The sequence below is a fragment of the Coturnix japonica genome, unplaced genomic scaffold, assembly GCF_054131305.1.
Source record: "Coturnix japonica strain WE unplaced genomic scaffold, WE-NBRP24 Scf070, whole genome shotgun sequence".
Taxonomy (NCBI): Eukaryota; Metazoa; Chordata; class Aves; order Galliformes; family Phasianidae; genus Coturnix; species Coturnix japonica.
Window position 1 is genome coordinate 570,845 of NW_028188973.1, and position 131,445 is coordinate 702,289.

At 36.6% G+C, this 131,445-nt stretch overlaps 1 protein-coding gene, 5 long non-coding RNA genes and 1 pseudogene across 9 annotated transcripts; 5 read left to right on the top strand and 2 right to left on the bottom strand.

The window, feature by feature from the left end:
- The first annotated feature begins 4,897 nt into the window (after nucleotides 1-4,897).
- LOC146751645 (uncharacterized) lies at nucleotides 4,898-8,202 on the top strand. Of its 2 annotated transcripts, XR_014941311.1 has the most exons (3): nucleotides 4,898-5,151; nucleotides 6,666-6,776; nucleotides 7,381-8,202. It is a non-coding gene; the product is annotated as an uncharacterized LOC146751645 (long non-coding RNA). The 2 variants fall into 2 exon arrangements; XR_014941310.1 differs by lacking the exon at nucleotides 4,898-5,151 and having other exon boundaries at nucleotides 5,160-6,776.
- A 3,620-nt stretch (nucleotides 8,203-11,822) lies between these two features.
- On the bottom strand, nucleotides 11,823-59,008 carry LOC146751646 (uncharacterized). 3 transcript variants are annotated; one of them, XR_014941305.1, is made up of 4 exons: nucleotides 57,789-57,901; nucleotides 57,316-57,433; nucleotides 56,025-56,580; nucleotides 11,823-12,174 (listed from the first exon to the last, which is right to left on the bottom strand). It is a non-coding gene; the product is annotated as an uncharacterized LOC146751646 (long non-coding RNA). The 3 variants fall into 3 exon arrangements; XR_014941307.1 differs by lacking the exon at nucleotides 11,823-12,174 and adding an exon at nucleotides 58,612-59,008 and having other exon boundaries at nucleotides 55,819-56,580; nucleotides 57,789-57,903; XR_014941306.1 differs by lacking the exons at nucleotides 11,823-12,174; nucleotides 56,025-56,580 and adding an exon at nucleotides 56,587-56,905.
- LOC146751647 (uncharacterized) lies at nucleotides 27,907-38,287 on the bottom strand. The gene is made up of 2 exons (XR_014941321.1): nucleotides 29,039-38,287; nucleotides 27,907-28,584 (listed from the first exon to the last, which is right to left on the bottom strand). It is a non-coding gene; the product is annotated as an uncharacterized LOC146751647 (long non-coding RNA).
- Nucleotides 56,468-58,033, top strand: LOC146751648 (uncharacterized). The gene is made up of 3 exons (XR_014941302.1): nucleotides 56,468-56,534; nucleotides 57,324-57,387; nucleotides 57,797-58,033. It is a non-coding gene; the product is annotated as an uncharacterized LOC146751648 (long non-coding RNA).
- Nucleotides 59,009-60,130: 1,122 nt separating the features above from the next.
- LOC146751649 (doublesex and mab-3 related transcription factor 3-like) lies at nucleotides 60,131-63,993 on the top strand (annotated as a pseudogene).
- A 7,267-nt stretch (nucleotides 63,994-71,260) lies between these two features.
- Nucleotides 71,261-81,638, top strand: LOC146751650 (uncharacterized). Its single transcript, XM_085533909.1, has 6 exons — nucleotides 71,261-71,405; nucleotides 71,451-71,821; nucleotides 72,573-73,176; nucleotides 73,957-73,994; nucleotides 74,157-74,309; nucleotides 79,567-81,638. Exons 1-6 carry the CDS (start codon nucleotides 71,261-71,263, stop codon nucleotides 79,714-79,716), a joined length of 1,461 nt encoding a protein of 486 aa, XP_085390035.1. The 3' UTR covers nucleotides 79,717-81,638.
- Nucleotides 81,639-113,625: 31,987 nt separating this feature from the next.
- LOC146751651 (uncharacterized) lies at nucleotides 113,626-123,847 on the top strand. Its single transcript, XR_014941326.1, has 2 exons — nucleotides 113,626-118,374; nucleotides 119,665-123,847. It is a non-coding gene; the product is annotated as an uncharacterized LOC146751651 (long non-coding RNA).
- The last annotated feature ends 7,598 nt before the right edge of the window (nucleotides 123,848-131,445 follow it).

The following is a 131,445-nucleotide window of genomic DNA, read 5'->3' on the forward strand; positions in this document are numbered from 1 at the left end:
GAACAGACCTACAGAACAGTGAGGATTGGTAAGTGCAGAAATAGTTTTTCATTTCTAGCTTTTTCATTGATAGTTGGCCATAAAAACAGTTCCTTACAATGTAGTAACTTAAGCAGTATGAATGAAAATCATCCATTATGTAAAATGATTTTGGCATAGTTTAAATGCAAATTAATTTGAGCATTTTTTAAACATGCTTAATCCATTTGTTTTAATTATTGTCTAGCACTTGAGAGAGGAGAAGCCAGAAGGCCTTGTCAACGAAGCATCTCGGTATGGATATCAAAACCACTTTTTTAATCATAGTCAGTGACTGCACTGTGCGGAAGATCATTCAAAATTGATTCTTTTTCTTTTCTAAGGTTTTCCCCTCCCTTGCTTTTAAACAAAGGTAGAAAACAAAAATTACTCTGTACTTCATTTGATCATTCTGCTTAGATTTGAATTTTCTAACAAGTAGGTTGATCTGAAAATAATGCCTCCTCTTTTTTTCCATGGAAACTACAACAGATAGAGTACAAATAACAGGTTGAAAGAAGCTCAACTTTCAGCTACAAAAACAGTTTTCAGTATAGTCTCCTCACCATTAGCTATACATTTTTGCTAGCAGTGAAAAAGCCTCAGCATGCTGTGCTTGTAAACATTTCAGTGGCCATGGCTTGTCTTTCATGTCACTGGCTGCTGCTAGTTTTGTCTACTGAAATGCACAAGCCACAAGTAACCTCAAGGAGCTAATACTGTAGTCATTCCATGATGTTCTAGTTGGCTGATGGTTTGGTTAATGTTTGCCTTCCTGTACTAACAATATAGTAATTTTACAGTGCTATGAGAGACATACTGCTTCTGCCTTACAAAAAGCTGCTTGTTCAAGGTGTTCCTTTTTTCTTTTTCCAAATGCATAGGCTGGTTGCATTAGCTGATCTTGTAATCGTCAATAAAACGGATTTGGTTTCAAGGGAAGAATTGAATAAAGTCAGAACAACTGTCAGGTATGAAATTTCTGGTATAACCGTGACATTGTACATGCTCAAATGTTATTAGAAATTAGATCTCATGATTGTTCCAACAGATCATGTAGTGAAAAAGAGCCGTGAGAAAGCAGTGAAAAAGAGTCTGCCCCTTTCTGGAGATGTTTCCAGTGCATTTCTGTGCTTCCACAGTCTTATCAGCTTGCCTAAGTAAGATTTGATGTTACCTGCTCAGAAGTGTAGAATTATAGAATAGAATCAAAGAATGCTCTTAAGTTAGAGGGAACCTTGAAGGACCATTGACTCCAACCTCTGGCTCTACTCAGGACCACCCAAAATTCCAATTCTATGTCTGAGAGCTTTCTCCAAATGTTCCTTGAACTCTGGCTGCTTGGGGCTGTTCCATGTCTACCGCCCTCTGGTGAAGAACCTTTTCCTAATACCCAACCTGACCCTCTTCTGGTGCAACTCCACACCGTTTCCTTGGCTAAATTAGGCCTAAAAAATGCCTTATGATAGACCTTTGTCTTAAGTGCTCACATTCTTATACTATTGGGCAGCTGTTGCCATTTGTCTGAGTTAACTACAGGGGGCAGTGTCTGCTAGTCCATACATGTTTATTAGCAAATATAAAGGGGTATGGAAGGTATCTGAATAATTGTCATGGATGTAAAAGAACCAATGGGCTGAATCAAACCAGTGTTCAAAGGTGTGTTCCATCTTTCTCAGTACCGTGACAGACAAAATGGAATATTGAGAAATACTTTGCAACGTTATTTGTGGTTCAGACTCTTGAGAATTCTTAACCTTGCAGTTTGTACGGGGAGAAGAAAAATGCTATGTTCAGTAGTAATATTTTATTGTCAGAAGTTGTGAATTTTGACCTTGGTTCGGCTATAAAATGTCACAAAAGCAAACTTTTTCTTGATGCCTCTTGGACTGTAAAACATTTAGTAACAGTGTGAGAGATGTCGTTATGTTTCTTGTATTGCTCTACATTGTTAAATTGTTCAATCGATATATTACAGTTGCGTTTGCACCTCATTTGCTTTTTTCTATTTGTTTTAGGTCAATAAATGGACTTGTCGAAATTTTGGAGACACAAAGGTCGAGGTATTAGATTAACCTGTATTCCAACAAGTACCAAATCCTGTCCCACTGACATTATTTTTACAAAGCTTTCATTATGATCTGTTGGCTGTGCACATGCATACCTACCTGTACTGTGTTTTAATGTGTGCTTGTGTTCAAAGAGGTACAGAACGATTGTTCCCATCAGAGAATTAGATAACACTTAGGCATCCAATACAAATCACATCTTTCAGAAAACAGATTCTTGTGTGGTTTTTTTTGTTTGTTTTTTTGTTTGTTTGTTTTTTAGTATTAATTTATTTTTTAACTGTATTCACTAAAATTCTCTTTTTATGCTCCCACATTACTGTACAGCTGAAAGCTGCTTTACTCCATGGTAGATAGCACTGACTGCTGACATGTGAAAATAGGGCTAGCTTCTGGTGCTTTGCATTGGAATAAGAGATCAGGAAAAAAAAAACAACAAACATGAACAATTATTTATATGTTTAAAAATGAGTAATCAAAGCTTCAGTAGACATAATTCTTATTCTTACATGCAGTGAAAATACAAAGCTTTCTTTCTCTCCCTATCTGTGCAGAGTTGATCTTTCCAATGTGCTGGACCTGCATGCTTTTGACAGTCTATCTGGAATCAGGTATGGCAATAATTTCACTTTTATTAAAAGGAATGCTCATTGCATAGATACACGCATGAAGTAGGTACATTTACATTTAGGCAGAGTCTGCATCTGAATTTTTGTTCCATGTTCTAGTTCAGACACTTGTTTACAATTCTCAGTAAGAGAAAGAAGTAATAGAAAGAGGATGTTTTTCCACTTGAGATACATGCAGCAAAAGATTGTAGGGTTTGTAAAATGAAATGAGAGCCAAAGCACCCACGATTGTTTGGCGTTTTCCCCCCGTTTCCCTTGTTGAGGCTTTAAGTTGTCCATTAGTACTACTACTACTAAATAAGATCTCAGTGCTTTTTTCTGGTTCTCTTAAAACTCAGAGGATTTAATTTTTTTCTTGCTTTACATTGTGATGAACTGGAGACCTTAGTTTTCACAGGAAACTCTGAGTTCCACAAGAACCTAAGCCTTGGAAATGTTGTTCAGCGTGTTCCTGGATCCGTTATGTCCTCTGGTTCTTTTATGACTAAGAGGCTCAGCTTTAAATTAGGAAACACTGCACAGTGTGCAGTGGGAATTAGCTTTGGGAATGAGTTTAGTAGAAAGCGTTGTATAGTATTTCACTTCATTTTATACTGCACATTTTACTCTTAGAAGCAATGGCTTTGTTCCTTTTTTACTTCCTAACATAGTTTCAAAAAGTGATGCCCAACAAATCATCCCACAGATGTCAGAAGTTGCTTTTTTGTTTTATAAAGATGTAAGAGTGTAAAATGTATATAGAAGTCCATGGCGACTTACTCTATGATGGTTAAAAGTTAGTAGGTCGCACTACTAGCCTTGTTGTGAAAATGGGTCTCCTAAGTCTTTCTTGTAAGAGACTGACAGCTGAGTTAGAACAAAGCGTTTCTAACCATAACAGACTCTCTTGGCCCAAGGACAGCTTTAATCCAACCAGAAATGACCATCCAATAGGTCACTCCTTGCTTTATCACTCATACCTCAGAATTTTTTTCCTAATCTAGAAAGGAAATCCGTAATGGTTCTGTACATTACTATAGTCAAATTAGATAATTGACAGTGGAATTCCAGCAGTTAAGCTATGGCAGACTTCCTATCACAGATCATTTGAAAGATCAAACAAACATAATTAAACATAACTATTCTGAGATTAAAGCTGAATTAACAGTTGAAAATTACTTTGATAACAGCACTTTAGTTTTGGTCTGCAGTACTGAAGAGTTTGTGTAGATCTTGTTTGAGATAATGACACTGCATCCATCCAGTGCAAATGCAACATCTGCTTATTTACAGCTTGCAGAAAAAATTCGAGAGTATGAAGACAACAGATGCACATCTCGACAAGGTAATTACAACAAGCACTGCTTCAGTCTCACTGTTAGAAGATAGTTCAGGATAACTGCAGCCATGGCATACTAATCATCTTATTTTTTCAGAAGGTTTCAGGTAGAGAATAGTGTGTTTGAGATCTCTGGAATATTACACTGAATGCCATGTACTTTGATACAGATAGATAGTAAATGTATATACTGAGTTCTGCTTTCAAATATGGTTTAAGAGTTCTATTGTTGGAAACAGTGTTCTTGTACATGGAGAGCATTACTACAACAGACAAGTAATACTATTCTTTTCAATATTTGCCCTTATTGAGCAATTGAGATTTGAGAATTGAGCCCTATACTTACACCTGATATTTATCCCGTAGGTCGAAATGATGTCAGTGTTTGTAGATATTGGGGAGTTGCTGTTCACAACTTTGCATTAATTAAGGTGTTAGAGAGACACATTCTGTGAGTGCTTCCCTTTGTTTTTACACAGAAAATCAACAGATCAACCTGTAACAGTGAATTAGGTTTTCCTATAAATTTGATATAAATCCTATAATCGCACGTGTGCTAGAAGGTTAGGAATGTGAAATGCTTTGCTTTTCCAGATATGTAACCCAGCTTTCATTTATGTCAGGGTAGAATCTTCTCTCTTGCTCTGTGCAATAAAACAATCCTTGCATATTACAGTTTAAATTGCATTTTTATCTTGGTGATTGTGTTTTATTTAGAGAGAAAATACAGTATTTTGTCTGTTTTGTGGTTTTGATTTTTAATAAATAATTGAAGGGGAAAGGGTCTGGCCTGTCACTCCTTTAGAGTATAAGCAGTTGTGTGCTAAATGCTGCTTTTAAGCATCTATCTTGTCTATCTTGTGTGTCTTTCCATTTACAGGACATAGTGACAGTAACACTTGAAGTCCTAGGAAATATTAAGGAAGAAAACGTTAATCTCTTTATACAGGTAAATATTAATACATCGCAGTCAAGTGCGAAATCATTGTGTCCTTTTGTAGAAAATCATCTTACGCTGTTCTGTTTGTGAAAACATTTTTCCTCTTTGTAGAATCTTCTGTGGGAAAAGAATGTGAAAGATAGGACTGGATGTACCATGGATGTCATAAGACTGAAGGTTTGCCTGCAACTTCCAACCTCTTTGTTTTGTGCTTTCCCTCTTTTTAAGTGGAAAGAAACTGCAGTGTATTGTCAGCCACATACAGGTCAAAGAGCAGACAAAAGAGAGAACATCAGTTTGTCATTGATCCATGTAGAGACACTTAAATAGCTGCTGGCCAATGAGACCACTCAAGGTAGCTGACAGAGAAGCAAACCACAGTACTACTAGCTGTGTAGTGAAAGGGGAGACTTGCAGTCCCAAACATGTGTGGGACAGGATTAATGATCAGGACATAAGTGAAAGGAGGTGATGTTGTTTTCCTCTCCTTTGCTCTGAAAGGTCTCATCCATTTCACCTAGATGGCTCCTTAGTTAGGGATGTAGTTACAGGTTTCTGTCCATGATTACAGTTATTGGCATAATAAACAGAAGCTTAATTGAGTGTAACAATGCAGCACAATGCTAGTTATGGTCCACCTAAAATTTTTTGATTACATCAGACTGCAGTTTTAAAGATGTGATTTACACATAAGTGTATTCATCCCCCTGTACAATTCATTGCATAGTTCTGAGGTGAACGTTGGTGATGCTTGAGGATATACTTTCATTTTCCTTAAACCACAAAGCTAAGTAAATGATAAAAAAGTCGATTGTATGATTAGACAAGGTCTAAGGAAAACAATCAAATGTGCTGTGATTTGTTTCCTGAGAACATATGTGTGTCAGAGGCAGCAAAGTAATTATTTCTACTTCACTGGAAGAAAGGTTTATTTCTTGACGAGTAGAACAACAGCAGCATAAAGCCGGCAGTGCTGATGCACTTCAAGCTGTCTGTTGTACTCATTAGCTGTACTGCTGATTAGAAGTATGCTTCTGTTGTACTGAGCTTTGGGATCCGAGTAATATTTACATTCTATTTTAGACAGTTTTCAAGTGATGAAAACTTTTAGTGCAACGTTTGGCATGTGAGTTAATGGACTTAGTTTTGAAAGTATTTCATTGTTAATTCCATTGCTAGTCATTTCACCACACAGATATTGGTTCTTTCTCTGCTATTCAGAGATTCTGTTTCAAGACAGTGTAAGTGTTAAGCAGGAGAACTCAGTGGGAACAGACTCAGCATTTTTGCCTATTTTACATCACCTTGGACAGGTGATGAGGCTTTCATAGAGACATATATTATACATACAATCAAAGTGGCATGGTAGGAGATGACATTTAAATTTGCACAAATATTCCAGGTAACCGTCCAAATGAGAAGCTGAAGGCAGAGTATAGCCAAGTATAATTGAGAAGCTGAAGGCAGAGTATAGCAAAGTATAATTATTAATTGTAAGAATGGTTGTTACAAGAGATGACTCTGTTGCATTGTTATTTTGATCAACCTCTGCATATTTGTCAGAGGTTTTTCCCTGCTCTGTGTACTTGTAAAGTTGTTTGTTTTTTTTTTCCATAAGTATTTTGTTTTTAAAGGTTTGTTTATATACTCTAACAGTTATTTTTCTGGTAAGGGACTCGTATCTATTCAAGGCAAATCTCATCAAGTGATAGTCCAAGGTGTCCATGAGCTGTATGATCTGGAAGAGACTGCAGTAGAATGGAAAGAAGATGAAAAAAGAACCAATAGACTCGTTTTAATTGGTATGAGTAACTTTGTGCCTTTTTCTGTAACTTTAAGGAACTTTTTCTTTCAGCAGCAGTCAAGTTTACCTGTCCAGTGAGAAGCAGCCACCCCGTACTAGTCAGAGTAACTGCAGTTACGATGTTCTGAGTAACCTTCAGTCCATGCTCTGTCCATGAAAACCCCCTGCACTTTCTTTAAGCAGCTGAGAGCAGCTGTGCTGTCCTTTGTAGTTGAATAAAATAAAATACCAGGTACTCAGAAATTATGTAAGCATACTGGGGATTATTTTAAAAACAAATAATTGCTAATACGTTCGTGGGAATGCTTTGAGTATTTGATCACATAATCAATAACTGTGAAGATGATGAAGTCATTAAAGCATACAAAGTCAGGTTCGTTTCTGAAAATCTTATAATGCTGAGTTGCGTATTTCTTGAAATCTGTTTTTTTAAATAAAATTAGTGTGGTTTCCTGCAGCTTAGTTTTGATAAAGTACTATTTTAACTCATTGGTAGAGTAAGTATCTTCTCTGGTGAGAAACCTTACAGGTTTCTGCTTGCAGGAATGGATTTTTGTAATACGCTCTACAATACAGTTAGCTAATCTTTTTTCTCTTTGCAGGTAGGAACCTGAATAAAGAGATCATCAAAGAAGTATTCATAGGAACTGTGACAGAGAAGCATGAAAACAGTTGACACTGGACTATAAACAGGATGAAGTCTTGTGCTTAAATCTGCAAGTATTTATGATAAGAAGGACTGAATGACACACCATGTTGTAGTAGTTCCTTTTTCTGCTTCCAGTCTACTGGACAGTTAAACTCCTGAGCCCTGCTAAGAATCCCAGCTCACCTACTGTTGAAAGGTTGGCTCTTATGGTCTAGATTAAACACAAAAAGATTCTAGCATCTTGAATTAGGCTTAATTTATGCCGGTGAATTCATTTGGCTTTGCAGAAGTACCAATAGGCAGAAACTTGTTTCTTTTGTATGGGAAAAGAGGCCATAAATTACAGTATGTGAGTGTCATGGTTTAATCATTTTGTAATTTTGCTATCGGTATTCCACATCATAACATCATATAAAGCACAAATAATTTTACTGAATATACAACTTACAGAAGAAGACTACATCTCCCAGAGAACATCACGGTCAGAGATAAGTCACGGGACCTGGACACTGTATTATCTGACTCCCAGGCTGGACTGACGTTTTTTGAGTTCTGTCGTTCAGGGGAGTGTGTGGGAGCCTTCAGCCGTTTTGCCTAGAGTTTTACAGTAGGCTTCTCGGTTTTGGGACTCATTCTCTCTCCTATTTTGCTTGATTCGTTAGCTTAATTTCAATTATATTGTGCCTCTTGAACACTGCCAGAGGTTGGTTTATGCCAGTCATGTAATCACAATAAAAAGTATTTAGTATTGGCTATTAAACTTCCTTGCATAGCTTTCCGCTTGTTCTTTGATTTTTAAATGCATGCAACCATCCCCGGTAACAAATCTGTTTTATAAATGAAAGCAAGATGTGCAGCCAGTCCCCACACAGCAGCTGTCCCCCCAGGCCTCTCTTCTCAGTTCTGCTGTTTGGTTTTTTTCCACATGATTTCATATGTTATGGAATGCCGCTCTGGCCATTTTAGGTCAGTGGTTCTGGTTCTGTCCCATTCTAGCTCTTTGTGTCAGCAGCAGCCCCTTGCTGGCAGGACAGTCCGAGGTGCTGCTCAGCAACAGGTGACATACCAACATTGTTTTTCTCCTTAAGCCAAAACAGCATCGTACCAGACACTGGGAAGAAAATCAGCTCTGTCCAGCTGAAACCAGGACACCAGCAGAGGCGAACTAATTCATCGTGTCATATGTATTAGGTAGCTTGAAGAAGCTTCCACAAACCAGGAACTAATGCAAGGTGAAAAGAACGACTTCATGATAGTGTTACTGTTAAGAATCAAAGAATCACAGAATATCCTGCACAGGAAGGGACTGACACCCTGCTTTACACACGAGCACCCCAGAATGGAAACCCTGGGGCTGAGAGCATAGTCCAGATCCCCTACCCTCCCCTCTTTGCTTTTCTTTTCGGTACATTAAATGGGCATGGGGGGAGGGGACAGCACCAGAGGGGAGGTACCTTCCACCCTACCACAGCCCACTGATGAGATTGGGACTTAATTTTTTTCTCCTTGTTGAAACTCTCTCGTTGTTGTTTAGTGTCACTGGGTTCATTAAACTGCCATTCGGTCTCAGATCGTTCTTTTTTTTATATTTTTCCTTCCTAGATCCAATCGCAATCTCCCTTCCTTTCCCCTCTCTCCGAGCACACGTAGCCGGGCCAGGCCTGGCCACCGCACCATGCAGTTAGAGAGGGGAGGTACTTTTGTTCCTTCTCTGCCCGGGTTTGTTCCCGTTGTCACGGAGTGAGCTCTACAGAGAACTCTGTGACATCTACAAAGAGCAGCCTCTGCAAAACCAAAGTGCTTGAGCAGCGCTGTGTGCTGGGTATGTGCTTGGCATCTGTCGTCGTGACAAATTTGCATGTTTTCCCTGGCAGGAAGCAGAGATGCTGTTCCAGAGGCAAATCACAGTGATTTGATGACCTCTGCACCCTCCCCAACATCTCCTACATGAAATCACCTTTCCAAAGCACCATTTCCTCCACTGCTCTTTACTTACTGCCGTTTTCCACGTCTCCTTAAACCCCAGAATAAACACAGTACCTCTGGATCTTATCTCCTGTCATGCTGAGTTTTCAGGAATTAGACCTGGGAGAAGTTGTACTGAGGGACGTGGTTTAGTGAGAACTCTTGGTGATGGGTGGATGGTTGGACTGGGCGATCCCATGGGTCTTTTCCAGTCCTGGTGATTCTGTGATTCCGTGATTCTGTGCTGGAGCAACAGGAGAAGCCAACGGGGAAAATCAAGGGAAATACCTAAAAGGAATTAAGGAGTTATCCTTTAAGGAAGTGAGAAGACCAGCTACCCAGCTGAAGTGCTTCTACAGCAGTGCACACAGCTTGGGAAACAAACTGGAGGAGCTGGAAGCTACTGTGCTCCTGTAAAACCACAATATAGTTGCTGTCACCAAAACCTGGTGGGATGATTATATTGACTGGAGTGAACAGTGAAGCAGGAAACAGATGCTCTGCTGGAATTCGGAATAAAGGGGGGGTAAATGGGGGATAGTTAAAGGTAGTTTACAGAAACAAGGAAGGGAAACTTAAAGGTAGTTTATAGAAATAAGTAAAGGAAACTTAAAGGTAACAAGTAAAAGAAACAAGGGGCCTGGGAGAGCAGGGAGGATGCAGATAAGGAGTGAGACCTCACAGACGACATCAGGCAAGGAGGAGAATAGATATTGTAAATACCAGAAGAGGAGTTGCATCCCCCTGATAAGAACAAGAGGGGGTCTGCATGCTAAAGAACTATTGAATATGTATCAGAATTCCAAGAACTATTGACTATGTATTAGAATTCTGAGAAATCATTGACTATGTATTAGAATTCCAAGAAATCATTGACTCTGTATTAGATGTACCTATATCTGTGTCACGATTTTACAATTCGGGGTGCAAGTTTGGTGGAGCTATCCCCCTTGCACCCGGCGCTGGAATAAACATACCTGCTTTATAACCCATCTCTGGATTATAGAGTTTTATTCTGCAAGTTAGGAGTGTGCCTATTGGTGGCTACAAGCAGTTCAGAAGGCACAGGTGAGGAAGGAAGGAGTGGGCATTTCTACCTACACAGGAAAGAACAGAATGTGAAGAGCTGTCCCTAAAGAAGTCATATGGGTGACAGTTAAGACACCAAGGCAGGAAAGGGAGCCTTGTGAGCGGTGTCTACTATAGGCCACCTGATCAGTCAGAGCCTGTTATTAGGCTCAGGAAAGCCAAAACCCTGCTTGAATTGAACTTCACAAGGGATGCCACAAAGAACACGTAACTCTTCTACATGTACCTCAACCAGAAAAAGAAAATCCAGGAGGGCGTAACCCCCTTGTCAGTGACACACGCAGGCCTGTACAACAGACGAGGAGAAGGATGAGGAACTCAGCAACTTTTTTTGCCTTGGTCTTCTCTGAAAACTGCTAACCACACAGTCCTCAAACTTTGGGTTTGGTAGGAGGGGGTTTTGGAATCTACATCCTCACTGTAAGCAAAGACAGGTTCATGAGCACCTGAGGAATCTGAACATCCACAAGTCTATGGGTCCCAAGGAGAAGCATCCCAGCCTCCTTGTCCTATAGCTTTCCAAATTGCATCTGCAGCCCGTTGTTATATTGTTGTTATATTCTGGCTACAGTAGTGCCAGCTGTAGCCAGAAATCCATTGGCTTTGAACGATGCCATCAGCCAGCAGACCCTTGCAGCATAATGCTTAACCTCTCTCTTAGTGAGGATATGCAGGAGGGGTCCGATAATTGCCTGTTCTTCAGCAAATGTGCTCTACCCCATCCTGCCCTCGGCTGTGTTCACCACTCCAATGATCAGTGATTTCTTTATCCCAGGTCAGTCCAGCTGACCCGCTCCTGCTGAGGTCTCTCTCTGCGTCGCTGTGCTGGTCCTGATATCACATCGGGGTCACTGTTTACTGGGAAACCTGCAGGTAGGGGATATTTTGAGGGTGGGGATGACTTGCATCTGGGGGATTTGGGGCTGGGGGAGTCAGGAGCAGTTTTTCGAGACCACCCAAGAGCATGACTGAGCCATGTCCGTGTGTCCGCAGGCCGGCAGACAGTGCTTGCGGTGGAGGAAATGGTGGCAGCGAGCAGCAGCACTGAAGCCAGGTAGGTCCTGTGAGGGCCAGCCCATGCCCCAGACCTGTCCAGGAGCATCCATCTCCAGGCTGGGCTGAGCCTCTGGGAGCAGCTGAGCCCTGTTCATGGTTCACATATATCAGCACCAATGTTCCTTTTAAACTTTAATAGTTTTATTTAGAAAGGATGTGCCTGGCTCAGACCATCTCTGGAGCTCCTGTTCCCCTGTGGCTCAGTGACCTTCCCTGTTTTACAGGTGCCAAGAAACACTGCAAGCCATGGAGGCGCTGCAGTAAGGCTGACCAGGAGCTCCAGCATCCCACAGCTACCATAGCGCTTCCTGGCTCAGACAACACATCAAAGATAAAGGATGCCAGCTGTCAGACAGACTGTGCAAGCTTTTGCATGACTGACATCAAATCCAGGAGCCAGTACGTCAGCAAAGCGCATGCTGTCATCTCAAAGCTGCAGCTCGGTCAAAAAACCTTTGGGAAGCTCTCCATGCACATGGCCAGAAAATGCCTGGAGATAAAGCTTCACTACTTACCTGAGTTAATGCAGAAGTCCATGTGGCGGCAGCGTGGGATGTCCCTCACCCGCCCAGCTGGCACCATGGCATCAAAATCCCAGCTGGTTCACAGATACTTCCCCAGCCATCTGGCTCGGTTCCTGAATAAGACACGCGAGAACCTGGAGCTGCACATCCGCTCCCTGAAGTTGAAGCACTGTGAGAACCTCCTTATCTCAGCCAGTCCATCGAAGCCTGCAGTGTCCCAGGAGGAAGAATCTACCAGCTCGTATGTGACTGCAACATCCATGGCATCTTGGGCTGAGGTAGGCCTCAAAAAACAAAAGCAGCGGACCCTGTCAAAGAAGTCCCTGAGCAGAGGCAAAAGCAACTGGAACGCCGAAGTGAAGGGCACTGGCTTTCCAACTACCAGAGAAACGTTCTGGGGAGTGGAAGAGAAAACCACCACCTACCCCAATAAGCCTACCTAAATAAATATTTCTTTATCTATAAATAAATTTTTCTATATACCTAAATAAGTAAGTGCCTAAGAGCTTTCTCTGAGGGCCTTCCTGGGGATTGAATGGGGAGATGGGCTCAGGAGGGAAGCTGTGTGTTCCACAGGAGGACATGCAGATGAGGACAAGCCCCGGCAAGGTGGCTGGAGCTTCTCCTCCCCTGTGGCTGTGCCCTGGGTGCAGCCTGGGGCTCTGTGACCCATCTGGAGGCACAGCACCAAGACCTGACACTGCAAGGGGACTGCAGGCTCCCACAGCACCAGGAACAGCCTGTCACCTCCTTCTGCAGGCTGGCACATTGAGGTGCTGCAAGGCAAGTCCTTTGGTCACCTTGGCCTGTGATCCAGGAGTCATCCCAGCCTGGTCTGTGGGGATGGGGATGGGGAAGGCAGCATGAAGCAGGGATGACCAAGGCTGCAGAATAGCGTCCGTTGCCCTCCCAGCACAGGCAGCCACCAAAGAGCTCCCTTGCACTGGCCACACCGTGCATATGGAAAGAATAGGGTTCTTGCACTGCTGATGCAGCTTCTGGTCAATCCAACTTATCTGACCGTAGCTTCTGTTCTCTTAGGCAGCCTGGAAGGCCAAGCATATCCTGGGCTGAATTAGAAAAGGGGTGGCCAGCAGGGGAAGGGAAGTGATTGTCTCCCTCCTGTGAGGCCCCATCTGCATCACTGCATCAATAGACAAGGGAAGAGTCACCAATGCCTATCTGTCTTGACTTCTGTAAAGACATGGAGATTTTGGAAAGGGTCCAGAGGAGGGCCACGAAGATGATCAGGGGGCTGGAGCACCTCCCCTATGAGGACAGGCTGAGGGAGTTGGGCTTGTTCATCCTGGAGAAGAGAAGGCTATGGGGTGACCTCATTGCAGCCTTTCAATACCTGAAGGGAACTTACTCCCAGGAGGGGAGTAAACTCTTCGAAAGGGCTGACAATAGCAGTACATGGAGAAATGGTTTTAAGTTAAATGAGGGAAGATTTAGGTTGGATGTTAGGGGGAAGTTCTTCACTAGGAGAGTGGTTAGGCCCTGGAACAGGCTGCCCAGGGAAGTTGTGGATGCCCCGTCCTTGGAGGTGTTCAAGACCAGGTTGAATGGGGCCCTGGGCAACCTGATCTAGTAAATGTGTATGTTTGGTGGCCCTGCTAGGCAGCGGTGTTGGAACTACATGATCCTTGAGGTTCCTTCCAACCCAGGTCATTCTGTGATTCTGTGATTCTGTAAGGCGTTTGGCACAGTAATTCACAACATCCTTCTCTCCACATTGGGAAGATATACATTTGATTGGTGAACTTTTCTATGAATGAAGAATTGGATGTAGGATTGGGTCCAGAGAGAGCTGGTCAGTGGCTCAATGTCTGGATGGAGTTTGGTGATGATTGGTGTCTGCTCTACAAAACTGACAGAACAACACCGTTTTTATCAGGACACACTGTGTAAGATTTACTTTTTCTTTTATTATTTATTTTTTAATTTTTTTCCTTTGCCAAAGAAAAGTGGGAGTGTCATCAGCTTTTCCATAGCACAGGATCAGCTTAAGTCAAGGTAATCCTGATACGCTTCAGAGTCAGACACTGTCACAGCAGCTAAAGTCATCATGAGTCCAAAAGTGAGATACACCAAAATAAAGAGAAACCTGGACACCTGAGAAATCCAAAACATGGCTGATCCTTTTATTTGTCTTTTTCCATTTTTCCCCTCTCTTCATTTACTATTCCTCTGCCTTTTTCTATTTCTTTTTTTTTTCTATTTCTTCTCTTTCTCTTCTCTACTTCTCTTCTCTTCTCTTCTCTTCTCTTCTCTTCTCTTCTCTTCTCTTCTCTTCTCTTCTCTTCTCTTCTCTTCTCTTCTCTTCTCTTCTCTTCTCTTCTCTTTTCTTTTCTTTATTTTCCTTTTCTCTTCTCTTCCCTTCCCTTCCCTTCCCTTCCCTTCCCTTCCCTTCCCTTCCCTTCCCTTCCCTTCCCTTCCCTTCCCTTCCCTTCCCTTCCCTTCCCTTCCCTTCCCTTCCCTTCCCTTCCCTTCCCTTCCCTTCCCTTCCCTTCCCTTCCCTTCCCTTCCCTCCCCCTTTTCATATTTTTTTAATTCTTCTCCAATTCTTCTTCTCTATCTTCATTTTTTCTTCTTCTGTCTTGCTTTTTTCTCTATTTTCATTTTCGTTGCAATTTTCTTAAAACTTTTCACATTCTTCATTATTTCTTGCTTTTCATCTTTCTTTTCTTTTTTTTCTATTCCTCTTCCTTTTCCTCTCCCATTTCCCCCCCTATTTTCTTTTGCTTTTGGTTCTCCTTACCCTATTTGTTTTTCTTTTCCTTCCCCAGTTTCTGTTCTCCTTTCTCTTTTTCTTCCCTATTTAATTTTCATTTTCACTTCCTTCCCTCTTTATACTTTTTTTTTTTAATTTCCCCTTTATGTTTCCCTTTCCCCTTCCTTTTCCCTTTCCTTGTCTTCCTTTTCTTTATATTTTTCCTTTTCTTAAATTTTTCTTTCTTTTCTTCTTCTTCTTCTCCCCTTCTTTCCTTTTGGCTTTTTTTTTTTTTTCCTTTTTCCCCTCTTTGTTTCTTTTTTCTCCCCCATTTTCTTTCTCTTCTCCTTTTTCTATTCTTTTTCTTCCCTATTATCATTTTTCTTCTATTTTCTTCCCTGTTTTCTTCCCTCTTTTTTCTCCCTTTATCTTTACTTTCCCCTTTTGTTTTTTGGTTTTTTGCCCTATTTCTTTTTCTTTACCCTTTTCTTCCCTATCTTCATTTAATTTTTCTTCTTTCTTGCTTTCTTTTTAATTTTCATTTTCTTTCCATTTTTCCTCCCCTTCTTCTTTTTTATTTCTTGCTTTTCTTCTCTCTTTTCTTTTTTCCTCCTTTTTTTTTGTTTTTTCTTCCTACTTTTAAAAGCTTGATATCTTTTTTCTTATTTTCTTCCCCCCCCTTTTTTGTTCCCATATATTCTTTACTTCTTTTCCTCTTCCTTTTCCATTTCCCCCCCTATTTTCTATTGCTATTGGTTCTTCTTACCCTGTTTTGCTTCTCCCACTTCTGTTCTCTTTTTTGTTTTTCTTCCCTATTTCATTTTCATTTTCTCTTCCCCCTTTGCTTCCCTCCTTTTTCTTGCCCTTCTTTTTTTCTTCCCCTTTATGTTTCCCTTCTTATTTCAATTTCCTTTTCTTTTTCTTTCTTTTCTTTTCTTTTCTTTTCTTTTCTTTTCTTTTCTTTTCTTTTCTTTTCTTTTCTTTTCTTTTCTTTTCTTTTCTTTTCTTTTCTTTTCTTTTCTTTTCATCTTCTTTTCTATTTTCCTTTTCTTTTCTTTTCATTTTTTTATTCTTTTTCTTCCCTATTATCATTCTTGTCTATTTTCTTCCCTGTTTTCTTCCCTCTTTCTTCTTCCACTTTTATCTTTACTCTCCACTTTCTGTTTCCGTTTTTTGTCCTATTTATTTTTTTTTAACTTTTTGTTCCCTATCTTCCTTTTATTTTTCTCCTTTCATGCTTTTTTTAATTTTCATTTTCTTTCCATTTTTCCTCCCCATTTCTCCTTCTTTTTTATTTCTTGCTTTTCTTCTCTATTTTCTTCCCACCCCCCCTTTTTTAACTTTTTTTCCTAGTCTTAAAAACTTGATAATTTATTTCATAGTTTCTTCCCTTCCCCCCCCCGCCCCCTTTTTTTTTGTTCCCATTTATTTTTACTTATTTTCCTCTTCCTTTTACATTCTCTCTCCCCCCCCCCCCCCCCCCCTTCCATTTTTTTTTTTTTTGGCTTTTGGTTCTTTTACACTATTAGTTTTAAAATTTGCTTCTCCCATTACTGTTCTTTTTTCCTTTTCTTCAATATTTAATGTTCTTATTCTATTTTCTTCCCCCTTTCCTTCCCTCTATTTATTGCTCTCATTTTTTTATATCTCTTTATGATTGCTTTTTTCCCTATTTATTTTACTTTACCCCTTTATTCCCTATCTTCATTTTATTTTTCTTCTCTCTTGCTTTCTTTTTAATTTTCATTTTCTTCCCATTTTTCTTCCCATTATCTCATTCTTTTTTATTGATTTCCTTTCCCTTTCCCTTTCCCTTTCCCTTTCCCTTTCCCTTTCCCTTTCCCTTTCCCTTTCCCTTTCACTTTCCCTCCCTTTCCTTTCCTTTCCTTTCCTTTCCTTTCCTTTCCTTTCCTTTCCTTTCCTTTCCTTTCCTTTCCTTTCCTTTCCTTTCCTTTCCTTCCCTTTCCTTCCCTTTCCTTCCCTTTCCTTCCCTTTCCTTCCCTTTCCTTCCCTTTCCTTCCCTTTCCTTCCCTTTCCTTTCATACTTTCCTTTGCTTTCCTTTCTTTTATAAATTCCCTTCTTTTATAATTCCCTTCCTTTGCATTATACCTACATTCCCTTTATGTTCCTTAGCAGTTTCCTTTACACCTTCCTTTCCATTCCTTTTTTTTTTTTAAATTAACCTTTCCTTTCCCTTTTTATATACTTCCCTATCCTTACAATTCTACATACATTGACTTTCCTTTATACATTGCGTTCCTTTCCATTATATCTACCTTTCCTTTCTTTTCTATTCCCTTCATTTCCCATCCTTTATACTTACCTTTGCTTTCCTTTCTTTTATACTTTCCCTTCCTTTATACTTTCCTTTTCTTTATACTTTCCTTTCCTTTATACTTTCATTTTCTGTATACTTTCCCCTTTCCTTTACACTTCCATTTCAATTCCTATTTTTAAACTTAGCCTCTCCTTTCATTTATACTTTCGTTTCCTTTCCTTTCATACTTACCTTTGCTTTCCTTTCTTTTATAAATTCCCTTCTTTTATAATTCCCTTCCCTTTTCATTATACCTACATTCCCTTTCTGTTCTGTAGCATTTTCCTTTAGACCTTCCTTTCCATTCCTTTTTTTTTATTTTAATTAACCTTGCCTTTCCTTTTTTATATACTTCCCTATCCTTACAATTCTACATACATTGACTTTCCCTTATACATTGCTTTCCTTTCCATTATATCTACCTTTCCTTTCTTTTCTATTCCCTTCCTTTCCCTTCCTTTATACTTACCTTTGCTTCCTTTCTTTTATACTTTCCCTTCCTTTATACTTTCCATTCCCTTATACTTTCCTTTCCATTCCTATTTTTGAACTTACCCATTCCTTTCATTTATACTTTCTTATCCTTTCCAATATACTTACCTTTGCTTTCCTTTCTTTTATACTTTCCCTTCCTATATACTTTCCTTTTCTTTATACTTTCCTTTCCTTTATACTTTCCTTTTCTGTAAACTTTCCCCTTTCCTTTACACTTTCATTTCAATTCCTATTTTTAAACTTAGCCTCTCCTTTCATTTATACTTTCCTTTCCTTTCCTTTCATACTTACCTTTGCTTTCCTTTCTTTTATAAATTCCCTTCTTTTATAATTCCCTTCCCTTTTCATTATACCTACATTCCCTTTCTGTTCTGCAGCATTTTCCTTTAGACCTTCCTTTCCATTCCTTTTTTTTAATTTTAATTAACCTTGCCTTTCCTTTTTTATATACTTCCCTATCCTTACAATTCTACATACATTGACTTTCCCTTATACATTGCTTTCCTTTCCATTATATCTACCTTTCCTTTCTTTTCTATTCCCTTCCTTTCCCTTCCTTTATACATACCTATGCTTCCTTTCTTTTATACTTTCCCTTCCTTTATACTTTCCATTCCCTAATAATTTCATTTCAATTCCTATTTTTAAACTTAGCCTCTCCTTTCATTTATACCTTCCTTTCCTTTCATACTTACCTTTGCTTTCCTTTTTTTTATAAATTCCCTTCTTTAATAATTCCCTTCCCTTTGCATTATACCTACATTCCCTTTTTGTTCTTTAACATTTTCCTTTAGACCTTCCTTTCCATTCCTTTTTTTTTTTTTTTAAATTAACCTTTCCTTTCCTTTTTTATATACTCCCCTATCCTTAAAATTCTACATACATTGACTTTCCATTATACATTGCTTTCCTTTCCATTATATCTACCTTTCCTTTCTTTTCTATTCCCTTCCTTTCCCTTCCTTTATACTTACCTTTGCTTCCTTTCTTTTATACTTTCCCTTCCTTTATACTTTCCATTCCCTTATACTTTCCTTTCCATTCCTATTTTTAAACTTACCCATTCCTTTCATTTATACTTTCTTATCCTTTCCAATATACTTACCTTTGCTTTCCTTTCTTTTATACTTTCCCTTCGTTTATACTTCCCTTTTTTTTATACTTTCCTTTCCTTTATACTTCCCTGTTCTGTATACTTTCCTTTCCTTTACACTTTCATTTCAATTCCTATTTTTAAACTTAGCCTCTCCCTTCATTTATACTTTCCTTTCCTTTCATAATTACCTTTGCTTTCCTTTCTATTATAAATTCCCTTCATTTATAATTCCCTTCCCTTTGCATTATACCTACCTTCCCTTTCTGTTCTGTAACATTTCCTTTAGACCTTTCTTTCCATTCCTTTTTTTTTTTTTAAATTAACCTTGCCTTTCCTTTCTTATATACTTCCCTATCCTTACAATTCTACATACATTGACTTTCCTTTATACTTTGCTTTCCTTTCCATTATATCTACCTTTCCTTTCTTTTCTATTCCCTTCCTTTCCCTTCCTTTATACTTACCTTTGCTTCCTTTCTTTTATACTTTCCCTTCCTTTATACTTTCCATTCCCTTATACTTTCCTTTCCATTCCTATTTTTAAACTTACCCATTCCTTTCATTTATACTTTCTTATCCTTTCCGGTATACTTACCTTTGCTTTCCTTTCTTTTATACTTTCCCTTCCTTTATACTTTACTTTTCTTTATACTTTCCTTTTCTTTATACTTTCCTTTCCTTTATACTTTCCTGTTCTGTATACTTTCCCCTTTCCTTTACACTTTCATTTCTATTCCTATTTTTAAACTTAGCCTCTCCCTTCGTTTATACTTTCCTGTCGTTTCATACTTACCTTTGCTTTCCTTTCTTTTATACTTTCCCTTTCATTTTCAGTTTACTTTCCTTTCTTTTACACTTTCATTTCAATTCCTATTTTTAAACTTAGCCTCTCCTTTCATTTATACTTTCCCTTCCTTTCCTTTCATATTACCTTTGCTTTCCTTTCTTTATAAATTCTTTTCTTTTATAATTCCCTTCCCTTTTCATTATACCTACATTCCCTTTCTGTTCTGTAGCATTTTCCTTTAGACCTTCCTTTCCATTCCTTTTTTTTTATTTTAATTAACCTTGCCTTTCCTTTTTTATATACTTCCCTATCCTTACAATTCTACATACATTGACTTTCCCTTATACATTGCTTTCCTTTCCATTATATCTACCTTTCCTTTCTTTTCTATTCCTTTCCTTTCCCATCCTTTATACTTACCTTTGCTTCCTTTCTTTTATACTTTCCCTTCCTTTATACTTTCCATTCCCTTATACTTTCCTTTCCATTCCTATTTTTAAACTTACCCATTCCTTTCATTTATACTTTCTTAGCCTTTCCAATATACTTACCCTTGCTTTCCTTTCTTTTATACTTTCCCTTTCCCTTTCTGTATACTTTCTTTTCCTTTACACTTTCATTTCAATTCCTATTTTTAAACTTAGCCTTTCCTTTCATTTATACTTTCCTTTCCTTTCATATTTACCTTTGCTTTCCTTTCTTTTATAAATTCCCTTCTTTAATAATTCCCTTCCCTTTGCATTATACCTACATTCCCTTTCTGTTCTGTAACATTTTCCTTTAGACCTTCCTTTCCATACCTTTTTTTTTTTAAAATTAACCTTTCCTTTCCTTTTTTATATACTTCCCTATCCTTACAATTCTACATACATTGACTTTCCATTATACTTTGCTTTCCTTTCCATTATATCTACCTTTCCTTTCTTTTCTATTCCCTTCCTTTCCCTTCCTTTATACTTACCTTTGCTTCCTTTCTTTTATACTTTCCCTTCCTTTATACTTTCCATTCCCTTATACTTTCCTTTCCATTCCTATTTTTAAACTTACCCATTCCTTTCATTTATACTTTCTTAGCCTTTCCAATATACTTATCCTTGCTTTCCTTTCTTTTATACTTTCCCTTTCCCTTTCTGTATACTTTCTTTTCCTTTACACTTTCATTTCAATTCCTATTTTTAAACTTAGCCTTTCCTTTCATTTATACTTTCCTTTCCTTTCATATTTACCTTTGCTTTCCTTTCTTTTATAAATTCCCTTCTTTAATAATTCCCTTCCGTTTGCATTATACCTACATTCCCTTTCTGTTCTGTAACATTTTCATTTAGACCTTCCTTTCCATACCTTTTTTTTTTTAAAATTAACCTTTCCTTTCCTTTTTTATATACTTCCCTATCCTTACAATTCTACATACATTGACTTTCCATTATACTTTGCTTTCCTTTCCATTATATCTACCTTTCCTTTCTTTTCTATTCCCTTCCTTTCCCTTCCTTTATACTTACCTTTGCTTCCTTTCTTTTATACTTTCCCTTCCTTTATACTTTCCATTCCCTTATACTTTCCTTTCCATTCCTATTTTTAAACTTACCCATTCCTTTCATTTATACTTTCTTATCCTTTCCAATATACTTACCTTTGCTTTCCTTTCTTTTATACTTTCCTTTCCGTTATACTTTCCTTTTCTGTATACTTTCCGCTTTCCTTTACACTTTCATTTCAATTCCTATTTTTAAACTTAGCCTCTCCTTTCATTTATACTTTCCTTTCCTTTCATATTTACCTTTGCTTTCCTTTCTTTTATAAATTCCTTTCTTTTATAATTCCCTTCCCTTTTCATTATACTTACATTCCCTTTCTGTTCTGTAGCATTTTCCTTTAGACCTTCCTTTCCATTCCTTTTTTTTTTTTTAATTAACCTTGCCTTTCCTTTTTTATATACTTCCCTATCCTTACAATTCTACATACATTGACTTTCCCTTATACATTGCTTTCCTTTCCATTATATCTACCTTTCCTTTCTTTTCTATTCCCTTCCTTTCCCTTCCTTTATACTTACCTTTGCTTCCTTTCTTTTATACTTTCCCTTCCTTTATACTTTCCATTCCCTTATACTTTCCTTTCCATTCCTATTTTTAAACTTACCCATTCCTTTCATTTATACTTTCTTATCCTTTCCAATATACTTACCTTTGCTTTCCTTTCTTTTATACTTTCCCTTCGTTTATACTTCCCTTTTTTTTATACTTTCCTTTCCTTTATACTTCCCTGTTCTGTATACTTTCCTTTCCTTTACACTTTCATTTCAATTCCTATTTTTAAACTTAGCCTCTCCCTTCATTTATACTTTCCTTTCCTTTCATAATTACCTTTGCTTTCCTTTCTATTATAAATTCCCTTCATTTATAATTCCCTTCCCTTTGCATTATACCTACCTTCCCTTTCTGTTCTGTAACATTTCCTTTAGACCTTTCTTTCCATTCCTTTTTTTTTTTTTAAATTAACCTTGCCTTTCCTTTCTTATATACTTCCCTATCCTTACAATTCTACATACATTGACTTTCCTTTATACTTTGCTTTCCTTTCCATTATATCTACCTTTCCTTTCTTTTCTATTCCCTTCCTTTCCCTTCCTTTATACTTACCTTTGCTTCCTTTCTTTTATACTTTCCCTTCCTTTATACTTTCCATTCCCTTATACTTTCATTTCCATTCCTATTTTTAAACTTACCCATTCCTTTCATTTATACTTTCTTATCCTTTCCGGTATACTTACCTTTGCTTTCCTTTCTTTTATACTTTCCCTTCCTTTATACTTTACTTTTCTTTATACTTTCCTTTTCTTTATACTTTCCTTTCCTTTATACTTTCCTGTTCTGTATACTTTCCCCTTTCCTTTACACTTTCATTTCCATTCCTATTTTTAAACTTAGCCTCTCCCTTCGTTTATACTTTCCTGTCGTTTCATACTTACCTTTGCTTTCCTTTCTTTTATACTTTCCCTTTCATTTTCAGTTTACTTTCCTTTCCTTTACACTTTCATTTCAATTCCTATTTTTAAACTTAGCCTCTCCTTTCATTTATACTTTCCCTTCCTTTCCTTTCATACTTACCTTTGCTTTCCTTTCTTTATAAATTCTTTTCTTTTATAATTCCCTTCCCTTTTCATTATACCTACATTCCCTTTCTGTTCTGTAGCATTTTCCTTTAGACCTTCCTTTCCATTCCTTTTTTTTTATTTTAATTAACCTTGCCTTTCATTTTTTATATACTTCCCTATCCTTACAATTCTACATACATTGACTTTCCCTTATACATTGCTTTCCTTTCCATTATATCTACCTTTCCTTTCTTTTCTATTCCTTTCCTTTCCCATCCTTTATACTTACCTTTGCTTCCTTTCTTTTAAACTTTCCCTTCCTTTATACTTTCCATTCCCTTATACTTTCCTTTCCATTCCTATTTTTAAACTTACCCATTCCTTTCATTTATACTTTCTTAGCCTTTCCAATATACTTACCATTGCTTTCCTTTCTTTTATACTTTCCCTTTCCCTTTCTGTATACTTTCTTTTCCTTTACACTTTCATTTCAATTCCTATTTTTAAACTTAGCCTTTCCTTTCATTTATACTTTCCTTTCCTTTCATATTTACCTTTGCTTTCCTTTCTTTTATAAATTCCCTTCTTTAATAATTCCCTTCCCTTTGCATTATACCTACATTCCCTTTCTGTTCTGTAACATTTTCCTTTAGACCTTCCTTTCCATTCCTTTTTTTTTTTTAAATTAACATTGCCTTTCCTTTTTTATATACTTCCCTATCCTTACAATTCTACATACATTGACTTATACATTGCTTTCCTTTCCATTATATCTACCTTTCCTTTCTTTTCTATTCCCTTCCTTTCCATTCTTTATACTTACCTTTGCTTCCTTTCTTTTATACTTTCCCTTCCTTTATACTTTCCATTCCCTTATACTTTCATTTCCATTCCTATTTTTAAACTTACCCATTCCTTTCATTTATACTTTCTTATCCTTTCCAATATACTTACCTTTGCTTTCCTTTCTTTTATACTTTCCTTTCCGTTATACTTTCCTTTTCTGTATACTTTCCGCTTTCCTTTACACTTTCATTTCCATTCCTATTTTTAAACTTAGCCTCTCCTTTCATTTATACTTTCCTTTCCTTTCATATTTACCTTTGCTTTCCTTTCTTTTATAAATTCCCTTCTTTTATAATTCCCTTCCCTTTTCATTATACCTACATTCCCTTTCTGTTCTGCAGCATTTTCCTTTAGACCTTCCTTTCCATTCCTTTTTTTTAATTTTAATTAACCTTGCCTTTCCTTTTTTATATACTTCCCTATCCTTACAATTCTACATACATTGACTTTCCCTTATACATTGCTTTCCTTTCCATTATATCTACCTTTCCTTTCTTTTCTATTCCCTTCCTTTCCCTTCCTTTATACATACCTATGCTTCCTTTCTTTTATACTTTCCCTTCCTTTATACTTTCCATTCCCTAATAATTTCATTTCAATTCCTATTTTTAAACTTAGCCTCTCCTTTCATTTATACCTTCCTTTCCTTTCATACTTACCTTTGCTTTCCTTTTTTTTATAAATTCCCTTCTTTAATAATTCCCTTCCCTTTGCATTATACCTACATTCCCTTTTTGTTCTTTAACATTTTCCTTTAGACCTTCCTTTCCATTCCTTTTTTTTTTTTTTTAAATTAACCTTTCCTTTCCTTTTTTATATACTTCCCTATCCTTAAAATTCTACATACATTGACTTTCCATTATACATTGCTTTCCTTTCCATTATATCTACCTTTCCTTTCTTTTCTATTCCCTTCCTTTCCCTTCCTTTATACTTACCTTTGCTTCCTTTCTTTTATACTTTCCCTTCCTTTATACTTTCCATTCCCTTATACTTTCCTTTCCATTCCTATTTTTAAACTTACCCATTCCTTTCATTTATACTTTCTTATCCTTTCCAATATACTTACCTTTGCTTTCCTTTCTTTTATACTTTCCCTTCGTTTATACTTCCCTTTTTTTTATACTTTCCTTTCCTTTATACTTCCCTGTTCTGTATACTTTCCTTTCCTTTACACTTTCATTTCAATTCCTATTTTTAAACTTAGCCTCTCCCTTCATTTATACTTTCCTTTCCTTTCATAATTACCTTTGCTTTCCTTTCTATTATAAATTCCCTTCATTTATAATTCCCTTCCCTTTGCATTATACCTACCTTCCCTTTCTGTTCTGTAACATTTCCTTTAGACCTTTCTTTCCATTCCTTTTTTTTTTTTTAAATTAACCTTGCCTTTCCTTTCTTATATACTTCCCTATCCTTACAATTCTACATACATTGACTTTCCTTTATACTTTGCTTTCCTTTCCATTATATCTACCTTTCCTTTCTTTTCTATTCCCTTCCTTTCCCTTCCTTTATACTTACCTTTGCTTCCTTTCTTTTATACTTTCCCTTCCTTTATACTTTCCATTCCCTTATACTTTCATTTCCATTCCTATTTTTAAACTTACCCATTCCTTTCATTTATACTTTCTTATCCTTTCCGGTATACTTACCTTTGCTTTCCTTTCTTTTATACTTTCCCTTCCTTTATACTTTACTTTTCTTTATACTTTCCTTTTCTTTATACTTTCCTTTCCTTTATACTTTCCTGTTCTGTATACTTTCCCCTTTCCTTTACACTTTCATTTCCATTCCTATTTTTAAACTTAGCCTCTCCCTTCGTTTATACTTTCCTGTCGTTTCATACTTACCTTTGCTTTCCTTTCTTTTATACTTTCCCTTTCATTTTCAGTTTACTTTCCTTTCCTTTACACTTTCATTTCAATTCCTATTTTTAAACTTAGCCTCTCCTTTCATTTATACTTTCCCTTCCTTTCCTTTCATACTTACCTTTGCTTTCCTTTCTTTATAAATTCTTTTCTTTTATAATTCCCTTCCCTTTTCATTATACCTACATTCCCTTTCTGTTCTGTAGCATTTTCCTTTAGACCTTCCTTTCCATTCCTTTTTTTTTATTTTAATTAACCTTGCCTTTCATTTTTTATATACTTCCCTATCCTTACAATTCTACATACATTGACTTTCCCTTATACATTGCTTTCCTTTCCATTATATCTACCTTTCCTTTCTTTTCTATTCCTTTCCTTTCCCATCCTTTATACTTACCTTTGCTTCCTTTCTTTTAAACTTTCCCTTCCTTTATACTTTCCATTCCCTTATACTTTCCTTTCCATTCCTATTTTTAAACTTACCCATTCCTTTCATTTATACTTTCTTAGCCTTTCCAATATACTTACCCTTGCTTTCCTTTCTTTTATACTTTCCCTTTCCCTTTCTGTATACTTTCTTTTCCTTTACACTTTCATTTCAATTCCTATTTTTAAACTTAGCCTTTCCTTTCATTTATACTTTCCTTTCCTTTCATATTTACCTTTGCTTTCCTTTCTTTTATAAATTCCCTTCTTTAATAATTCCCTTCCCTTTGCATTATACCTACATTCCCTTTCTGTTCTGTAACATTTTCCTTTAGACCTTCCTTTCCATTCCTTTTTTTTTTTAAATTAACATTGCCTTTCCTTTTTTATATACTTCCCTATCCTTACAATTCTACATACATTGACTTTCCATTATACTTTGCTTTCCTTTCCATTATATCTACCTTTCCTTTCTTTTCTATTCCCTTCCTTTCCCTTCCTTTATACTTACCTTTGCTTCCTTTCTTTTATATTTTCCCTTCCTTTATACTTTCCATTCCCTTATACTTTCCTTTCCATTCCTATTTTTAAACTTACCCATTCCTTTCATTTATACTTTCTTAGCCTTTCCAATATACTTATCCTTGCTTTCCTTTCTTTTATACTTTCCCTTTCCCTTTCTGTATACTTTCTTTTCCTTTACACTTTCATTTCAATTCCTATTTTTAAACTTAGCCTTTCCTTTCATTTATACTTTCCTTTCCTTTCATATTTACCTTTGCTTTCCTTTCTTTTATAAATTCCCTTCTTTAATAATTCCCTTCCGTTTGCATTATACCTACATTCCCTTTCTGTTCTGTAACATTTTCATTTAGACCTTCCTTTCCATACTTTTTTTTTTTTAAAATTAACCTTTCCTTTCCTTTTTTATATACTTCCCTATCCTTACAATTCTACATACATTGACTTTCCATTATACTTTGCTTTTCTTTCCATTATATCTACCTTTCCTTTCTTTTCTATTCCCTTCCTTTCCCTTCCTTTATACTTACCTTTGCTTCCTTTCTTTTATACTTTCCCTTCCTTTATACTTTCCATTCCCTTATACTTTCCTTTCCATTCCTATTTTTAAACTTACCCATTCCTTTCATTTATACTTTCTTATCCTTTCCAATATACTTACCTTTGCTTTCCTTTCTTTTATACTTTCCTTTCCGTTATACTTTCCTTTTCTGTATACTTTCCGCTTTCCTTTACACTTTCATTTCAATTCCTATTTTTAAACTTAGCCTCTCCTTTCATTTATACTTTCCTTTCCTTTCATATTTACCTTTGCTTTCCTTTCTTTTATAAATTCCTTTCTTTTATAATTCCCTTCCCTTTTCATTATACTTACATTCCCTTTCTGTTCTATAGCATTTTCCTTTAGACCTTCCTTTCCATTCCTTTTTTTTTTTTTAATTAACCTTGCCTTTCCTTTTTTATATACTTCCCTATCCTTACAATTCTACATACATTGACTTTCCCTTATACATTGCTTTCCTTTCCATTATATCTACCTTTCCTTTCTTTTCTATTCCCTTCCTTTCCCTTCCTTTATACTTACCTTTGCTTCCTTTCTTTTATACTTTCCCTTCCTTTATACTTTCCATTCCCTTATACTTTCCTTTCCATTCCTATTTTTAAACTTACCCATTCCTTTCATTTATACTTTCTTATCCTTTCCAATATACTTACCCTTGCTTTCCTTTCTTTTATACTTTCCATTTCCCTTTCTGTATACTTTCTTTTCCTATACACTTTCATTTCAATTCCTATTTTTAAACTTAGCCTTTCCTTTCATTTATACTTTCCTTTCCTTTCATACTTACCTTTGCTTTCCTTTCTTTTATAAATTCCCTTCTTTTATAATTCCCTTCCCTTTGCATTATAACTACCTTCCCTTTCTGTTCTGTAACATTTTCCTTTAGACCTTCCTTTCCATTCCTTTTTTTTTTTTTTTTAAATTAACCTTTCCTTTCCTTTTTTATATACTTCCCTATCCTTACAATTCAACATACATTGACTTTCCATTATACTTTGCTTTCCTTTCCATTATATCTACCTTTTATTTCTTTTCTATTCCCTTCCTTTCCCTTCCTTTATACTTACCTTTGCTTCCTTTCTTTTATACTTTCCATTCCTTTCTACTTTCCGTTCCCTTATACTTTCCTTTCCATTCCTATTTTTAAACTTACCCATTCCTTTCATTTATACTTTCTTATCCTTTCCAATATACTTACCTTTGCTTTCCTTTCTTTTATACTTTCCCTTCCTATATACTTTCCTTTTCTTTATACTTTCCTTTCCTTTATACTTTCCTTTTCTGTATACTTTCCTTTCCTTTACACTTTCATTTCAATTCCTATTTTTAAACTTAGCCTCTCCTTTCATTTATACTTTCCTTTCCTTTCCTTTCATACTTACCTTTGCTTTCCTTTCTTTTATAAATTCCCTTCTTTAATAATTCCCTTCCCTTTGCATTATACCTACATTCCCTTTCTGTTCTGTAACATTTTCCTTTAGACCTTCCTTTCCATATCATTTTTTTTTTTTAAAATTAACCTTGCCTTTCCTTTTTTATATACTTCCCTTTCCTTACAATTCTACATACATTGACTTTCCCTTATACATTGCTTTCCTTTCCATTATATCAACCTTTCCTTTCTTTTCTATTCCCTTCCTTTCCCTTCCTTTATACTTACCTTTGCTTCCTTTCTTTTATACTTTCCCTTCCTTTATACTTCCATTCCCTTATACTTTCCTTTCCATTCCTATTTTTAAACTTACCCATTCCTTTCATTCATACTTTCTTATCCTTTCCAATATACTTACCTTTGCTTTCCTTTCTTTATACTTTCCTTTCCTTTATACTTTCCTTATCTTTATACTTTTCATTCCTTTATACTTTCCTGATCTGTATACTTTCCTTTTATTTACACTTTCATTTCAATTCCTATTTTTAAACTTAGCCTCTCTTTTCATTTATACTTTCCTTTCCTTTCATACTTACCTTTGCTTTCCTTTCTATTATAAATTCCCTTCATTTATAATTCCCTTCCCTTTGCATTATACCTACCTTCCCTTTCTGTTCTGTAACATTTAGCTTTAGATCTTTCTTTCCATTCCTTTTTCTTTTTAATATTAACCTTGCCTTTCCATTCTTATATAGTTCCCTATCCTTACAATTCTACATACATTGACTTTCCCTTATACATTGCTTTCCTTTCTATTATATCTACCTTTCCATTCTTTTCTATTTTCTTCCTTTCCCTTCCTTTATACTTACCTTTGCTTTCCTTTCTTTTATACTTTCCCTTCCTATATACTTTCCTTTTCTTTATACTTTCCTTTCCTTTATACTTTCCTTTTCTGTATACTTTCCTTTCCTTTACACTTTCATTTCAATTCCTATTTTTAAACTTAGCATCTCCTGTCATTTATACTTTCCTTTCCTTTCATACTTACCTTTGCTTTCCTTTCTATTATAAATTCCCTTCAATTATAATTCCCTTCCCTTTGCATTATACCTACCTTCCCTTTCTGTTCTGTAACATTTTCCTTTAGACCTTCCTTTCCATTCCTTTTTTTTTTTTAAATAAACCTTGCCTTTCCATTCTTATATAGTTCCCTATCCTTACAATTCTACATACATTGACTTTCCCTTATACATTGCTTTCCTTTCCATTATATCTACCTTTCCTTTCTTTTCTATTCCCTTCCTTTCCCTTCCTTTATACTTACCTTTGCTTCCTTTCTTTTATACTTTCCCTTCCTTTATACTTTCCATTCCCTTATACTTTCCCTTCCATTCCTATTTTTAAACATACCCATTCCTTTCATTTATACTTTCTTATCCTTTCCAATATACTTACCTTTGCTTTCCTTTCTTTTATACTTTCCCTTCCTTTATACTTTCCTTATCTTTATACTTTTCATTCCTTTATACTTTCCTGATCTGTATACTTTCCTTTCCTTTACACTTTCATTTCAATTCCTATTTTTAAACTTAGCATCTCCCTTCATTTATACTTTCCTTTCCTTTCATACTTATCTTTTCTTTCCTTTCTATTATAAATTCCCTTCATTTATAATTCCCTTCCCTTTGCATTATACCTACCTTCCCTTTCTGTTCTGTAACATTTTCCTTTAGACCTTCCTTTCCATACCTTTTTTTTTTTAAATTAACCTTGCCTTTCCATTCTTATATAGTTCCCTATGCTTACAATTCTACATACATTGACTTTCCCTTATACATTGCTTTCCTTTCTATTATATCTACCTTTCCTTTCTTTTCTATTCCCTTCCTTTCCCTTCCTTTATGCTTACCTTTACTTCCTTTCTTTTATACTTTCCCTTCCTTTATGCTTTCCATTCCCTTATACTTTCCTTTCCATTCCTATTTTTAAACTTACCGATTCCTTTCATTTATACTTTCTTATCCTTTCCAATATACTTACCTTTGCTTTCCTTTCTTTTATACTTTCCCTTCCTATATACTTTCCTTTTCTTAATACTTTCCTTTCCTTTATACTTTCCTTTTCTGTATACTTTCCCCTTTCCTTTACACTTTCATTTCAATTCCTATTTTTAAACTTAGCCTCTCTTTTCATTTATACTTTCCTTTCCTTTCCTTTCATACTTACCTTTGCTTTCCTTTCTTTTATAAATTCCCTTCTTTTATAATTCCCTTCCCTTTGCATTATACCTACATTCCCTTTCTGTTCTGTAACATTTTCCTTTAGACTTTCCTTTCCATACCTGTTTTTTTTTTTTTAAATTAACCTTTCCTTTCCTATTTTATATACTTCCCTATCCTTACAATTCAACATACATTGACTTTCCATTATACTTTGCTTTCCTTTCCATTATATCTACTTTTCCTTTCTTTTCTATTCCCTTCCTTTCCCTTCCTTTATACTTACCTTTGCTTCCTTTCTTTTATACTTTCCCTTCCTTTATACTTTCCATTCCCTTATACTTTCCTTTCCATTCCTATTTTTAAACTTATCCATTCCTTTCATTTATACTTTCTTATTCTTTCCAATATACTTAACCTTTGCTTTCCTTTCTTTTATACTTTCCCTTCCTTTATACTTTCCTTTTCTTTATACTTTCCTTTCCTTTATACTTTCCTTTTCTTTATACTTTCCTTTCCTTTACACTTTCATTTCAATTCCTATTTTTAAACTTAGCCTCTCTTTTCATTTATACTTTCTTTTCCTTTCCTTTCATACTTACCTTTGCTTTCCTTTCTTTTATAAATTCCCTTCTTTTATAATTCCCTTCCCTTTGCATTATACCATCCTTCCCTTTCTGTTCTGTAACATTTTCCTTTAGACCTTCCTTTCCATTCCTTTTTTTATTTTTTAAATTAACCTTGCCTTTTCTTTTTTATATACTTCCCTTTCCTTACAATTCTACATACATTGACTTTCCTTTATACTTTGCTTTCCTTTCCATTATATCTACCTTTCCTTTCTTTTCTATTCCCTTCCTTTCCCTTCTTTTATACTTACCTTTGCTTCCTTTCTTTTATACTTTCCCTTCCTTTATACTTTCTATTCCTTTATACTTTCCTTTCCATTCCTATTTTTAAACTTACCCATTCCTTTCATTTACACTTTCTTATCATTTCCAATATACTCACCTTTGCTTTCCTTTCTTTTATATTTTCCCTTTCCATTTCTGTATACTTTCCTTTCCTTTACACTTTCATTTCAATTCCTATTTTTAAACTTAGCCTCTCCTTTCATTTATACTTTCCTTTCCTTTCCTTTCCTTTCATACTTACCTTTGCTTTCCTTTCTTTTATAAATTCCCTTCTTTAATAATTACTTTCCCTTTGCATTATACCTACATTCCCTTTCTGTTCTGTAACATTTTCCTTTAGACCTTCCTTTCCATATCTTTTTTCTTTTTTTAAATTAACCTTGCCTTTCCTTTTTTATATACTTCCCTTTCCTTACAATTCTACATACATTGACTTTCCCTTATACATTGCTTTCCTTTCCATTATATCAACCTTTCCTTTCTTTTCTATTCCCTTCCTTTCCCTTCCTTTATACTTACCTTTGCTTCCTTTCTTTTATACTTTCCCTTCCTTTATACTTCCATTCCCTTATACTTTCCTTTCCATTCCTATTTTTAAACTTACCCATTCCTTTCATTCATACTTTCTTATCCTTTCCAATATACTTACCTTTGCTTTCCTTTCTTTATACTTTCCCTTCCTTTATACTTTCCTTATCTTTATACTTTTCATTCCTTTATACTTTCCTGATCTGTATACTTTCCTTTTCTTTACACTTTCATTTCAATTCCTATTTTTATACTTAGCCTCTCCCTTCGTTTATACTTTCCTTTCCTTTCATACTTACCTTTGCTTTCCTTTCTATTATAAATTCCCTTCATTTATAATTCCCTTCCCTTTGCATTATACCTACCTTCCCTTTCTGTTCTGTAACATTTAGCTTTAGATCTTTCTTTCCATTCCTTTTTTTTTTTAATATTAACCTTGCCTTTCCATTCTTATATAGTTCCCTATCCTTACAATTCTGCATACATTGACTTTCCCTTATACATTGCTTTCCTTTCCATTATATCTACCTTTCCTTTCTTTTCTATTCCCTTCCTTTCCCTTCCTTTATACTTACCTTTGCTTCCTTTCTTTTATACTTTCCCTTCCTTTATACTTTCCATTCCCTTATACTTTAATTTCCATTCCTATTTTTAAACTTACCCATTCCTTTCATTTATACTTTCTTATCCTTTACAATATACTTACCTTTGCTTTCCTTTCTTTTATACTTTCCCTTCCTATATACTTTCCTTTTCTTTATACTTTCCTTTCCTTTATACATTCCTTTTCTGTGTACTTTCCTTTCCTTTACACTTTCATTTCAATACCTATTTTTAAACTTAGCCTCTCTTTTCATTTATACTTTCCTTTCCTTTCCTTTAATATTTACCGTTGCTTTACTTTCTTTTATAAATTCCCTTCCTTTATAATTCCCTTTCCTTTGCATTATACCTACATTCCCTTTCTGTTCTGTAACATTTTCCTTTAGACCTTCCTTTCCATATCTTTTTTTTTTTTTTAGATTAACCTTTCTTTTCCTATCTTATATATTTCCCTATCCTTACAATTCTACATACCTTGACTTTCCATTATACTTTGCTTTCCTTTCCATTATATCTACCTTTCCTTTCTTTTCTATTCCCTTCCTTTCCCTTCCTTTATACTTACCTTTGCTTCCTTTCTTTTATACTTTCCCTTCCTTTATACTTTCCATTCCCTTATACTTTCCTTTCCATTCCTATTTTTAAACTTACCCATTCCTTTCATTTATACTTTCTTACCCTTTCCAATATACTTACCTTTCCTTTCCTTTCTTTTGTACTTTCCCTTCCTATATACTTTCCTTTTCTTTATACTTTCCTTTCCTTTATACTTTCCTTTTCTATATACTTTCCCCTTTCCTTTACACTTTCATTTCAATTCCTATTTTTAAACTTAGCCTCTCCTTTCATTTATACTTTCCTTTTCTTTCATACTTACCTTTGCTTTCCTTTCTTTTATAAATTCCTTTCTTTTATAATTCCCTTCCCTTTTCATTATACTTACATTCCCTTTCTGTTCTGTAGCATTTTCCTTTAGACATTCCTTTCCATTCGTGTTTTTTTTTAAATTAACCTTTCCTTTCCCTTTTTATATACTTCCCTATCCTTACAATTATACATACATTGACTTTCCTTTATACATTGCTTTCCTTTCCATTATATCTACCTTTCCTTTCTTGTCTATTCCCTTCCTTTCCCTTCCTTTATACTTACCTTTGCTTCCTTTCTTTTATACTTTCCCTTCCTTTATACTTTCCATTCCCTTATACTTTCCTTTCCATTCCTATTTTTAAACTTACCCATTCCTTTCATTTATACTTTCTTATCCTTTCCAATATACTTACCTTTGCTTCCTTTCTTTTATACTTTCCCTTCCTTTATACTTTCCATTTCCTTTATACTTTCCTTTCCATTCCTATTTTTAAACTTACCCATTCCTTTCATTTATACTTTCTTATCCTTTCCAATATACTTACCTTTGCTTTCCTTTCTTTTATACTTTCCCTTTCTTTGTACTGTCCTTTTCTTTATACTTTCCTTTCCTTTATCCTTTCCTTTTCTGTATACTTTCCTTTCCTTTACAGTTTCATTTCACTTCCTACTTTTAATCTTAGCCTCTCTTTTCATTTATACTTTCCTTTCCTTTCCTTTCATACTTACCTTTGTTTTCCTTTCTTTTATAAATTCCCTTCTTTTATAATTCCCTTACCTTTGCATTATACCATCCTTCCCTTTCTGTTCTGTAACATTTTCCTTTAGACCTTCCTTTCCATTCCTTTTTTTATTTTTTAAATTAACCTTGCCTTTCCTTTTTTATATACTTCCCTTTCCTTACAACTCTACAAACATTGACTTTCCTTTATACATTGCTTTCCTTTCCATTATATCTACCTTTCCTTTCTTTTCTATTCCCTTCCTTTCCCTTCCTTTATACTTACCTTTGCTTCCTTTCTTTTATACTTTCCCTTCCTTTATACTTTCCATTCCCTTATACTTTCCTTTCCATTCCTATTTTTTAACTTACCCATTCCTTTCATTTATACTTTCTTATCATTTCCAATATACTCACCTTTGCTTTCCTTTCTTTTATACTTTCCCTTTCCTTTTCTGTATACTTTCCTTTCCTTTACACTTTCATTTCAATTCCTATTTTTAAACTTAGCCTCTCCTTTCATTTATACTTTCCTTTCCTTTCCTTTCATATTTACCTTTGCTTTACTTTCTTTTATAAATTCCCTTCTTTTATAATTCCCTTTCCTTTGCATTATACCTACATTCCCTTTCTGTTCTGTAACATTTTCCTTTAGACCTTCCTTTCCATACCTTTTTTTTTTTTTTTTAAAATTGACCTTTCCTTTCCTTTCTTATATACTTCCCTATCCTTACAATACTACATACCTTGACTTTCCATTATACTTTGCTTTCCTTTCCATTATATCTACCTTTCCTTTCTTTTCTATTCCCTTCCTTTCCCTTCCTTTATACTTACCTTTGCTTCCTTTCTTTTATACTTTCCCTTCCTTTATACTTTCCATTCCCTTATACTTTCCTTTCCATTCCTATTTTTAAACTTACCCATTCCTTTCATTTATACTTTCTTACCCTTTCCAATATACTTACCTTTCTTTTCCTTTCCTTTCTTTTGTATGTTCCCTTCCTATATACTTTCCTTTTCTTTATACTTTCCTTTCCTTTATACTTTCCTTTTCTGTATACTTTCCCCTTTCCTTTACACTTTCATTTCAATTCCTATTTTTAAACTTAGACTTTCCTTTCATTTATACTTTCCTTTCCTTTCATACTTACCTTTGCTTTCCTTTCTTTTATAAATTCCTTTCTTTTATAATTCCCTTCCCTTTTCATTATACTTACATTCCCTTTCTGTTCTGTAGCATTTTCCTTTAGACCTTCCTTTCCATTCCTTTTTTTTTTTTTAATTAACCTTGCCTTTCCTTATTTATATACTTCCCTATCCATACAATTCTACATACATTGACTTTCCCTTATACATTGCTTTCCTTTCCATTATATCTACCTTTCCTTTCTTTTCTATTCCCTTCCTTTCCCTTCCTTTATACTTACCTTTGCTTCCTTTCTTTTATACTTTCCCTTCCTTTATACTTTCCATTCCCTTATACTTTCCTTTCCATTCCTATTTTTAAACTTACCCATTCCTTTCATTTATACTTTCTTATCCTTTCCAATATACTTACCTTTGCTTTCCTTTCTTTTATACTTTCCCTTTCCTTTTCTGTATACTTTCCTTTCCTTTACACTTTCATTTCAATTCCTATTTTTAAACTTAGCCTCTCCTTCATTTATACTTTCCTTTCCTTTCATACTTACCTTTGCTTTCCTGTCTTTTATAAATTCCCTTCTTTTATAATTCTATTCCCTTTGCATTATACCTACATTCCCTTTCTGTTCTGTAACATTTTCCTTTAGACCTTCCTTTCCATTCCTTTTTTTTTTTTAAATTAACCTTTCCTTTCCTTTTTTATATACTTCCCTATCCTTACAATTCTACATACATTGACTTTCCTTTATACATTGCTTTCCTTTCCATTATATCTACCTTTCCTTTCTTTTCTATTCCCTTCCTTTCCCTTCCTTTATACTTACCTTTGCTTCCTTTCTTTTATACTTTCCCTTCCTTTATACTTTCCATTCCCTTATACTTTCCTTTCCATTCCTATTTTTAAACTTACCCATTCCTTTCATTTATACTTTCTTATCCTTTCCAATATACTTACCTTTGCTTTCCTTTCTTTTATACTTTCCCCTCCTTTATACTTTCCTTTTCTTTATACTTTCCTTTCCTTTACGCTTTCATTTCAATTCCTATTTTTAAACTTAGCCTCTCCTTTCATTTATACTTTCCTTTCCTTTCATACTTACCTTTGCTTTCCTTTCTTTTATAAATTCCCTTCTTTTATAATTCCCTTCCCTTTGCATTATACCTACATTCCCTTTCTGTTCTGTAACATTTTCCTTTAGACCTTCCTTTCCATTCCTTTTTTTTTTTAAATTAACCTTTCCTTTCCCTTTTTATATACTTCCCTATCCTTACAATTATACATACATTGACTTTCCTTTATACATTGCTTTCCTTTCCATTATATCTACCTTTCCTTTCTTTTCTATTCCCTTCCTTTCCCTTCCTTTATACTTACCTTTGCTTCCTTTCTTTTATACTTTCCCTTCCTTTATACTTTCCATTCCCTTATACTTTCCTTTCCATTCCTATTTTTAAACTTACCCATTCCTTTCATTTATACTTTCTTATCCTTTCCAATATACTTACCTTTGCTTTCCTTTCTTTTATACTTTCCCTTCCTTTATACTTTCCTTTTCTTTATACTTTCCTTTCCTTTATACTTTCCTTTTCTGTATACTTTCCTTTCCTTTACACTTTCATTTCAATTCCTATTTTTAAACTTAGCCTCTCCTTCATTTATACTTTCCTTTCCTTTCATACTTACCTTTGCTTTCCTTTCTTTTATAAATTCCCTTCTTTTATAATTCCCTTCCCTTTGCATTATACCTACATTCCCTTTCTGTTCTGTAACATTTTCCCTTAGACCTTCCTTTCCATTCCTTTTTTTTTTTTTAAATTAACCTTTCCTTTCCTTTTTTATATACTTCCCTATCCTTACAATTCTACATACATTGACTTTCCTTTATACATTGCTTTCCTTTCCTTTATATGTACCTTTCCTTTCTTTTCTATTCCCTTCCTTTCCCTTCCTTTATACTTACCTTTGCTTCCTTTCTTTTATACTTTCCCTTCCTTTATACTTTCCATTCCCTTATACTTTCCTTTCCATTCCTATTTTTAAACTTACCCATTCCTTTCATTTATACTTTCTTATCCTTTCCAATATACTTACCTTTGCTTTCCTTTCTTTTATACATTCCCTTCCTTTATACTTTCCTTTTCTTTATACTTTCCTTTCCTTTACGCTTTCATTTCAATTCCTATTTTTAAACTTAGCCTCTCCTTTCATTTATACTTTCCTTTCCTTTCATACTTACCTTTGCTTTCCTTTCTTTTATAAATTCCCTTCTTTTATAATTCCCTTCCCTTTGCATTATACCTACATTCCCTTTCTGTTCTGTAACATTTTCCTTTAGACCTTCCTTTCCATTCCTTTTTTTTTTTAAATTAACCTTTCCTTTCCCTTTTTATATACTTCCCTATCCTTACAATTATACATACATTGACTTTCCTTTATACATTGCTTTCCTTTCCATTATATCTACCTTTCCTTTCTTTTCTATTCCCTTCCTTTCCCTTCCTTTATACTTACCTTTGCTTCCTTTCTTTTATACTTTCCCTTCCTTTATACTTTCCATTCCCTTATACTTTCCTTTCCATTCCTATTTTTAAACTTACCCATTCCTTTCATTTATACTTTCTTATCCTTTCCAATATACTTACCTTTGCTTTCCTTTCTTTTATACTTTCCCTTCCTTTATACTTTCCTTTTCTTTATACTTTCCTTTATACTTTCCTTTTCTGTATACTTTCCTTTCCTTTACACTTTCATTTCAATTCCTATTTTTAAACTTAGACTTTCCTTTCATACTTACCTTTGCTTTCCTATCTTTTATAAATTCCCTTCTTTTATAATTCCCTTCCCTTTGCATTATACCTACATTCCCTTTCTGTTCTGTAACATTTTCCCTTAGACCTTCATTTCCATTCCTTTTTTTTTTTTTTTAAATTAACCTTTCCTTTCCTTTTTTATATACTTGCCTATCCTTACAATTCTACATACATTGACTTTCCTTTATACATTGCTTTCCTTTCCTTTATATGTACCTTTCCTTTCTTTTCTATTCCCTTCCTTTCCCTTCCTTTATACTTACCTTTGCTTCCTTTCTTTTATACTTTCCCTTCCTTTATACTTTCCATTCCCTTATACTTTCCTTTCCATTCCTATTTTTAAACTTACCCATTCCTTTCATTTATACTTTCTTATCCTTTCCAATATACTTACCTTTGCTTTCCTTTCTTTTATACTTTCCCTTCCTTTATACTTTCCTTTTCTTTATACTTTCCTTTCCTTTATACTTTCCTTTTCTGTATACTTTCCTTTCCTTTACACTTTCATTTCAATTCCTATTTTTAAACTTAGCCTCTCCTTTCATTTATACTTTCCTTTCCTTTCATACTTACCTTTGCTTTCCTTTCTTTTATAAATTCCCTTCTTTTATAATTCCCTTCCCTTTGCATTATACCTACATTCCCTTTCTGTTCTGTAACATTTTCCCTTAGACTATCCTTTCCATTCCTTTTTTTTTTTTTAAATTAACCTTTCCTTTCCTTTTTTATATACTTCCCTATCCTTACAATTCTACATACATTGACTTTCCTTTATACATTGCTTTCCTTTCCTTTATATGTACCTTTCCTTTCTTTTCTATTCCCTTCCTTTCCCTTCCTTTATACTTACCTTTGCTTCCTTTCTTTTATACTTTCCCTTCCTTTATACTTTCCATTCCCTTATACTTTCCTTTCCATTCCTATTTTTAAACTTACCCATTCCTTTCATTTATACTTTCTTATCCTTTCCAATATACTTACCTTTGCTTCCTTTCTTTTATACTTTCCCTTCCTTTATACTTTCCATTCCCTTATACTTTCCTTTCCATTCCTATTTTTAAACTTACCGATTCCTTTCATTTATACTTTCTTATCCTTTCCAATATACTTACCTTTGCTTTCCTTTCTTTTATACTTTCCCTTCCTTTATACTTTCCTTTTCTTTATACTTTCCTTTCCTTTATACTTTCCTTTTCTGTATACTTTCCTTTCCTTTACACTTTCATTTCAATTCCTATTTTTAAACTTAGCCTCTCCTTTCATTTATACTTTCCTTTCCTTTCCTTTCCTTTCATACTTACCTTTCCTTTCATTTCTTTTATAAATTCCCTTCTTTTATAATTCCCTTCCCTTTGCATTATACCTACATTCCCTTTCTGTTCTGTAACATTTTCCCTTAGACCTTCCTTTCCATTCCTTTTTTTTTTTTTAAATTAACCTTTCCTTTCCTTTTTTATATACTTCCCTATCCTTACAATTCTACATACATTGATTTTCCTTTATACATTGCTTTCCTTTCCATTATATCTACCTTTCCTTTCTTTTCTATTCCCTTCCTTTCCCTTCCTTTATACTTACCTTTGCTTCCTTTCTTTTATACTTTCCCTTCCTTTATACTTTCCATTCCCTTATACTTTCCTTTCCAATCCTATTTATAAACTTACCCATTCCTTTCATTTATACTTTCCTATCCTTTCCAATATACTTACCTTTGCTTTGCTTTCTTTTATACTTTCCCTTCCTTTATACTTTCCTTTTCTTTATACTTTCCTTTCCTTTATACTTTCCTTTTCTGTATACTTTCCTTTCCTTTACACTTTCATTTCAATTCCTATTTTTAAACTTAGCCTCTCCTTTCATTTATACTTTCCTTTCTTTTCCTTTCATACTTACCTTTGCTTTCCTTTCTTTTATAAATTCCCTTCTTTTATAATTCCCTTCCCTTTGCATTATACCTACATTCCCTTTCTGTTCTGTAACATTTTCCTTTAGACCCTCCTTTCCATTCCTTTTTTTTTTTAAATTAACCTTTCCTTTCATTTTTATATACTTCCTTATACTTACAATTCTACATACATTGATTTTCCTTTATACATTGCTTTCCTTTCCATTATATCTACCTTTCCTTTCTTTTCTATTCCCTTCCTTTCCCTTCCTTTATACTTACCTTTGCTTCCTTTCTTTTATACTTTCCCTTCCTTTATACTTTCCATTCCCTTATACTTTCCTTTCCATTCCTATTTTTAAACTTACCCATTCCTTTCATTTATACTTTCTTATCCTTTCCAATATACTTACCTTTGCTTTCCTTTCTTTTATACTTTCCCTTTCCTTTTCTGTATACTTTCCTTTCCTTTACACTTTCATTTCAATTCCTATTTTTAAACTTAGCCTCTCCTTCATTTATACTTTCCTTTCCTTTCATACTTACCTTTGCTTTCCTGTCTTTTATAAATTCCCTTCTTTTATAATTCCCTTCCCTTTGCATTATACCTACATTCCCTTTCTGTTCTGTAACATTTTCCTTTAGACCTTCCTTTCCATTCCTTTTTTTTTTTTAAATTAACCTTTCCTTTCCTTTTTTATATACTTCCCTATCCTTACAATTCTACATACATTGACTTTCCTTTATACATTGCTTTCCTTTCCATTATATCTACCTTTCCTTTCTTTTCTATTCCCTTCCTTTCCCTTCCTTTATACTTACCTTTGCTTCCTTTCTTTTATACTTTCCCTTCCTTTATACTTTCCATTCCCTTATACTTTCCTTTCCATTCCTATTTTTAAACTTACCCATTCCTTTCATTTATACTTTCTTATCCTTTCCAATATACTTACCTTTGCTTTCCTTTCTTTTATACTTTCCCTTCCTTTATACTTTCCTTTTCTTTATACTTTCCTTTCCTTTACGCTTTCATTTCAATTCCTATTTTTAAACTTAGCCTCTCCTTTCATTTATACTTTCCTTTCCTTTCATACTTACCTTTGCTTTCCTTTCTTTTATAAATTCCCTTCTTTTATAATTCCCTTCCCTTTGCATTATACCTACATTCCCTTTCTGTTCTGTAACATTTTCCCTTAGACCTTCCTTTCCATTCCTTTTTTTTTTTTAAATTAACCTTTCCTTTCCTTTTTTATATACTTCCCTATCCTTACAATTCTACATACATTGACTTTCCTTTATACATTGCTTTCCTTTCCTTTATATGTACCTTTCCTTTCTTTTCTATTCCCTTCCTTTCCCTTCCTTTATACTTACCTTTGCTTCCTTTCTTTTATACTTTCCCTTCCTTTATACTTTCCATTCCCTTATACTTTCCTTTCCATTCCTATTTTTAAACTTACCCATTCCTTTCATTTATACTTTCTTATCCTTTCCAATATACTTACCTTTGCTTTCCTTTCTTTTATACTTTCCCTTTCCTTTTCTGTATACTTTCTTTTCCTTTACACTTTCATTTCAATTCCTATTTTTAAACTTAGACTTTCCTTTCATTTATACTTTCCTTTCCTTTCATACTTACCTTTGCTTTCCTATCTTTTATAAATTCCCTTCCTTTATAATTCCCTTCCCTTTGCATTATACCTACATTCCCTTTCTGTTCTGTAACATTTTCCCTTAGACCTTCCTTTCCATTCCTTTTTTTTTTTTTAAATTAACCTTTCCTTTCCTTTTTTATATACTTCCCTATCCTTACAATTCTACATACATTGACTTTCCTTTGTACATTGCTTTCCTTTCCATTATATCTACCTTTCCTTTCTTTTCTATTCCCTTCCTTTCCCTTCCTTTATACTTACCTTTGCTTCCTTTCTTTTATACTTTCCCTTCCTTTATACTTTCCATTCCCTTATACTTTCCTTTCCATTCCTATTTTTAAACTTACCCATTCCTTTCATTTATACTTTCTTATCCTTTCCAATATACTTTCCTTTGCTTTCCTTTCTTTTATACTTTCCCTTCCTTTATACTTTCCTTTTCTTTATACTTTCCTTTCCTTTATACTTTCCTTTTCTGTATACTTTCCTTTCCTTTACACTTTCATTTCAATTCCTATTTTTAAACTTAGCCTCTCCTTTCATTTATACTTTACTTTCCTTTCCTTTCATACTTACCTTTGCTTTCCTTTCCTTTATAAATTCCCTTCTTTTATAATTCCCTTCCCTTTGCATTATACCTACATTCCCTTTCTGTTCTGTAACATTTTCCTTTAGACCTTCCTTTCCATTCCTTTTTTTTTTTTAAATTAAACTTTCCTTTCCTTTTTTATATACTTCCCTATACTTACAATTCTACATACATTGACTTTCATTTATACATTGCTTTCCTTTCCATTATATCTACATTTCCTTTCTTTTCTATTCCCTTGCTTTCCCTTCCTTTATACTTACCTTTGCTTCCTTTCTTTTATACTTTCCCTTCCTTTATACTTTCCATTCCCTTATACTTTCCTTTCCATTCCTATTTTTAAACTTACCCATTCCTTTCATTTATACTTTCTTATCCTTTCCAATATACTTACCTTTGCTTTCCTTTCTTTTATACTTTCCCTTTCCTTTTCGGTATACTTTCTTTTCCTTTACACTTTCATTTCAATTCCTATTTTTAAACTTAGCCTTTCCTTTCATTTATACTTTCCTTTCCTTTCATACTTACCTTTGCTTTCCTATCTTTTATAAATTCCCTTCTTTTATAATTCCCTTCCCTTTGCATTATACCTACATTCCCTTTCTGTTCTGTAACATTTTCCTTTAGACCTTCCTTTCCATTCCATTTTTTTTTTAAATTAACCTTTCCTTTCCCTTTTTATATACTTCCATATCCTTACAATTATACATACATTGACTTTCCTTTATACATTGCTTTCCTTTCCTTTATATGTACCTTTCCTTTCTTTTCTATTCCCTTCCTTTCCCTTCCTTTATACTTACCTTTGCTTCCTTTCTTTTATACTTTCCCTTCCTTTATACTTTCCATTCCCTTATACTTTCCTTTCCATTCCTATTTTTAAACTTACCCATTCCTTTCATTTATACTTTCTTATCCTTTCCAATATACTTACCTTTGCTTTCCTTTCTTTTATAATTTCCCTTCCTTTATACTTTCCTTTTCTTTATACTTTCCTTTCCTTTACGCTTTCATTTCAATTCCTGTTTTTAAACTTAGCCTCTCCTTTCATTTATACTTTACTTTCCTTTCATACTTACCTTTGCTTTCCTTTCTTTTATAAATTCCCTTCTTTTATAATTCCCTTCCCTTTGCATTATACCTACATTCCCTTTCTGTTCTGTAACATTTTCCTTTAGACCTTCCTTTCCATTCCTTTTTTTTTTTAAATTAACCTTTCCTTTCCCTTTTTATATACTTCCCTATCCTTACAATTCTACATACATTGACTTTCCTTTGTACATTGCTTTCCTTTCCATTATATCTACATTTCCTTTCTTTTCTATTCCCTTCCTTTCCCTTCCTTTATACTTACCTTTGCTTCCTTTCTTTTATACTTTCCCTTCCTTTATACTTTCCATTCCCTTATACTTTCCTTTCCATTCCTATTTTTAAACTTACCCATTCCTTTCATTTATACTTTCTTATCCTTTCCAATATACTTACCTTTGCTTTCCTTTCTTTTATACTTTCCCTTTCCTTTTCTGTATACTTTCTTTTCCTTTACACTTTCATTTCAATTCCTATTTTTAAACTTAGACTTTCCTTTCATTTATACTTTCCTTTCCTTTCATACTTACCTTTGCTTTCCTATCTTTTATAAATTCCCTTCTTTTATAATTCCCTTCCCTTTGCATTATACCTACATTCCCTTTCTGTTCTGTAACATTTTCCCTTAGACCTTCCTTTCCATTCCTTTTTTTTTTTTTAAATTAACCTTTCCTTTCCTTTTTTATATACTTCCCTATCCTTACAATTCTACATACATTGACTTTCCTTTGTACATTGCTTTCCTTTCCATTATATCTACCTTTCCTTTCTTTTCTATTCCCTTCCTTTCCCTTCCTTTATACTTACCTTTGCTTCCTTTCTTTTATACTTTCCCTTCCTTTATACTTTCCATTCCCTTATACTTTCCTTTCCATTCCTATTTTTAAACTTACCCATTCCTTTCATTTATACTTTCTTATCCTTTCCAATATACTTTCCTTTGCTTTCCTTTCTTTTATACTTTCCCTTCCTTTATACTTTCCTTTTCTTTATACTTTCCTTTCCTTTATACTTTCCTTTTCTGTATACTTTCCTTTCCTTTACACTTTCATTTCAATTCCTATTTTTAAACTTAGCCTCTCCTTTCATTTATACTTTACTTTCCTTTCCTTTCATACTTACCTTTGCTTTCCTTTCCTTTATAAATTCCCTTCTTTTATAATTCCCTTCCCTTTGCATTATACCTACATTCCCTTTCTGTTCTGTAACATTTTCCTTTAGACCTTCCTTTCCATTCCTTTTTTTTTTTTAAATTAAACTTTCCTTTCCTTTTTTATATACTTCCCTATACTTACAATTCTACATACATTGACTTTCCTTTATACTTTGCTTTCCTTTCCATTATATCTACCTTTCCTTTCTTTTCTATTCCCTTCCTTTCCCTTCCTTTATACTTACCTTTGCTTCCTTTCTTTTATACTTTCCCTTCCTTTATACTTTCCATTCCCTTATACTTTCCTTTCCATTCCTATTTTTAAACTTACCCATTCCTTTCATTTATACTTTCTTATCCTTTCCAATATACTTACCTTTGCTTTCCTTTCTTTTATACTTTCCCTTTCCTTTTCGGTATACTTTCTTTTCCTTTACACTTTCATTTCAATTCCTATTTTTAAACTTAGACTTTCCTTTCATTTATACTTTCCTTTCCTTTCATACTTACCTTTGCTTTCCTATCTTTTATAAATTCCCTTCTTTTATAATTCCCTTCCCTTTGCATTATACCTACATTCCCTTTCTGTTCTGTAACATTTTCCTTTAGACCTTCCTTTCCATTCCATTTTTTTTTTAAATTAACCTTTCCTTTCCCTTTTTATATACTTCCATATCCTTACAATTATACATACATTGACTTTCCTTTATACATTGCTTTCCTTTCCTTTATATGTACCTTTCCTTTCTTTTCTATTCCCTTCCTTTCCCTTCCTTTATACTTACCTTTGCTTCCTTTCTTTTATACTTTCCCTTCCTTTATACTTTCCATTCCCTTATACTTTCCTTTCCATTCCTATTTTTAAACTTACCCATTCCTTTCATTTATACTTTCTTATCCTTTCCAATATACTTACCTTTGCTTTCCTTTCTTTTATAATTTCCCTTCCTTTATACTTTCCTTTTCTTTATACTTTCCTTTCCTTTACGCTTTCATTTCAATTCCTATTTTTAAACTTAGCCTCTCCTTTCATTTATACTTTCCTTTCCTTTCATACTTACCTTTGCTTTCCTTTCTTTTATAAATTCCCTTCTTTTATAATTCCCTTCCCTTTGCATTATACCTACATTCCCTTTCTGTTCTGTAACATTTTCCTTTAGACCTTCCTTTCCATTCCTTTTTTTTTTTAAATTAACCTTTCCTTTCCCTTTTTATATACTTCCCTATCCTTACAATTCTACATACATTGACTTTCCTTTGTACATTGCTTTCCTTTCCATTATATCTACCTTTCCTTTCTTTTCTATTCCCTTCCTTTCCCTTCCTTTATACTTACCTTTGCTTCCTTTCTTTTATACTTTCCCTTCCTTTATACTTTCCATTCCCTTATACTTTCCTTTCCATTCCTATTTTTAAACTTACCCATTCCTTTCATTTATACTTTCTTATCCTTTCCAATATACTTTCCTTTGCTTTCCTTTCTTTTATACTTTCCCTTCCTTTATACTTTCCTTTTCTTTATACTTTCCTTTCCTTTATACTTTCCTTTTCTGTATACTTTCCTTTCCTTTACACTTTCATTTCAATTCCTATTTTTAAACTTAGCCTCTCCTTTCATTTATACTTTCCTTTCCTTTCCTTTCATACTTACCTTTGCTTTCCTTTCCTTTATAAATTCCCTTCTTTTATAATTCCCTTCCCTTTGCATTATACCTACATTCCCTTTCTGTTCTGTAACATTTTCCTTTAGACCTTCCTTTCCATTCCTTTTTTTTTTTTAAATTAACCTTTCCTTTCCCTTTTTATATACTTCCCTATACTTACAATTCTACATACATTGACTTTCATTTATACATTGCTTTCCTTTCCATTATATCTACCTTTCCTTTCTTTTCTATTCCCTTGCTTTCCCTTCCTTTATACTTACCTTTGCTTCCTTTCTTTTATACTTTCCCTTCCTTTATACTTTCCATTCCCTTATACTTTCCTTTCCATTCCTATTTTTAAACTTACCCATTCCTTTCATTTATACTTTCTTATCCTTTCCAATATACTTACCTTTGCTTTCCTTTCTTTTATACTTTCCCTTTCCTTTTCGGTATACTTTCTTTTCCTTTACACTTTCATTTCAATTCCTATTTTTAAACTTAGACTTTCCTTTCATTTATACTTTCCTTTCCTTTCATACTTACCTTTGCTTTCCTATCTTTTATAAATTCCCTTCTTTTATAATTCCCTTCCCTTTGCATTATACCTACATTCCCTTTCTGTTCTGTAACATTTTCCTTTAGACCTTCCTTTCCATTCCTTTTTTTTTTTAAATTAACCTTTCCTTTCCCTTTTTATATACTTCCATATCCTTACAATTATACATACATTGACTTTCCTTTATACATTGCTTTCCTTTCCTTTATATGTACCTTTCCTTTCTTTTCTATTCCCTTCCTTTCCCTTCCTTTATACTTACCTTTGCTTCCTTTCTTTTATACTTTCCCTTCCTTTATACTTTCCATTCCCTTATACTTTCCTTTCCATTCCTATTTTTAAACTTACCCATTCCTTTCATTTATACTTTCTTATCCTTTCCAATATACTTACCTTTGCTTTCCTTTCTTTTATACTTTCCCTTCCTTTATACTTTCCTTTTCTTTATACTTTCCTTTCCTTTACGCTTTCATTTCAATTCCTATTTTTAAACTTAGCCTCTCCTTTCATTTATACTTTCCTTTCCTTTCATACTTACCTTTGCTTTCCTATCTTTTATAAATTCCCTTCTTTTATAATTCCCTTCCCTTTGCATTATACCTACATTCCCTTTCTGTTCTGTAACATTTTCCTTTAGACCTTCCTTTCCATTCCTTTTTTTTTTTAAATTAACCTTTCCTTTCCCTTTTTATATACTTCCCTATCCTTACAATTCTACATACATTGACTTTACTTTATACATTGCTTTCCTTTCCTTTATATGTACCTTTCCTTTCTTTTCTATTCCCTTCCTTTCCCTTCCTTTATACTTACCTTTGCTTCCTTTCTTTTATACTTTCCCTTCCTTTATACTTTCCATTCCCTTATATTTTCCTTTCCATTCCTATTTTTAAACTTACCCATTCCTTTCATTTATACTTTCTTATCCTTTCCAATATACTTACCTTTGCTTTCCTTTCTTTTATAATTTCCCTTCCTTTAAACTTTCCTTTTCATTATACTTTCCTTTCCTTTACGCTTTCATTTCAATTCCTATTTTTAAACTTAGCCTCTCCTTTCATTTATACTTTCCTTTCATACTTACATTTGCTTTCCTATCTTTTATAAATTCCCTTCTTTTATAATTCCCTTCCCTTTGCATTATACCTACATTCCCTTTCTGTTCTGTAACATTTTCCTTTAGACCTTCCTTTCCATTCCTTTTTTTTTTTAAATTAACCTTTCCTTTCCCTTTTTATATACTTCCATATCCTTACAATTATACATACATTGACTTTCCTTTATACATTGCTTTCCTTTCCTTTATATGTACCTTTCCTTTCTTTTCTATTCCCTTCCTTTCCCTTCCTTTATACTTACCTTTGCTTCCTTTCTTTTATACTTTCCCTTCCTTTATACTTTCCATTCCCTTATACTTTCCTTTCCATTCCTATTTTTAAACTTACCCATTCCTTTCATTTATACTTTCTTCTCTATTCCAATATACTTACCTTTGCTTTCCTTTCTTTTATACTTTCCCTTCCTTTATACTTTCCTTTTCTTTATACTTTCCTTTCCTTTATACTTTCCTTTTCTGTATACTTTCCTTTCCTTTACACTTTCATTTCAATTCCTATTTTTAAACTTAGCCTCTCCTTTCATTTATACTTTCCTTTCGTTTCCTTTCCTTTCATGCTTACCTTTGCTTTCCTTTCTTTTATTAATTCCCTTCTTTTATAATTCCCTTCCCTTTGCATTATACCTACATTCCCTTTCTGTTCTGTAACATTTTCCCTTAGACCTTCCTTTACATTCCTTTTTTTTTTTTAAATTAACCTTTCCTTTCCTTTTTTTTATACTTCCCTATCCTTACAATTCTACATAGATTGACTTTCCTTTATACATTGCTTTCCTTTCCTTTATATGTACCTTTCCTTTCTTTTCTATTCCCTTCCTTTCCCTTCCTTTATACTTACCTTTGCTTCCTTTCTTTTATACTTTCCCTTCCTTTATACTTTCCATTCCCTTATACTTTCCTTTCCATTCCTATTTTTAAACTTACCCATTCCTTTCATTTATACTTTCTTCTCCTTTCCAATATACTTACCTTTGCTTTCCTTTCTTTTATACTTTCCCTTCCCTTATACTTTCCTTTTCTTTATACTTTCCTTTCCTTTATACTTTCCTTTTCTGTATACTTTCCTTTCCTTTACACTTTCATTTCAATTCCTATTTTTAAACTTAGCCTCTCCTTTCATTTATACTTTCCTTTCCTTTCCTTTCATACTTACCTTTGCTTTCCTTTCCTTTATAAATTCCCTTCTTTTATAATTCCCTTCCCTTTGCATTATACCTACATTCCCTTTCTGTTCTGTAACATTTTCCTTTAGACCTTCCTTTCCATTCCTTTTTTTTTTCCTTAAATTAACCTTTCCTTTCCTTTTTTATATACTTCCCTATCCTTACAATTCTACATACATTGACTTCCCTTTATACTTTGCTTTCCTTTCCATTATATCTACCTTTCCTTTCTTTTCTATTCCCTTGCTTTCCCTTCCTTTATACTTACCTTTGCTTCCTTTCTTTTATACTTTCCCTTCCTTTATACTTTCCATTCCCTTATACTTTCCTTTCCATTCCTATTTTTAAACTTACCCATTCCTTTCATTTATACTTTCTTCTCTATTCCAATATACTTACCTTTGCTTTCCTTTCTTTTATACTTTCCCTTCCTTTATACTTTCCTTTTCTTTATACTTTCCTTTCCTTTATACTTTCCTTTTCTGTATACTTTCCTTTCCTTTACACTTTCATTTCAATTCCTATTTTTAAACTTAGCCTCTCCTTTCATTTATACTTTCCTTTCGTTTCCTTTCCTTTCATGCTTACCTTTGCTTTCCTTTCTTTTATAAATTCCCTTCTTTTATAATTCCCTTCCCTTTGCATTATACCTACATTCCCTTTCTGTTCTGTAACATTTTCCCTTAGACCTTCCTTTACATTCCTTTTTTTTTTTTAAATTAACCTTTCCTTTCCTTTTTTTTATACTTCCCTATCCTTACAATTCTACATAGATTGACTTTCCTTTATACATTGCTTTCCTTTCCTTTATATGTACCTTTCCTTTCTTTTCTATTCCCTTCCTTTCCCTTCCTTTATACTTACCTTTGCTTCCTTTCTTTTATACTTTCCCTTCCTTTATACTTTCCATTCCCTTATACTTTCCTTTCCATTCCTATTTTTAAACTTACCCATTCCTTTCATTTATACTTTCTTCTCCTTTCCAATATACTTACCTTTGCTTTCCTTTCTTTTATACTTTCCCTTCCCTTATACTTTCCTTTTCTTTATACTTTCCTTTCCTTTATACTTTCCTTTTCTGTATACTTTCCTTTCCTTTACACTTTCATTTCAATTCCTATTTTTAAACTTAGCCTCTCCTTTCATTTATACTTTCCTTTCCTTTCCTTTCATACTTACCTTTGCTTTCCTTTCCTTTATAAATTCCCTTCTTTTATAATTCCCTTCCCTTTGCATTATACCTACATTCCCTTTCTGTTCTGTAACATTTTCCTTTAGACCTTCCTTTCCATTCCTTTTTTTTTTTTTTAAATTTACCTTTCCTTTCCTTTTTTATATACTTCCCTATCCTTACAATTCTACATACATTGACTTTCCTTTATACATTGCTTTCCTTTCCATTATATCTACCTTTCCTTTCTTTTCTATTCCCTTGCTTTCCCTTCCTTTATACTTACCTTTGCTTCCTTTCTTTTATACTTTCCCTTCCTTTATACTTTCCATTCCCTTATACTTTCCTTTCCATTCCTATTTTTAAACTTACCCATTCCTTTCATTTATACTTTCTTATCCTTTCCAATATACTTACCTTTGCTTTCCTTTCTTTTATACTTTCCCTTCCTTTATACTTTCCTTTTCTTTATACTTTCCTTTCCTTTATACTTTCCTTTTCTGTATACTTTCCTTTCCTTTACACTTTCATTTCAATTCCTATTTTTAAACTTAGCCTCTCCTTTCATTTATACTTTCCTTTCCTTTCCTTTCATACTTACCTTTGCTTTCCTTTCCTTTATAAATTCCCTTCTTTTATAATTCCCTTCCCTTTGCATTATACCTACATTCCCTTTCTGTTCTGTAACATTTTCCTTTAGACCTTCCTTTCCATTCCTTTTTTTTTTTTTTAAATTTACCTTTCCTTTCCTTTTTTATATACTTCCCTATCCTTACAATTCTACATACATTGACTTTCCTTTATACATTGCTTTCCTTTCCATTATATCTACCTTTCCTTTCTTTTCTATTCCCTTCCTTTCCCTTCCTTTATACTTACCTTTGCTTCCTTTCTTTTATACTTTCCCTTCCTTTATACTTTCCATTCCCTTATACTTTCCTTTCCATTCCTATTTTTAAACTTACCCATTCCTTTCATTTATACTTTCTTATCCTTTCCAATATACTTACCTTTGCTTTCCTTTCTTTTATACTTTCCCTTCCTTTATACTTTCCTTTTCTTTATACTTTCCTTTCCTTTATACTTTCCTTTTCTGTATACTTTCCTTTCCTTTACACTTTCATTTCAATTCCTATTTTTAAACTTAGCCTCTCCTTTCATTTATACTTTCCTTTCCTTTCCTTTCATACTTACCTTTGCTTTCCTTTCTTTTATAAATTCCCTTCTTTTATAATTCCCTTCCCTTTGCATTATACCTACATTCCCTTTCTGTTCTGTAACATTTTCCTTTAGACCTTCCTTTCCATTCCTTTTTTTTTTTCCTTAAATTAACCTTTCCTTTCCTTTTTTATATACTTCCCTATCCTTACAATTCTACATACATTGACTTTCCTTTATACTTTGCTTTCCTTTCCATTATATCTACCTTTCCTTTCTTTTCTATTCCCTTCCTTTCCCTTCCTTTATACTTACCTTTGCTTCCTTTCTTTTATACTTTCCCTTCCTTTATACTTTCCATTCCCTTATACTTTCCTTTCCATTCCTATTTTTAAACTTACCCATTCCTTTCATTTATACTTTCTTATCCTTTCCAATATGCTTACCTTTGCTTTCCTTTCTTTTATACTTTCCCTTTCCTTTTCTGTATACTTTCTTTTCCTTTACACTTTCATTTCAATTCCTATTTTTAAACTTAGACTTTCCTTTCATTTATACTTTCCTTTCATATTTACCTTTGCTTTCCTTTCTTTTATATATTCCCTTCTTTTATAATTCCCTTCCCTTTGCATTATACCTACATTCCCTGTCTGTTCTGTAACATTTTCCTTTAGACCTTCCTTTCCATTCCTTTTTTTTTTTTTTAAATTTACCTTCCTTTTCCTTTTTTATATACTTCCCTATCCTTACAATTCTACATATATTGACTCTCCTTTATACATTGCTTTCCTTTCCATTATATCTACCTTTCTTTTCTATTCCCCTCCTTTCCCTTCCTTTATACTTATCTTTGCTTCCTTTCTTTTATACTTTCCCTTCCTTTATACTTTCCATTCCTTTATACTTTCCCTTCCTTTATACTTTCCATTCCCTTATACTTTCCTTTCCATTCCTATTTTTAAACTTACCCATTCCTTTCATTTATACTTTCTTATCCTTTCCAATATACTTACCTTTGCTTTCCTTTCTTTTATACTTTCCCTTCCTTTATACTTTCCTTTTCTTTATACTTTCCTTTCCATTATACTTTCCTTTCTTTTGTACCTTCCTTTCCTTTACACTTTCCTTTCCTTAGGATACCTTTATACTTTCCTTTCATTTATTTTTTTCTTGCCTATATATTTGATTTTTTTTTCTTATTTTCTTCCTTCCCCCCACTAACTCCCCTTTTTTCTGTTCTTATATATTTTTTATTTCATTTTCTTTTCCTTTTCCTTCCCCCCCCCTTTTTTCTTCTTTTCTGTTTACTTTTTCTTTTTTTTCTACTTATTTTTCTTGCCTTCTTTCCTTATCCTTTGGCTTTTTCTTCCTCTTTTTGTTTTGTTTTTCTTCCCCATTTTCTTTACATTTTTCTTCCGCTTTTCTCATTATTTTTTATTTCTTGCTTTTCTTCCCTCTTCCCCCCCCGACACTCACCCATCCACATTTTGTCTTTTGCTTCCTCCTTTTAAAATCTTGATTGTTTTTTTCTTATTTTCTTCCCTTCCCCCCCTCTTTTTTTGTTCCCATATATTTTTTACTTATGTTTTCCTCTTCCTTTTCTATCCTTCCCCCCCCCACCATTTTTCTTTTGCTTTTGGTTCTTCTTAACCTGTTTTTCTTTTGCTTCCCTCTTTTTGTTCTCCTTTCTCTATTTAATTTTCATTTTCTCTTCCCCCTTTCCTTGCCTCTTTTTTCTTGCTCCCTTTTTTCTTCCCCTTTATGTTTCCCTTTCCCTTTCTTTCCCTTTATCTTTTTTTCTCTTTTTTCTTTTATTTTCCTGTCTTTTCTTTCTTTACTTTTTCTTTTTTTCTTCTTCTTTTTCTTCCCTTCTTTCCTTTTGCTTTTGCTTCTTCTTTCCCTTTTTGTTTTATTTTTCTTACCCATTTTCTTTCCCTTCTCCTTTTTCTATTCTTTTTCTTCCCTATTATCATTCTTCTTCTATTTTCTTCCCTGTTTTCTCCCCTCTTTTTTCTTCCCCTTTTATCTTGACTTTCTCCTGTTTCATGTTTTTTTCCCTATTTCTTTTTTTTAACTTTTTCTTCCCTATCTTTATTTTTCTTCTTTCTTGCTTTTTTCTCTTTTTAATATTCGTTTTCTTTCCATTTTTCTTCCCCTTTTCTCATTCTTTTTTATTTCTTGATTTTCTTCCCTCTTTTCTTTTTACCCTGACCCATTCTTTGTCTTCTTTTTTCTTTTTAAAGTTTGATAATTTTTTTTCTTCTTCTCTTCCCTTCCCCCTTTTTTTTATAGCCCATATATTTACTTCTTTTTTTTTCCTTTTCCAATCATTCCCCCACCCCCTAACCCCTATTTTCTTTAGCTTTTGTTTCTTTTTACCCTATCTGTTTTACTTTCGCTTCCTCCTTTTCTGTTCTCTTTTCTCTTTTTCTTCCCTATTTAATTTTCTTTTTTGCTTCCCCATTTCCTTCCCTCTTTTTTCTTGCTTTTTTTTCTTTCCCTTTATGTTTCTTTTTCTTCTTCTCTATTCTTTACCTTTTTCTTTTTCTTTTTTTTCTTTTCTTTTCTTTTTCCTTTTTTTTCTTTTTTCTTTTTTCTTTTTTCCTTTGTTTTCCTTTTTTTTTCTTTTCCTTTCTTTTTTTATTCTTTTCTTCTTCTTTTCTTTTTCTTCCCTTCTTTCCTTTTGCTTTTACTTTCTCTTCCCCTTTTTGTTTTTTCTTCCCCATTTTTTCCCTTCTCCTTTTCCTATTCTTTTTCTTCCCTATTATCATTCTTCTTCTATTTCCTTCCCTGTATTCTTCCCTCTTTTTTCTTCCCTCTTTTTTTCTTCCTTTTATCTTTACTTTCTCCCTTCTGTTTCCTGTTTTTTATTTCTCCTATTTCTTTTCCATTACCTTTTTTCCCTATCTTCCCCCTTTTCTATTCCCTTTTCTCTTTTTCTTCACTGTTTAATTTTCATTTCCTCTTTCTTCCCCCTTTCCTTCCCTGTTTTTTCTTGCTCTTTTTTTTTTCCTTCCCCTTTATGTTTCCTTATCGCTTTCTTTCTCTTTCCCTCTCTCTTTCGTATTCCCTTTCTTCTTCACTTCCCTCTTTTCTTTACTCTTCATTCCTTTCTTTTTCTTCTTCTTCTTTTTCTTCCTTTTCTTTGCCTTCTTTTTCTTCACTTCTTTCATTTTCCTTTTGTTCATTTCTCCTGTTTTTGTTTTTCTTTTCTTCCCCATTTTCTTTTCCTTCTATTTTTTATATTCTTTTTCTTCCCTATTATCATTTTTCTTCTTTTTTTCCCCGTTTTCTTACCTTTACCCCCCCCAATTTTATTTTTGTCTTCCCTCTTCTATTTCCTTTTATCTTTCTCCTATTACTTTTTTTCTCTTCTTCTTTCCTTTCTTTATATTCTCTTCTTTTCTTCCTTCTTTTCTTTTTTCCTTTCTTTTTTCTATCCTCTTTCCATTTTCTCCCCTCCCCTCTCCTCATTTCTTTTTTTTTCCCTCTCTTCCCCTTTCTTTCCCTTTTCCTTTCTATTTCCCTTTCCCTTTATTTCCCTTTCCCTTCCCTTTCTCTTTTCTTCTTTTCATTTCTTCTTTTAATTTTTTTTTCTTCTTCGACTTCCCTTCTTTCCTTTTGCTTTTGTTTTTTCTTCCCCTATTTTTTTCTTCCTCATTTTCTTTCCCTTCTCCTCTCACTATTCTTTTTCTTCCCAACTATCATTCTTCTTCTATTTTCCTCCCTCTTTTCTTCCCCCTTTATTCTTCCCCTTTTATCTTTGCTTTCCTACTTCTCTTTCCCTTCCCTCCCCTTTCTTTCCCTTTACCCCCTTCTATCCCTTTCCCTTTCTTTTTTCTTATTTTCTTTTCTTTTTTTTTTATTCTTTTCTTTTGCTACCCTATTTTTCTTCTCTATTTTTTCTTCTTTTTTCTTTTTCTTTTTCTCTTCTTTTTTCTTTTTCTATTTTCTTTTGGCTTTGCTATTACCTTATCCTTTTTGTTTTTCTATATCTTCATTTTTTCCCTTTATTCTATTCTTCTTTCTCTTTTCTATCCCTATTATTTTTTTTCTTTTTCATTAACTTTTTTCTTTTTCTTTATCTTTTTTTCTTTTTTTTTCTTTCTTTTCTGTTGCTCTTTCTTCTCGTTTCTTTTTCTTTTATTTTTTTCTGCTGCTTTTTCTTCTTGTTTCATTGTTTTTCCTTTTCTTTTGCTTTTTAAATCTCTCTATTTTTCCTTTCCTTTTTTTCTTTCTCTTTTTCTTCCCTCGTTTCTTTTTTATCCCAATTTTCTTCACCTTTTTCTTTCATCTTCTTCCCCTTCTTCATTTCCTTTACTTCCCTTTTTTTTTTACTTTTAAAGCACAATTACTTCATGAAATGATACTTCTCGATGTACAAACAGATATAAAAATATCATCTGATACCTCTTTGCGCTGTTCTCCCAATCATAGAGTAGCCATCAGTAGCTTTGGTTTTGGTAAAAAAAAAAAAAAAAAGAAAAAAAAAATCTGCAGGACTGTCGTACAAATACTAGTGATGGGGGATGGAGGGGAGATATTCTGGCCATCAGTGACCTTTCCCTTCCATTTCCCCCCCTTATTTTCTTTTGCTTTTGGTTCTTCTTACCCTATTTGTTTCTCTCTTCCTTCCCCCTTTTCTGTTCTCCTTTCTCTTTTTCTTCCCTATTTTCTCTTCCCCCTTTCCTTCCCCCTTTTTTCTTGCTCTTTTTTTTAACTTCCCCTTTATGTTTCCCTTTCCCTTTCCTTTTATTTCCCTTTCCCTTTATTTCCCTTCCCTTTTTCTTTTCTCTTTTCTATTCTTTTCTTTGGGGAAGCTGTATTTATGTTGTATTTACTTTGGTATTTATCTTACCTTTTTAGAGGAGTTGTGCCTGCTTCTGCTTCTTCAAAAAGGAACAGGGAGCTCTACAGTAGAAGCCTGAAGGTGAGGTGGGCTGGCCTCTCTGCCTGCCTGTGCTCCTTCCTTCCCCCTGGAAAGTTTATCACATGAGATTTTGATAGGCTTCTTCTTACCCTATTTGTTTTACTATTCCTCCCCCCTTTTGTGTTCTCCTTTTTCTTTTTCTTCCCTATTTAATTTTCATTTTCTCTTTACTTCCCCCTTTCCTTCCCTCTTTTTTCTTGCTCTTTCTTTTTCTTCCCCTTTATGTTTCCCTTTCTCTTGATTTCTCTTTCTCTTCCTCTTTCCCTTCCCCTTCCCTTTTCTTTTCCCCTTCTGTTTCTTCCCTTACTTCCCTTCTTTTTTGGGAAGCTGTATTTATCTTGTATTTACTTTTGTATTTATCTTACCTTTTTAGAGGTGTTGTTCCTGCTTCTGCTGGCTTCAAAAAGGAACAAGGAGCTCTACAGTAGAAGCCTGAAGGTGAGGTGGGCTGGCCTCTCTGCCTGCCTGTGCTCCTTCCTTCCCCCTGAAAACATCACCACATGAGATTTTGATAGGATTCTTTTTACTCTATTTGTTTTTCTTTTCCTTCCATCTTTTCTGTTCTCCTTTCTCTTTTTCTTCCCTATTTAATTTTCATTTTCTCTTTGCTTCCCAATTTCCTTCCCTCTTTTTTCTTGCTTTTTTTTCCTTCCCTTTTATGTTTCTCTTTTTCTTTTCCATTTCCCTTTCCTTTTTTTTTAAAAAAGCACAATAAATTCATGAAATGACACTTCTCGACGTACAAACATAAAAATATCATCTGATACCTCTTTGCGCTGTTCTCACAATCATAGAGTAGCCATCAGTAGCTTTGATTTTGGTAATAAATAAATAAATAAATAAATAAATAAAAAATCTGCAGGACTGTGGTACAAATAATAGTGATGAGGGATGGAGGGGAGATATCCTGGCCACCTCTCCCTTCCATTTCCCCAACTTATTTTCTTTTGCTTTTGGTTCTTCTTAACCTATTTGTTTTCCTTTTCCTTCCCCCTTTTCTGTTCTCCTTTCTCTTTTTCTTCCCTATTTAAGTTTCTTTTTGTCTTTACTTCCCCCTTTCCTTCCCTCTTTTTTCTTGCTCTTTTTTTTTACTTCCAATTTATTTTTCCCTTTCCCTTTATTTCCCTTTCTCTATCCCTTCCCTTTTTCTTTTCTCTTTTCTATTCTTTTCTTTGGGGAAGCTGTATTTATCTTGTATTTACTTTGGTATTTATCTTACCTTTTTAGAGGAGTTGTGCCTGCTTCTGCTTCTTCAAAAAGGAACAGGGAGCTCTACAGTAGAAGCCTGAAGGTGAGGTGGGCTGACCTCTCTGTCTGCCTGTGCTCCTTCCTTCCCCCTGGAAAGTTCACCACATGAGACTTTGATAGGCTTCTTCTTACCCTATTTGTTTTACTTTTCCTCCCCCCTTTCGTGTTCTCCTTTCTCTTTTTCTTCCCTATTTAATTTTCATTTTCTCTTTACTTCCCCCTTTTCTTCCCTCTTTCTTCTTGCTCTTTCTTTTTCATCCCCTTTATGTTTCCGTTTCCCTTCCTCTTTCCCTTTCCCTTCCACTTCCCCTTTCTCTTTCCCTTTCCCTTCCCCTTTCCCTTTTCCTTCCCTTTTCTCTTTCCCTTTTTGTTTCCCCTTCCCTTCCCTTCTTTTCCTTCCAAGAAGCTGTATTTATCTTGTATTTACTTATGTATTTATCTTACCTTTTTAGAGATGTTGTGCCTGCTTCTGCTGGCTTCAAAAAGGAACAGGGAGCTCTACAGTAGAAGCCTGAAGTTGAGGTGGGGTGGGCTGTCTGCCTGTACTCCTTCCTTCCTCCTGGAAAGTTCACCACATGAGGTTTTGATAGGCTTCCATAATGTATGGGTATGGAAAGCTGCAACTAACTCTGCAGATGACTGGTATATACTTAACATTTGAAATCTCAATAAAATTTTCTGCTTGTTGAGTTATTGTCTGGCATTCACTTATTTCCTGATTTGGCCATCATTTCTGGCTGCTCTTTTGACAGATTTTCACTATTTCTGCAGTCACATTGGTCTGGCAACAGGGGAATCAGCTGTGGCTGTGGGTGTGGTGAGAGCAGCACAACCACCCCATCCTTCTCTGAGTCCTCACTTCCTCTGCAGCATTGCTTCACAGACCCTTGCACACCCTAAAAGCAGCGGCCAGCAACCAGCCACAGTGACCTGGGTTTAATTTGTCTGCAGCTGAATACAATTAGTCCCCAGACAAACTTGGGTCGCCTTTTTGTTTCACCAAAAAAATCACTGATGCTGAAGATCTGGCATATGCTCCAGCCTTACAGCTCAAGTCCTGTCACCCGCCCCCCCCCAATCTCACCCCCCCGCCCGTCCCATCTCCCCCCCCCCCCCGGCAATGTGTGAGTTCAGCTGAAAGTGAACTGTATATACAAGACATTTGAGAGCTCCTTGTGAAATGGGCTTGTATTTTAAACTTCCAAGCGTCTGGAACCTCAACTGGCTTTGAATGCATCCCTGAGCCGAGCCCAATCTGGACACATACCTGAGGGTGGAGAGCAGAGACGATCCGCTTTTGGGAGCCGGGCTGAAAACGGCTGCGCCGTAACCCGCATAGTACATCAGGATCACTCCGTCGGGCAAGCGGCTCCATCTAGCGGCCGTGCCCCGTTTCATGCCGGACGCTCAGTGATGTCACCAACGAATGAGCTGACGTTACAGCACGGGGCGACCCTTCCCCGATCCCGGGCAGCCCCAGGATCTTTCTGGGAGCGATATGAGCAGAGCAGGGGTGGGGTGCATTGTAACCCCTCTTCTCAGCGTCACCCGCAGGTTCACCAGCAACTCACTGCAGCGCTCCCTGAGAACCACTGAAAGGGCTTGGTGCTGTGAGCACCTGGAGGAGCTCTTTGTGATAGGGAGTGGCCGAATGTTGTTTCCGGCTTTGCTGCTGGCTAGATTTGCTGTGTACTGATATCAAATGCATTACAGTAGTTTGAGGCACCGGGAGATGACTGCCAGGCCCTTTGTCAAAGGAAAAACAAGTCTTTTGGCAGTGTGAAAAATAAACTGGGCTGTTCTCCAGTAGCAACCCAGAAAGATTATTGGATTTTGCACTTTGTTAGTAATTTGTAAGCAAATACTCAAACTATCAAATAGAAAACAATATTTCCTTATTTTATTTTATTTTATTTTATCTTATTTTATTTTATTTTAGAATGCGAGCTGAATAACATCTTCATCCTCACCTCCAGATTGCAGTATGGGAGCCAGTTGAGATGTCTCCTTCATGCTTTTGGTCTGGCAATCAGCTACTTTGCTGGATCAAACAGCCTGGAGACCCAATAGTGGCTGTCATCAGATGGTGAAGACATCACAGGCCATTGTCAGATGGCAATGTGACATTGACAGCAGATGAGTTCCTGCTCCCACTCAGCCCCATCTGCACATTGGTCAGATGCACAGCTTCTGAATGTGCAGCTGCTCAAGGGATATTCTCTCCTTCCCACAGCCACACACACCAGAGATAACTCACATCAAGGACTGGATGTGAGCCCTTGGCAGGGCCCTCCATGACAGGAATCCAAACTGTTTTGAGATCTTTCAGCACATTAACCATTTCACAGCCATCTTTTCTGTGGATGTTATCATAAAAGCTGAGGAGATCTTATCTTTCACTGTTTAGTGCTGGCTCATGAGCAAGGGCTGCTCTGATGTCTCCTCATGCTTAACAACATAATGGTATATTTGAATGAACACATCTTCACTAGCAGACAAGGGTGTGGGTCTAGAGCATAAGCAGAGAATAAATTTTCCCCACCGTTTGTGCTGGGAGTGAATTATCCTGTAACATTCTCAGGGAACAGGAAGAAGGAGGAAACTGTAACGAGGCAGTGCCACTTCCATGCTCAGAAGAGGATATGTGAGCATCTTCCTGCACTCAGCTTGAAGTTCCCACACACAAAAGGACCTAGACCCTTGTTTTTCAGTCTTCTGCTGACATATATCATGTAGCACTTCATATGCCTTTATTTTTACTTAGCCTTACTGACATTCCTATATAAACCAGTGTAACCTGTAAGACTGGCATTGTCAAAGTGATTGTTCAGGAAGCTATTTTCACAGTTTAAGGCCAAGAAGATGCTACCGCTTTTCAAGTGCTACATGGAATTTGTTGCTTGTAAAGGTCAGCTTTCATGGTTCATGCTGTAACACTACCCTAATCCTCATCAGGATCAACAACATGGATGATGACAATGATCCTTTTTCTCCACCAGAGTCCTCTGTTTCACTGGCAAAAATACTGGAGGCAGGAAGAAGGCTGTGGGTTGGATCCTTGGGTACTTTTTCCACTGATGAAATGAAGGCAAGCAAATGACAGATCCAACTGTGCAGCCTTGGGTGTATGAATCAGTATTATCTGCTGGCTGGAGCTCCTGGTAGGTTTTGCACTAAGAAATGGTTTTGGTGTCACATTTGACATGAGACTCAGACTATCATGGGGTGTTTTGGGCTCATCTTATACACTATCTCAAGCTCTTTGGGAACAAGCAGCCTATTTTTCATTATGCAATATCGTCTTTATTCATCTACATGTTAATTGCTGGTTTCTAGCCTTTCTAGATCTGTGACCTAAGAATCACAAATCACGACAGGGGCAGAGGCAATTAGTTGTCCTCGGGCTGCTCTCTAAGACTCAAGTGTGTAAATTGCTCTTTCATTCGCACGTGAATTATTCTTAATATCCCTTCTCTGGTAATAAATACGTGGCTGTGAAGGCATGAAGATGTGTGTGTGTGTGTGTGTGTGAGGGGGGTGGGGGTGGCGGGGGATTAAGAGGGAAAGGTAGCATGACCCTCCCGTTCTCTTCTCTTTTTCAAGTAAAAGCTACCCCGAGGTCTTAACATTCTCTCAAAAAGATAATGCTACCGGTTTGTTTGCTTTCTGCATTCCCCTTGGATGCTAAGGCAAGACTAACGCAGAGAGCATAAAGAAGTTCATATGCACGTTGCCTCATATTGTATATGTGCTTCTCTATTAGCTCTGGACAGAGAGCATAACCAGATGAAAAACGGGTAAGCAGCACAGGTCAGGCAATTCAAAGAGAAAGATGGGGTCTTCAGAAGGGCACCTCAGCTTTATTCCCACTCTCATCTTCTGCAACCCGAGCCAGCAACACCCGCGGCTCCACAGGACGGCCATCGCTCCTGCCTCGGGCAGAGAACAGCCCTTTGCCATGCTGACTGTCTGCTCTGCTCTGCCAGGAGCTGATGGTTTACTTACAGCAGAGGAATGTATCTCCCGTTCTGGACAGCATGGTGACCTCCTGCTCAGCTTACTCAGACTTTTTTCTCAGAGTGACAAAGTGGGTAAATTGCACCAGAAATGCCCTGTCCATTCCCAGGGTGAGAGAGTGAGGCAGACCTGTAGGAGGCCAGTGGCCAGGATTTTCCATTTACATGCCCTTAGTTCCCTCTCAGTCTGGTAGGGGTGACTGTGAGCACAATTTGGAAGCCTTTGCTTGCTTCATGCCATATCTACTTGGGCTCATCACTGTGGGCTTGGGAAACCAGACAAGTACTTCCATTGGTTTCTGCAGACCATCTTTCACATTTGTGCATTCAGAAGCTCTGCTGTGTGAACACAGCCTCTGTCTGCATCAGCTGGCAGTGTCCCCTTCCCCAGCTGCTGATGTTTGTCAGGTCAGCACTACACTTGCATGAGGGAGGTCAGCAGAACAACATCCTTAGGTAAATGACTGCAAAGGATTTCAAGCAAATACATTGCCCCCTTTTGTGATTGGAGCCCTGGGGTATCTCCCTTTTTGTGTGTACCTCTGGTAAAAACGTGGTCCGTGGGCTTTTGCTCTGCCCTTCTTAGCTTCACACACAACAGGCAAGGTACCTGAAACAAGTGCTGAGGGAGGTTGCTAAGCATCCAGCCTTAGAAATATTTAAAGCTCAGCTGAGCAGGGACTAAAACAAATTGCTCTAGATTTTAGGCTAGTTCTGCTTTGAGCAGGAGGTTGAACCAGATGCCTTCAAGGGGTCCTTTCCAAAAAAAGATTATTTTTTTTCTAAATGTTGTGTTCTAATCAATGAAGGCATCAGGTTTGATCAGGTTTGGAAGAGAAACCTGTTTTTCTTGCTGGGGAATGAACTGGTTTCTGCAGAACAAGAACTAGGATATATTGATTTATATGAACAGCTCTGAGCCAGCAGATGTGGTGCAGTGGTTCTACCAGTGCTGCTGCACTTACAGAGGAAATGTTGGTCTTCCAGGGTATTCTCTCTGAATATTTACATCTTACAACCAGTGCAATAGGAATCCCAGAGTGAAAATGCTCAAGTTCCTCTGAGAGAACTTGCACACTGGGTTGGCTCATTGCTGTCTTGTAACTAGTGAAGAAGGATGGAAGGATTAATATAGCACATCTGATGCAGGAGAAAAAAGGATGCTTTTCTTATACGTGGAAGAATGAGACAGATGACTGAAAAGAAGCACAAAATGCCTAGGTCATGTCTCATGACTCTTGCAGTTTTGTTCTCACGTGACATTGTAAAGAGAATTTAATTTTATCAGAAAAATGCTTTTTTTTTCTTTATTCTTTCTTTCCTTCCCTAGGAGCCTGCTCTGTTCCCTATAGGGAGAGTCTGTCCTCTGGTGTCCATAGAGGCATTTGGACTTAGCATTTGTTGACTTCTCTGCCTTCCTTTGCAGACATCAGTGAGGAGAGGCTGGGTGATGCCAGCGGAACAGACAATGCTGAGACCTACAGTGACGAAGACACAGACCAAAGGAATTCCCCAGACATGGCTAAAGCCAGAACCTGCTTCACCCCTGAAAGCCCAGAAATTGTATAAGTGGATGAGGTAGGTTACGCAGTTCAGAAAAATGGTGGGAGCACGGAGAGCCGTCCAGAGAGCCCCAAGTACCATGCAGAGCAGAATCACCTACTGATAGAAGGTCCTTCTGGGACAGTTTCTTTACCTTTCAGCTTGAAAGCCAACAGACCTCCACTGGAAGTGCTGAAAAAGATTTTCCCTAACCAGAAGCTGATGGTGCTGGAGTTGATCCTGAAAGGATGTGGTGGTGACCTGGTGAGTGCTGTTGAGGTTCTCTTGTCCAGCCGGTCTTCAGTGGCCAGTGGTGAGAGAACTACTGCAGAGTCAGATGGTCTAGTTCTACCTTCCAATGGGCATATTTTTGAACACACGCTGAGTTCCTATCCTATTTCCTCTTCCAAGTGGTCAGTGGGCTCAGCCTTCAGGGTCCCTGACACACTGAGGTTCTCTGCTGACTCCAGCAATGTTGTGCCCAATCCTCTGACTGTACCTTTGCAGCACCCATTTCCTCAGCCACCTCGCTACCCGCTGATGCTGAGGAACACTTTGGCAAGAAACCAGTCCAGTCCTTTCCTGCCTAATGATGTCACCCTTTGGAACACCATGACGCTGCAGCAGCAGTACCAGCTGCGGTCCCAGTATGTCAGTCCTTTCTCTAGCAACTCGGCCAGCATCTTCCAAAGCTCTTCTGTCCTTCCTTCTCGCTCATCAGAAGATCCTAGGATCTCAATCCCTGATGACGGATGTCCTATTGTGTCTAAGCAACCTCTTTACACAGAAGATGAGTATGATGAAAGGTCTGATTCTTCAGACTCAAGAATACTCAACACATCTTCTTAGGATGACAGTTGCCATATGATAAGTAAGTAAGTCATATTTGCAGTGCAGCTGAACTACTGGGCCTGAAGAGGAGAGACGTATACTCCATGAAACACTTGCAATTGTATTAAAACTTGACTTTGCTTGGTATTGTACTATAGCAATAAAAACATAACTTATTTAATTTCTTGCACTTCATTGGATAATGCCAAATAGCAATACTCTGGCTTTAGCTCTGAGTGTGTACGACAAGGAAAGACTTTATGGCCATTGGTTACGGGACTCTGGAAGATTCGTAGCGGGAACAGAAGCTCAAGGTCTACTTTGTTCCTTAACTCAGACAACTGGGGATATTAAACTAGAATACTTGAATGCTGTTTTATAAGAGAGAACTCCTCAGGACATAAGAAATCAAACAAAAGTAGTTCAATTGCAAATGGACTAAAACAAGGACCAGTCATCATCTTTGCATTGAAAGGAAAGGCAGAAGAATTATGCACATGGAACTAGCATGAACTGCTTCTGTACTGTTTGAGCTTGGACATTTTTTAGAAAAATAATCTTATGAGTTATTCTTTTCCCATGGCTAGGTCAAAATGTGTAATGTCAGTGTAAAACCAATTACGGCTGTGAAGTGCATGAAGTGTATTGTGAAATGAACACAAGATTAAACATTGTCAGGTTAATGTAGCATGCTAAGGACTCTAGAAAAATAAACTAAGATGATCATCTTGGTTTATGTCATTTATATTGGGCAAATAGCATTTCTGAGGATAGAGAGCTGATTAACTGCCAACTGGGGCAACAATGTCTAGTTCCAGCAACAGCAGACAAGTCTATTTTTCCCAGTCCAGGTTCTGCCCCCCTGCCTCGTAGCCTGAAACTGAGTCTCAGCAAATGCTATCATGAGGGAAGCTTAGGTCCTTGGATGTGTGCTACAGACACTTTCAAGTTCAGGAGAGTGAAGCAGAACTTGTAACAGTCACAGTAAGCAGGAAAATATATATATATAAGTAAATAAGAGGCTCTCCTGCCCCTTCAGAAAAACTTTTTTTAAAAAATTTATTTATTTATTTATTTATTTATTTTCCCCTTATGCTATAGAAATAGAAATAGGAGATAGGGTGTAATAGCAGACCTTTCTTTAAAACAGTGTGGAGTTAAATGGCAGCTTTCCCAAATCTGGAAAAGTAATTATTTGAACAAATTATTGCATGTTTGCATGCATGAACTCCCCTTTTACCCTACTTTCATTACAGTGTCAGAATAACACTACAAATTGCTTCTGGTGAAGAATGCCACTACATTCACTCTCCACCTAGATATTTGTCTGTTAAGGTTTTTGTGCCATTTTTTGAACCATTTGACAGTGACCACATCTGCTTGGCAGTTGGATTTTCCAAAACACTTCTTTCTGTGTGGATGCAATGGCTGGCAGGCCTGCCATGTGTACAGATCAGCCCTACCCCTCAAACCCAATGAGGGTTCCCCTAGAGGGGGGAAGCCTAAAGCAGGTGGGCTGTAGGACCTTAGAATTTGTCAGGCATGTTGCCTAGTATCACTGCTAATGTGAATGCCTGTGTTCTCCTTTGGCATTTCATACTTCGTAATGTTTGTGTACTCAATGGATCCCACAGTTTATACTGATACTGAACAGGCACAAGCAGAAGGAGAATAAAATAAATAATGTTTTTATTTTCTCCGGGGGATAAATGATCAGAAATACACTTTTTATTGTGTATTTTTGCAATCTGTTCAGTAAAGCAATTTGTAGTTGTATGCTAGAGAGCAAAGAGGGAAAGGTGGAGAGTGGGAGAAAAGAAAATAAATAGCATTCCTTATGCAAATGTAAGAACATCTGGAATTTTCATAATGCAGAATTACAGTTTTGTACTGACACGTTTTCCTGTGCCCACATGGAATTTGTAAACAAATTCATCTTCAAGACACTCCAAGCAGAAAAGTAATAGACACTCATAAAATAAGCTTGGTCTTGCAAACAGAAAGAGATGAGGTAGTGAAATGCTGTGCTCCGACATCGTAGAGGAGTTAGGTGTGAAAGGCTCGATGCGAACAAACAGGTCCGTGAGCTCAGGTTTTGAGCTCATGCACCAAGCAGATTTCCCTCCAGCAGAGGCTTTTGTATAGGCACCCTCATAGGTTGAATGAATTCTGTTTCTTCTTCTTTCTTTTGTTTCCCAGCAGAGGGTGAATAACCTCCAGCAGGAAGACCAAACAGTGGCAACCGACAGCTCACAGTGATCTTATGCACTGTGGTCTGTGGGTTTTCAGTGAGCAGAACCTTGACATCTTGGAAATGGAACATATCTTTCAGAGAAAGATGACCTTTGGCCAAGCTGGGGCAAACTGTTCATACTACAAACATGATGGGTGAAAAAATGCAGGGTCAGCAATGCAGTTATCAGCAATTATTAAATCCTATCTCTTTTGATAAACTGTTGTGGGTTGTTTTTTTGTTTTTGTTTTTTTTCTTTGTGAAAGCGCAGAAATTAAAATAGTCATTCTTTCAGGAATCATAGAATATCTTTTGACTAAATTCACAATTATTATTATTATTTTTAAATAAAGTAAACATAAGCATGTTAAAAACAAAAACCAAACACATTTTGTTTGTCTGCAGACAACTTCTGCAGTATTTTGGCTATTTACAAGTTCCATTAAAGCAAACAAACCAACAGGAAAATAAACTAACCAACCAACCAAACTGACCCAAACAAACCAATTGGACTGACCAGCAGTTATATGTCTAGGAAAAGATACTGTTCATACAGCTGTGTTTCCAGGCTGCCACTAAATGTGGATGTCATTTCTAGACTTCACTCAACATGCAACAAGGATCTGGGGCCCTTGGCATATTGGCAGGGCCCCATGGTGCTGGAGTCTGCTCCTTATGTCTTTACCTGTGGGTAATCCTAACTCCATCCTGCCTTTACAGTGTGGGCAAATAGGAGATGAGAGAACCTCTGCTTCCCTATGCACCATAATGTACTATTGCATCCCATCCCATTCCATCTCATCCCACTCCTGGCACCTGGCCCACATGCACTACCCAATTGCACCTTTTCCTTTGCATCAGCAGACGTTCTTGAGAACACCTGTTTTGTCTCAGGCCATGCACTTCCCAGCCCTGGTTCCTGCAGGTACCAGGTCCCAGCCCTCTGTTTTCTGGCTCCGTCTCGTGGTAAAATAAGGGAGAAGACGCGTGGCTGAAGAGGAAGGAGTGAAACTGGCTGCGTGTCTGGAAACCATAAAGAACGAGCTTAAGCATCAAGAAGATCAGCGAAGCCTTTGTTGTAGTCCTGCAATTAAGTGGTCCTATTTCATTTTTATTTGTTATTTTTGTAGGGGGCGATACCGCAGCCACGAGTCACTTGGAGCAAGAGGACTTACCCTCATTTCACGGCGCAGTTCTCGCTCTGGGTGCGCGGAGCGGCTGAGCCCAGGTGCATTTTCTGTGGTGCTCCTCCTGTCAGGACGGTGATTTCACGGCTCACCACCCGCCTGTGCGCACAACACAGACGGTAACTCCGCAGGAAGCCCTTCTTCCGGCTGCTCCGCACTCAGCCGCTCCGCGGGGCGGCTGCGATCAGAACACAGCGCTGTGCTGCGCTGCCCCACGTCCCTCCCCGCGGCTCCGCAGTTGGCTGCGTGCTCCCCGCGGCCCCGACGTGCCCTCCTTGCGGCCCCAGGGCCACTCTGCGAACGCTGGCTGAACAGGCTGGCCTCGCGTTCGTGCTGACACGTTTGAAGAACGATTTGGGTTCTCCCAGTATACTGTTTCAGTCATTCACTCCTTATGTGGACGTGAGTGGGCGAGTAGGATTGAGGCTAAATGTATATGTTAATTTTAATACTGAAGCCATCCTGTATTTGAAGAAGAAGATTAATTCTTTAATTTCATTTCTTACTTGATATTGCATATTGCCATTACTGGGAAATCAAATTATTTCTGAATGCGCACTTTCCAAACTTCAATTCTAGTGGGCATATAACCCTCAAGCATCATTCTTCTCCCTTCCCTATAACCAACTAACTTAATGCAGAATCTTAATGTTCCTGCACTCGTCTGGAACACACACTGGCAGATAACAAGCCTTCTTCCCCAAGCACATTTTGATAATGCAGTGTCTCAGCAGCTTTCTGCATGACTCAGCAGCTCCTGGTAGGATGCTGTGTGTACACTGGAAATCTCAGCTGAGATTTCCCTTAGAGAGACTAATTACATTGATCTCCACAGTAACACAGTACCAGAGGGCCGTAACCACAGCTGTGTGACAAACACGTGGACACACAGTGTGAGTCCTGACATCACATGGAAGGTCAAACTTTTGTGCAGGTACTGGGCAGTAGACCTTGTAGATGGTAAGTTTAGAGCATCGTATGTGTTGAAAGATTGGGAATGCAGAGGGAGACATACTTCTAGGAGAACTGCCGTTGGAGACCAGGCTTCGTTAGAGTCTCAGCAGAACAGAAACATGTACAGAACCTTTGGGAATGCGGCTTGTTATTTCTGTATTCACTCTATGGAAAATGAAGATGAGACATGGGCAACTCTCACAAGGGTACATCCCTGCTCTGCCCACTGATCTGAGGGAGATCTCGTAGCTCATTTTGAGCGGCAGATGTCTCTTTCTCCATCTCCATGAGGTAAAAAAAGCTGCTACAAGGAGTACATGGCTATTACCTGTAAATTCTCCAGTGCTCTGTAAGAACTGGACACCAATGCTGGGGCTGATTACCTTTAATATGTTCATTAATGATACTGACAGTGGGGTTGAGTGCACCCTTAGCAAGCTTGTGGATGGCACCAAGCTGTGGGGTGCAGTTGACACTCCAGAGGGACAGGATGCCATCCTGAGGGACCTAGACAGTGCTGAGCAATGGGCACAAGTAACTGTATGAGATTCTATAAATCCAAGTACAAGATGTTGCACCTGAGCAGAGGAAACCCAATATCCACAATACCTGTGGGATGAAAGGATTCAGTGCAGCCCTGCCAAAAAACACCTGACAATGCGCCCCTTGTGTCATGGTTTTGTAATGCTGCTATCAATATTCCACATCATAACATCATGTGCAGTATGGATCACTGAAAGGTTCATACTCCAGTTCCATGGAATAAGCCCTGAAGTTTCCTGTTCGTTGTGGGAGAGTCGGACCAGATGGCCATCAGAGGTCCCTTCCAACTCTGAGGTTTCTGTGATTCTATAATTCTGTGAAAGCTTAGCACCTTAGAAGACAAACATTCAAACTATTAGACAAGCCAGGTACTTGACCAGGAAATTAGAATTTGGAGCCTACTAAGTGAATTATCCTCAATGAGAAATTCTGTTATTGTCTCCTGAGAGAACAGAGTTTTATTCCAGTCAGGCAGTTATCCCATTTGTTCCCTTCTCACAGGATTTCACTGTTTGATTTTGTTTGTTTGTTTTTTAAGGGTCAAATATTCTGTTATCAGAATACAATAAATTAGTATTTGCTACCATCTAGTGGTAGCATTTATTTTATTGCCTCTACATGCTTTGTTCTGCAATAACGTTCTTCTTTTCTGTCATCAGATGCCTCTCTACGTGAACGCCTGCATGCTGAAGAAGATGCCTGCATGCTGAAGAACCTTTTAGGTTTCTAGATATCTGACCTCAGATTCCTCCACCGTTGTCCTACTGCTGCCTACTGTTTCTTCCAGGATCGCTGCTCGAGACTCTGCTCCGTGGGACCTCGCTGCCCGAGACTTCGCTTCTTGAGACCACGGTACTCTGACCATCTTTTCTGCGATTCACCGATCTGCTGTTTGCAGCCTGCTACTCCGCTGCTGCTCTCCCCTACGCTTATTTTGCCCCGGACCAACGTTAACAACGTGCTACGGGACGCTGCTGCATCCAGGAGGTGACTATTCCCCGCTTTAATGTAATTCTTGCTCTTTTCTGCCTTTTTCTATCGCCTACTTTCCCTTCCCCATGTGGGAATCAAATGTTGTTTCTGCATTTAGAATAAGATAAGAATATTTTATTTCAAGGTCTCATTATATAAGTGAAGCAGTTTGTAGTTATTAGGTAGAGTTATTAGGTACAAAGACTGCAGCTCCTGTCTGTCCAGCTGTCTGAAATAGAACTACTGATTTTTGGTGCTGGACAAAGAAGACCTGAATAATAAACGATCCAAAGAGGAGAAGTTGAAATAATTAACAATATGCCTGTATAAACTAGCAACAATGTATGTTTTAGTGTTTTGTTGTACGCATTGTAAAAATACCTAAGGATGTGCCTGAAGAGATATCGGGAAGGACTGGGATCACCCCCGCCCCGGGCTCTTTGTTTAACGACGATTTCTGGGACAGAATGAAAGAAGCTTTGGAGGAAATCAACATATCAATGCGATAAGAGTACCGAGACATCTTGGAAACAGAAACAGCAGGATGGCGACTGGCAAGATAGCAAGTGAACTAACAAATTTCAGAATGTAATTAACAAATGCAAACCTCGGGTAAAATTGTAACCTGCAATACCCAACCAAAGGGGAGAGGGGAGGGGGAAACATATGGGAGAAAAGGTATAAAAACTGTAACATCATGTCCATAGGCACGCTTCTGCCATCAGGGCGCCCGCCATTGCAATAGCGAATAAAAACTGCTTTTATCAGATATACCGTCCTGACCAAAAATTATTGAGGATATTTCCAACACCCATCCCCCTAATTTTGATATTTCGTCGCTCTCCCTTCCCCATCCCCTCAGCTGTCTATCATTTCTAATAAACTGATCGGATCAACATTTGAATGCTCTTCTTCTTAATCTCACGCCGGGCATAACATATCAAAAGAACCTTTGCCTCACTCCTAAATTGGAGCGAGACATTTTTATTGGCGCAGTCGGCAGGATACTCGTCGTGAGAGTGTTGTCCTTCTAGTTTCTCTAAAACTTGTCTGTCTGTTTCTCCTGGAGTTGCAAGGAGCGATTGTTTTGATAACTTCATTTGATGTGAGCACCTCTCCAGGAAGACCGCTCCGCATTCTGAAACTTTCTCTCTTACGTGTCTACCTCTCGGGGACGTATGAATTAATTTGGACTGTTTGCTTTTGTTTTACACGTGTGTGCCTCCCTGGGGAGTCTATTTTGCATTGTAGTGGTTTTAAGTATCTTGTGACGTACCTTTGGTTTTAAAAAGTTTTGTGTGTGCACCTCCTGGGGAATTGGCGTGTGCTTCTCCAAGAAGTTTATTACTTTTGAGAAACTTAGAAGTTATTTCTAACTTTTGTTGCTTGAAGGTTGAAGTTTTTCGTTGTGGCTTGCCAGGATAGCCAGGACAGATTGAGGTGTTTACACTTTCTTTGGAAGTGTTGATTGAGTCGTTTGGTCTTTTGTGTAAAGGAGTGTTTTGAGCAGTTGTTGGTTTTGTTCAGTGTTCGCCTCTCTGAGGAGATAAGGAATCACCTCCTCCTCCCTCAACGTAGATTTTGTTGCCTGTAGATTTTGTTGTGAGTAAAATTACATTTGCTATGGAAGGTGAAAATATGTTGTTTGATATCCTTGAAAAGAACGCGTCTCGGCCATCGTCATCAGGGATGGACTGGGCACGTGAAAACTGGTATAACTTGCAGGCTGTTTCTGACCGCATTTGCGTTTTACAACATGGGGCTCGTACCCGAGCCGGGAAAGGCAAATCATTTATTTGTGCGGTACTCGGTGCTGCTTTAAAAGCAGCCGTGGAGTTCCGAGACCAGCAGCTCGAGGCGGAAAACCAGACTATACAGTCGTTACAAGAAACAGTTAAAACAACCCAGGAACTCGTGAAAGCCTTGCAAAACCAAATTGGAAATCTAGAAGTACAATTGGAAAGAGAGAGACATAATTCGGCCTTGTTACAAATGGCTTTTAAGGAAATTTTAACATATAAAGATGCGGGTGACACTGATATGCATGGTGCACCACAAGAAAAACTGTATCCTCAGGAAGAACTGAAAGAAACGAAACAAAGTTTTGATAAGATTGAAACCCCAATAGCCCCTTTGCGCCCTCTAATAAAAACAGAATATACCTTTGATAATGGAGAGGACCTGGATCCTCAAATGAATGTTAAAGAAATTCCGTTTTCTGCCACTGAATTAGCAAAACTGAAAAAAGGTTTTAGCCACTCTCCAAAGGAATTGGAAACTGGATGGATGCTGGTGTATGAAATCCTCACTTCTGTTATAGACCACGCGTGCTGTGCGGCTCCTCTGTTTAGCTCTGTAGGTACCGGGAGCAATTTATGTGTTTTGAAGAACTGCCCAACCTGATAACTCATCTTTGCCACATTAAAAGATAGTTTTGTTGATGGCTGTTGAGTACACAAGCTCTGATAAGTCAGTGCAAAAAGGCAGCAGAAAAAAAAAAAAAAAGGAAAAGAAAAAAGAAAAAGGAAAGCTATGAATGTTAAACGTGGAAGGCTGCATTGTGCCCAAGTACCAGTGTGCAGGAAACATGGCCTGCAGCACTCCTGGGAAAGGGTGATGGAAGATAAAGAAGGCTGTGTCATAACATACCTTTGATGAAGAGAAACCACTGGGAAAGACAGATGTGGCATCCCTGAAGTCATCACTCTTAAGCTTGTCTGAACCTTTTTTTCCTGCCCCTGCGTTGAGCACAGATACATGTTGGGCAGAGAAATGGCTTGAGAGCAGCCCTGAGGAGAGGGCTGTGGGGCTGTGGGTTGAGGTAAGATTCAATATGAGCTGTCAATGCGTGCTTGCAGCCCAGAAGGCCACCAGTAGCCTAGACTGCATGAAAAGAAGCGTGAGCAGGCTTTGAGCAAGCTGGTCTAGAGGGAGGTGTCCCCTCCAGCAGGAGGGCTCCCTGGGATCAGCCTTGGGAGCAGTGGGCATCCTGCAGACGGCACGGCTCTGGGAAGTCGCCGGCGGGGCTCCGCCGAACGGGGAAGGGGCGGCGCGACCCCGCGCCCTCCCAGGCACCCCCGCTGCGCCGCTGTCCCACCGCCCCCCGGGCCTCCGAGGGGCGAGCCGACCCGCCTCCGTCCCGCGGGGGCCGGCCGTCAGGGAGCCCGAGCCCGCGCCGCTGAGGCGGACGGAACCGCCTCTCTTCGCCCCGCCGTTGGCTCCGACCGGGAGCCTGTGTGAGGCCGCCGCTCCGCAGTGGAGCCGCGGCCGGGCGGGCGGCACCGGGCATCGCTATGGAGAGGAACCCCATCCCGGTGCTGACGGTGCAGACGACGCCCTACGAGGACCAGCGGCCGACGGGCGGCGGGGGGCTGCGGCGCCCCACGGGGCTCTTGGAGAGCCAGCGCAACTACCTGCCCAACTTCGTGCAGAGCCTGCTCTCCTCCGTCGATCTCCGCGACCGCCAGGGCTGCACCATGGTGGTGGGCAGCGACGGCCGCTACTTGAGCAAGACGGCCATCGAGATCGTCGTCCAGATGGCCGCGGCCAACGGGGTAAGCTCTCCATGCACATGGCCAGAAAATGCCTGGAGATAAAGCAGCTGAGCCCTGTTCATGGTTCACATATATCAGCACCAATGTTCCTTTTAACCTTTAAGAGTTTTATTTAGAAAGGAGGTGCCTGTCTCAGAGTCGTATGTGACTTGACATGTGATTCATGGAATCTCAGAACTGTGGGGGTTGGAATGGACAACTGGGGATCATCAAGTCCAGTCCTGCTAAAGCAGGTTCACGACAATAGTTTTGTTCTAGGTTCTATCATTTCACTCAAGAATCTTGTTTGTATTTCAAATAAATTTTTGCATTGCTATGGAATTTGTGGGAGAACTTTGTCTTAGAGACTGTCATTGATCCGTATGACTAGCAGCAGGAGGAGTAAGAACATATCTCTGACACCAGTGTGGTAACAAGTGACTTAAGGTTGCAAGTCAGGTAATTTAATGACTGTTATTTAGAGACATAATCTTGGTTTTCATATCCTCAGATTTCTTGTCAGAGGTCCAGTTACTTGTTTTGTTGCTTCTGTACTGGAAGAGCTTTTCCAATTCACTAAAACAAGCAAAAAATAAGAATTTCTCTAGCCTGGTTTGGTGGACTTTTTTTAGCTACAGGTATGAGTTACTAAGGCAAACTAATCAGGTGACAAGTGCTGTGTTGCGATATGCTGGGAGTTCTGAAAATACTAGGAACGATTTCAAATGTGATGATAGTTGTGTGGAAAGGAGTGCTTAAAGCAGCTAATGGTTTTACTCCATTTTAATGTTCTCCCTTTAGGTATTGTATCTGTTGTTTATGCAAAGCATGGATTGCAGGTAAGATACTGGATTTCCCACATGTTTTAGATAAACTGCTACCCAGAACAGCTGTTGCAATGATGTTCATTTTGGTTAATTTTTTTACAATTGCTTTAATTCTTACAACAAATAAGGATATATTTCGTTTATTGTGGCTCACTAGTACTGTGTTTTGAACAGGAACAAAGAACTGATAAGCATGCAATTTTCAGCTTCTTACCAAGGCAGCAGCATCTCTGCAAAGAGTTGTCAGGTTACTTGACATGTGATTCATGGAATCTCAGATCTGTGGGGGTTGGAATGGACAACTGGGGATCATCAAGTCCAATCCTGGTAAAGCAGGTTCACGACAATAGTTTTGTTCTAGGTTCTATCATTTCACTCAAGAATCTTGGTTGTATTTCAAATAAATTTTTGCATTGCTATGGAATTTGTGGGAGAACTTTGTCTTAGAGACTGTCATTGATCCGTATGACTAGCAGCAGGAGGAGTAAGAACATATCTCTGACACCAGTGTGGTAACAAGTGACTTAAGGTTGTAAGTCAGGTAATTGAATGACTGTAATGGCAGCTACGGGGAGGAGAGGTCAGAGGGTTGGACTACTACATACTGTATCGGATTAACAGATGATTTAGTTGCCTGGAAGTAGAATAAAATGTCAGGTAACAGAGGCATCTAAGTAAAGTGTACTGAAAGAACAGACCTACAGAACAGTGAGGATTGGTAAGTGCAGAAATAGTTTTTCATTTCTAGCTTTTTCATTGATAGTTGGCCATAAAAACAGTTCCTTACAATGTAGTCACTTAAGCAGTATGAATGAAAATCATACATTGTGTAAAATGAATTTGGCATAGTTTAAATGCAAATTAATTTGAGCATTTTTTAAACATGCTTAATCCAGTTGTTTTAATTATTGTCCCAACTTGAGAGAGGAGAAGCCAGAAGGCCTTGTCAACGAAGCATCTCGGTATGGATATCAAAACCACATTTTTAATCATAGTCAGTGACTGCACTGTGCGGAAGATCATTCAAAATTGATTCTTTTTCTTTTCTAAGGTTTTCCCCTCCCTTGCTTTTAAACAAAGGTAGAAAACAAAACTTACTCTGTACTTCGTTTGATCATTCTGCTTAGATGTGAATTTTCTAATAAGTAGGTTGATCTGAAAATAATGCCTCCTCTTTTTTTCCATGGAAACTACAACAGATAGAGTACAAATAACAGGTTGATAGAAGCTCAACTTTCAGCTACAAAAACAGTTTTCAGTATAGTCTCCTCACCATTAGCTATACATTTTTGCTAGCAGTGAGAAAGCCTCAGCATGCTGTGCTTGTAAACATTTCAGTGGCCATGGCTTGTCTTTCATGTCACTGTCTGCTGCTACTTTTGTCTACTGAAATGCACAAGCCACAAGTAACCTCAAGAAGCTTATACTGTAGTCATTCCATGATGTTTTAGTTGGCTGATGGTTTGGTTAATGTTTGCCTTCCTGTACTAACAATCTAGTAATTTTACAGTGCTATGAGAGACATACTGCTTCTGCCTTACAAAAAACTGCTTGTTCAAGGTGTTCCTTTTTTCTTTTTCCAAATGCATAGGCAGGTTGCATTAGCTGATCTTGTAATCGTCAATAAAACGTGTTTGGTTTCGTGGGAAGAATTGAATAAAGTCAGACCAACTGTCAGGTATGAAATTTCTGGTTTAACCGTGACATTGTATGTGCTCAAATGTTATTAGAAATTAGATCTCATGATTGTTCCAACAGATCGTGTAGTGAAAAAGAGCAGTGAGAAAGCAGTGAAAAAGAGTCTGCCCCTTTCTGGAGATGTTTCCAGTGCATTTCTGTGCTTCCACAGTCTTATCAGCTTGCCTAAGTAAGATTTGATGTTACCTGCTCAGAAGTGTAGAATTATAGAATAGAATCCAAGAATGCTCTTAAGTTGGAAGGAACCTTCAAGGACCATTGACTCCAACCTCTGGCTCTACTCAGGACCACCCAAAATTCCAATTCTATGTCTGAGAGCTTTCTCCAAATGTTCCTTGAACTCTGGCTGCTTGGGGCTGTTCCATGTCTACCGCCCTCTGGTGAAGAACCTTTTCCTAATACCCAACCTGACCCTCTTCTGGTGCAACTCCACACCGTTTCCTTGGCTAAATTAGGCCTAAAAAATGCCTTATAATAGACCTTTGTCTTAAGTGCTCACATTCTTATACTATTGGGCAGCTGTTGCCATTTGTCTGAGTTAACTACAGGGGGCAGTGTCTGGTAGTACATACATGTTTATTAGCAAATCTAAAGGGGTATGGAAGATATCTGAATAATTGTCATGGATGTAAAAGAACAAATGGGCTGAATCAAAGCAGTGTTCAAAGGTGTGTTCCATCTTTCTCAGTACCCTGGCAGACAAAATGGAATATTGAGAAATACTTTGCAATGTTATTTGTGGTTCAGACTCTTGAGAATTCTTAACCTTGCAGTTTGTACTGGGAGAAGAAAAATGCTCTGTTCAGTAGTAATATTTTATTGTCAGAAGTTGTGAATTTTGACCTTGGTTCGGCTATAAAATGTCACAAAAGCAAACTTTTTCTTGATGCCTCTTGGACTGTAAAACATTGAGTAACAGTGTGAGAGATGTTGTTATGTTTCTTGTATTGCTCTACATTGTTAAATTGTTCAATCGATATATTACAGTTGCGTTTGCACCTCATTTTGCTTTTTTCTATTTATTTTAGGTCAATAAATGGACTTGTCGAAATTTTGGAGACACAAAGGTCGAGGTATTAGATTAACCTGTATTCCAACAAGTACCAAATCCTGTCCCACTGACATTATTTTTACCAAGCTTTCATTATGATCTGTTGGCTGTGCACATGCATACCTACCTGTACTGTGTTTTAATGTGTGCTTGTGTTCAAAGAGGTACAGAACGATTGTTCCCATCAGAGAATTAGATAACACTTAGGCATCCAATACAAATCACATCTTTCAGAAAACAGATTCTTGTGTGGTTTTGTTTGTTTGTTTGTTTGGTTTTTTTTTAGTATTAATTTATTTTTTAACTGTATTCACTAAAATTCTCTTTTTATGCTCCCATATTACTGTACAGCTGAAAGCTGCTTTACTCCATGGTAGATAGCACTGACTGCTGACATCTGAAAATAGGGCTAGCTTCTGGTGCTTTGCATTGGAATAAGAGATCAGGAAAAAAAAACAACAAACATGAACAATTATTGGTATTTTTAAAAATGAGTAATCGAAGCTTCAGTACACATAATTCTTACATGCAGTGAAAATACAAAGCTTTCTTTCTCTCCCTATCTGTGCAGAGTTGATCTTTCCAATGTGCTGGACCTGCATGCTTTTGACAGTCTATCTGGAATCAGGTATGGCAATAATTTCACTTTTATTAAAAGGAATGCTCATTGCATAGATACACGCATGAAGTAGGTACATTTACATTTAGGCAGAGTCTGCATCTGAATTTCTGTTCCATATTCTAGTTCAGACACTTGTTTACAATTCTCAGTAAGAGTAAGAAGTACTAGAAAGAGGATGTTTTTCCACTTGAGATACATGCAGCAAAAGATTGTAGGGTTTGTAAAATGAAATGAGAGCCAAAGCACCCACGATTGTTTGGCGTTTTCCCCCCGTTTCCCTTGTTGAGGCTTTAAGTTGTCCATTAGTACTACTACTACTAAATAAGATCTCAGTGCTTTTTTCTGGTTCTCTTAAAACTCAGAGGATTTAATTTTTTTCTTGCTTTACATTGTGATGAACTGGAGACCTTAGTTTTCACAGGAAACTCTGAGTTCCACAACAACCTAAGCCTTGGAAATGTTGTTCAGCGTGTTCCTGGATCCGTTATGTCCTCTGGTTCTTTTATGACTAAGAGGCTCAGCTTTAAATTAGGAAGCACTGCACAGTGTGCAGTGGGAATTAGCTTTGGGAATGAGTTAAGTAGAAAGTGGTGTATAGTATTTCACTTCATTTTATACTGCACATTTTACTCTTAGAAGCAATGGCTTTGTTCCTTTTTTACTTCCTAACATAGTTTCAAAAAGTGATGCCCCACAAATCATCCCACAGATGTCAGAAGTTACTTTTTTGTTTTATAAAGATGTAAGAGTGTAAAATGTATATAGAAGTCCGTGGCGACTTACTCTATGATGGTTAAAAGTTATTAGGTCGTACTACTAGCCTTGTTGTGAAAATGGGTCTCCTAAGTCTTTCTTGTAAGACACTGACAGCTGAGTTAGAACAAAGCGTTTCTAACCATAACAGACTCTCTTGGCCCAAGGACAGCTTGAATCCAACCAGAAATGACCATCCAATAGGTCACTCCTTGCTTTATCACTCATAGGTCAGAATTTTTTTCCTAATCTAGAAAGGAAATCCGTAATTGTTCTGTCCATTACTATAGTCAAGTTAGATAATTGACAGTGGAATTCCAGCAGTTAATCTGTGGCAGACTTCCTATCACAGATCATTTGAAAGATCAAACAAACATAATTAAACATAACTATTCTGAGATTAAAGCTGAATTAACAGTTGAAAATTACTTTGATAACAGCACTTTAGTTTTGGTCTGCAGTACTGAAGAGTTTGTGTAGATCTTGTTTGAGATAATGACACTGCATCCATCCAGTGCAAATGCAACATCTGCTTGTTTACAGCTTGCAGAAAAAATTGGAGAGTATGAAGACAACAAATGCACATCTCGACAAGGTAATTACAACAAGCACTGCTTCAGTCTCGCTGTTAGAAGATAGTTCAGGATAACTGCAACCATGGCATACTAATCATCTTATTTTTTCAGAAGGTTTCAGGTAGAGAATAGTATGTTTAAGATCTCTGGAATATTACACTGAATGCCATGTACTTTGATACAGATAGATAGTAAATGTATATACTGAGTTCTGCTTTCAAATATGGTTTAAGAGTTCTGTTGTTGGAAACAGTGTTCTTGTACATTACTACAACAGACAAGTAATACTATTCTTTTCAATATTTGTCCTTATTGAGCAATTGAGATTTGAGAATTGAGCCCTATACTTACACCTGATATTTATCCCGTAGGTCGAAATGATGTCAGTGTTTGTAGATATTGGGGAGTTGCTGTTCACAACTTTGCATTAATTAAGGTGTTAGAGAGACACATTCTGTGAGTGCTTCCCTTTGTTTTTACACAGAAAATCAACAGATCAACCTGTAACAGTGAATTAGGTTTTCCTATAAATTTGATATAAATCCTATAATGGCACGTGTGCTAGAAGGTTAGGAATGTGAAATGCTTTGTTTTTCCAGATATGTAACCCAGCTTTTATTTATGTCAGGGTAGAATCTTCTCTCTTGCTCTGTGCAATAAAACAATCCTTGCATATTACAGTGTAAATTGCATTTTTATCTTGGTGATTGTGTTTTATTTAGAGAGAAAATACAGTATTTTGTCTGTTTTGTGGTTTTGATTTTTAATAAATAATTGAAGGGGAAAGGGTCTGGCCTGTCACTCCTTTAGAGTATAAGCAGTTGTGTGGTAAATGCTGCTTTTAAGCATCTATCTTGTCTGTCTTGTGTGTCTTTCCATTTACAGGACATAGTGACAGTAACACTTGAAGTCCTAGGAAATATTAAGGAAGAAAACCTTAATCTCTTTATACAGGTAAATATGAATACATCGCAGTCAAGTGCGAAATCATTGTGTCCTTTTGTAGAAAATCATCTTACGCTGTTGTGTTTGTGAAAACATTTTTCCTCTTTGTAGAATCTTCTGTGGGAAAAGAATGTGAAAGATAGGACTGGATGTACCACGGATGTCATAAGACTGAAGGTTTGCCTGAAACTTCCAACCTCTTTGTTTTGTGCTTTCCCTCTTTTTAAATGGAAAGAAACTGCAGTGTATTGTCAGCCACATACAGGTCAAAGAGCAGACAAAAGAGAGAACATCAGTTTGTCATTGATCCATGTAGAGACACTTAAATACCTGCCGGCCAATGAGACCACTCAAGGTAGCTGACGGAGAAGCAAACCACAGTACTACTTGCTGTGTAGTGAAAGGGGAGACTTGCAGTCCCAAACATGAGTGGGACAGGATGAATGATCAGGACATAAGTGAAAGGAGGTGATGTTGTTTTCCCCTCCTTTGCTCTGAAAGGTCTCATCCATTTCACCTAGATGGCTCCTTAGCTAGGGATGTAGTTACAGGTTTCTGTCCACGATTACAGTTATTGGCATAATAAACAGAAGTTTAATTGAGTGTAACAATGCAGCACAATGCTAGTTATGGTCCACCTAAAATTTTTTTATTACATCAGGCTGCAGTTTTAAAGATGTGATTTACACATAAGTGTATTCATCCCCGTGTACGATTCATTGCATAGTTCTGAGGTGAACGTTGGTGATGCTTGAGGATATACTTTCATTTTCCTTAAACCACAAAGCTAAGTAAATGATAAAAAAGTCGATTGTATGATTAGACAAGGTCTAAGGAAAACAATCGAATGTGCTGTGATTTGTTTCCTGAGAACATATGTGTGTCACAGGCAGCAAGGTAATTATTTCTACTTCACTGGAAGAAAGGTTTATTTCTTGACAAGTAGAACAACAGCAGCATAAAGCCAGCAGTGCTGATGCACTTCAAGCTGTCTGTTGTAGTCATTAGCTGTACTGCTGATTAGAAGTATGCTTCTGTTGTACTGAGCTTTGGGATCAAAGTAATATTTACATGATATTTTAGACAGTTTTCTAGTGATGAAAACTCTTTTAGTGCAACGTTTGGCATGTGAGTTAATGGACTTAGTTTTGAAAGTATTCCGTTGTTAATTCCATTGCTAGTCATTTCACCACCCAGATATTTGTTCTTTCTCTGCTATTGAGAGATTCTGTTTCAAGACAGTGTAAGTGTTAAGCATGAGAACTCAGTGGGAACAGACTCAGCATTTTTGCCTATTTTACATCACCTTGGACAGGTGATGAGGCTTTCATAGAGACATATATCATACATACAATCAAAGTGGCATGGTAGGAGATGACATTGAAATTTGCACAAATATTCCAGGTAACGGTCCAAATGAGAAGCTGAAGGCAGAGTATAGCAAAGTATAATTCTTAATTGTAAGAATGGTTGTTACAAGAGATGACTCTGTTGCATTGTTATTTTGATCAACCTCTGCATATTTGTCAGAGGTTTTTCCCTGCTCTGTGTACTTGTAAAGTTGTTTTGGTTTTTTTTCTCCATAAGTATTTTGTTTTTAAAGGTTTGTTTATATACTCTAAGAGTTATTTTTCTGGTAAGGGACTCGTATCTATTCAAGGCAAATCTCATCAAGAGAGAGTCCAAGGTGTCCATGAGCTGTATGATCTGGAAGAGACTGCAATAGAATGGAAAGAAGATGAAAAAAGAACCAATAGGTTCATTCCCAGGGTGAGAGAGTGAGGCAGACTACTACATACTGTATCGGATTAACAGATGATGTAGTTGCCTGGAAGTAGAATAAAATGTCAGGTAACAGAGGCATCTAAGTAAAGTGTACTGAAAGAACAGACCTACAGAACAGTGAGGATTGGTAAGTGCAGAAATAGTTTTTCATTTCTAGCTTTTTCATTGATAGTTGGCCATAAAAACAGTTCCTTACAACGTAGTAACTTAAGCAGTATGAATGAAAATCATACATTGTGTAAAATGAATTTGGCATAGTTTAAATGCAAATTAATTTGAGCGTTTTTTAAACATGCTCAATCCAGTTGTTTTAATTATTGTCTAGCACTTGACAGAGGAGAAGCCAGAAGGCCTTGTCAACGAAGCATCTCGGTATGGATATCAAAACCACTTTTTTAATCATAGTCAGTGACTGCGCTGTGCGGAAGATCATTCAAAATTGATTCTTTTTCTTTTCTAAGGTTTTCCCCTCCCTTGCTTTTACACAAAGGTAGAAAACAAAAATTACTCTGTACTTCATTTGATCATTCTGCTTAGATATGAATTTTCTAACAAGTAGGTTGATCTGAAAATAATGCCTCCTCTTTATTTCCATGGAAACTACAACAGATAGAGTACAAATAACAGGTTGATAGAAGCTCAACTTTCAGCTACAAAAACAGTTTCCAGTATAGTCTCCTCACCATTAGCTATACATTTTTGCTAGCAGTGAAAAAGCCTCAGCATGCTGTGCTTGTAAACATTTCAGTGGCCATGGCTTGTCTTTCATGTCACTGGCTGCTGCTACTTTTGTCTACTGAAATGCACAAGCCACAAGTCACCTCAAGAAGCTAATACTGTAGTCATTCCATGATGTTTTAGTTGGCTGATGGTTTGGTTAATGTTTGCCTTCCTGTACTTACAATCTAGTAATTTTACAGTGCTATGAGAGACATACTGCTTCTGCCTTACAAAAAACTGCTTGTTCAAGGTGTTCCTTTTTTCTTTTTCCAAATGCATAGGCAGGTTGCATTAGCTGATCTTGTAATCGTCAATAAAACGGATTTGGTGTCAAGGGAAGAATTGAATAAAGTCAGACCAACTGTCAGGTATGAAATTTCTGGTATAACCGTGACATTGTACATGCTCAAATGTTATTAGAAATTAGATCTCATGATTGTTCCAACAGATCGTGTAGTGAAAAAGAGCAGTGAGAAAGCAGTGAAAAAGAGTCTGCCCCTTTCTGGAGATGTTTCCAGTGCATTTCTGTGCTTCCACAGTCTTATCAGCTTGCCTAAGTAAGATTTGATGTTACCTGCTCAGAAGTGTAGAATTATAGAATAGAATCCAAGAATGCTCTTAAGTTGGAAGGAACCTTCAAGGACCATTGACTCCAACCTCTGGCTCTACTCAGGACCACCCAAAATTCCAATTCTATGTCTGAGAGCTTTCTCCAAATGTTCCTTGAACTCTGGCTGCTTGGGGCTGTTCCATGTCTACCGCCCTCTGGTGAAGAACCTTTTCCTAATACCCAACCTGACCCTCTTCTGGTGCAACTCCACACCGTTTCCTTGGCTAAATTAGGCCTAAAAAATGCCTTATAATAGACCTTTGTCTTAAGTGCTCACATTCTTATACTATTGGGCAGCTGTTGCCATTTGTCTGAGTTAACTACAGGGGGCAGTGTCTGGTAGTACATACATGTTTATTAGCAAATCTAAAGGGGTATGGAAGATATCTGAATAATTGTCATGGATGTAAAAGAACAAACGGGCTGAATCAAAGCAGTGTTCAAAGGTGTGTTCCATCTTTCTCAGTACCCTGACAGACAAAATGGAATATTGAGAAATACTTTGCAACGTTATTTGTGGTTCAGACTCTTGAGAATTCTTAACCTTGCAGTTTGTACTGGGAGAAGAAAAATGCTATGTTCAGTAGTAGTATTTTATTGTCAGAAGTTGTGAATTTTGACCTTGGTTCGGCTATAAAATGTCACAAAAGCAAACTTTTTCTTGATGCCTCTTGGACTGTAAAACATTTAGTAACAGTGTGAGAGATGTCGTTATGTTTCTTGTATTGCTCTACATTGTTAAATTGTTCAATTGATATATTAGAGTTGCGTTTGCACCTCATTTTGCTTTTTTCTATTTGTTTTAGGTCAATAAATGGACTTGTCGAAATTTTGGAGACACAAAGGTCGAGGTATTAGATTAACCTGTATTCCAACAAGTACCAAATCCTGTCCCACTGACATTATTTTTACCAAGCTTTCATTATGATCTGTTGGCTGTGCACATGCATACCTACCTGTACTGTGTTTTAATGTGTGCTTGTGTTCAAAGAGGTACAGAACGATTGTTCCCATCAGAGAATTAGATAACACTTAGGCATCCAATACAAAGCACATCTTTCAGAAAACAGATTCTTGTGTGGTTTTTGTTTGTTTGTTTGTTTGTTTGTTTGTTTAGTATTAATTTATTCTTTAACTGTATTCACTAAAATTCTCTTTTTATGCTCCCATATTACTGTACAGCTGAAAGCTGCTTTACTCCACGGTAGATAGCACTGACTGCTGACATCTGAAAATAGGGCTAGCTTCTGGTGCTTTGCATTGGAATAAGAGATCAGGAAAAAAAAACAACAGACATGAACAATTATTTATATGTTTAAAAATGAGTAATCGAAGCTTCAGTACACATAATTCTTACATGCAGTGAAAATACAAAGCTTTCTTTCTCTCCCTATCTGTGCAGAGTTGATCTTTCCAATGTGCTGGACCTGCATGCTTTTGACAGTCTATCTGGAATCAGGTATGGCAGTAATTTCACTTTTATTAAAAGGAATGCTCATTGCATAGATACACGCATGAAGTAGGTACATTTACATTTAGGCAGAGTCTGCATCTGAATTTCTGTTCCATATTCTAGTTCAGACACTTGTTTACAATTCTCAGTAAGAGTAAGAAGTAATAGAAAGAGGATGTTTTTCCACTTGAGATACATGCAGCAAAAGATTGTAGGGTTTGTAAAATGAAATGAGAGCCAAAGCACCCATGACTGTTTGGCGTTTTCCCTTGTTGAGGCTTTCAGTTGTCCATTAGTACTACTACTACTAAATAAGATCTCAGTGCTTTTTTCTGGTTCTCTTAAAACTCAGAGGATTTAATTTTTTTCTTGCTTTACATTGTGATGAACTGGAGACCTTAGTTTTCACAGGAAACTCTGAGTTCCACGACAACCTAAGCCTTGGAAATGTTGTTCAGCGTGTTCCTGGATCCGTTATGTCCTCTGGTTCTTTTATGACTAAGAGGCTCAGCTTTAAATTAGGAAGCACTGCACAGTGTGCAGTGGGAATTAGCTTTGGGAATGAGTTAAGTAGAAAGTGGTGTATAGTATTTCACTTCATTTTATACTGCACATTTTACTCTTAGAAGCAATGGCTTTGTTCCTTTTTTACTTCCTAACATAGTTTCAAAAAGTGATGCCCAACAAATCATCCCACAGATGTCAGAAGTTACTTTTTTGTTTTATAAAGATGTAAGAGTGTAAAATGTAGATAGAAGTCCATGGCGACTTACTCTATGATGGTTAAAAGTTAGTAGGAGGGTCGTACTATTAGCCTTGTTGTGAAAATGGGTCTCCTAAGTCTTTCTTGTAAGACACTGACAGCTGAGTTAGAACAAAGCGTTTCTAACCATAACAGACTCTCTTGGCCCAAAGACAGCTTGAATCCAACCAGAAATGACCATCCAATAGGTCACTCCTTGCTTTATCACTCATATGTCAGAATTTTTTTCCTAATCTAGAAAGGAAATCCGTAATTGTTCTGTACATTACTATAGTCAAATTAGAGAATTGACAGTGGAATTCCAGCAGTTAATCTGTGGCAGACTTCCTATCACAGATCATTTGAAAGATCAAACAAACATAATTAAACATAACTATTCTGAGATTAAAGCTGAATTAACAGTTGAAAATTACTTTGATAACAGCACTTTAGTTTTGGTCTGCAGTACTGAAGAGTTTGTGTAGATCTTGTTTGAGATAATGACACTGCATCCATCCAGTGCAAATGCAACATCTGCTTGTTTACAGCTTGCAGAAAAAATTGGAGAGTATGAAGACAACAGATGCACATCTCGACAAGGTAATTACAACAAGCACTGCTTCAGTCTCGCTGTTAGAAGATAGTTCAGGATAACTGCAACCATGGCATACTAATCATCTTATTTTTTCAGAAGGTTTCAGGTAGAGAATAGTATGTTTAAGATCTCTGGAATATTACCCTGAATGCCATGTACTTTGATACAGATAGATAGTAAATGTATATACTGAGTTCTGCTTTCAAATATGGTTTAAGAGTTCTGTTTTTGGAAACAGTGTTCTTGTACATTACTACAACAGACAAGTAATACTATTCTTTTCAATATTTGTCCTTATTGAGCAATTGAGGTTTGAGAATTGAGCCCTATACTTACACCTGATATTTATCCTGTAGGTCGAAATGATGTCAGTGTTTGTAGATATTGGGGAGTTGCTGTTCACAACTTTGCATTACTTAAGGTGTTAGAGAGACACATTCTGTGAGTGCTTCCCTTCGTTTTTACACAGAAAATCAACAGATCAACCTGTAACAGTGAATCAGGTTTTCCTATAAATTTGATATAAATCCTATAATGGCACGTGTGCTAGAAGGTTAGGAATGTGAAATGCTTTGTTTTTCCAGATATGTAACCCAGCTTTTATTTATGTCAGGGTAGAATCTTCTCTCTTGCTCTGTGCAATAAAACAATCCTTGCATATTACAGTGTAAATTGCATTTTTATCTTGGTGATTGTGTTTTATTTAGAGAGAAAATACAGTATTTTGTCTGTTTTGTGGTTTTGATTTTTAATAAATAATTGAAGGGGAAAGGGTCTGGCCTGTCACTCCTTTAGAGTATAAGCAGTTGTGTGCTAAATGCTGCTTTTAAGCATCTATCTTGTCTGTCTTGTGTGTCTTTCCATTTACAGGACATAGTGACAGTAACACTTGAAGTCCTAGGAAATATTAAGGAAGAAAACGTTAATCTCTTTATACAGGTAGATATTAATACATCGCAGTCAAGTGCGAAATCATTGTGTCCTTTTGTAGAAAATCATCTTACGCTGTTGTGTTTGTGAAAACATTTTTCCTCTTTGTAGAATCTTCTGTGGGAAAAGAATGTGAAAGATAGGACTGGATGTACCACGGATGTCATAAGACTGAAGGTTTGCCTGAAACTTCCAACCTCTTTGTTTTGTGCTTTCCCTCTTTTTAAATGGAAAGAAACTGCAGTGTATTGTCAGCCACATACAGGTCAAAGAGCAGACAAAAGAGAGAACATCAGTTTGTCATTGATCCATGTAGAGACACTTAAATACCTGCCAGCCAATGAGACCACTCAAGGTAGCTGACAGAGAAGCAAACCACAGTACTACTTGCTGTGTAGTGAAAGGGGAGACTTGCAGTCCCAAACATGAGTGGGACAGGATGAATGATCAGGACATAAGTGAAAGGAGGTGATGTTGTTTTCCCCTCCTTTGCTCTGAAAGGTCTCATCCATTTCACCTAGATGGCTCCTTATCTAGGGATGTAGTTACAGGTTTCTGTCCACGATTACAGTTATTGGCATAATAAACAGAAGTTTAATTGAGTGTAACAATGCAGCACAATGCTAGTTATGGTCCCCCTAAAATTTTTTGATTACATCAGGCTGCAGTTTTAAAGATGTGATTTACACATAAGTGTATTCATCCCCGTGTACGATTCATTGCATAGTTCTGAGGTGAACGTTGGTGATGCTTGAGGATATACTTTCATTTTCCTTAAACCACAAAGCTAAGTAAATGATAAAAAAGTCGATTGTATGATTAGACAAGGTCTAAGGAAAACAATCAAATGTGCTGTGATTTGTTTCCTGAGAACATATGTGTGTCACAGGCAGCAAGGTAATTATTTCTACTTCACTGGAAGAAAGGTTTATTTCTTGACAAGTAGAACAACAGCAGCATAAAGCCGGCAGTGCTGATGCACTTCAAGCTGTCTGTTGTACTTATTAGCTGTACTGCTGATTAGAAGTATGCTTCTGTTGTACTGAGCTTTGGGATCAAAGTAATATTTACATGATATTTTAGACAGTTTTCTAGTGATGAAAACTCTTTTAGTGCAACGTTTGGCATGTGAGTTAATGGACTTAGTTTTGAAAGTATTCCGTTGTTAATTCCATTGCTAGTCATTTCACCACCCAGATATTTGTTCTTTCTCTGCTATTGAGAGATTCTGTTTCAAGATAGTGTAAGTGTTAAGCATGAGAACTCAGTGGGAACAGACTCAGCATTTTTGCCTATTTTACATCACCTTGGACAGGTGATGAGGCTTTCATAGAGACATATATCATACATACAATCAAAGTGGCATGGTAGGAGATGACATTGAAATTTGCACAAATATTCCAGGTAACGGTCCAAATGAGAAGCTGAAGGCAGAGTATAGCAAAGTATAATTCTTAATTGTAAGAATGGTTGTTACAAGAGATGACTCTGTTGCATTGTTATTTTGATCAACCTCTGCATATTTGTCAGAGGTTTTTCCCTGCTCTGTGTACTTGTAAAGTTGTTTTGGTTTTTTTTCTCCATAAGTATTTTGTTTTTAAAGGTTTGTTTATATACTCTAAGAGTTATTTTTCTGGTAAGGGACTCGTATCTATTCAAGGCAAATCTCATCAAGAGAAAGTCCAAGGTGTCCATGAGCTGTATGATCTGGAAGAGACTGCAATAGAATGGAAAGAAGATGAAAAAAGAACCAATAGGTTCATTCCCAGGGTGAGAGAGTGAGGCAGACTACTACATACTGTATCGGATTAACAGATGATGTAGTTGCCTGGAAGTAGAATAAAATGTCAGGTAACAGAGGCATCTAAGTAAAGTGTACTGAAAGAACAGACCTACAGAACAGTGAGGATTGGTAAGTGCAGAAATAGTTTTTCATTTCTAGCTTTTTCATTGATAGTTGGCCATAAAAACAGTTCCTTACAACGTAGTAACTTAAGCAGTATGAATGAAAATCATACATTGTGTAAAATGATTTTGGCATAGTTTAAATGCAAATTAATTTGAGCGTTTTTTAAACATGCTCAATCCAGTTGTTTTAATTTTTTTCTAGCACTTGACAGAGGAGAAGCCAGAAGGCCTTGTCAACGAAGCATCTCGGTATGGATATCAAAACCACTTTTTTAATCATAGTCAGTGACTGCGCTGTGCGGAAGATCATTCAAAATTGATTCTTTTTCTTTTCTAAGGTTTTCCCCTCCCTTGCTTTTACACAAAGGTAGAAAACAAAAATTACTCTGTACTTCATTTGATCATTCTGCTTAGATATGAATTTTCTAACAAGTAGGTTGATCTGAAAATAATGCCTCCTCTTTATTTCCATGGAAACTACAACAGATAGAGTACAAATAACAGGTTGATAGAAGCTCAACTTTCAGCTACAAAAACAGTTTCCAGTATATTCTCCTCACCATTAGCTATACATTTTTGCTAGCAGTGAAAAAGCCTCAGCATGCTGTGCTTGTAAACATTTCAGTGGCCATGGCTTGTCTTTCATGTCACTGGCTGCTGCTACTTTTGTCTACTGAAATGCACAAGCCACAAGTCACCTCAAGAAGCTAATACTGTAGTCATTCCATGATGTTTTAGTTGGCTGATGGTTTGGTTAATGTTTGCCTTCCTGTACTTACAATCTAGTAATTTTACAGTGCTATGAGAGACATACTGCTTCTGCCTTACAAAAAACTGCTTGTTCAAGGTGTTCCTTTTTTCTTTTTCCAAATGCATAGGCAGGTTGCATTAGCTGATCTTGTAATCGTCAATAAAACGGATTTGGTGTCAAGGGAAGAATTGAATAAAGTCAGAACAACTGTCAGGTATGAAATTTCTGGTATAACCGTGACATTGTACATGCTCAAATGTTATTAGAAATTAGATCTCATGATTGTTCCAACAGATCGTGTAGTGAAAAAGAGCAGTGAGAAAGCAGTGAAAAAGAGTCTGCCCCTTTCTGGAAATGTTTCCAGTGCATTTCTGTGCTTCCACAGTCTTATCAGCTTGCCTAAGTAAGATTTGATGTTACCTGCTCAGAAGTGTAGAATTATAGAATAGAATCCAAGAATGCTCTTAAGTTGGAAGGAACCTTCAAGGACCATTGACTCCAACCTCTGGCTCTACTCAGGACCACCCAAAATTCCAATTCTATGTCTGAGAGCTTTCTCCAAATGTTCCTTGAACTCTGGCTGCTTGGGGCTGTTCCATGTCTACGGCCCTCTGGTGAAGAACCTTTTCCTAATACCCAACCTGACCCTCTTCTGGTGCAACTCCACACCATTTCCTTGGCTAAATTAGGCCTAAAAAATGCCTTATAATAGACCTTTGTCTTAAGTGCTCACATTCTTATACTATTGGGCAGCTGTTGCCATTTGTCTGAGTTAACTACAGGGGGCAGTGTCTTGTAGTACATACATGTTTATTAGCAAATCTAAAGGGGTATGGAAGATATCTGAATAATTGTCATGGATGTAAAAGAACAAACGGGCTGAATCAAAGCAGTGTTCAAAGGTGTGTTCCATCTTTCTCAGTACCCTGACAGACAAAATGGGATATTGAGAAATACTTTGCAACGTTATTTGTGGTTCAGACTCTTGAGAATTCTTAACCTTGCAGTTTGTACTGGGAGAAGAAAAATGCTATGTTCAGTAGTAGTATTTTATTGTTAGAAGTTGTGAATTTTGACCTTGGTTCGTCTATAAAATGTCACAAAAGCAAACTTTTTCTTGATGCCTCTTGGACTGTAAAACATTGAGTAACAGTGTGAGAGATGTCGTTATGTTTCTTGTATTGCTCTACATTATTAAATTGTTCAATGGATATATTACAGTTGCATTTGAACCTCATTTTGCTTTTTTCTATTTGTTTTAGGTCAATAAATGGACTTGTCGAAATTTTGGAGACACAAAGGTCGAGGTATTAGATTAACCTGTATTCCAACAAGTACCAAATCCTGTCCCACTGACATTATTTTTACCAAGCTTTCATTATGATCTGTTGGCTGTGCACATGCATACCTACCTGTACTGTGTTTTAATGTGTGCTTGTGTTCAAAGAGGTACAGAACGATTGTTCCCATCAGAGAATTAGATAACACTTAGGCATCCAAAACAAATCACATCTTTCAGAAAACAGATTCTTGTGTGGTTTTTAGTATTAATTTGTTTTTTAACTGTATTCACTAAAATTCTCTTTTTATGCTCCCATATTACTGTACAGCTGAAAGCTGCTTTACTCCATGGTAGATAGCACTGACTGCTGACATCTGAAAATAGGGCTAGCTTCTGGTGCTTTGCATTGGAATAAGAGATCAGGAAAAAAAACCAACAAACATGAACAATTATTTATATGTTTAAAAATGAGTAATCGAAGCTTCAGTACACATAATTCTTACATGCAATGAAAATACAAAGCTTTCTTTCTCTCCCTATCTGTGCAGAGTTGATCTTTCCAATGTGCTGGACCTGCATGCTTTAGACAGTCTATCTGGAATCAGGTATGGCAATAATTTCACTTTTATTAAAAGGAATGCTCATTGCATAGATACACGCATGAAGTAGGTACATTTACATTTAGGCAGAGTCTGCATCTGAATTTCTGTTGCATGTTCTAGTTCAGACACTTGTTTACAATTCTCAGTAAGAGTAAGAAGTACTAGAAAGAGGATGTTTTTCCACTTGAGATACATGCAGCAAAAGATTGTAGGGTTTGTAAAATGAAATGAGAGCCAAAGCACCCATGATTGTTTGGCGTTTTCCCCCCGTTTCCCTTGTTGAGGCTTTCAGTTGTCCATTAGTACTACTACTACTAAATAAGATCTCAGTGCTTTTTTCTGGTTCTCTTAAAACTCAGAGGATTTAATTTTTTTCTTGCTTTACATTGTGATGAACTGGAGACCTTAGTTTTCACAGGAAACTCTGAGTTCCACAACAACCTAAGCCTTGGAAATGTTGTTCAGCGTGTTCCTGGATCCGTTATGTCCTCTGGTTCTTTTATGACTAAGAGGCTCAGCTTTAAATTAGCAAACACTGCACAGTGTGCAGTGGGAATTAGCTTTGGGAATGAGTTAAGTAGAAAGTGGTGTATAGTATTTCACTTCATTTTATACTGCACATTTTACTCTTAGAAGCAATGGCTTTGTTCCTTTTTTACTTCCTAACATAGTTTCAAAAAGTGATGCCCAACAAATCATCCCACAGATGTCAGAAGTTACTTTTTTGTTTTATAAAGATGTAAGAGTGTAAAATGTAGATAGAAGTCCATGGCGACTTACTCTATGATGGTTAAAAGTTAGTAGGTCGTACTACTAGCCTTGTTGTGAAAATGGGTCTCCTAAGTCTTTCTTGTAAGACACTGACAGCTGAGTTAGAACAAAGCGTTTCTAACCATAACAGACTCTCTTGGCCCAAGGACAGCTTGAATCCAACCAGAAATGACCATCCAATAGGTCACTCCTTGCTTTATCACTCTTAGGTCAGAATTTTTTTCCTAATCTAGAAAGGAAATCCGTAATTGTTCTGTACATTACTATAGTCAAATTAGATAATTGACAGTGGAATTCCAGCAGTTAATCTGTGGCAGACGTCCTATCACAGATCATTTGAAAGATCAAACAAACATAATTAAACATAACTATTCTGAGATTAAAGCTGAATTAACAGTTGAAAATTACTTTGATAACAGCACTTTAGTTTTGGTCTGCAGTACTGAAGAGTTTGTGTAGATCTTGTTTGAGATAATGACACTGCATCCATCCAGTGCAAATGCAACATCTGCTTGTTTACAGCTTGCAGAAAAAATTCGAGAGTATGAATACAACAGATGCACATCTCGACAAGGTAATTACAACAAGCACTGCTTCAGTCTCGCTGTTAGAAGATAGTTCAGGTTAACTGCAACCATGGCATACTAATCATCTTATTTTTTCAGAAGGTTTCAGGTAGAGAATAGTATGTTTAAGATCTCTGGAATATTACACTGAATGCCATGTACTTTGATATAGATAGATAGTAAATGTATATACTGAGTTCTGCTTTCAAATATGGTTTAAGAGTTCTATTGTTGGAAACAGTGTTCTTGTACATGGAGAGCATTACTACAACAGACAAGTAATACTATTCTTTCAATATTTGTCCTTATTGAGCAATTGAGATTTGAGAATTGAGCCCTATACTTACACCTGATATTTATCCCGTAGGTCGAAATGATGTCAGTGTTTGTAGATATTGGGGAGTTGCTGTTCACAACTTTGCATTAATTAAGGTGTTAGAGAGACACATTCTGTGAGTGCTTCCCTTCGTTTTTACACAGAAAATCAACAGATCAACCTGTAACAGTGAATTAGGTTTTCCTATAAATTTGATATAATACCTACAATCGCATGTGTGCTAGAAGGTTAGGAATGTGAAATGCTTTGTTTTTCCAGATATGTAACCCAGCTTTTATTTATGTCAGGGTAGAATCTTCTCTCTTGCTCTGTGCAATAAAACAATCCTTGCATATTACAGTTTAAATTGCATTTTTATCTTGGTGATTGTGTTTTATTTAGAGAGAAAATACAGTATTTTGTCTGTTTTGTGGTTTTGATTTTTAATAAATAATTGAAGGGGAAAGGGTCTGGCCTGTCACTCCTTTAGAGTATAAGCAGTTCTGTGCTAAATGCTGCTTTTAAGCATCTATCTTGTCTGTCTTGTGTGTCTTTCCATTTACAGGACATAGTGACAGTAACACTTGAAGTCCTAGGAAATATTAAGGAAGAAAACGTTAATCTCTTTATACAGGTAAATATGAATACATCGCAGTCAAGTGCGAAATCATTGTGTCCTTTTGTAGAAAATCATCTTACGCTGTTCTGTTTGTGAAAACATTTTTCCTCTTTGTAGAATCTTGTGTGGGAAAAGAATGTGAAAGATAGGACTGGATGTACCATGGATGTCATAAGACTGAAGATTTGCCTGAAACTTCCAACCTCTTTGTTTTGTGCTTTCCCTCTTTTTAAATGGAAAGAAACTGCAGTGTATAGTCAGCCACATACAGGTCAAAGAGCAGACAAAAGAGAGAACATCAGTTTGTCATTGATCCATGTAGAGACACTTAAATACCTGCCAGCCAATGAGACCACTCAAGGTAGCTGACAGAGAAGCAAACCACAGTACTACTTGCTGTGTAGTGAAAGGGGAGACTTGCAGTCCCAAACATGAGTGGGACAGGATGAATGATCAGGACATAAGTGAAAGGAGGTGATGTTGTTTTCCCCTCCTTTGCTCTGAAAGGTCTCATCCATTTCACCTAGATGGCTCCTTATCTAGGGATGTAGTTACAGGTTTCTGTCCATGATTACAGTTATTGGCATAATAAACAGAAGTTTAACTGAGTGTAACAATGCAGCACAGTGCTAGCTATGGTCCCCCTAAAATTTTTTGATTACATCAGGCTGCAGTTTTAAAGATGTGATTTACACATAAGTGTATTCATCCCCGTGTACGATTCATTGCATAGTTCTGAGGTGAACGTTGGTGATGCTTGAGGATATACTTTCATTTTCCTTAAACCACAAAGCTAAGTAAATGATAAAAAAGTCGATTGTATGATTAGACAAGGTCTAAGGAAAACAATCAAATGTGCTGTGATTTGTTTCCTGAGAACATATGTGTGTCACAGGCAGCAAGGTAATTATTTCTACTTCACTGGAAGAAAGGTTTATTTCTTGACAAGTAGAACAACAGCAGCATAAAGCCGGCAGTGCTGATGCACTTCGAGCTGTCTGTTGTGCTCATTAGCTGTACTGCTGATTAGAAGTATGCTTCTGTTGTACTGAGCTTTGGGATCCGAGTAATATTTACATTCTATTTTAGACAGTTTTCAAGTGATGAAAACTCTTTTAGTGCAACGTTTGGCATGTGAGTTAATGGACTTAGTTTTGAAGGTATTCCATTGTTAATTCCATTGCTAGTCATTTCACCACACAGATATTTGTTCTTTCTCTGCTATTGAGAGATTCTGTTTCAAGACAGTGTAAGTGTTAAGCATGAGAACTCAGTGGGAACAGACTCAGCATTTTTGCCTATTTTACATCACCTTGGACAGGTGATGAGGCTTTCATAGAGACATATATCATACATACAATCAAAGTGGCATGGTAGGAGATGACATTGAAATTTGCACAAATATTCCAGGTAACGGTCCAAATGAGAAGCTGAAGGCAGAGTATAGCAAAGTATAATTCTTAATTGTAAGAATGGTTGTTACAAGAGATGACTCTGTTGCATTGTTATTTTGATCAACCTCTGCATATTTGTCAGAGGTTTTTCCCTGCTCTGTGTACTTGTAAAGTTGTTTTGGTTTTTTTTCTCCGTAAGTATTTTGTTTTTAAAGGTTTGTTTATATACTCTAACAGTCATTTTTCTGGTAAGGGACTGGTATCTATTCAAGGCAAATCTCATCGAGAGATAGTCCAAGGTGTCCATGAGCTGTATGATCTGGAAGAGACTGCGATAGAATGGAAAGAAGATGAAAAAAGAACCAATAGGTTCATTCCCAGGGTGAGAGAGTGAGGCAGACTACTACATACTGTATCGGATTAACAGATGATGTAGTTGCCTGGAAGTAGAATAAAATGTCAGGTAACAGAGGCATCTAAGTAAAGTGTACTGAAAGAACAGACCTACAGAACAGTGAGGATTGGTAAGTGCAGAAATAGTTTTTCATTTCTAGCTTTTTCATTGATAGTTGGCCATAAAAATAGTTCCTTACAATGTAGTCACTTAAGCGGTATGAATGAAAATCATACATTGTGTAAAATGATTTTGGCATAGTTTAAATGCAAATTAATTTGAGCGTTTTTTAAACATGCTTAATCCAGTTGTTTTAATTATTGTCTAGCACTTGACAGAGGAGAAGCCAGAAGGCCTTGTCAACGAAGCATCTCGGTATGGATATCAAAACCACTTTTTTAATCATAGTCAGTGACTGCACTGTGCGGAAGATCATTCAAAATTGATTCTTTTTCTTTTCTAAGGTTTTCCCCTCCCTTGCTTTTAAACAAAGGTAGAAAACAAAACTTACTCTGTACTTCATTTGATCATTCTGCTTAGATATGAATTTTCTAATAAGTAGGTTGATCTGAAAATAATACCTCCTCTTTTTTTCCATGGAAACTACAACAGATAGAGTACAAATAACAGGTTGAAAGAAGCTCAACTTTCAGCTACAAAAACAGTTTTCAGTATAGTCTCCTCACCATTAGCTATACATTTTTGCTAGCAGTGAAAAAGCCTCAGCATGCTGTGCTTGTAAACATTTCAGTGGCCATGGCTTGTCTTTCATGTCACTGTCTGCTGCTACTTTTGTCTCCTGAAATGCACAAGCCACAAGTCACCTCAAGAAGCTAATACTGTAGTCATTCCATGATGTTTTAGTTGGCTGATGGTTTGGTTAATGTTTGCCTTCCTGTACTAACAATATAGTAATTTTACAGTGCTATGAGAGACATACTGCTTCTGCCTTACAAAAAACTGCTTGTTCAAGGTGTTCCTTTTTTCTTTTTCCAAATGCACAGGCAGGTTGCATTAGCTGATCTTGTAATCGTCAATAAAACGGATTTGGTGTCAAGGGAAGAATTGAATAAAGTCAGACCAACTGTCAGGTATGAAATTTCTGGTATAACCGTGACATTGTACATGCTCAAATGTTATTAGAAATTAGATCTCATGATTGTTCCAACAGATCGTGTAGTGAAAAAGAGCAGTGAGAAAGCAGTGAAAAAGAGTCTGCCCCTTTCTGGAGATGTTTCCAGTGCATTTCTGTGCTTCCACAGTATTATCGGCTTGCCTAAGTAAGATTTGATGTTACCTGCTCAGAAGTGTAGAATTATAGAATAGAATCCAAGAATGCTCTTAAGTTGGAAGGAACCTTCAAGGACCATTGACTCCAACCTCTGGCTCTACTCAGGACCACCCAAAATTCCAATTCTATGTCTGAGAGCTTTCTCCAAATGTTCCTTGAACTCTGGCTGCTTGGGGCTGTTCCATGTCTACGGCCCTCTGGTGAAGAACCTTTTCCTAATACCCAACCTGACCCTCTTCTGGTGCAACTCCACACCGTTTCCTTGGCTAAATTAGGCCTAAAAAATGCCTTATAATAGACCTTTGTCTTAAGTGCTCACATTCTTATACTATTGGGCAGCTGTTGCCATTTGTCTGAGTTAACTACAGGGGGCAGTGTCTTGTAGTACATACATGTTTATTAGCAAATATAAAGGGGTATGGAAGATATCTGAATAATTGTCATGGATGTAAAAGAACAAACGGGCTGAATCAAAGCAGTGTTCAAAGGTGTGTTCCATCTTTCTCAGTACCCTGACAGACAAAATGGAATATTGAGAAATACTTTGCAACGTTATTTGTGGTTCAGACTCTTGAGAATTCTTAACCTTGCAGTTTGTACTGGGAGAAGAAAAATGCTATGTTCAGTAGTAGTATTTTATTGTTAGAAGTTGTGAATTTTGACCTTGGTTCGTCTATAAAATGTCACAAAAGCAAACTTTTTCTTGATGCCTCTTGGACTGTAAAACATTGAGTAACAGTGTGAGAGATGTCGTTATGTTTCTTGTATTGCTCTACATTATTAAATTGTTCAATGGATATATTACAGTTGCATTTGAACCTCATTTTGCTTTTTTCTATTTGTTTTAGGTCAATAAATGGACTTGTCGAAATTTTGGAGACACAAAGGTCGAGGTATTAGATTAACCTGTATTCCAACAAGTACCAAATCCTGTCCCACTGACATTATTTTTACCAAGCTTTCATTATGATCTGTTGGCTGTGCACATGCATACCTACCTGTACTGTGTTTTAATGTGTGCTTGTGTTCAAAGAGGTACAGAACGATTGTTCCCATCAGAGAATTAGATAACACTTAGGCATCCAAAACAAATCACATCTTTCAGAAAACAGATTCTTGTGTGGTTTTTAGTATTAATTTGTTTTTTAACTGTATTCACTAAAATTCTCTTTTTATGCTCCCATATTACTGTACAGCTGAAAGCTGCTTTACTCCATGGTAGATAGCACTGACTGCTGACATCTGAAAATAGGGCTAGCTTCTGGTGCTTTGCATTGGAATAAGAGATCAGGAAAAAAAACCAACAAACATGAACAATTATTTATATGTTTAAAAATGAGTAATCGAAGCTTCAGTACACATAATTCTTACATGCAGTGAAAATACAAAGCTTTCTTTCTCTCCCTATCTGTGCAGAGTTGATCTTTCCAATGTGCCGGACCTGCATGCTTTAGACAGTCTATCTGGAATCAGGTATGGCAATAATTTCACTTTTATTAAAAGGAATGCTCATTGCATAGATACACGCATGAAGTAGGTACATTTACATTTAGGCAGAGTCTGCATCTGAATTTCTGTTGCATGTTCTAGTTCAGACACTTGTTTACAATTCTCAGTAAGAGTAAGAAGTACTAGAAAGAGGATGTTTTTCCACTTGAGATACATGCAGCAAAAGATTGTAGGGTTTGTAAAATGAAATGAGAGCCAAAGCACCCATGATTGTTTGGCGTTTTCCCCCCGTTTCCCTTGTTGAGGCTTTCAGTTGTCCATTAGTACTACTACTACTAAATAAGATCTCAGTGCTTTTTTCTGGTTCTCTTAAAACTCAGAGGATTTAATTTTTTTCTTGCTTTACATTGTGATGAACTGGAGACCTTAGTTTTCACAGGAAACTCTGAGTTCCACAACAACCTAAGCCTTGGAAATGTTGTTCAGCGTGTTCCTGGATCCGTTATGTCCTCTGGTTCTTTTATGACTAAGAGGCTCAGCTTTAAATTAGCAAACACTGCACAGTGTGCAGTGGGAATTAGCTTTGGGAATGAGTTAAGTAGAAAGTGGTGTATAGTATTCCACTTCATTTTATACTGCACATTTTACTCTTAGAAGCAATGGCTTTGTTCCTTTTTTACTTCCTAACATAGTTTCAAAAAGTGATGCCCAACAAATCATCCCACAGATGTCAGAAGTTACTTTTTTGTTTTATAAAGATGTAAGAGTGTAAAATGTAGATAGAAGTCCATGGCGACTTACTCTATGATGGTTAAAAGTTAGTAGGTCGTACTACTAGCCTTGTTGTGAAAATGGGTCTCCTAAGTCTTTCTTGTAAGACACTGACAGCTGAGTTAGAACAAAGCGTTTCTAACCATAACAGACTCTCTTGGCCCAAGGACAGCTTTAATCCAACCAGAAATGACCATGCAATAGGTCACTCCTTGCTTTATCACTCTTAGGTCAGAATTTTTTTCCTAATCTAGAAAGGAAATCCGTAATTGTTCTGTACATTACTATAGTCAAATTAGAGAATTGACAGTGGAATTCCAGCAGTTAATCTGTGGCAGACTTCCTATCACAGATCATTTGAAAGATCAAACAAACATAATTAAACATAACTATTCTGAGATTAAAGCTGAATTAACAGTTGAAAATTACTTTGATAACAGCACTTTAGTTTTGGTCTGCAGTACTGAAGAGTTTGTGTAGATCTTGTTTGAGATAATGACACTGCATCCATCCAGTGCAAATGCAACATCTGCTTGTTTACAGCTTGCAGAAAAAATTGGAGAGTATGAAGACAACAGATGCACATCTCGACAAGGTAATTACAACAAGCACTGCTTCAGTCTCGCTGTTAGAAGATAGTTCAGGATAACTGCAACCATGGCATACTAATCATCTTATTTTTTCAGAAGGTTTCAGGTAGAGAATAGTATGTTTAAGATCTCTGGAATATTACACTGAATGCCATGTACTTTGATATAGATAGATAGTAAATGTATATACTGAGTTCTGCTTTCAAATATGGTTTAAGAGTTCTATTGTTGGAAACAGTGTTCTTGTACATGGAGAGCATTACTACAACAGACAAGTAATACTATTCTTTCAATATTTGTCCTTATTGAGCAATTGAGATTTGAGAATTGAGCCCTATACTTACACCTGATATTTATCCCGTAGGTCGAAATGATGTCAGTGTTTGTAGATATTGGGGAGTTGCTGTTCACAACTTTGCATTAATTAAGGTGTTAGAGAGACACATTCTGTGAGTGCTTCCCTTCGTTTTTACACAGAAAATCAACAGATCAACCTGTAACAGTGAATTAGGTTTTCCTATAAATTTGATATAATACCTACAATCGCATGTGTGCTAGAAGGTTAGGAATGTGAAATGCTTTGTTTTTCCAGATATTTAACCCAGCTTTTATTTATGTCAGGGTAGAATCTTCTCTCTTGCTCTGTGCAATAAAACAATCCTTGCATATTACAGTTTAAATTGCATTTTTATCTTCCTGATTGTGTTTTATTTAGAGAGAAAATACAGTATTTTGTCTGTTTTGTGGTTTTGATTTTTAATAAATAATTGAAGGGGAAAGGGTCTGGCCTGTCACTCCTTTAGAGTATAAGCAGTTCTGTGCTAAATGCTGCTTTTAAGCATCTATCTTGTCTGTCTTGTGTGTCTTTCCATTTACAGGACATAGTGACAGTAACACTTGAAGTCCTAGGAAATATTAAGGAAGAAAACGTTAATCGCTTTATACAGGTAAATATGAATACATCGCAGTCAAGTGCGAAATCATTGTGTCCTTTTGTAGAAAATCATCTTACGCTGTTCTGTTTGTGAAAACATTTTTCCTCTTTGTAGAATCTTCTGTGGGAAAAGAATGTGAAAGATAGGACTGGATGTACCATGGATGTCATAAGACTGAAGGTTTGCCTGAAACTTCCAACCTCTTTGTTTTGTGCTTTCCCTCTTTTTAAATGGAAAGAAACTGCAGTGTATTGTCAGCCACATACAGGTCAAAGAGCAGACAAAAGAGAGAACATCAGTTTGTCATTGATCCATGTAGAGACACTTAAATACCTGCCAGCCAATGAGACCACTCAAGGTAGCTGACAGAGAAGCAAACCACAGTACTACTTGCTGTGTAGTGAAAGGGGAGACTTGCAGTCCCAAACATGAGTGGGACAGGATGAATGATCAGGACATAAGTGAAAGGAGGTGATGTTGTTTTCCCCTCCTTTGCTCTGAAAGGTCTCATCCATTTCACCTAGATGGCTCCTTATCTAGGGATGTAGTTACAGGTTTCTGTCCATGATTACAGTTATTGGCATAATAAACAGAAGTTTAACTGAGTGTAACAATGCAGCACAGTGCTAGCTATGGTCCCCCTAAAATTTTTTGATTACATCAGGCTGCAGTTTTAAAGATGTGATTTACACATAAGTGTATTCATCCCCGTGTACGATTCATTGCATAGTTCTGAGGTGAACGTTGGTGATGCTTGAGGATATACTTTCATTTTCCTTAAACCACAAAGCTAAGTAAATGATAAAAAAGTCGATTGTATGATTAGACAAGGTCTAGGGAAAACAATCAAATGTGCTGTGATTTGTTTCCTGAGAACATATGTGTGTCACAGGCAGCAAGGTAATTATTTCTACTTCACTGGAAGAAAGGTTTATTTCTTGACAAGTAGAACAACAGCAGCATAAAGCCGGCAGTGCTGATGCACTTCAAGCTGTCTGTTGTACTCATTAGCTGTACTGCTGATTAGAAGTATGCTTCTGTTGTACTGAGCTTTGGGATCCAAGTAATATTTACATTCTATTTTAGACAGTTCTCAAGTGATGAAAACTCTTTTAGTGCAACGTTTGGCATGTGAGTTAATGGACTTAGTTTTGAAGGTATTCCATTGTTAATTCCATTGCTAGTCATTTCACCACACAGATATTTGTTCTTTCTCTGCTATTGAGAGATTCTGTTTCAAGACAGTGTAAGTGTTAAGCATGAGAACTCAGTGGGAACAGACTCAGCATTTTTGCCTATTTTACATCACCTTGGACAGGTGATGAGGCTTTCATAGAGACATATATCATACATACAATCAAAGTGGCATGGTAGGAGATGACATTGAAATTTGCACAAATATTCCAGGTAACCGTCCAAATGAGAAGCTGAAGGCAGAGTATAGCAAAGTATAATTCTTAATTGTAAGAATGGTTGTTACAAGAGATGACTCTGTTGCATTGTTATTTTGATCAACCTCTGCATATTTGTCAGAGGTTTTTCCCTGCTCTGTGTACTTGTAAAGTTGTTTTGGTTTTTTTTCTCCGTAAGTATTTTGTTTTTAAAGGTTTGTTTATATACTCTAACAGTTATTTTTCTGGTAAGGGACTGGTATCTATTCAAGGCAAATCTCATCAAGAGATAGTCCAAGGTGTCCATGAGCTGTATGATCTGGAAGAGACTGCAATAGAATGGAAAGAAGATGAAAAAAGAACCAATAGGTTCATTCCCAGGGTGAGAGAGTGAGGCAGACTACTACATACTGGATCGGATTGACAGCTGATGTAGTTGCCTGGAAGTAGAATAAAATGTCAGGTAACAGAGGCATCTAAGTAAAGTGTACTGAAAGAACAGACCTACAGAACAGTGAGGATTGGTAAGTGCAGAAATAGTTTTTCATTTCTAGCTTTTTCATTGATAGTTGGCCATAAAAATAGTTCCTTACAATGTAGTCACTTAAGCGGTATGAATGAAAATCATACATTGTGTAAAATGATTTTGGCATAGTTTAAATGCAAATTAATTTGAGCATTTTTTAAACATGCTTAATCCATCTGTTTTAATTATTGTCTAGCACTTGAGACAGGAGAAGCCAGAAGGCCTTGTCAATGAAGCATCTCGGTATGGATATCAAAACCACTTTTTTAATCATAGTCAGTGACTGCACTGTGCGGAAGATCATTCAAAATTGATTCTTTTTCTTTTCTAAGGTTTTCCCCTCCCTTGCTTTTAAACAAAGGTAGAAAACAAAACTTACTCTGTACTTCATTTGATCATTCTGCTTAGATATGAATTTTCTAATAAGTAGGTTGATCTGAAAATAATGCCTCCTCTTTTTTTCCATGGAAACTACAACAGATGGAGTACAAATAACAGGTTGAAAGAAGCTCAACTTTCAGCTACAAAAACAGTTTTCAGTATAGTCTCCTCACCATTAGCTATACATTTTTGCTAGCAGTGAAAAAGCCTCAGCATGCTGTGCTTGTAAACATTTCAGTGGCCATGGCTTGTCTTTCATGTCACTGGCTGCTGCTACTTATGTCTCCTGAAATGCACAAGCCACAAGTCACCTCAAGAAGCTAATACTGTAGTCATTCCATGATGTTTTAGTTGGCTGATGGTTTGGTTAATGTTTGCCTTCCTGTACTAACTAACAATCTAGTAATTTTACAGCGCTATGAGAGACATACTGCTTCTGCCTTACAAAAAACTGCTTGTTCAAGGTATTCCTTTTTTCTTTTTCCAAATGCATAGGCAGGTTGCATTAGCTGATCTTGTAATCGTCAATAAAACGGATTTGGTTTCAAGGGAAGAATTGAATAAAGTCAGACCAACTGTCAGGTATGAAATTTCTGGTATAACCGTGACATTGTACATGCTCAAATGTTATTAGAAATTAGATCTCATGATTGTTCCAACAGATCGTGTAGTGAAAAAGAGCAGTGAGAAAGCAGTGAAAAAGAGTCTGCCCCTTTCTGGAGATGTTTCCAGTGCATTTCTGTGCTTCCACAGTATTATCGGCTTGCCTAAGTAAGATTTGATGTTACCTGCTCAGAAGTGTAAAATTATAGAATAGAATCCAAGAATGCTTTTAAGTTGGAAGGAACCTTCAAGGACCATTGACTCCAACCTCTGGCTCTACTCAGGACCACCCAAAATTCCAATTCTATGTCTGAGAGCTTTCTCCAAATGTTCCTTGAACTCTGGCTGCTTGGGGCTGTTCCATGTCTACCGCCCTCTGGTGAAGAACCTTTTCCCAATACCCAACCTGACCCTCTTCTGGTGCAACTCCACACCGTTTCCTTGGCTAAATTAGGCCTAACAAATGCCTTATAATAGACCTTTGTCTTAAGTGCTCACATTCTTATACTATTGGGCAGCTGTTGCCATTTGTCTGAGTTAACTACGGGGGGCAATGTCTGCTAGTCCATACATGTTTATTAGCAAATATAAAGGGGTATGGAAGATATCTGAATAATTGTCATGGATGTAAAAGAACAAATGGGCTGAATCAAAGCAGTGTTCAAAGGTGTGTTCCATCTTTCTCAGTACCCTGACAGACAAAATGGAATATTGAGAAATACTTTGCAACGTTATTTGTGGTTCAGACTCTTGAGAATTCTTAACCTTGCAGCTTGTACTGAGAGAAGAAAAATGCTCTGTTCAGTAGTAATATTTTATTGTCAGAAGTTGTGAATTTTGACCTTGGTTCGGCTATAAAATGTCACAAAAGCAAACTTTTTCTTGATGCCTCTTGGACTGTAAAACATTGAGTAACAGTGTGAGAGATGTCGTTATGTTTCTTGTATTGCTCTACATTGTTACATTGTTCAATCGATATATTACAGTTGCGTTTGCACCTCATTTTGCTTTTTTCTATTTGTTTTAGGTCAATAAATGGACTTGTCGAAATTTTGGAGACACAAAGGTCGAGGTATTAGATTAACCTGTATTCCAACAAGTACCAAATCCTGTCCCACTGACATTATTTTTACAAAGCTTTCATTATGATCTGTTGGCTGTGCACATGCATACCTACCTGTACTGTGTTTTAATGTGTGCTTGTGTTCGAAGAGGTACAGAACGATTGTTCCCATCAGAGAATTAGATAACACTTAGGCATCCAATACAAATCACATCTTTCAGAAAACGGATTCTTGTGTGGTTTTTTTTTTGTTTGTTTGTTTGTTTAGTATTAATTTATTTTTTAACTGTATTCACTAAAATTCTCTTTTTATGCTCCCATATTACTGTACAGCTGAAAGCTGCTTTACTCCATGGTAGGTAGCACTGACTGCTGACATCTGAAAATAGGGCTAGCTTCTGGTGCTTTGCATTGGAATAAGAGATCAGGAAAAAAAACCAACAAACATGAACAATTATTTATATGTTTAAAAATGAGTAATCGAAGCTTCAGTACACATAATTCTTACATGCAGTGAAAATACAAAGCTTTCTTTCTCTCCCTATCTGTGCAGAGTTGATCTTTCCAATGTGCCGGACCTGCATGCTTTAGACAGTCTATCTGGAATCAGGTATGGCCATAATTTCACTTTTATTAAAAGTAATGCTCATTGCATAGATACACGCATGAAGTAGGTACATTTACATTTAGGCAGAGTCTGCATCTGAATTTCTGTTGCATGTTCTAGTTCAGACACTTGTTTACAATTCTCAGTAAGAGTAAGAAGTAATAGAAAGAGGATGTTTTTCCACTTGAGATACATGCAGCAAAAGATTGTAGGGTTTGTAAAATGAAATGAGAGCCAAAGCACCCATGATTGTTTGGCGTTTTCCCCCCGTTTCCCTTGTTGAGGCTTTAAGTTGTCCATTAGTACTACTAGTAATCAATAACATCTCAGTGCTTTTTTCTGGTTCTCTTAAAACTCAGAGGATTTAATTTTTTTCTTGCTTTACATTGTGATGAACTGGAGACCTTAGTTTTCACAGGAAACTCTGAGTTCCACAACAACCTAAGCCTTGGAAATGTTGTTCAGCGTGTTCCTGGATCCGTTATGTCCTCTGGTTCTTTTATGACTAAGAGGCTCAGCTTTAAATTAGGAAGCACTGCACAGTGTGCAGTGGGAATTAGCTTTGGGAATGAGTTAAGTAGAAAGTGGTGTATAGTATTTCACTTCATTTTATACTGCACATTTTACTCTTAGAAGCAATGGCTTTGTTCCTTTTTTACTTCCTAACATAGTTTCAAAAAGTGATGCCCAACAAATCATCCCACAGATGTCAGAAGTTACTTTTTTGTTTTATAAAGATGTAAGAGTGTAAAATGTAGATAGAAGTCCATGGCGACTTACTCTATGATGGTTAAAAGTTAGTAGGTCGTACTACTAGCCTTGTTGTGAAAATGGGTCTCCTAAGTCTTTCTTGTAAGACACTGACAGCTGAGTTAGAACAAAGCGTTTCTAACCATAACAGACTCTCTTGGCCCAAGGACAGCTTGAATCCAACCAGAAATGACCATCCAATAGGTCACTCCTTGCTTTATCACTCATATGTCAGAATTTTTTTCCTAATCTAGAAAGGAAATCCGTAATTGTTCTGTACATTACTATAGTCAAATTAGAGAATTGACAGTGGAATTCCAGCAGTTAATCTGTGGCAGACTTCCTATCACAGATCATTTGAAAGATCAAACAAACATAATTAAACATAACTATTCTGAGATTAAAGCTGAATTAACAGTTGAAAATTACTTTGATAACAGCACTTTAGTTTTGGTCTGCAGTACTGAAGAGTTTGTGTAGATCTTGTTTGAGATAATGACACTGCATCCATCCAGTGCAAATGCAACATCTGCTTGTTTACAGCTTGCAGAAAAAATTGGAGAGTATGAAGACAACAGATGCACATCTCGACAAGGTAATTACAACAAGCACTGCTTCAGTCTCGCTGTTAGAAGATAGTTCAGGATAACTGCAACCATGGCATACTAATCATCTTATTTTTTCAGAAGGTTTCAGGTAGAGAATAGTATGTTTAAGATCTCTGCAATATTACACTGAATGCCATGTACTTTGATATAGATAGATAGTAAATGTATATACTGAGTTCTGCTTTCAAATATGGTTTAAGAGTTCTGTTGTTGGAAACAGTGTTCTTGTACATGGAGAGCATTACTACAACAGACAAGTAATACTATTCTTTCAATATTTGTCCTTATTGAGCAATTGAGATTTGAGAATTGAGCCCTATACTTACACCTGATATTTATCCCGTAGGTCGAAATGATGTCAGTGTTTGTAGATATTGGGGAGTTGCTGTTCACAACTTTGCATTAATTAAGGTGTTAGAGAGACACATTCTGTGAGTGCTTCCCTTCGTTTTTACACAGAAAATCAACAGATCAACCTGTAACAGTGAATTAGGTTTTCCTATAAATTTGATATAAATCCTATAATGGCACGTGTGCTAGAAGGTTAGGAATGTGAAATGCTTTGTTTTTCCAGATATGTAACCCAGCTTTTATTTATGTCAGGGTAGAATCTCCTCTCTTGCTCTGTGCAATGAAACAATCCTTGCATATTACAGTGTAAATTGCATTTTTATCTTGGTGATTGTGTTTTATTTAGAGAGAAAATACAGTATTTTGTCTGTTTTGTGGTTTTGATTTTTAATAAATAATTGAAGGGGAAAGGGTCTGGCCTGTCACTCCTTTAGAGTATAAGCAGTTGTGTGCTAAATGCTGCTTTTAAGCATCTATCTTGTCTGTCTTGTGTGTCTTTCCATTTACAGGACATAGTGACAGTAACACTTGAAGTCCTAGGAAATATTAAGGAAGAAAACCTTAATCTCTTTATACAGGTAAATATGAATACATCGCAGTCAAGTGCGAAATCACTGTGTCCTTTTGTAGAAAATCATCTTACGCTGTTGTGTTTGTGAAAACATTTTTCCTCTTTGTAGAATCTTCTGTGGGAAAAGAATGTGAAAGATAGGACTGGATGTACCACGGATGTCATAAGACTGAAGGTTTGCCTGAAACTTCCAACCTCTTTGTTTTGTGCTTTCCCTCTTTTTAAATGGAAAGAAACTGCAGTGTATTGTCAGCCACATACAGGTCAAAGAGCAGACAAAAGAGAGAACATCAGTTTGTCATTGATCCATGTAGAGACACTTAAATACCTGCCAGCCAATGAGACCACTCAAGGTAGCTGACAGAGAAGCAAACCACAGTACTACTTGCTGTGTAGTGAAAGGGGAGACTTGCAGTCCCAAACATGAGTGGGACAGGATGAATGATCAGGACATAAGTGAAAGGAGGTGATGTTGTTTTCCCCTCCTTTGCTCTGAAAGGTCTCATCCATTTCACCTAGATGGCTCCTTATCTAGGGATGTAGTTACAGGTTTCTGTCCATGATTACAGTTATTGGCATAATAAACAGAAGTTTAACTGAGTGTAACAATGCAGCACAGTGCTAGCTATGGTCCCCCTAAAATTTTTTGATTACATCAGGCTGCAGTTTTAAAGATGTGATTTACACATAAGTGTATTCATCCCCGTGTACGATTCATTGCATAGTTCTGAGGTGAACGTTGGTGATGCTTGAGGATATACTTTCATTTTCCTTAAACCACAAAGCTAAGTAAATGATAAAAAAGTCGATTGCATGATTAGACAAGGTCTAAGGAAAACAATCAAATGTGCTGTGATTTGTTTCCTGAGAACATATGTGTGTCACAGGCAGCAAGGTAATTATTTCTACTTCACTGGAAGAAAGGTTTATTTCTTGACAAGTAGAACAACAGCAGCATAAAGCCGGCAGTGCTGATGCACTTCAAGCTGTCTGTTGTACTCATTAGCTGTACTGCTGATTAGAAGTATGCTTCTGTTGTACTGAGCTTTGGGATCCGAGTAATATTTACATTCTATTTTAGACAGTTTTCAAGTGATGAAAACTCTTTTAGTGCAACGTTTGGCATGTGAGTTAATGGACTTAGTTTTGAAGGTATTCCATTGTTAATTCCATTGCTAGTCATTTCACCACACAGATATTTGTTCTTTCTCAGCTATTGAGAGATTCTGTTTCAAGACAGTGTAAGTGTTAAGCATGAGAACTCAGTGGGAACAGACTCAGCATTTTTGCCTATTTTACATCACCTTGGACAGGTGATGAGGCTTTCATAGAGACATATATCATACATACAATCAAAGTGGCATGGTAGGAGATGACATTTAAATTTGCACAAATAATCCAGGTAACCGTCCAAATGAGAAGCTGAAGGCAGAGTATAGCAAAGTATAATTATTAATTGTAAGAATGGTTGTTACAAGAGATGACTCTGTTGCATTGTTATTTTGATCAACCTCTGCATATTTGTCAGAGGTTTTTCCCTGCTCTGTGTACTTGTAAAGTTGTTTTGTTTTTCTTTTTTTCTCCGTAAGTATTTTGTTTTTAAAGGTTTGTTTATATACTCTAACAGTTATTTTTCTGGTAAGGGACTGGTATCTATTCAAGGCAAATCTCATCAAGAGATAGTCCAAGGTGTCCATGAGCTGTATGATCTGGAAGAGACTGCAATAGAATGGAAAGAAGATGAAAAAAGAACCAATAGGTTCATTCCCAGGGTGAGAGAGTGAGGCAGACTACTACATACTGGATCGGATTAACAGCTGATGTAGTTGCCTGGAAGTAGAATAAAATGTCAGGTAACAGAGGCATCTAAGTAAAGTGTACTGAAAGAACAGACCTACAGAACAGTGAGGATTGGTAAGTGCAGAAATAGTTTTTCATTTCTAGCTTTTTCATTGATAGTTGGCCATAAAAATAGTTCCTTACAATGTAGTCACTTAAGCGGTATGAATGAAAATCATACATTGTGTAAAATGATTTTGGCATAGTTTAAATGCAAATTAATTTGAGCATTTTTTAAACATGCTTAATCCATCTGTTTTAATTATTGTCTAGCACTTGAGACAGGAGAAGCCAGAAGGCCTTGTCAATGAAGCATCTCGGTATGGATATCAAAACCACTTTTTTAATCATAGTCAGTGACTGCACTGTGCGGAAGATCATTCAAAATTGATTCTTTTTCTTTTCTAAGGTTTTCCCCTCCCTTGCTTTTAAACAAAGGTAGAAAACAAAACTTACTCTGTACTTCATTTGATCATTCTGCTTAGATATGAATTTTCTAATAAGTAGGTTGATCTGAAAATAATGCCTCCTCTTTTTTTCCATGGAAACTACAACAGATGGAGTACAAATAACAGGTTGAAAGAAGCTCAACTTTCAGCTACAAAAACAGTTTTCAGTATAGTCTCCTCACCATTAGCTATACATTTTTGCTAGCAGTGAAAAAGCCTCAGCATGCTGTGCTTGTAAACATTTCAGTGGCCATGGCTTGTCTTTCATGTCACTGGCTGCTGCTACTTATGTCTCCTGAAATGCACAAGCCACAAGTCACCTCAAGAAGCTAATACTGTAGTCATTCCATGATGTTTTAGTTGGCTGATGGTTTGGTTAATGTTTGCCTTCCTGTACTAACTAACAATCTAGTAATTTTACAGCGCTATGAGAGACATACTGCTTCTGCCTTACAAAAAACTGCTTGTTCAAGGTATTCCTTTTTTCTTTTTCCAAATGCATAGGCAGGTTGCATTAGCTGATCTTGTAATCGTCAATAAAACGGATTTGGTTTCAAGGGAAGAATTGAATAAAGTCAGACCAACTGTCAGGTATGAAATTTCTGGTATAACCGTGACATTGTACATGCTCAAATGTTATTAGAAATTAGATCTCATGATTGTTCCAACAGATCGTGTAGTGAAAAAGAGCAGTGAGAAAGCAGTGAAAAAGAGTCTGCCCCTTTCTGGAGATGTTTCCAGTGCATTTCTGTGCTTCCACAGTATTATCGGCTTGCCTAAGTAAGATTTGATGTTACCTGCTCAGAAGTGTAGAATTATAGAATAGAATCCAAGAATGCTTTTAAGTTGGAAGGAACCTTCAAGGACCATTGACTCCAACCTCTGGCTCTACTCAGGACCACCCAAAATTCCAATTCTATGTCTGAGAGCTTTCTCCAAATGTTCCTTGAACTCTGGCTGCTTGGGGCTGTTCCATGTCTACCGCCCTCTGGTGAAGAACCTTTTCCCAATACCCAACCTGACCCTCTTCTGGTGCAACTCCACACCGTTTCCTTGGCTAAATTAGGCCTAACAAATGCCTTATAATAGACCTTTGTCTTAAGTGCTCACATTCTTATACTATTGGGCAGCTGTTGCCATTTGTCTGAGTTAACTACGGGGGGCAATGTCTGCTAGTCCATACATGTTTATTAGCAAATATAAAGGGGTATGGAAGATATCTGAATAATTGTCATGGATGTAAAAGAACAAATGGGCTGAATCAAAGCAGTGTTCAAAGGTGTGTTCCATCTTTCTCAGTACCCTGACAGACAAAATGGAATATTGAGAAATACTTTGCAACGTTATTTGTGGTTCAGACTCTTGAGAATTCTTAACCTTGCAGCTTGTACTGAGAGAAGAAAAATGCTCTGTTCAGTAGTAATATTTTATTGTCAGAAGTTGTGAATTTTGACCTTGGTTCGGCTATAAAATGTCACAAAAGCAAACTTTTTCTTGATGCCTCTTGGACTGTAAAACATTGAGTAACAGTGTGAGAGATGTCGTTATGTTTCTTGTATTGCTCTACATTGTTAAATTGTTCAATCGATATATTACAGTTGCGTTTGCACCTCATTTTGCTTTTTTCTATTTGTTTTAGGTCAATAAATGGACTTGTCGAAATTTTGGAGACACAAAGGTCGAGGTATTAGATTAACCTGTATTCCAACAAGTACCAAATCCTGTCCCACTGACATTATTTTTACAAAGCTTTCATTATGATCTGTTGGCTGTGCACATGCATACCTACCTGTACTGTGTTTTAATGTGTGCTTGTGTTCGAAGAGGTACAGAACGATTGTTCCCATCAGAGAATTAGATAACACTTAGGCATCCAATACAAATCACATCTTTCAGAAAACGGATTCTTGTGTGGTTTTTTTTTTGTTTGTTTGTTTGTTTAGTATTAATTTATTTTTTAACTGTATTCACTAAAATTCTCTTTTTATGCTCCCATATTACTGTACAGCTGAAAGCTGCTTTACTCCATGGTAGATAGCACTGACTGCTGACATCTGAAAATAGGGTTAGCTTCTGCTGCTTTGCATTGGAATAAGAGATCAGGAAAAAAAACCAACAAACATGAACAATTATTTATATGTTTAAAAATGAGTAATCGAAGCTTCAGTACACATAATTCTTACATGCAGTGAAAATACAAAGCTTTCTTTCTCTCCCTATCTGTGCAGAGTTGATCTTTCCAATGTGCCGGACCTGCATGCTTTAGACAGTCTATCTGGAATCAGGTATGGCCATAATTTCACTTTTATTAAAAGTAATGCTCATTGCATAGATACACGCATGAAGTAGGTACATTTACATTTAGGCAGAGTCTGCATCTGAATTTCTGTTGCATGTTCTAGTTCAGACACTTGTTTACAATTCTCAGTAAGAGTAAGAAGTAATAGAAAGAGGATGTTTTTCCACTTGAGATACATGCAGCAAAAGATTGTAGGGTTTGTAAAATGAAATGAGAGCCAAAGCACCCATGATTGTTTGGCGTTTTCCCCCCGTTTCCCTTGTTGAGGCTTTAAGTTGTCCATTAGTACTACTAGTAATCAATAAGATCTCAGTGCTTTTTTCTGGTTCTCTTAAAACTCAGAGGATTTAATTTTTTTCTTGCTTTACATTGTGATGAACTGGAGACCTTAGTTTTCACAGGAAACTCTGAGTTCCACAACAACCTAAGCCTTGGAAATGTTGTTCAGCGTGTTCCTGGATCCGTTATGTCCTCTGGTTCTTTTATGACTAAGAGGCTCAGCTTTAAATTAGGAAGCACTGCACAGTGTGCAGTGGGAATTAGCTTTGGGAATGAGTTAAGTAGAAAGTGGTGTATAGTATTTCACTTCATTTTATACTGCACATTTTACTCTTAGAAGCAATGGCTTTGTTCCTTTTTTACTTCCTAACATAGTTTCAAAAAGTGATGCCCAACAAATCATCCCACAGATGTCAGAAGTTACTTTTTTGTTTTATAAAGATGTAAGAGTGTAAAATGTAGATAGAAGTCCATGGCGACTTACTCTATGATGGTTAAAAGTTAGTAGGTCGTACTACTAGCCTTGTTGTGAAAATGGGTCTCCTAAGTCTTTCTTGTAAGACACTGACAGCTGAGTTAGAACAAAGCGTTTCTAACCATAACAGACTCTCTTGGCCCAAGGACAGCTTGAATCCAACCAGAAATGACCATCCAATAGGTCACTCCTTGCTTTATCACTCATATGTCAGAATTTTTTTCCTAATCTAGAAAGGAAATCCGTAATTGTTCTGTACATTACTATAGTCAAATTAGAGAATTGACAGTGGAATTCCAGCAGTTAATCTGTGGCAGACTTCCTATCACAGATCATTTGAAAGATCAAACAAACATAATTAAACATAACTATTCTGAGATTAAAGCTGAATTAACAGTTGAAAATTACTTTGATAACAGCACTTTAGTTTTGGTCTGCAGTACTGAAGAGTTTGTGTAGATCTTGTTTGAGATAATGACACTGCATCCATCCAGTGCAAATGCAACATCTGCTTGTTTACAGCTTGCAGAAAAAATTGGAGAGTATGAAGACAACAGATGCACATCTCGACAAGGTAATTACAACAAGCACTGCTTCAGTCTCGCTGTTAGAAGATAGTTCAGGATAACTGCAACCATGGCATACTAATCATCTTATTTTTTCAGAAGGTTTCAGGTAGAGAATAGTATGTTTAAGATCTCTGCAATATTACACTGAATGCCATGTACTTTGATATAGATAGATAGTAAATGTATATACTGAGTTCTGCTTTCAAATATGGTTTAAGAGTTCTGTTGTTGGAAACAGTGTTCTTGTACATGGAGAGCATTACTACAACAGACAAGTAATACTATTCTTTCAATATTTGTCCTTATTGAGCAATTGAGATTTGAGAATTGAGCCCTATACTTACACCTGATATTTATCCCGTAGGTCGAAATGATGTCAGTGTTTGTAGATATTGGGGAGTTGCTGTTCACAACTTTGCATTAATTAAGGTGTTAGAGAGACACATTCTGTGAGTGCTTCCCTTCGTTTTTACACAGAAAATCAACAGATCAACCTGTAACAGTGAATTAGGTTTTCCTATAAATTTGATATAAATCCTATAATGGCACGTGTGCTAGAAGGTTAGGAATGTGAAATGCTTTGTTTTTCCAGATATGTAACCCAGCTTTTATTTATGTCAGGGTAGAATCTCCTCTCTTGCTCTGTGCAATGAAACAATCCTTGCATATTACAGTGTAAATTGCATTTTTATCTTGGTGATTGTGTTTTATTTAGAGAGAAAATACAGTATTTTGTCTGTTTTGTGGTTTTGATTTTTAATAAATAATTGAAGGGGAAAGGGTCTGGCCTGTCACTCCTTTAGAGTATAAGCAGTTGTGTGCTAAATGCTGCTTTTAAGCATCTATCTTGTCTGTCTTGTGTGTCTTTCCATTTACAGGACATAGTGACAGTAACACTTGAAGTCCTAGGAAATATTAAGGAAGAAAACCTTAATCTCTTTATACAGGTAAATATGAATACATCGCAGTCAAGTGCGAAATCACTGTGTCCTTTTGTAGAAAATCATCTTACGCTGTTGTGTTTGTGAAAACATTTTTCCTCTTTGTAGAATCTTCTGTGGGAAAAGAATGTGAAAGATAGGACTGGATGTACCACGGATGTCATAAGACTGAAGGTTTGCCTGAAACTTCCAACCTCTTTGTTTTGTGCTTTCCCTCTTTTTAAATGGAAAGAAACTGCAGTGTATTGTCAGCCACATACAGGTCAAAGAGCAGACAAAAGAGAGAACATCAGTTTGTCATTGATCCATGTAGAGACACTTAAATACCTGCCAGCCAATGAGACCACTCAAGGTAGCTGACAGAGAAGCAAACCACAGTACTACTTGCTGTGTAGTGAAAGGGGAGACTTGCAGTCCCAAACATGAGTGGGACAGGATGAATGATCAGGACATAAGTGAAAGGAGGTGATGTTGTTTTCCCCTCCTTTGCTCTGAAAGGTCTCATCCATTTCACCTAGATGGCTCCTTATCTAGGGATGTAGTTACAGGTTTCTGTCCATGATTACAGTTATTGGCATAATAAACAGAAGTTTAACTGAGTGTAACAATGCAGCACAGTGCTAGCTATGGTCCCCCTAAAATTTTTTGATTACATCAGGCTGCAGTTTTAAAGATGTGATTTACACATAAGTGTATTCATCCCCGTGTACGATTCATTGCATAGTTCTGAGGTGAACGTTGGTGATGCTTGAGGATATACTTTCATTTTCCTTAAACCACAAAGCTAAGTAAATGATAAAAAAGTCGATTGCATGATTAGACAAGGTCTAAGGAAAACAATCAAATGTGCTGTGATTTGTTTCCTGAGAACATATGTGTGTCACAGGCAGCAAGGTAATTATTTCTACTTCACTGGAAGAAAGGTTTATTTCTTGACAAGTAGAACAACAGCAGCATAAAGCCGGCAGTGCTGATGCACTTCAAGCTGTCTGTTGTACTCATTAGCTGTACTGCTGATTAGAAGTATGCTTCTGTTGTACTGAGCTTTGGGATCCGAGTAATATTTACATTCTATTTTAGACAGTTTTCAAGTGATGAAAACTCTTTTAGTGCAACGTTTGGCATGTGAGTTAATGGACTTAGTTTTGAAGGTATTCCATTGTTAATTCCATTGCTAGTCATTTCACCACACAGATATTTGTTCTTTCTCAGCTATTGAGAGATTCTGTTTCAAGACAGTGTAAGTGTTAAGCATGAGAACTCAGTGGGAACAGACTCAGCATTTTTGCCTATTTTACATCACCTTGGACAGGTGATGAGGCTTTCATAGAGACATATATCATACATACAATCAAAGTGGCATGGTAGGAGATGACATTTAAATTTGCACAAATAATCCAGGTAACCGTCCAAATGAGAAGCTGAAGGCAGAGTATAGCAAAGTATAATTATTAATTGTAAGAATGGTTGTTACAAGAGATGACTCTGTTGCATTGTTATTTTGATCAACCTCTGCATATTTGTCAGAGGTTTTTCCCTGCTCTGTGTACTTGTAAAGTTGTTTTGTTTTTCTTTTTTTCTCCGTAAGTATTTTGTTTTTAAAGGTTTGTTTATATACTCTAACAGTTATTTTTCTGGTAAGGGACTGGTATCTATTCAAGGCAAATCTCATCAAGAGATAGTCCAAGGTGTCCATGAGCTGTATGATCTGGAAGAGACTGCAATAGAATGGAAAGAAGATGAAAAAAGAACCAATAGGTTCATTCCCAGGGTGAGAGAGTGAGGCAGACTACTACATACTGGATCGGATTAACAGCTGATGTAGTTGCCTGGAAGTAGAATAAAATGTCAGGTAACAGAGGCATCTAAGTAAAGTGTACTGAAAGAACAGACCTACAGAACAGTGAGGATTGGTAAGTGCAGAAATAGTTTTTCATTTCTAGCTTTTTCATTGATAGTTGGCCATAAAAATAGTTCCTTACAATGTAGTCACTTAAGCGGTATGAATGAAAATCATACATTGTGTAAAATGATTTTGGCATAGTTTAAATGCAAATTAATTTGAGCATTTTTTAAACATGCTTAATCCATCTGTTTTAATTATTGTCTAGCACTTGAGACAGGAGAAGCCAGAAGGCCTTGTCAATGAAGCATCTCGGTATGGATATCAAAACCACTTTTTTAATCATAGTCAGTGACTGCACTGTGCAGAAGATCATTCAAAATTGATTCTTTTTCTTTTCTAAGGTTTTCCCCTCCCTTGCTTTTAAACAAAGGTAGAAAACAAAACTTACTCTGTACTTCATTTGATCATTCTGCTTAGATATGAATTTTCTAATAAGTAGGTTGATCTGAAAATAATGCCTCCTCTTTTTTTCCATGGAAACTACAACAGATGGAGTACAAATAACAGGTTGAAAGAAGCTCAACTTTCAGCTACAAAAACAGTTTTCAGTATAGTCTCCTCACCATTAGCTATACATTTTTGCTAGCAGTGAAAAAGCCTCAGCATGCTGTGCTTGTAAACATTTCAGTGGCCATGGCTTGTCTTTCATGTCACTGGCTGCTGCTACTTATGTCTCCTGAAATGCACAAGCCACAAGTCACCTCAAGAAGCTAATACTGTAGTCATTCCATGATGTTTTAGTTGGCTGATGGTTTGGTTAATGTTTGCCTTCCTGTACTAACTAACAATCTAGTAATTTTACAGCGCTATGAGAGACATACTGCTTCTGCCTTACAAAAAACTGCTTGTTCAAGGTATTCCTTTTTTCTTTTTCCAAATGCATAGGCAGGTTGCATTAGCTGATCTTGTAATCGTCAATAAAACGGATTTGGTTTCAAGGGAAGAATTGAATAAAGTCAGACCAACTGTCAGGTATGAAATTTCTGGTATAACCGTGACATTGTACATGCTCAAATGTTATTAGAAATTAGATCTCATGATTGTTCCAACAGATCGTGTAGTGAAAAAGAGCAGTGAGAAAGCAGTGAAAAAGAGTCTGCCCCTTTCTGGAGATGTTTCCAGTGCATTTCTGTGCTTCCACAGTATTATCGGCTTGCCTAAGTAAGATTTGATGTTACCTGCTCAGAAGTGTAGAATTATAGAATAGAATCCAAGAATGCTTTTAAGTTGGAAGGAACCTTCAAGGACCATTGACTCCAACCTCTGGCTCTACTCAGGACCACCCAAAATTCCAATTCTATGTCTGAGAGCTTTCTCCAAATGTTCCTTGAACTCTGGCTGCTTGGGGCTGTTCCATGTCTACCGCCCTCTGGTGAAGAACCTTTTCCCAATACCCAACCTGACCCTCTTCTGGTGCAACTCCACACCGTTTCCTTGGCTAAATTAGGCCTAACAAATGCCTTATAATAGACCTTTGTCTTAAGTGCTCACATTCTTATACTATTGGGCAGCTGTTGCCATTTGTCTGAGTTAACTACGGGGGGCAATGTCTGCTAGTCCATACATGTTTATTAGCAAATATAAAGGGGTATGGAAGATATCTGAATAATTGTCATGGATGTAAAAGAACAAATGGGCTGAATCAAAGCAGTGTTCAAAGGTGTGTTCCATCTTTCTCAGTACCCTGACAGACAAAATGGAATATTGAGAAATACTTTGCAACGTTATTTGTGGTTCAGACTCTTGAGAATTCTTAACCTTGCAGCTTGTACTGAGAGAAGAAAAATGCTCTGTTCAGTAGTAATATTTTATTGTCAGAAGTTGTGAATTTTGACCTTGGTTCGGCTATAAAATGTCACAAAAGCAAACTTTTTCTTGATGCCTCTTGGACTGTAAAACATTGAGTAACAGTGTGAGAGATGTCGTTATGTTTCTTGTATTGCTCTACATTGTTAAATTGTTCAATCGATATATTACAGTTGCGTTTGCACCTCATTTTGCTTTTTTCTATTTGTTTTAGGTCAATAAATGGACTTGTCGAAATTTTGGAGACACAAAGGTCGAGGTATTAGATTAACCTGTATTCCAACAAGTACCAAATCCTGTCCCACTGACATTATTTTTACAAAGCTTTCATTATGATCTGTTGGCTGTGCACATGCATACCTACCTGTACTGTGTTTTAATGTGTGCTTGTGTTCGAAGAGGTACAGAACGATTGTTCCCATCAGAGAATTAGATAACACTTAGGCATCCAATACAAATCACATCTTTCAGAAAACGGATTCTTGTGTGGTTTTTTTTTTGTTTGTTTGTTTGTTTAGTATTAATTTATTTTTTAACTGTATTCACTAAAATTCTCTTTTTATGCTCCCATATTACTGTACAGCTGAAAGCTGCTTTACTCCATGGTAGATAGCACTGACTGCTGACATCTGAAAATAGGGCTAGCTTCTGCTGCTTTGCATTGGAATAAGAGATCAGGAAAAAAAACCAACAAACATGAACAATTATTTATATGTTTAAAAATGAGTAATCGAAGCTTCAGTACACATAATTCTTACATGCAGTGAAAATACAAAGCTTTCTTTCTCTCCCTATCTGTGCAGAGTTGATCTTTCCAATGTGCCGGACCTGCATGCTTTAGACAGTCTATCTGGAATCAGGTATGGCCATAATTTCACTTTTATTAAAAGTAATGCTCATTGCATAGATACACGCATGAAGTAGGTACATTTACATTTAGGCAGAGTCTGCATCTGAATTTCTGTTGCATGTTCTAGTTCAGACACTTGTTTACAATTCTCAGTAAGAGTAAGAAGTAATAGAAAGAGGATGTTTTTCCACTTGAGATACATGCAGCAAAAGATTGTAGGGTTTGTAAAATGAAATGAGAGCCAAAGCACCCATGATTGTTTGGCGTTTTCCCCCCGTTTCCCTTGTTGAGGCTTTAAGTTGTCCATTAGTACTACTAGTAATCAATAACATCTCAGTGCTTTTTTCTGGTTCTCTTAAAACTCAGAGGATTTAATTTTTTTCTTGCTTTACATTGTGATGAACTGGAGACCTTAGTTTTCACAGGAAACTCTGAGTTCCACAACAACCTAAGCCTTGGAAATGTTGTTCAGCGTGTTCCTGGATCCGTTATGTCCTCTGGTTCTTTTATGACTAAGAGGCTCAGCTTTAAATTAGGAAACACTGCACAGTGTGCAGTGGGAATTAGCTTTGGGAATGAGTTAAGTAGAAAGTGGTGTATAGTATTTCACTTCATTTTATACTGCACATTTTACTCTTAGAAGCAATGGCTTTGTTCCTTTTTTACTTCCTAACATAGTTTCAAAAAGTGATGCCCAACAAATCATCCCACAGATGTCAGAAGTTACTTTTTTGTTTTATAAAGATGTAAGAGTGTAAAATGTAGATAGAAGTCCATGGCGACTTACTCTATGATGGTTAAAAGTTAGTAGGTCGTACTACTAGCCTTGTTGTGAAAATGGGTCTCCTAAGTCTTTCTTGTAAGACACTGACAGCTGAGTTAGAACAAAGCGTTTCTAACCATAACAGACTCTCTTGGCCCAAGGACAGCTTGAATCCAACCAGAAATGACCATCCAATAGGTCACTCCTTGCTTTATCACTCATATGTCAGAATTTTTTTCCTAATCTAGAAAGGAAATCCGTAATTGTTCTGTACATTACTATAGTCAAATTAGAGAATTGACAGTGGAATTCCAGCAGTTAATCTGTGGCAGACTTCCTATCACAGATCATTTGAAAGATCAAACAAACATAATTAAACATAACTATTCTGAGATTAAAGCTGAATTAACAGTTGAAAATTACTTTGATAACAGCACTTTAGTTTTGGTCTGCAGTACTGAAGAGTTTGTGTAGATCTTGTTTGAGATAATGACACTGCATCCATCCAGTGCAAATGCAACATCTGCTTGTTTACAGCTTGCAGAAAAAATTGGAGAGTATGAAGACAACAGATGCACATCTCGACAAGGTAATTACAACAAGCACTGCTTCAGTCTCGCTGTTAGAAGATAGTTCAGGATAACTGCAACCATGGCATACTAATCATCTTATTTTTTCAGAAGGTTTCAGGTAGAGAATAGTATGTTTAAGATCTCTGCAATATTACACTGAATGCCATGTACTTTGATATAGATAGATAGTAAATGTATATACTGAGTTCTGCTTTCAAATATGGTTTAAGAGTTCTATTGTTGGAAACAGTGTTCTTGTACATGGAGAGCATTACTACAACAGACAAGTAATACTATTCTTTCAATATTTGTCCTTATTGAGCAATTGAGATTTGAGAATTGAGCCCTATACTTACACCTGATATTTATCCCGTAGGTCGAAATGATGTCAGTGTTTGTAGATATTGGGGAGTTGCTGTTCACAACTTTGCATTAATTAAGGTGTTAGAGAGACACATTCTGTGAGTGCTTCCCTTCGTTTTTACACAGAAAATCAACAGATCAACCTGTAACAGTGAATTAGGTTTTCCTATAAATTTGATATAAATCCTATAATGGCACGTGTGCTAGAAGGTTAGGAATGTGAAATGCTTTGTTTTTCCAGATATGTAACCCAGCTTTTATTTATGTCAGGGTAGAATCTCCTCTCTTGCTCTGTGCAATAAAACAATCCTTGCATATTACAGTGTAAATTGCATTTTTATCTTGGTGATTGTGTTTTATTTAGAGAGAAAATACAGTATTTTGTCTGTTTTGTGGTTTTGATTTTTAATAAATAATTGAAGGGGAAAGGGTCTGGCCTGTCACTCCTTTAGAGTATAAGCAGTTGTGTGCTAAATGCTGCTTTTAAGCATCTATCTTGTCTGTCTTGTGTGTCTTTCCATTTACAGGACATAGTGACAGTAACACTTGAAGTCCTAGGAAATATTAAGGAAGAAAACCTTAATCTCTTTATACAGGTAAATATGAATACATCGCAGTCAAGTGCGAAATCACTGTGTCCTTTTGTAGAAAATCATCTTACGCTGTTGTGTTTGTGAAAACATTTTTCCTCTTTGTAGAATCTTCTGTGGGAAAAGAATGTGAAAGATAGGACTGGATGTACCACGGATGTCATAAGACTGAAGGTTTGCCTGAAACTTCCAACCTCTTTGTTTTGTGCTTTCCCTCTTTTTAAATGGAAAGAAACTGCAGTGTATTGTCAGCCACATACAGGTCAAAGAGCAGACAAAAGAGAGAACATCAGTTTGTCATTGATCCATGTAGAGACACTTAAATACCTGCCAGCCAATGTGACCACTCAAGGTAGCTGACAGAGAAGCAAACCACAGTACTACTTGCTGTGTAGTGAAAGGGGAGACTTGCAGTCCCAAACATGAGTGGGACAGGATGAATGATCAGGACATAAGTGAAAGGAGGTGATGTTGTTTTCCCCTCCTTTGCTCTGAAAGGTCTCATCCATTTCACCTAGATGGCTCCTTATCTAGGGATGTAGTTACAGGTTTCTGTCCATGATTACAGTTATTGGCATAATAAACAGAAGTTTAATTGAGTGTAACAATGCAGCACAGTGCTAGCTATGGTCCCCCTAAAATTTTTTGATTACATCAGGCTGCAGTTTTAAAGATGTGATTTACACATAAGTGTATTCATCCCCGTGTACGATTCATTGCATAGTTCTGAGGTGAACGTTGGTGATGCTTGAGGATATACTTTCATTTTCCTTAAACCACAAAGCTAAGTAAATGATAAAAAAGTCGATTGCATGATTAGACAAGGTCTAAGGAAAACAATCAAATGTGCTGTGATTTGTTTCCTGAGAACATATGTGTGTCACAGGCAGCAAGGTAATTATTTCTACTTCACTGGAAGAAAGGTTTATTTCTTGACAAGTAGAACAACAGCAGCATAAAGCCGGCAGTGCTGATGCACTTCAAGCTGTCTGTTGTACTCATTAGCTGTACTGCTGATTAGAAGTATGCTTCTGTTGTACTGAGCTTTGGGATCCGAGTAATATTTACATTCTATTTTAGACAGTTTTCAAGTGATGAAAACTCTTTTAGTGCAACGTTTGGCATGTGAGTTAATGGACTTAGTTTTGAAGGTATTCCATTGTTAATTCCATTGCTAGTCATTTCACCACACAGATATTTGTTCTTTCTCAGCTATTGAGAGATTCTGTTTCAAGACAGTGTAAGTGTTAAGCATGAGAACTCAGTGGGAACAGACTCAGCATTTTTGCCTATTTTACATCACCTTGGACAGGTGATGAGGCTTTCATAGAGACATATATCATACATACAATCAAAGTGGCATGGTAGGAGATGACATTTAAATTTGCACAAATAATCCAGGTAACCGTCCAAATGAGAAGCTGAAGGCAGAGTATAGCAAAGTATAATTATTAATTGTAAGAATGGTTGTTACAAGAGATGACTCTGTTGCATTGTTATTTTGATCAACCTCTGCATATTTGTCAGAGGTTTTTCCCTGCTCTGTGTACTTGTAAAGTTGTTTTGTTTTTCTTTTTTTCTCCGTAAGTATTTTGTTTTTAAAGGTTTGTTTATATACTCTAACAGTTATTTTTCTGGTAAGGGACTGGTATCTATTCAAGGCAAATCTCATCAAGAGATAGTCCAAGGTGTCCATGAGCTGTATGATCTGGAAGAGACTGCAATAGAATGGAAAGAAGATGAAAAAAGAACCAATAGGTTCATTCCCAGGGTGAGAGAGTGAGGCAGACTACTACATACTGGATCGGATTAACAGCTGATGTAGTTGCCTGGAAGTAGAATAAAATGTCAGGTAACAGAGGCATCTAAGTAAAGTGTACTGAAAGAACAGACCTACAGAACAGTGAGGATTGGTAAGTGCAGAAATAGTTTTTCATTTCTAGCTTTTTCATTGATAGTTGGCCATAAAAATAGTTCCTTACAATGTAGTCACTTAAGCGGTATGAATGAAAATCATACATTGTGTAAAATGATTTTGGCATAGTTTAAATGCAAATTAATTTGAGCATTTTTTAAACATGCTTAATCCATCTGTTTTAATTATTGTCTAGCACTTGAGACAGGAGAAGCCAGAAGGCCTTGTCAATGAAGCATCTCGGTATGGATATCAAAACCACTTTTTTAATCATAGTCAGTGACTGCACTGTGCGGAAGATCATTCAAAATTGATTCTTTTTCTTTTCTAAGGTTTTCCCCTCCCTTGCTTTTAAACAAAGGTAGAAAACAAAACTTACTCTGTACTTCATTTGATCATTCTGCTTAGATATGAATTTTCTAATAAGTAGGTTGATCTGAAAATAATGCCTCCTCTTTTTTTCCATGGAAACTACAACAGATGGAGTACAAATAACAGGTTGAAAGAAGCTCAACTTTCAGCTACAAAAACAGTTTTCAGTATAGTCTCCTCACCATTAGCTATACATTTTTGCTAGCAGTGAAAAAGCCTCAGCATGCTGTGCTTGTAAACATTTCAGTGGCCATGGCTTGTCTTTCATGTCACTGGCTGCTGCTACTTATGTCTCCTGAAATGCACAAGCCACAAGTCACCTCAAGAAGCTAATACTGTAGTCATTCCATGATGTTTTAGTTGGCTGATGGTTTGGTTAATGTTTGCCTTCCTGTACTAACTAACAATCTAGTAATTTTACAGCGCTATGAGAGACATACTGCTTCTGCCTTACAAAAAACTGCTTGTTCAAGGTATTCCTTTTTTCTTTTTCCAAATGCATAGGCAGGTTGCATTAGCTGATCTTGTAATCGTCAATAAAACGGATTTGGTTTCAAGGGAAGAATTGAATAAAGTCAGACCAACTGTCAGGTATGAAATTTCTGGTATAACCGTGACATTGTACATGCTCAAATGTTATTAGAAATTAGATCTCATGATTGTTCCAACAGATCGTGTAGTGAAAAAGAGCAGTGAGAAAGCAGTGAAAAAGAGTCTGCGCCTTTCTGGAGATGTTTCCAGTGCATTTCTGTGCTTCCACAGTATTATCGGCTTGCCTAAGTAAGATTTGATGTTACCTGCTCAGAAGTGTAGAATTATAGAATAGAATCAAAGAATGCTTTTAAGTTGGAAGGAACCTTCAAGGACCATTGACTCCAACCTCTGGCTCTACTCAGGACCACCCAAAATTCCAATTCTATGTCTGAGAGCTTTCTCCAAATGTTCCTTGAACTCTGGCTGCTTGGGGCTGTTCCATGTCTACCGCCCTCTGGTGAAGAACCTTTTCCCAATACCCAACCTGACCCTCTTCTGGTGCAACTCCACACCGTTTCCTTGGCTAAATTAGGCCTAACAAATGCCTTATAATAGACCTTTGTCTTAAGTGCTCACATTCTTATACTATTGGGCAGCTGTTGCCATTTGTCTGAGTTAACTACGGGGGGCAATGTCTGCTAGTCCATACATGTTTATTAGCAAATATAAAGGGGTATGGAAGATATCTGAATAATTGTCATGGATGTAAAAGAACAAACGGGCTGAATCAAAGCAGTGTTCAAAGGTGTGTTCCATCTTTCTCAGTACCCTGACAGACAAAATGGAATATTGAGAAATACTTTGCAACGTTATTTGTGGTTCAGACTCTTGAGAATTCTTAACCTTGCAGCTTGTACTGAGAGAAGAAAAATGCTCTGTTCAGTAGTAATATTTTATTGTCAGAAGTTGTGAATTTTGACCTTGGTTCGGCTATAAAATGTCACAAAAGCAAACTTTTTCTTGATGCCTCTTGGACTGTAAAACATTGAGTAACAGTGTGAGAGATGTCGTTATGTTTCTTGTATTGCTCTACATTGTTAAATTGTTCAATCGATATATTACAGTTGCGTTTGCACCTCATTTTGCTTTTTTCTATTTGTTTTAGGTCAATAAATGGACTTGTCGAAATTTTGGAGACACAAAGGTCGAGGTATTAGATTAACCTGTATTCCAACAAGTACCAAATCCTGTCCCACTGACATTATTTTTACCAAGCTTTCATTATGATCTGTTGGCTGTGCACATGCATACCTACATGTACTGTGTTTTAATGTGTGCTTGTGTTCGAAGAGGTACAGAACGATTGTTCCCATCAGAGAATTAGATAACACTTAGGCATCCAATACAAATCACATCTTTCAGAAAACGGATTCTTGTGTGGTTTTTTTTTTGTTTGTTTGTTTGTTTAGTATTAATTTATTTTTTAACTGTATTCACTAAAATTCTCTTTTTATGCTCCCATATTACTGTACAGCTGAAAGCTGCTTTACTCCATGGTAGATAGCACTGACTGCTGACATCTGAAAATAGGGCTAGCTTCTGCTGCTTTGCATTGGAATAAGAGATCAGGAAAAAAAACCAACAAACATGAACAATTATTTATATGTTTAAAAATGAGTAATCGAAGCTTCAGTACACATAATTCTTACATGCAGTGAAAATACAAAGCTTTCTTTCTCTCCCTATCTGTGCAGAGTTGATCTTTCCAATGTGCCGGACCTGCATGCTTTAGACAGTCTATCTGGAATCAGGTATGGCCATAATTTCACTTTTATTAAAAGTAATGCTCATTGCATAGATACACGCATGAAGTAGGTACATTTACATTTAGGCAGAGTCTGCATCTGAATTTCTGTTGCATGTTCTAGTTCAGACACTTGTTTACAATTCTCAGTAAGAGTAAGAAGTAATAGAAAGAGGATGTTTTTCCACTTGAGATACATGCAGCAAAAGATTGTAGGGTTTGTAAAATGAAATGAGAGCCAAAGCACCCATGATTGTTTGGCGTTTTCCCCCCGTTTCCCTTGTTGAGGCTTTAAGTTGTCCATTAGTACTACTAGTAATCAATAAGATCTCAGTGCTTTTTTCTGGTTCTCTTAAAACTCAGAGGATTTAATTTTTTTCTTGCTTTACATTGTGATGAACTGGAGACCTTAGTTTTCACAGGAAACTCTGAGTTCCACAACAACCTAAGCCTTGGAAATGTTGTTCAGCGTGTTCCTGGATCCGTTATGTCCTCTGGTTCTTTTATGACTAAGAGGCTCAGCTTTAAATTAGCAAACACTGCACAGTGTGCAGTGGGAATTAGCTTTGGGAATGAGTTAAGTAGAAAGTGGTGTATAGTATTTCACTTCATTTTATACTGCACATTTTACTCTTAGAAGCAATGGCTTTGTTCATTTTTTACTTCCTAACATAGTTTCAAAAAGTGGTGCCCAACAAATCATCCCACAGATGTCAGAAGTTACTTTTTTGTTTTATAAAGATGTAAGAGTGTAAAATGTAGATAGAAGTCCATGGCGACTTACTCTGTGATGGTTAAAAGTTAATAGGAGGGTCGTACTACTAGCCTTGTTGTGAAGATGGGTCTCCTAAGTCTTTCTTGTAAGACACTGACAGCTGAGTTAGAACAGAGCGTTTCTAACCATAACAGACTCTCTTGGCCCAAGGACAGCTTTAATCCAACCAGAAATGACCATCCAATAGGTCACTCCTTGCTTTATCACTCTTAGGTCAGAATTTTTTTCCTAATCTAGAAAGGAAATCCGTAATTGTTCTGTACATTACTATAGTCAAATTAGATAATTGGCAGTGGAATTCCAGCAGTTAAGCTGTGGCAGACTTCCTATCACAGATCATTTGAAAGATCAAACAAACATAATTAAACATAACTATTCTGAGATTAAAGCTGAATTAACAGTTGAAAATTACTTTGATAACAGCACTTTAGTTTTGGTCTGCAGTACTGAAGAGTTTGTGTAGATCTTGTTTGAGATAATGACACTGCATCCATCCAGTGCAAATGCAACATCTGCTTGTTTACAGCTTGCAGAAAAAATTCGAGAGTATGAAGACAACAGATGCACATCTCGACAAGGTAATTACAACAAGCACTGCTTCAGTCTCGCTGTTAGAAGCTAGTTCAGGATAACTGCAACCATGGCATACTAATCATCTTATTTTTTCAGAAGGTTTCAGGTAGAGAATAGTATGTTTAAGATCTCTGCAATATTACACTGAATGCCATGTACTTTGATATAGATAGATAGTAAATGTATATACTGAGTTCTGCTTTCAAATATGGCTTAAGAGTAATTCACAACATCCTTCTCTCCACATTGGGAAGATATAAATTTGATTGGTGAACTTTTCTATGAATGAAGAATTGGATGTAGGATTGGGTCCAGAGACAGCTTGTCAGTGGCTCAATGTCTGGATGGAGTTTGGTGATGATTGGTGCCCGCTCTACAAAACTGACAGAACAACACCGTTTTTATCAGGACACACTCTGTAAGATTTACTTTTTCTTTAATTATTTATTTTTTAATTTTTTTCCTTTGCCAAAGAAAAGTGGGAGTGTCATCAGCTTTTCCATAGCACAGGATCAGCTTAAGTCAAGGTCTCTTCTCTTCTCTTCTCTTTTCTCTTCTTTTCTCTTTTCTCTTCTTTTCTTTTCTTTTCTTTTCTTTTCTTTTCTTTTCTTTTCTTTTCTTTTCTTTTTCTTTTCTTTTCTTTCTTCTCTTCTCTTCTCTTCTCTTCTCTTCTCTTCTCTTCTCTTCTCTTCTCTTCTCTTCTCTTCTCTTTTCTTTTCTTTCTTTTCTTTTCTTTTCTTTTCTTTTCTTCCTTTCCTTTATTTCCTTTTTCCCTTCTCTTCTCTTCTCTTCTCTTCTCTCTCTTCTCTTCTCTTCTCTTCTCTTCTTTCTCTCTCTTCTCTTCTCTTCTCTTCTCTTCTCTTCTCTTCTCTTCTCTTTCTCTTCTCTACTTTTCTCTACTTTTCTCTACTTTTCTCTACTTTTCTTCTCTTTTCCTTCCTTTCCTTTCCTTTCCTTTCCTTTCCTTTCTTTCCTTTCCTTTCCTTTCCTTTCCTTTCCTTTCCTTTCCTTTCCTTTCCTTTCCTTTCCTTTCCTTTCCTTTCCTTTCCTTTCCTTTCCTTTCCTTTCCTTTCCTTTCCTTTCCTTTCCTTTCCTTTTTTCTCCCTTCCCTTCCCTTCCCTTCCCTTCCCTTCCTTCCCTTCCCTTCCCTTCCCTTCCCTTCCCTTCCCTTCCCTTCCCTTCCCTTCCCTTCCCTTCCCTTCCCTTCCCTTCCCTTCCCTTCCTTCCCTTCCCTTCCCTTCCCTTCCCTTCCCTTCCCTTCCCTTCCCTTCCCTTCCCTTCTCATTCCCATTCCCATTCCTTTCCTTTCTTCCTTTTTTTTTTTTAATCCTCTATTCCCTCTCCTCCTCTCCCACCCCCTCCCCTTCTCTCCCCTCCTGTCCTCTCCCTTCCCATCCTTACCCCTCCCCTCCCCTCTTTTTCTTTTTCTTCCCCCTTTTCATATTTTTCTAATTCTTCTCCAATTCTTCTTCTCTATCTTCATTTTTTCTTCTTCTGCCTAGCTTTTTTCTCTATTTTCATTTTCGTTGCAACTTTCTTAAAATTTTTCACATTCTTCATTATTTCTTGCTTTTCATCTTTCTTTTCTTTTTTTTCTATTCCTCTTCCTTTTCCTCTCCCATTTCCCCCCCTGTTTTCTTTTGCTTTTGGTTCTCCTTACCCTATTTGTTTTTCTTTTCCTTCCCCAGTTTCTGTTCTCCTTTCTCTTTTTCTTCCCTATTTAATTTTCATTTTCTCTTCCTTCCCTCTTTATACTTTTTTTTTTTAATTTCCCCTTTATGTTTCCCTTTCCCCTTCCTTTTCCCTTTCCTTGTCTTACCTTTCTTTATATTTTTCCTTTTTTAAAATTTTTCTTTCTTTTCTTCTTTTTCTCCCCTTCTTTCCTTTGGCTTTTTTTTTTTTTTCTTTCTTCCCCTCTTTGTTTCTTCTTTCTCCCCCATTTTCTTTCTCTTCTCCTTTTTCTATTCTTTTTCTTCCCTATTATCATTCTTCTTCTATTTTCTTCCCTGTTTTCTTCCCTCTTTTTTCTCCCTTTATCTTTACTTTCCCCTTTTGTTTTTGTTTTTTTTGCCCTATTTCTTTTTCTTTACCCTTTTCTTCCCTATCTTCATTTATTTTTTCTTCTTTCTTGCTTTCTTTTTAATTTTCATTTTCTTTCCATTTTTCCTCCCCTTATCTCATTCTTTTTTATTTCTTGCTTTTCTTCTCTCTTTTCTTTTTTCCTCCTTTTTATTGTTCTTTTTCTTCCTACTTTTAAAAGCTTGATATCTTTTTTCTTATTTTCTTCCCCCCTTTTTTTTGTTCCCATATATTCTTTACTTCTTTTCCTCTTCCTTTTCCATTTCCCCCCCTATTTTCTATTGCTATTGGTTCTTCTTACCCTGTTTTTCTTTTGCTTCTCCCACTTCTGTTCTTTTTCGTTTTTCTTCCCTATTTCATTTTCATTTTCTATTCCACCTTTGCTTCCCTCCTTTTTCTTGCCCTTCTTTTTTTCTTCCCCTTTATGTTTCCCTTCTTCTTTTCTATTTCCTTTTCTTTTCTTTTCTTTTCTTTTCTTTTCTTTTCTTTTCTTTTCTTTTCTTTTCTTTTCTTTTCTTTTCTTTTCTTTTCTTTTCTTTTCTTTTCTTTTCTTTTCTTTTCTTTTCTTTTCTTTTCTTTTCTTTCTCTTTTCTTCTTTTTCTTCCCTATTATCATTCTTGTCTATTTTCTTCCCTGTTTTCTTCCCTCTTTCTTCTTCCACTTTTATCTTTACTCTCCACTTTCTGTTTCCGTTTTTTTTTCCTATTTATTTTTTTTTGAACTTTTTGTTCCCTATCTTCCTTTTATTTTTCTCCTTTCATGCTTTTTTTAATTTTCATTTTCTTTCCATTTTTCCTCCCCATTTCTCCTTCTTTTTTATTTCTTGCTTTTCTTCTCTATTTTCTTCCCCCCCCCCCTTTTTTAACTTTTTTTCCTAGTCTTAAAAACTTGATAATTTATTTCATAATAAATGTTTCTTCCCTTACCCCCCGCCCCCTTTTTTTTTGTTCCCATTTATTTTTACTTCTTTTCCTCTTCCTTTTACATTCCCCTCCCCCCCCTTTCAATTTTTTTTTGGCGTTTGGTTCTTTTACACTACTTGTTTTTCTTTTGCTTCTCCCATTACTCTTCTTTTTTTCTTTTCTTCAATATTTAATGTTCTTATTCTATTTTCTTCCCCCTTTCCTTCCCTATATTTATTGCTCTCATTTTTTCTATCCCCTTTATGTTTCCCTTTTTTCCCTATTTATTTACGTTACCCCTTTATTCCCTATCTTCATTTTATTTTTCTTCTCTCTTGCTTTCTTTTTAATTTTCATTTTCTTCCCATTTTTCTTCCCTTATCTCATTCTTTTTTATTGATTTCCTTTCCTTTCCTTTTTTTTCCTTTCCTTTCTTTTCCTTTCCTTTCCTTTCCTTCCTCCTTCCTTTCCTTCCCCTTTCCTTTCCTTTCCTTTCCTTTCCTTTCCTTTCCTTTCCTTTCCTTTCCTTTTCCTTTCCTTTCCTTTCTTTCCTTTCCTTTTCCTTTCCTTTCCTTTCCTTTCCTTTCCTTTCCTTTCCTTTCCTTTCCTCTTTCCTTTCTTTTCCTTTCCTTTCCTTTCCTTTCCTATGCTTTCCTTCCTTTCTATGCTTTCCTTTCCTTCCTATACTTTCCTTTCCTTTCATACTTTCCTTTGCTTTCCTTTCTTTTTTTGCTTTCCCTTTCCTTTTCTGTATACTTTCTGTATACTTTCTTTTCCTTTACACTTTCATTTCAAATCCTATTTTTAAACTTAGACTTTCCTTTCATTTATACTTTCCTTTCCTTTCATACTTACCTTTGCTTTCCTATCTTTTTAAAATTCCCTTCTTTTATAATTCCTTCCCTTTGCATTATACCTACATTCCCTTTCTGTTCTGTAACATTTTCCTTTCCACCTTCCTTTCATTTTTTTTTTTTTTTTAAATATAACCTTTCCTTTCCTTTTTTATATACTTCCCTATCCTTACAATTCTACATAAATTGACTTTCCTTTATACATTGCTTTCCTTTCATTATATCTACCTTTCCTTTCTTTTCTATTCCCTTCCTTTCCTTCCTTTTACTTACCTTTGCTTTCCTATCTTTTATAAATTCCCTTCTTTTATAATTCCCTTCCCTTTGCATTATATCTACATTCCCTTTCTGTTCTGTAACATTTTCCCTTAGACCTTCCTTTCCATTCCTTTTTTTTTTTAAATTACCTTTCCTTTCCTTTTTTATATACTTCCCTATCCTTGCAATTCTACATATATTGACTTTCCTTTATACATTGCTTTCCTTTTCATTATATCTACCTTTCCTTTCTTTTCTATTCCCTTCCTTTCCCTTCCTTTATACTTACCTTTGCTTCCTTTCTTTTATACTTTCCTTCCTTTATACTTTCCATTCCCTTATAACTTTCCTTTCCATTCTATTTTTAAACTTACCCATTCCTTTCATTTATACTTTCTTATCCTTTCCAATATACTTACCTTTGCTTTCCATTCTTTTAACTTTCCCTTCCTTTATACTTTCCTTTTCTTTATACTTTCCTTTCTTTATACTTTCCTTTTCTGTATACTTTCCTTTCCTTTACACTTTCATTTCAATTCCTATTTTTAAACTTACCCATTCCTTTCATTTATACTTTCTTATCCTTTCCAATATACTTACTTTTGCTTTCCTTTCCTTATACTTTCCCTTTCCTTTTCTGTATACTTTCTTTTCCTTTACACTTTGATTTCAATTCCTATTTTTAAAACTTAGCCTCTCTCTTTCATTTATACTTTCCTTTCCTTCATACTTACCTTTGCTTTCCTAGCTTTTATAAATTCCCTTCTTTTATAATTCCCTTCCCTTT

Excerpts from the sequence above, each read along its gene's own strand:
- LOC146751650 (XM_085533909.1), top strand. The coding sequence starts at position 71,261 with ATGTTGTTTGATATCCTTGAAAAGAACGCGTCTCGGCCATCGTCATCA. Across the intron at positions 71,822-72,572 it reads ACCTGGATCCTCAAATGAAT|GAGGGCTCCCTGGGATCAGC; the intron begins GTTAAAGAAATT and ends CCCCTCCAGCAG. Across the intron at positions 74,310-79,566 it reads GATCATCAAGTCCAATCCTG|GACATAGTGACAGTAACACT; the intron begins GTAAAGCAGGTT and ends TTCCATTTACAG.